Consider the following 142126-nt stretch of genomic DNA (forward strand, 5'->3'; position numbering starts at 1 on the left):
GGTCATGGTGGCAGCAGGCTAAACAAGTCATACCAGACTTCCCTTGTCCCACTCACATTTTCCAGCTCCTCATGGTGGACCCTGAGGCATTTCTCAACTGATGGGATATATAATCCCTCAAGCATGTTTTGGGTCTACCCAAAGTTCTCCTCCCAGCTGGACCTGCCTAGAAGACCTCCAAAGGGATGCCCTCTGCAAATTGGTCCCAGAGAAAGGCTAAGACAAAGTAAATTTAAAAAACGCAGCTTGAATCAGCAAACCGGGAACCAAGACACCCTTCTTGGAGTTGGGATATTTAGGCAGTCCCCTGTTGCCAGACCTGACCAGGGGCTTGCACCTGTGAGCCACCCTGTGGGCTCACCACCTGCAGGGATTGGTATGGAATCCAGATGCATTGTGTTCCAGGTTAAAGCAAAAGGTGGTGGTCTTGGCATGCTGATCCCGAGTGGTGTAGACTGACTCACCATGATGCATTTGTTAATTCCAGTGGTCTTTCTTTACTACATTTCATTAGCAAAGACCATGATAGTCAGAAATGGGTTTCAATTGTTAAAATATGAGCTAATGAAATGGTATAGAAATGAAGGGACGAAGGCAATGGTTGAGGGATGGAGGGAAGATGGGACGAAAGGATAAATTTATTAGGAATTGAGCAGATGGGTGAAGAGATGATGTTGCTCTTAGTGAGGACCCCCCCAGTGGTTTCTGTATTAAGACAAAGAGAAGTTAGAAATGAAGAGGTTTTGGATAGGAGTTGTGTAGATGAGTGAGGTGTGCTTATATACTAAACATGCTTAACATACTTTTGACACAAGTGAAAATCATATGACAGAAATGTATACATTTCTTAAGTAACTGAGAGCACTGAAATGAGCATTGCCTTATAGTAATGGCAGATGATACTGATGTGACAGATGAGTGGGATGTGGCACCGGTCCCCTTGTGGCATACCATTAGCCACCACAGTGGCATATACAGTATGCTGCTGAAAAATCACATGCCACTGAAGTTATAGCATATGTTGCTGAAATTGCACCATAACATGCCCCCCCCCCCCCCCCCCCCTTTAGTAGCATGCAAGATGCTACTTCTCAATCCTGCTGTCACTAAATCCTGCTGGCACATAAAAATATGTTTCACTGAAATAACTGCCCTTTCAAGAGAAACAAGTAAATTATCAAAGTAGGAGTCTTATTTTCTTTAGTGATTGATGGAGTCTGCCAGTCTGTATGGAGTGGGAGGTGAGTGTGAAGGACATCTGAGTGAACAATCCTCTGAAGTAAGCTCAGACTGGGGTTTTATCTATGTGAAATCAGTATGTTTCATGCACTTTTATCAGCTGTTTGTTTCCTGTAACCCCCCCTTAATTCAGTTAGATATCTCAGTGTTAGTCTTCACTACTTCTTTAATAATTTTAGCCCCCTGAAAAGCTTTAACACCTCCAGGCTATTGCCCTGCTGTGACTGCTGCTGTACCAAGACCCTGTCAGTCCATTCAGAACTTTAAATATCTTTTTAGACTTGTGTGCTATTCATTTTAAATTACAGGTCTGTCAGGTTTATGTAGGGTGACTCAACCCTTCAAACTACTGTGTTGTAGGTGGAAGAATGGTCTTGACATATTCAGTCCAAAAGCCAGGAAGCTTTTTTTTTTGTTTCACTTTTGTTCTATTGTGATTTTATGCAGAGAGACATATTGCAGAGCTTCCTTTTAAGGTAAGTAGCTAAAACATTTTGATCTGTTCATTATTAATGAAGATACTGCCATCATAAACCTTAAAACCTCTGGTATTGAAATAGGGCTGGCATTTCTCATTTTGAGTGAAATATTATAACTGCAAAATGCACTGTTATTTAACTAACGCTCACATTAATGTCTCCGTAGGATAATTTCAGGGGACTCTGACTTTGTAAGCAATGACAAAATAACATTAAAAATTGCTCACTCAGCTGTACTTATTTAGGTGCTAAATGGTAAATATTAGCATGCTAACACTGCCAATGATAGCATCCACAATTAGCATTTCTGCATTAGCATGTTTTCGTGTAACCTTGCAAAGCAGATGAATACGCCCATTTCCGTGTTTCTCACTGGCGAATCCATCTTGCAAAGCTCCCGTCTGAACTGTTTGGACCCGGTTAGAAAGTGACAGGACCAAGCAGCGATGAGGGGCAGTACTTTCAGGCGCAGCGGAGTCTTGACCATAGACTGTGGAAAGAATTGGACAAACCCTGTGTGACGTCAGCCGTCTGCTTACAATAGGTGGACTCAAACAGCTCTTTAAGCCGATCCGCGGAGGCTTCCATATTGAAATCACGGTCTCAGCGGAGCTTTGGATCAACCAACGGCCCGCCCACTAAGCACGACTTCCTGTCAGCCTGCTAGTTAGCCTTCTGGTTGACAGAAACGTAGGCTCTGCCTGTCGAGCTATCTGTCAATCAAACGATCGTGGTACAAAAAAATTCACCCCCTTACAGTGGGAGCACATGAAGACACTAGCTAATGAGACACATTTGGTATTTTGAACCAGGCTGTTAACCAGTTTATTCTAGTGTAAAAACCGGCTGTTTAACAGGTGTCCAGATGGGACTTCTGGTGTTCTTGCACCCAGCCTCAAGTGGACACTCGCGGTATAGCAGTTTTTTGCTCTTCTGCATTGGCTTCATTTTTCAGGACCAGAGGTTGCTGCTTGGTCATGACTAAAGCAAGCAGCAACAAGAGGCCGGTGCAATTATGGTGGAAAAGAGCTTAGCGTGGATGCTGCTAAAGCGCCAGTTTTATCAGAACTTGATGACATTTCCTCATTAGGAGAAGACCAAAGAACAGCAGTGAGTTGTTTTCTTTTCAAAAATGACAAAAGTTGTGTACTGACATGTCTGTAGTCGCCATGGTTCGCGTTATTCTTCGGTAGCTGCGCACATGCACCTCGGTCGCGGCTTCATCACGTGTTTTGTTGCTCTGGTTGGCCCGTAATGTGACAGACAGAACATTCATCCAATCACACTGTTTTCTTCAACAGCTCTGCCCTTAACCAAATGCTTAGTACTGAAGGTTTCCCACATCCATCTGGCATGTCAGGTTAGTTTTCATGAGCATTCAGTTACAGTTGTTAGTTACCAGCAAACCTTGCCTGAACAAAGTTTGTAGTTAACATATTTTCATGTTATACAGCCTGCCACAGGTTGGAAAAAACAGCAGCTGAAATAACCTTCAATTACGTGGCTACAGAAGCCCCAGTTGGACATGATATATAGGCTATACTGTATTTTAGTTTTGCATGATTAAGAGTGAATTACAGTGTTTTTAACCCTTTATAGAGCTGGGGATTTTAGAGTTGACAAGGTTATCTTTAGATTCAGACCTCTTTAAGAGGCAAGACATGTAGTAATGGTGGCACCATCAGTTTTATCAATTCCAGTAGGAGACCTGTAATAATTCAGGAATGCTATGTAACTAGGGGAATTTTAGGAGTGATGAGACACCTAAAATAAAAACAGATTTGTCATTTATACTGTTGTAAAACTCACTAAAATCACATATATTTCACTATTTATTTTTCCTTATAATTCCATCTGAAAACCTTAAAAAAACACGTATACTAAATATCTAAATAAATTAAGCAAAATAAGGTGTACAGTAAAAACAAAAACTGATATAAACCACATACGTGTGATGGAATTGTTACAATGTTATAAAATGACCAAAAATCACTCTTGTTTCAATATTTACTCCTTCTATAAATGAGCAAAATTCACCACTGGATCACTCTTTATTTTCTACAAACCTGGGGCAACACCTAACTACCATCTAGAGCACTATTATCCTACATTATAATGAGTAATTTGTCAAAAATAACATTTTATTCACCTAAAACAGGCGTATGTTCTAATATGGTTCCTCAGGTTTTCACGCTAAGGTTGCAGTAACTGGTAGAAATCCTAGGCAAAAACAAAACCTATCATGGCATTTAGCACTACTTTTCACTTGTTTAATGTGTGAGTCTCATCAACTTATCCTGGTTAGTTATGCTTTTTGGGACCAAAAGAGACATTAAACTGCATTTGTTGAGTTCTGGAGGGAACAGGAAGTCTGACTGGTCACTGCTGATTGGTCAGATTCTGTGCTGTCACCTTCTGTGACTGATCTCCACTGACTAGGTGAGAAAAAAATATTCTGGTTGACAGAGGTGACCACATGGTTCCTTGCCCCATAAAATCAGAAGGAGGTTATTGCTTATTTCATTGCATTAGGCTGTATGGGCATAAAACACTACTTTTCCAGTGATAACAGATTATTTCCTAGATATAGCCTACTGAAAAAACACAACTGGTATGAACTTGTCAGCACAGGGAGTTAAGCAAGTTTCCTGTAATGAGGAAGCAAGCTCTGAAGCAAACCATTTTACTTAATTATTTACTCACAGCAAGATGGTTAGCATTCTTTTTACTTTCTTTCTTAGCACTACATTCACTTTCCCTCCATGTTAGCTTTAGCATAAAGCTAAAATTCATAAGTCGCAGTTACATTTTGCATCGCCGTAAGAAAACGTATTATTTAATTTTATAGTCTAGCGCAGATTAAACAAACAACAGAAACATCTTGATGTTTTTAAGCGTAAAGAAACTGTAAATAGGCTTCCATAAAAGCTGTTTGGTTTTAGCCTTGTGTGTAGACTTTGTATTGTGTCCTCTAATGGATGTTTAGTGTTCATTTAACAGCAGCTGTGGGAATTAAAACAAACAATATAATGCTTTCAAAGCATAAATTAGAAATGATGCATCTTGTGTCTGAATGCCCTTATTTAGTTCAGGGGGTTAACCTTCTCCCTGCAGAGATAGACAGTTCTCCACTAAAGCGTAAAATATATTTCTGCTAAATATCCGATGAACCCTTAAATGTCAAATGACATTAGGCGCTATGCTCTTCACTGCTAGATATGAAATAATTCAACTGTGTCTTCCTTCTTGGCAGAAGGATTTCATCTGCTTTAATATGAATGTGGGGGTTTTCCTGTGCTGATGTGTGTCATGGATGTGTATGTGAAGCAGGAGCAGCAGGGTGGAGTAGGAGGCGGGATGCACCGATGGAAAAGACGCACCGCTCGTCTATTGGAGCAGACGCGGAGTGGGCGCGCGTAAGACGCGCCTACCGTAGCCTTAAGACTATTTTTTTATCCGGACTAGGAGACATGAGGTTCGGGGACACCTGTCAGGCGGGCTACACATCCAGGAGCTGTATTTGAGGAAACTAGAGACTGGAGGTTTGGTCATGGATACGCTGTTGTCGCTTTTATAGCCTCTGTTTAACCAAGGAGTGTAAAGTTATCCTGCTGCCTTCTTGTTTTTCTTTGTCTTGGTCTTTTGGGGGGTTTTCTTCTAAGCCGCATGAGTTCGCAGCTGTTTTTAGGTCAGCTGGTAGGGGTTCCGTTAGAAATAATGCACCCCACCATGGAGAAAGACACGACCTACACTAAGATCTTCGTCGGTGGACTGCCTTATCACACCAACGATGCTTCACTTCGGAAATATTTTGAGACTTTCGGGGACATCGACGAGGCGGTGGTGATCACGGACAAACAGACCGGCAAGTCCAGAGGATATGGCTTTGTGAGTCACTTTAAGTTTCTGCTTTCTCCTCCTAGAACAAAATAGGGAAATATGTGGCTTAATGATGATTTTGATCAGCTGCTTTGACTTTCATTTGGCAGCGCGAGCTCTCGTAAACAAACATCGTATCTACTGCAGCCTGTCATGAATTTGACTGACTTTATCTTTATGATTAATTGTGTTTTTGTCTGTCAGATATTACCTCCTGACGGTTTCGTTTCTATTCCTTAGTGGCTAAACACACACTCATAAACACACACACATAAACACACACTGCTACTGTGTCCCAGCAGCAGCAGAAATGTGCAGAGTGTCTGGTGGTGGCAGTCACATGCTTGAAGCATGAGAGGCAGATTATTTCGTATAAGTGTGTCATCAATTATCTCTGCTGCCCCAAAGTGCACGCGAGCATGCACGCACACACTACAAGTTCAGTAAGCACGAGCACAGAGAGAGAGACAGAGGGAGGGAGAGGGACACACTTGACTTGGTAATAAGCTGGTGTATATTTGGACAGATGTTTATCTTCCTGCTCTGTTAGGGAGAGAGAGAGAGAGAGAGTGAAGGGGGAGAAGAGAGAGGGGATGGCTGCTTGGTCACAGAGGTGTGACATGTCAGTTGGCTCTGCAAGATAAGGCTGCAGCACTTTCATTCTGACTTCCTCCCATATAGCCCTTCCCCCCTCCTCTCTCTGTCTCTCCCTCTCTGCCAGGTTTGCTTTGAGTGACTTTGTGGGTGTTTTGAACTGAAGGAGTTCAAATTGTCTCAATTCAATTCAGTAAGCTTTATTGGCAGTGGAAACACGTTTCCACTGCCAAAGCAGTGTACAGAGAAATGATATATTTTATACAGTAAAAGAAAAAAAAACAGCTCACAGTATTATAATTGCTATACACATCAGAAGTCCTGGTTTAAATTTAAAAATTACAGACAGAAACTGAAAGTTTTTATTAAAAGGTACAGTGTATAATTTTTCACTTGGTATCCTCTACTGCAGGGGTGTCCAAGCTTTTTTTTCCATTGAGGGCTGTTTAGGCCACTTTGATACATAGTGCATTCACCGAGTATTCAGACCCTCTTCACTTTTTTCAGCTTTATATTACAGCAAAAAATAAATAAATAAATAAATATATGTATGTATGTATATATATATATATATAATTTTTATTCTCATTAATCTACACTGAGTGCCCCATTGTGACAAAGTGAAAGAGGGTTTTCACTCTGACATAAGTATCAGATCCATTGCAAACACACAAGAAATTTAGCTCAGGTTCCTCCCATGTCTCTTGTGTTTTTTCTGGGATGTTTCTACACCTTGACTGGATTCCACCTGTGGTAAATTAAACTGATTGGACATGATTTGGAAAGGCACACACCTCTCTATAGAAGGCCTCACAGCTAACAATGCATATTAGAGAAAATACCAAGCCATGAGGTCAAAGGGTCCTGTCTCTGAACTCTGAGGGACAGATCTGGGGAAGTCTACAAAAAAATCTGCTGCACTGAAGGTTCCCAAGAGCACTGTGGTCCCCATAATTCTCAAATGGAATAAGTTTGGCACTACCAGGACTCCTCCAAGAGCCGTTAGCCCAGCTAAACTGAGCAACAGGGGAAGAAAGGAGCAGTAAGAGAGGTGGCACAGAACTGTATGGCCACTCTGACTGAGCTCCAGAGCTCCTGTGTGGAGATAGGAAAAGTTCCAGAAGGTCAACCATCACTGCAGCCCTCCACTGATGTGGGCTTTATGGCAGAGTGGCTAGAGAGAAGCCTCACCTCAGTGTAAAACACTCCACGTGATTCACATGGAGTGTTTTGCATTTAATGTACCACAAGTGGACTCCAATCAAGGTGTTGAAATGGTCTAGAGAAATGGGGAGAACCTGAGCTAAATTTTAAGCGTTTTTGCAAAGGGTCTGTAGACTTATGTGATATTTCTTTTTTTTGTTTGTTTTAAATAAATTTGCAAAAGTTCTAAAATTCTGAATTCACTTTGTCATGATGGGGTACAAACAAAACAAAAAGTAAAAGGGGTCTGAATACTTTCTGAATGAACTGTATCTGACCTTTAGTGTGTTGAAATTAGTAGAACCAGACTAGAGTCATCTGGAATGGCTGCAGTGTCTCCTGACAGAGTTGGGGATGTTAGAGTTGGTGAGGTTGTCTTTAGATTTGGACCATTTTTGGAGGCAAGACATTACTAGCTTTAATAAACCTTAAATAATCACAAATCTTTAATTACTAAGTGAATTTTAGCAGCAATGTGACTCACAGTAAAGATAAAACTGTTAACAGTTTCTTAGTTTAATGAACCTGTCATACTGTTGTAAAACTGACTAAGATCACATATTTCACTATTTATAGCATTTTTCCATTTAATTCTATCAGTGAACCTAAAACATTACAAATGAATGTCTTAATGAATTAAATCAGTAATAAGTCTTACAGTAACAACAAAGCTGATATAAACCCCAAAAGTATAATAAACTGGAATAATGTTTAAAAAAAGGCCAAAAATCCCACCTATTTTAGTAGCCATTAATTGAAGAAATAATCAAATAGTAAAATTTACTAGTGGATCACTCTTTTTTTAAATACCTGTGGCAACATCTAACCGCTCTATAGAGTGGTGGTTCTTAACTGGTGGGTCAGGACCCAAAAGTTGATTTCAGAGTCCTTTTTAGTGGGTCACGAATATATGGCTAGGGGAAAACTCCGATAAATTCAATGAAACTCTTAAAGCATGCTTGTCGTCGCGGTTCTTTAATTTTTCACGTTTTTTACTGCCTTCGGACCAGACTGTGTTATTATTCTGAATTAATCTAATTAGTCTAAAAATATCAGAATTTTTTGTTTGTCATCTCTGTTTGAGAAGTGGTCCTGAGGCTCAACCAGTTGAGAACCACTGCTATAGAGTACTATTATCCTGTATATAATGAGTTATTTTTCAAGAAAATACCCTTAGTATGGTTGTTGGATAAATATGTTTTACCATAGACACCCCTTAATGGGCATATGTCCAAATATGGTTCCTCCATTTTTTACACTAAATTGCACCAATTCCTCATGAAATTTAGTACAACTATTCACCTCTATAATGTGTGAGCTTCATCAGCTTATCATGGTTAGTTGCGATGTTAGGGCCATTTGTTTGGGACTAAATGTGACGTAAGAAGGGCATAGGAAGTTTTAGATGCTCTGGGACATTGCTGATTGGTCGGATGGTGGGATGTCCTTTTCTGTGATGTTGACTGACCTTCACTGATTGGCTGAGAAGTCATTCTGGTTCTACTGTATCATAAAGAGTTTAGGAGAAGTCCACTAAGAAGTTGACCATATATGGTTCCATGCCCTATTAGAGGTGAATGAAAGTTGCTGGATCTTGAATAGAAAAAAATATATGACTGATAAAAAAAAGACAGAACAAAACAATTTTATACCCCATTTCTCCATGGTATTATATGCATTTTGCCCATTTTTCAGAGACCTTGAGGAATTGCCTTGTTATCATGGGAAAATCAGCTTTGTTACTCCAGGAAAAGGAGATAAATGAGCTGAAATATTGAGGGAACACCAAAATCACTCATTATCAAAGTGAAAATTTAATGTTTAAATTAATGTCCACTCATGGCCTTTAGTATTTCATAAATTTTTTTGCCACTGTCTTTTTTTCAATGCACACATCCTCAACATACTTTTGGGTCCCCACCCACCATTTGAGAGCAACTGTCTATCACCATTTGATAGACAGTACTGCTTGTGGTTGTGGTGTTTGAGGCTCTGAATAAACTAAAAAGTGCAGCTCTGTTTCCACCTCCTGTTGGCTGCAGAGGGTGCACGGAATTATCAAATTATCTGTCTCTTTCTGTTTAGCCAATCAGCTGATGAGACCAGTATGAGTCTGTGTTAGGACAGTGTGATCATGTCATCTCTGACTTCCCCTCAGCGGTTTTAATTTCCCGCTGCAGCTTCTTGAACCCTGCTGATCTCTCAGACTGTGCGCTGCCTCTGTTTGCATAAGAGTCCAGAGTCTGATGCTGCAAAACGAAACCTGGCCTGGCAGTTTTGCTTTCACTGTCACTTTTATTTGTGATGGACTTTTCTTTACCTCTATTAATCAAGTGTGGCTGCTCTGCGTGTGTTTTAACCTTCAACAACCCTTTCCCACTGCGCTCTGCCCACTCCTCACCCAGCTCCCTCAAGGTAGACTCAAACATCTCATCCTTGGCAGCTCACTCTGAGAAAAAAAGGCCAGATCTGCCTCCTACATGAGCTCCAAACGGAAGTCTAACACTCATAAATGGCTGCAGTAATAAAGTGGGCTCACTGTCTCCTCCCATATTTAGCAGAAAGATTGAATCATTCGAGGAGAGACAAGGACAGCAGCAACCTCAGGGGCTGCCCTGCTCTGGGGTGTGTTGCCTCATCCAAGCACTCATGCTAGAATCACTCCTACGTCACTGAACACAGAGGCCTTCACATGCAGTTATGATTTTTTTCATAGTGAACTAATAAGTCATGTTGTGACAATGTCAACAGGTGACCATGGTGGACAGAGGGGCAGCAGAGCGGGCTTGCAAAGACGCCAACCCAATCATCGATGGCAGGAAGGCTAATGTGAACCTGGCGTACCTGGGAGCAAAGCCTCGTAACTCACAGACAAGTAAGTCTGATAGGTCAATGCTGAGCATTTACAACATATAGGGCATTTTCTACACTGTTGAATCATAATCAGACCCCATAAAAAGAATCAAGCTCCCACTGACATGTTTAACTTTGAAAACGGTCAGGGATATGTGATTTTAGTTTTTAAAAGACAGTCTGAAGGCTGTAATTCTTAAGAAATTATCTTAAATTAGGACTTTAAAAAATATAGTCTTGGGACTGTTCGTAGCTAGGGGTGATGAAATTGGTCCCAACACATCCGATACCTACTGGACAAAGATACAACACTGATTTTAATGCTTCATTTTGGTACCCCTCCATCCCAATCAAGCCCCTGCAACTCAAAATGGAAAGCTTGAAAACAGGTTATGGAATTTTGAGGCTATTTCTCTGAATTTTTACAATACTGACAGCTTTTATTCCCTTGCTGACTTTTAACACACCTTTTTTTCTCTTAAAAGTATTGATTTGACATCACTTAGGCACCAGCACCTTTAAAAATGTCTCGATTTAGCACCGGCATCAGAAAAAACCCAAACAATATCCAACTCTATGCCTAGCTGCTCAATAAGTGCACATGAGTCAGTGTAAGTATCATTTTTTATGATGCAGATTTGACTAAATCAGACCCTTCATTTTTGATTACTACATAGCAACAGGCTCGGTTCCAAGAATGGCCAGGGGGGGCCATGGCCTCCTTACAAATCCAATGTGCCACTCAAAAGTCCTTAACAGATATGAGCTATTTGCCTCACCAGAGATATTTTTGTCAAAATAAAGAAGTTGGGCTGTGTTGCAGAGGGCTGCCTGTGACTTTGCTTGAAATTCAGCGCAGCGGTTTCCTTTTCTTTGGGCTTTAAATTATGACTTTGGATTAACAATTTCTTTAATAATCAACCTCAGAACATTTACACATTTTCACTCTGTTAAAGTCAGAAATTGTATTAAATATAACTGTTAACTTCAGTTTGAAACTTTAAAAGAAGTTTTGCTACTTTTTCTCTACTAGAGATATAAATAAAGGCTAAAGCTAGCAGAGTACAGGGTAATGGCTAATGACTGAAAATCCATGGGGCACTAGTTTAACTAAGATCTGACACAGTGGTCACTGTTTAAAATCGGATCCTGGTCAGGGCCGCTCATAAGGGGGAAAAGGGGAACACTTTCTGGGGTCCTGCTGCCAGAGGGGGCCCATGAAGGCCAGCTATAGCCTTGTTAATCCAAAATAAAAGCAATGCAAATATACACATATTTTCAAAAAAAAAAAACCACTCACTTAATCTTGGGGTGCTTTCACACTAGGGGCCTGGCCCAAAATCAGAGTACAATCAAGCCCGAAGTCCAGTTAGTTTTGGTCAGTACGAAAACAAACAAACCACTCCCCCACCTGGGGAAGGTGGTCTCGGGCACAATTTGGGCAATTGCACCATGGCGCAGTTCAAAACAATCGTCTTTAATGTGAAAGCATTATTACAACAACTCTGTAAATTAAATACTCAGTAAATACTCTGTAAATTGTTATGTAAGTTAAATGTAGCCAATTTTGTAGTTAAATTCCCCTTGTTTGAAACTGTTAACAGTCTTATCTTTCTTATGTAAAGGGCATAATGTAAGAATTGCATTGTGGGCTTGCTACACCTTAACTACTAGACCAGTTTTGTGTTAAAACATTTCTGTAAAAAGAACTAGCATGGCCTGCCAATGCCTAAATATCCTGAAGTTTTAATTTGTAAAGATTTGCTAATGTAGGGAGAGTGTTTTCAAAGATTACACATGTGTTATAAAAGAAAATCACATTTAGGGATGGTCCATTTGCTGGATCTTTCACAGGCCCAATCATTGATGCAGGTGGGCCTGATCCTGTTGCTATTTGGTGCATGTCTTCTCCCCTGCAGTCCCCATATTTTCTTTCTCTCTTCAGCTATCTCATCCAATAAAGGCAAAAAATCCCAAATAATGTTCTTAAATTTAAAAAAGCATGGCTGTGGGTTGGCTGTCAAATCCTGTAGCTTCTGCAAGTCAGCATCTTAACCGGTGTTCGCTCAGCTGCTGTTATTTACCTGAATTCTTTTGCATCATTTAAAGGAGACACAGGACACGCTCTGTGTGCAGCCCAGATATGGAAAGTTTAAGTCCAAAGTAATTTAGAAGACAGAAAGGAAAAGAATGCTACAGCTGAAAAAAAAAAATGTATTCTTAAAAAAAAAAAAAAAAAAAAAAATCACACTGACGAACACTCACTGGCCACTTTATTAGGTACACCTGTTCAAGTGATTGTCAAAACAAATAGCTAATCAGCCAATCACATGGCAGCAGCTCATTATATTTAGGCATGTAGACGTGGTCAAGATGACTTGCTGAAGTTCAAACTGAGCATCAGAGTGGAGAAGAAAGGGGATTCAAGTGACTTTAAACGTATGCAGAATACCATCTCAGAGTACAGAACACGTCAAACCTTGAAGCAGATGGGTTACAGCAGCAGAAGACCTCACCAGTTGCCTCCCCTGTCAGCTAAGAACAGGAAACTGAGGCTACAATGTGCATGGGGTCACCAAAATAGACAATAGAAAATTGGAAAACCGTTGCCTGGTCTGATGAGTTTGGATTTCAGCTAAGACATCCCAGTGGTAGGGTCAGAATTTGACATAAACAATAATAAAGCACGGATCCATCCTGCCTTGTATCAACATTTCAGGCTGCTGCTGCTGGCAGTGTAATGATGCAGGGGATTTTTTTCTTTGCACACTTTGGGCCCCTTAGTACCAATTGAGAATCGTTTAAATGCCACAGCCTACCTGAGTGTTGTTGCTGACTATGTCTGCCCCTTTATGAACACAGTATACTCAGCTTCTGATGTCTACTTTAAGCAGGATAATGTACCATGGCACAAAGATCAAATCATCTTAAACTGGTTTCTTGAATGTGACAATGAGTTCACTGTACTCCAATGGCCCCCAAGGTCACCACATCTAATCCAATAGGTCACCTTTTGGATGTGGTGGAGAGGGAGATTTGCATCTTTGATACGCAGCCAAAAAATCTGCTGCAACTGTGTGATGCTATCATGTTAATATGGACCAAAATCTCTGAAGAATGTTTCCAACACCTTGTTGATACTACGCCACTAAGAATGAAGGCAGTTCTGAAGGCGAAAGGAGGTTCAACCGGGCACACAGAGCAAGGTGTACCTAATAAAGTGGCGGGTGAATGTAAGTATTCAGATCCTTTGCAAAACCACTTGAAATTTAGCTCATATTCATCCCATTTCTCTTGATCGTTGCTGAGATTTTTCTACACCTTGACAGGAGTCTTCCTGTGGTATATTAGAATGAGTGGATATGATTTGGAAAGGCACACACCTATAGAAGGCCTCACAGCTGAACATCTGACAAGATGTCAGATGTCATCTCAGAAAAGATCCAGAAAAGTGGGAGGAATCCAAGCTAAATTCAAGCAAAGGGTCTGAATGCTTATGTCAATGTGATATCTCAGTTTTTTATTTTTCATAAATTTGCAAATATTGTCAAAAATTCTGTTTTCACTTTGTTATGATGGGGTACTGAGTGTAGATTAATGAGAATAAAATGAACTTCTTTTGATTGTAGCATCAAGCAACAAAGTAAGAAAATGGAAAAAAGGAATACTTTATGAATGCACCATAGATCCTGTATGGGTAGCTTTCCAAAGCATAGATAAACTACTGGGAAATTTCAGCTTTAAAAAAAGGCAGCTTGGACACCATGTCACTGCAAATTTCTCCTAGGAATTAATAAAAAATTTAATTATCTGTCCTTGATCATGTGAATACAGTAAAGGCTTCCTGTATTAAAAAGGCTGGAGTACAGACCAGACCTTTGTCATCTGAAATAACACAGCAAAGTGCAAGAAACAAGAGGAAGTCATCAAATTATTGCTTGCATGCATCGGATATCTAATTGATGATAATCTGATTTGATGAAAAGCAGTTTGGTTGTTGTAGATGGATCTGAAGGCTGATGGTTTTCATGCTGTCTTGAAATGAAAAACAACCCAGTGCACCATGAAAATCAGTTTAAATACCAGGAAAATTAGGAACAAATATGAGGTTAGTCGGCTGTAAAAAAGACAAAAAAACCCCATTGGTTTCATCTCGTCAGCCAGCTGTCTCTACTCATTCCCAACATACATTCACTTTTTGTGTATTCAACGCACAGCTTTCAAGCCGCTGGGCTTTTTCAACGCTAAACACCAGCACACACATGCCTCATGCTTCTCTTTCAACATCTCTGTGCACACCAAACCCTGACAGCAGCTCTGCCCTCTCTGCTTCATCCAAAGCTGGCTGGCTGATATATTGTCGAGTGTAGGTGTGATTGACAAACAGCCACGCCAACAACAACTGACTGTGTGTCCTTATTCCGGGCCAGCAACCGCGACGCAACTCTCTAAGCATGCAGCCGATGGGAGATGGCAGTGCTTGGTATTTTGTTATTGTGCGCAAGAGAATAAGAAGAGCAAAGAGGGGATGGGACTGTTCGGAGCAAGAAATAACTGTCCTCTTTGTCCAGGCGAAGAAAGGAAATGTGCATTAAGATATATGATTGCACAAAAGAGGAATGCTGTTAAAGAGAGGAAGAATGAAAAGCTGCAGGAATGTAGAGATGAAGTCAGAGGCGGGGCAGAGAGGAGGAGGAGAAGTTTCTTCTTTCTTACTCAGCCTCAGCTGATTCCTGGTGAACTCTGGAGGCAGCGAGGTCACAGATGTTTGTGTGCAGTAGAGTGCATCATTATGTGTGTGTGGGGGGGATAACAGTTGGTGTGATACCCGGATATTACACACTGTAACATCTGACACAAACAGACAGAGAGGAAAAGCTAAGATCCCCTCTCTTCCTTCTCAGCCTTAACTCTCGCTCTCTTCATCTGCAGGTCTCTCTGTTGGAGTGCAGCAAGTCCATCCTACGTGGGCTCAGAGGCAATATGGGTAAGACGGAGAACAATCAATACCTCTATTTTCACCTCTCTCTTTTTCTCTCACCTGCCTCCTCCTCCTCAGCACAATACTTTTCACTCCTCCGTCCTTGACATTTGGGAGCCCTCGCTCTTGCTCTCAGCTTGGGTTGTGGTAGTCAGTGCCACTCTAAAGTGTGAAAGAAAAGGAAGAAGAGAACCATCACAGCCCCTCTGATGCTTGTTTAAACTGCACAGCACTCCAAACATGTTACATGTCTATCTCTACATTGTTTTTTGATTCATTTTCTGTTGTCTCTCTCTATGTTTGGTCCATTAAACACATGAGAAGCTCAGTTCTGGATTTCACTCATGCATGACTTGGGCTTCACTGAGGCAACAAGCCATTTAGTAAAACTTCCCTGCATCCCTTTTCTCTTTCCTCCACATACACACACGCAGAGATTCATTCATACACACACATCCTCTGCTGACATTGTCTCTCATTTCTCTTTTTGTCTTTTTTTATTTTAACCAGAGACATGTGGTTCATATCTTTTTAATATCTCTGCTTATATCAGGTGCACTTCAGCTGCAGTGAAGCCTACATCTGTTACCCATTAATGCACAACTATTAACTCAGCTCATGAGCTCTAGTTGGACTGCAATGACCGCTAACTTCTTAAAGGCAATGTTTATGTGGATTAAACCGTGTTATAATTACAGCTGCAAGGATTATGACTTTGTACCTAAAAAATTCAAACATTGGCTGGTTCTGTTTTCTCAAAGATTTGAGGATTTCATGCCTAATTTGAAATATATGATAGCCTGTTGATTTTCCCTGGGGTTAAGACAGCTGCAAATATTAAACCAGTTATCTAATATAGGTTTTGGATTATGGAAAATCATAAGGGCTGTCAAGATTGATCGCATTAATCACAAGTGAAAAATCCGAGAAAATTAAAAGATAATCAATGATGACAATAACTTGCAGTCCTAACTTTAACAATAAGTATAGAATTTCTGATTGCCATTTACCTGCAAAGCCAATGGATTGAGAGGGGTCTGGGCTGCAGACATACATACATTTCTGACATCTAATCTCACAGATCATTCATCTAAGATGCTATACATTTCAGAAAGGTGCAGTAATTTGCTGGTACAATGTATTTCCAGTTTTAGATTTAGAAAATTAAATAATGAAAAAAACTCAATGCAAACATCCCAGTTTAAGCAACATTTCTTAAATATAAAATAGAGAAAAGGTCAGAGGTCTAATATGGAACAGAATTATGTATAGAACCGTTTTAGAAGTAGTTACACTTTGGGTGGCTCACTTTAGCTTTGTAAGCTTTAGCTAAAGCTAATGCAGATGTGTTAGCCATGTTATTAGCATTACTACATAAGCCAGTGTAGCTAAGTTAGCTTTAGCAACATGAACTTTAGCAAAAGTAGCTGAAACTAACATAGCTTCATAAAAATTGTATCTACATAGCTAAAAAAAGATGCTTGATGAGCTTAGCTTTAGCTACATTAGCCACGTATCTCTCTTATCTATAGCTAAGTTCACTTAAGCAACCTACACTTTGGCAAAAGTAGCTAAAGCTAACATAGCTACATGGATAACGTATCTATGTAGCTAAAAAAAGATTCTTTGGCTAGTGGCTGGATAGTTCAGCAGTTTGTATTGTGGACTGCAGGACAGTAGGTTGGGGGTTCAAATCCGGGTCTGGGCTCAATCAGTATCCAGCGGACCCTGGGTAAGGTCCTAAACACCATGAACACCTGTCTATGTCTCAGATGTACATGCTTTGGATAAAAGCATCTGCTAAATAACATTGTAGCTTTGTGAGCTTAGCTTCAGCTAAGTATCTCTATTATCAAAAGCTAAGTTAGCTTTAGCAATGCAAGCTGTATCAAAAGCTCGGTAAGCTGCTTTGTGAGCTTAGCCTCAGTGACATATGTTAGGTGTCTCTGTATCTATAGCTAAATAAGCTTTAGCAACTTGAGCTTTTAGCAAAGGAAGCTGAAGCTGACATAGCTGCATAGATAACACATCTACATAGCTAAGAAGCTAAGATTTAGCTACATTTGCTATGAATCGCCGTTATCTATAGCTAAGTTAGCTTCGGCAACATGAGTTTTATTAAAAGAAGCTAAAGTCAACATAGCTGCATAGACAACATATCTTAGTTAGCTGCTTTGTAAGCTTAGCTTTAGCTATATTATCCTTGTATCTGTAGTTAAGTTAGCTTTTGCAATGTGAGCTTAAGCAAAAGTAGCTGAAGCTAACATAGCTATATAGAGTAGATTAAAAATCTACATAGCTTTAAAATTTGCTTTGTGAGTTTAGCTTTGGCTACATTAGCTACCTATCTCCATTATCTATTGATATGTAGCTAATGTTGCCGCTTTTTTATCTTAGTTTTAGCTATGTTATCTACATAGCTTATACAGATAACGGAGCTACTTAAGTTAGGCTTGCTGCATTTTCTTGGAAGACAACTTTTTTCTTTAAGCAGACTGTTAACTAGTCTTTATTAAGTGTTTTGTAATCCAGTTTTGCAGGTCAGGTTTTTAACTTTTAACTTCTGATATCCTAATTGTTGTCTTAATTGAATGTCTGTCATCAGGCAGATCCATCTTGTAAAAGTCCAATCTGAAACATTTGTGCCTGCTCTGGAAAATTATCAGACCAATCAGCACCATTTGAGGCCGTAGCTATGGTCATGGTTTAGTTGTATTGCAAGCCAGTTAACAATGGCTGCCACTAGTGAAGCCATTAGTTTAGATATGTACCATATCATCAACAGTCAATGTCATTGAAGTCTCTGTTTCTCAGTAACTAGTGCTGCTCAGGGAAATAAAAAAACTCCCTTTAATCCCCAGCAACGTCTGTTCGGCCTCCTCATGTCGCTCCCTGAGTTTCAGTTTGAGCCTTCAAAGAAACCTAAATGACTCAGATCCTGAGTGAAACATGGAGGATGATTCATTCCCAGAGCTGTTAGACAGTGGAGCGACAGTGCAGTTTCTTGTTGGGACTTAAGGACACAGACCTGACTCAGATAGTCAGGTTATAAAGTTTGTTCAGGTGATGACAGATGAGAGTACTGTCAAACTGTATCAGTGCTTTTTGTGAGTTTAAAATGTAAAGGGTGCTTAGCTTCAGAGTGTTAGAATTTTTGGTCTTTGGTTGACAAAAGGATTGGATCGTGTATATTTTATGTGTATTTTTTTAAGGTGTATGCATGATGAAGTGTTTTGGAACAGCTCTCCTCACACTGACTTTCTGCAGGATGACACATTGTGATCCCCCAGCTGCGGAAAAGTCCATTAAAAACCTCAACTGTTCAGAGAGCTATTAATATTGCAGTCCTCAATTTCTGAATGAGTGATGAGGGAAATGAGGGTGACCCAGATGAGTCCATGAATGAGTGATGGTGGGTTGATTGAAAGTCTCCTGCGGTGAAGGCGGAGCAACCGGCCTCTTTAAATCTGTGGGTTCAGGAGGAGTGGCGGCTTTGACACCTTGCGAAACTGAAATAAAAGTCAGAAAACATCGATGCATATGATGAATCAGAGAAGACGGGAAGTTCTTTTTGTCAGTCAGTTTATCTAAATGCATAGCAAAGTACAGATATGGTTATAGCTTAGTTAGGCAACCTAGACTAGTACAGACCTTACCCCAGTATACATGCACAACAGGAAACTGGAGTTATTGACAGGAGCATGTTTGGCTCCGCTATGGTACATGGCAACATGCCCCATTTTTTGACTGGGGTGGTCCTTCTGTGACAGTGATTCATGCCAAGGTGGCCTGGAATACGTCCGGTCAGATACAAGAATAAATAACATTATTTACCAGTTTGATTTTACTGGTGTGGATGAGTGAGTGGAGCTACATAAGCTTAATATATTTTGAAGTCAAGTACTTAATATTTCAGTTTTCACAAAAATTCTTTGCTTTTATTAGGGATTCACAATGATATCATCATTATATTGGTAACTGCAGGTATTAGATTAAAAATTGAACAATTGGTATTTGCAGAAATAAAAATTTCTGCCAATATTTACAACAAATATTTGGCTATAAAATCAACCTGTATCAGGTGTAAATATTGGTTATAAAAACAAGTCAGTGAAGTTTAAGCCATACCAACGGATCAATGTCAGCTCAAGTCTTTTTCTTTATTAATCATCATTAACCTTGCTAAACAGATGGATACACCTGTTTCCTTGTTTTTTCACTGGCGAATCCATCTTGCAAAGCTCCCATCTGAACCGTTTGGGCTCAGTTAGAAAGTGACGGGCAGTACTTTCAGGCGCAGCAGAGTCGTGATGTAAACAAGCAGCAGCAAGAGCTGGTGCAGTTATGGAGGAAGAGATTAGCGTGGATGCTGCTAAAGCGCCAGTTTTATCAGAACTTGACGACATTTCTTCGTTAAAAGAACAAAGAACAGCAGTGAGTTGTTTTCATTTCAAAAATGACAAAAGTAGAGTACTTACATGTCTACAGTTGCCATGTTTAGCATTATTCCTCAGTAGCTGCGCACGCGCAGCTTGATAGCGGCTACGTCACGTGCTTTTGTTGCTCTGATTGGCCCGTAGAGATGTGACAGACAGAACGTTCACCCAATCATACTCTGAGTTTTTTTCAAAGCGTCTGCCTTTTCCCAAACATTTCCTATTGAAGCTTTCCCAGATGGATGTGTTTCACACATCCATCTGGCATGCCAGGTAATATCATCATTCCTTGCACTTTAAGTTGTGAACTACATTTAAATATCAGTATCAGCTATTTTTTAACATTGGCATATTGCCCCCCTCACAAACACACCTGTTACATTGTGGCCCCACTAGACATTTGTAGGTCGAGTAGAGATCAGACAAAAAGCTTAACTCTGTCCATTCCTGCTGCTCACTTCTTATTTTGAACTGAGGAGTCTTTTCATTTACTCTGCCTTAAAGTTTTCTTTACCAAAATGTAAACCACTGTTTTTGTTTCATGGATGAATTTCACATAATGAGGGAGAAAAGCTGCTAAAAGTTGCTTTCTCAGTAAACACTACAATCTACTCAGAAAGCATTCTGGACAGCTTGCTGCATGAACCAGGAAGGCCACTTTTAACAGCTTTTCTTCTTCATTATGAGAGATTTATCAATGAATTAAAAAGGTCAGTTTACTGTTTAGTAAATGTAGTGTAGTTTTTTTCAGGAATAAGCAGCAGAGAATATAAAGCTGACTAGTTCGTTGTCACCTTTTGTGACCGCCTGACTGAGAGCCCTTAAGCGGCAAAGATCTGTGCTATTACTAAACAGAAGAGGAACCTGGGCCCCCAAAATTGAATGCACAGTCTTTTTATATCTTCAGCATTTGTAGTTTATGAAATCATTGGTTGCATAAAAAAGACTTTTTTGCAAAAATTTCATTCTTGGTTGTTTAGTTTTTATTTTGTATCTTACGAAAAAGAAGTCTTCTCCAGTACAGACAGCTTCTGCTCTTTCACATCTGTCTGCAGATTTTTGCACTTCAACATTGGCTTCATTTTTTTAAACATTAAAGATTGCTACTTGACGTAGACATAGTGTCAGTCACATGACCATTTAGTTTTGAGTGCAGCTTTAAAGTCCATTTTTGGTAACCATCATACTGGAAACAACGTCACAGACTAAGTTTCGGTCTGTCTTATAAGAGGTAATGATCTAACACTGAGGTAGGCTGGAAAACAGCTGCAACATGTCTGTTTGTTTTTCAGATCAGCCCAACCTCTAGTTATGCAAAAATATGACCGTTAGTATAAACAAATGTATGAGTTATAAAAAAAAATGTACCCCCCCATACCCAACACTACCCTTATCCCTTGTGCTGTGTGTACAAATAAAGACATTTTTCAGACCAAAATCATCTTTTGAACTCGGCTGTTATCAGGTTTATTTGGGCTTTTCTAAAGATGCCTTTAGACTCGGGGTGTTAATGGGACATCCAGGGCTTTTGCAGCCAGCTTCAAGTGAACTCTTAAGCAACTGCATTTTTTGGAACTTCTGCATTGATTTAATTTTTCTAAATTGGAGATTGACACATGGTTTTAGCTTAACGATAGTCAAACACACCCAAAATTAATAAACAATGTTGTAAAGAAATGAAAAGAAGCAAACTCCCCAAACAAATCCTCATGACTTTGTGTGTTTTATTTTAAACATCTGGATAATAGATTTTTCTATGACTTCAGCGTATTTACCTTTACATTTTTTACATCTTTTTGGAAATGAACAAAGCGATGAACAGCTGGGCTGCTCCATCTAATTAATAATTCAATTTTCTTTTCAGCACATGTGTACTCAAAACAGAACTCCAGTTGAGAAAGCTGTTTATGATGCACTCAGTGGACCTTGCCCAATTGCACTGTCTGATGGTGTTATTAGTGAAAATCTGTTCAAGAAAAAGAAGAAATGATACTTGTTTCTGCACATCTTTAATCTCAGGAGATCTAACAGCTGCGCAGTTGTGCTCTGACTCAGTAAGAGGTTCAGTTTTATTAATCAGGAAATTGTCTAGTGGTTAAAATCACTGTCCCTGTATGTATCTCTCCACCTCCACAATAACTGAACACCACACAAGTCAAACTCCTCTTTGTCTAAAGGAAGTCTAAAGAGATTTTTATTAGGTCTGGTTTTTAATCTAATCCCTATAGATTACAAACTAGACCTACTAACATGTTTTAATAAGGGGTAAATAAACCCCAGTCTGGAAAATTTTTATATTTTTCAGTTTCGGCTTGTTTGCAAAGGACACATCTGTTTGGTTCAAATCTCTGTGCTCTGAGGCGAGATGTGTCTTTGATGTGATCAGTATGACTGCAGTCACTTTAAGACATCTCTTGGCAAAGTGAAGGACTTTTATTTTAGGAACATCTTCAAGATATAGCCAAGGTTTTACACAGGCCTGTGCTGCGGATAAACATCAGGAGCCTTTTAGAACATTTCTAAGCATGAGGTGATCCATTTTTTACTCACATAATGCAGATTTATCCATACCAGTTTTTCCTCTTTATCGATTTCAACATTTTTATTAGCATTTTGAAGTGGTCAGGATCATTTTAGGTGAGGTAAAATGACAAATTATCACTGATATGCTTTACATTCATATGTCATATGTACTTTCACCTTTATGTAAGGGAGTAAAATGCATTTAGAGCCAAAACATTTCAGGTATTTTACAAGCAGATATCTACAAAGGCAAAAACAGCATGATATAGAAAAAAAATTGAATGAAACACTAAATATGGTGCCTAAGAAAAGTATACAATCATGTTTTACCTTTCTGAGATTAATTTTATATATCAATCATTGTCAATAAAAATTGGCTTTTTTTGACGAAAAATTCTTTAATGTCAAAGTCAAAACAGATTTCTACAGAATAGGAGTAGGGCAGCTGGGAAAAAAAATCTTTTTTTGTACTTGTGAGAAAAAGTCAATTCTGAGATTAAAGTCATAATTCTGACTTTAATTTCAGATTTCAGATTTTTTTTCTCAGAATTATTCTTTTTCTCAGTATTCTGAATTAAATCTCTAAATACTGAGAAAAAAGATTTCTGAGAAAAAGTCAGAATTCTGAGATTAAAATCAGAACTCTTCTTTTGCCCCAGAATTCTGAGATTAAAGTCAGAATACTAAGAAAAAAGAATTCTGAGAAAAAAGTCAGAAATCTGAGAGAAAAGTCAGAATTCTGACTTTTTTCAGGAGTCAGAATTCTTCTCAGACATCTGATTTTAATTTTAGAATTCTGACTTTAATCTCAGGATTCTGACTTTTTCCTCACAAGTAAAAAAAAATAGTGTCTCAAATCTTGTTTTTTCCAGTTGCCCCAATCCTCTTTCATAGATTTATATTAAGTATTTTTGATTAAACAAAATTATGTAAGGTAAAATAAGTGATGTCATAAATATTCAGCCCCTCTTAAAGTGACTGATCTAATTCAATAGAGATCTAGCAAACTGATGCTAATAGTCTCACGACTAGTGAAATTAAGATCACCTGAGCGCAGGCAATGTGTCTCAATTGATTGTAGTATAAAGACACCTGTGTCTAAAAGGTCCAGTCCCTGGTAAATCAGTAGTCCTTGCTACCGTTACACCATGAAGACAAAAGAACACTCCAAGCAACAAGAGAAAAGGTTAGCAGAAAGTTAAAGTCAGGGGATGGATACAAAAATATTTGTATTTGCGGTGATGAATCAAGCTTCTCTGCCAAACAGAGAAGCTTGATTCGTGACCCCACAGAGCATTGGACTTGGTGATTTGAAGCTTGCATGCGGCTGCTCGGCCATGGAAACCTATCGAGAAGCTCAAGTTTTTGTGCTTGCATTAATGCCAGTGGAAGTTCAGAACTCTTCAGTGATGGAATCAGCAGTGTTTGTAACTTTAATGCACCATGCGCCTTAGCAGTCGTTGACTGTCTGGCTGAGTTGCTGATGTTCCTAAATGCTTCCACTTTGTAATAGTATCATTTAAAGTTGACTGTGGACTACCCAGCAGGGGTAAATTGACAAATTGTCTTGTCGCAAAGGTGGCATCGATCACAGTACCACGCTTGAAGTCGGAGATCTCTTCAGAACAACCCATTCTGTATCAGAAATGTTTGCTAATGGTGACTTATTGGCTGCTTCCTTTTCACCTATAGCAACGGGTCTGATTGAAACACCTGAATTAATTAACTTCTGTGGCCAAAAACTTTTGTCTGTATAGTGTATATATGCAATAAAAGGTATATTACTATTAATATTTACAATGTAAACTCTACAGTAAAGATAAATGTGGAAAGAAGGTCTGGGTATGTATCCAGAGTTTGAAAGCTATCAAAGTGAATTGAAGAAATCACAATGGACTGTGGGATATGTAGTTCCATCAGCCTCATAGAAAATATGTAAACAGTCTTGTAAATTTGCCCAATTCTAATTTTTGGATGGCATTTTTGTGCCAAATCAACATTAAGTCATATGTATTCAGGTGTCTGCTTAGCTTGGTTCCTGAATTCAGAGGTGATGCAAGGATCTTGTGAAATGTCAATCGAGGATTTGAATGGCAACATTTCTTCCCATGTCCAAAGCTGTCAAAAAAGTGGAGGGGCACAGTGGCACTCTGTTGCTCCAGGTCTAACCAGGCCTGGGCAGTCACCTCAGAGTCAGTACACGCCACCATTTCTATAAATGAGCACTGAGAGGAACACTTGTACAGATTATACGTCATGTTCCTGTTGCTTGTGTTTGTGCATGAGCTATTGCTCTGTGTTGAAGCCCGACTCTTTCATCTGTGCACAGGCCAGGGAAGTGAACGTGCTTGAGTACTGACAGTTGTGAGACAAACTTTGTTTGCCTCTAAACCACCAATGTTTGGAGCAAAGAAGGGACAAAAACGATTCCTTGATCATTAAATGTTTGCAGCTCTCACTGTGGTCCCTCGTTGAGTTTTGATTTAACAAGCAGCATATTAATGAGTGATATTTAAAGGAGTCCCTGGTGGGTTAAGAGCTAGGGTAGCAGATTTTCATCCTAATTTTGGTTTGGAGAGCTATGCTAAGCTAACCCTTTTCTGGCTGTAGCGTCATATTTAACAGACTGGTAGTATTTTTGATTGATTTTTTCCCGATTGCAAAAAAGTGACATGAAATTGACAGTTTTTTAGCTTTTTTTGCAGAACTTAATATGTTTGCAGGGCTTTTATGTCACCAAAATTCCCCTTCTTTTAACCCGTGAAGTTTTTTAGGGGCTTCAGGGTCCAAACACAAACGCACACAAACAGCAAATAAGAAAAGACAAACTCAAACACGGAGGCGCTCTGTCTGCGTCTTTGGGTGTATTTGCTCTGTCTGCTGCTTGAGTGTATTTGCTATAAGTTTTAGGAGAACAGAGGACGGGCTGATGCCAAATGTGGCTTTGAGGTACAGCTGAGTCGGGGGGAGGAGGGGGAGGAGAGGGACGTTCACATTCGAGGGAAGGGGGGGGGACATCTGTCGCCCATGGCTGCCTGCTGTCTGCCTTTAGCACCCAACGCTGGAGCTTGGCAGAAGTGAAATTCATTTTGTTCTCATGTTTATTTTCTGAAAGAGAAAGAAAGGAGAGGAAGGAGAGGGGGGGCTGGGGGGTTTCCTGTTGAAGCAGTGGAACAGAGGCGGGGGAGGAAGGGGGGGGGGGTTGCTGAGACCAACAGCACACCTGTGGCTGGGTGTAGTTGTGGCTGGGTTCAGTGAAGCTTCAGGGCGGGCAGTGTGTGAGCTGGTTTGTGTGTTTAAAATGCAGCTAAGGTCGAGTAAAAAATGTTCCTGCAGGGAAACATCAGAGAATTATGAAACAGTCTCTGTGGGCAGCGACATGTTGAATTCTTAAATACCGTATCTGTTTGGCAGACTCTCTACATCCTTTTTTGTCTTCCTCTGGATCCTTTTGTGCTGCCTCCCTATAGCTCTTAACAGTCTTCCTCTTCTCTTCCTCAGCATGGAGTTAACTCTGGCTGTCAGGGGGTTTAGGAACACAGAAAGTCCTCAGGTGTTAATTTTCTTACCCTGGGACCCAATTAGGAGAAGCCATACTGTCGGTAGAAAAGCCTTATTTGAAAAGCATTTTAAAAACCTCATGTTGGAAGCTTTTCATAGCACAGAGGTTTACTCTTTCATTGATGATGATACATTTTTATCTGCATTTATTTATTTCTCTCAGTTCAGCTGTATTGTAACACATAACACACTTTGTTCCTCTTTTAAACTTTTTGTTGAAGTTTTGCATTTAGAAGAAAATATCACTGATGTGTAAACACTTTATGAATGACTGGTATTACAGGCAAGGCCGCTCCTAAAGGGGAGATAAAGGGGAGAGTTTTCTAGGGCCCAACCAAACTGGGGGCCCGAGGAGGTCTGGAAAATTATGGTCTATTATAAAGGTAAACTGTGATAATGATATTTAATTTTTAACCTGAATAATAACCACACTTATCGAAGCAACAAAAAATAAATAGATGTGCACAATGTCAGACTTCATGCTCGCTTTCTCTCTCTTTCTCTCTCTCTCTAATCCAGTCTTTCTCATTTTTTCTTTTTTATTCTTAAGTATGTGTAATGGTTGTACTGTAATTGTTGCACTGTAATCATAAGTGGTCTGCACAGTTGGCATGTGGATGCAAATAGTAAAATTAGGGATTTCTTTACTGATCGCTGATCCTCTTTATAGGGCATAAGTACCTTGTGTTTTATTTAGAGTTTTTTGGTAATGTTAACAATATATACGTGCATAATAGCTAGGTTTTCATTATAGTTTTTCACAAAATAAAAGAAATATTTCTTAAATTTCAACTAAGTACAATTACGCTTTGAATGTTTTCCCTTTGAAGAGTTTTGGGGTAAAATCTCATCTCACGAAACTCTGCTGCAAACCTGTTGCATGTTGGTACAGTTATGATTACATCTACAGGGGTTGCCTTGATAATTTTGAACAAACGACGAAGGCAACGGATGATAGCTCAGAGGCAAAGTCCATATATATGGAAAAAGCAATGTATAAGGGTTTAAGTATGATTTTAAGAATAGTCTCATCCTCTTTTCTGTCCACATGTACTGCACCATGTCGTCTCGTAGTGAACTGGTCATGTGACACCGTATGTTATGTCTTGTGACGTCTAAATGCGGAAAAAGTGTTTCCATTACACTTTTGCGAAATATTTCTATATCAAAACATCTGAAAAACTTCCTCATAGGAGCCAGAAACATAAAAAAATATTCTAATGCTGTTAATTTAGGGCAGCTGCGGCATAAACCTTACTTTGGGTGGTAGTCTAATAAATTTGTTAAGCACTGTAAATCTTAAAAAATATAAAAAGGAAAAAATGGGTTAAAATGGGTTAAAAAAAAGTGGCCAAACTGGGGAAAAGTAGCAAAATTTAGTTGAAGTGGAGAAAATGTGTGGCACATCTGGGTTGCAATTGGGAAATATTGTTACAAGTAGCAAAAAGCAGTGGTAAAAATGGGCTTAAAAGACTTAGAACTCATAAAAATGGGCAAAAAGGGGCAAAGATAGTTCACAAGTGACAAACAACGCAAAAAAAGAAAAAATTAAGGTTAAAGTGGCAACGAAAGGATTTGGTTATACAGTAAATGGCAAAAAGAAGTGTCCACAATGGGAAAAAGATGTGGTAAAAAGGGGCAAAAAGCAGTGGAATGAGTAGAAAGTGACTAAACCTCAGCAAATCAAGGCAAAAAGCAGCAAAAATGTGTTTTAAGTGGCAAAGAGAAATGGCAAAAAGAGGTTAAAATTGGGTTAAATTTGGAAAAAAGAAGTGGCAAAACAGGCAAAAAGCAGCAAAAATGTGGCAAAGCTTGTGAGTTAGTTCAGGCAGTGATTTCAAGCACAATAATTCACACCTGACATCCATCTAATCCAATCACATGATTGACATCCTCCTAATTCAGTGGTCTATTTAAGCTGCAAGATGCTCGCAATCGCCTGCTGCCCTAGATCAGCACTGTGCTCTTGCTTCAACCCACCTCCACCCCAGCATCCATCTGTTGGCTCTGACTGGGGTTTAAGATGTTATCTCATCACTCCTCAATTCTGCATGTAAGATAAATTGGTGAGTAGTGGTTAAGTCAGCGCCTGACGCCAAACTATGCCATGCTATGCTACCATAATACTTGCAGAAACTTACAATTGTGAAATGACTTACTGAAATGGGTTTTATGTGGCAAAAGAGACATTGACATTCACATACATTTATTTAGGCTATCATATCAATAAAAAACTTTGAAAAGTAAATAAATAATGCTGGCTTTTTACTGTGAAGCAGCTGCAAGCAGATGTTAAGCAAAACAAATGGATACAAATAAGTGAATCCGATTCTTTTGGTAGTTGTTTTCTTGCTCGTAAGAACAAAATATGTTTGTGAGAGCTTGTTGGAAGCAGCAAGAGAAAGTTGGAAAGATTATGCAGATCATGTAGAAGGGCAAGCATCATCTCTTTGAGTGCATGCTGTACTCTTGTAACTCATACAAACAGCAACAAATTGAAATGATAATCACTTACGCTGCCATGATAAACCCAGTAAACAAATCAGTGAATGCAAAGTCTGTCCGTATCACGCAGCTCCATCTGTATTCATATATTCATTTAAATGTCTTTCTTGTCTGCTGACATTAGAGCTGAGTGTCCAGTGCTGATGTTGGCCTTTCCATCTCTCACCCTCCCTCAAGCTGTGCGTGTCTGTGCGTGCGTGGTGAGGAGGACGCAGGGTCATGTATGTGGGTGCTCCACAAACGTGTGTGTTTGTCTCTTTGACTGACTCACCCTCCTCACATCCCTGATCTGAACTATTAAAAGCCTGTTTATCCGGAGGCGTGATGGATATGATGGCTGATCCTTCTCCTTCCAGCTCACTCCTCGCCCAAGGAGTCCTGACCTTGACCCTCAAAAGAAGAATAAATACACAGATGTTTTTTCTTCTTCTTTTTATTCAGCACATCATATCGCTTTAATCCCGATGCCTGTTTTTGAGGAAGGGCAGTGAGGGGGAGTGCAGAGGAAGCCGTCTGTAAGGGAGTAACCCCAGAGAGAGGAGGCAGTCAGTGGAGGTTATTCTGCTCTCATGGGTCTGTTAGTGAGCGTACACCCATGCAGCTGCACCAATTAGCCCCCACTCAGCACATACACACTCATAAACACACGTAAACGCGCACACTGACATCCTCTTTTAAGCTGCTTATCTGGCTACACACAACCTGTTAAGTATGCCTTTGTAATATCATTTCCTCCAGACTTGCATGCTCACTTTTCTAGTGTTGGAGTGAGTGTCTGCATGTCTGTTTACACCTCCCTGTGTGTGTGTCTAAGGGTGTGTTTGACAGTCAGAGATGATGCCAAGCGCAGGGAGGAGAGGCGAGCCGCAGCTCCCTCTCGTACGATGCCGCTGTCACATTGGATCAGTCAGGCGGCTGCACAGGCTGGCAGGCCGGCAGGCAGCGGCACACAGTCGTGGGAATGACACTGCACTTCTGCTTTGGGAGATACCAAGGGAGCGCGAGCGAGGAGAGACGAGATATACGGAGATTATTAGCTTCAGCTGTGCTTTGACGTTTTATGTTATTGAATATCATTAGGCACTGGGTTTTATCTTTGTCATGGTGCTGCATCCTCATCTTGGCGCAGTGAAATGACCCTTTAAATCTATTCTTTCTATTTCTCGTTAGCTCCAACATTAACAATATATACTGCTTAAGTTCAAACACTACTTATAATATTCCTGCATGGTGATCAGAAATGTACAACTTTTGAGTCAAAATGATGGCAGTTGTGGGGTCGTGTCTCAAACACACAGTATGTAAATTCCACTGCCAGGGGGCTCTCAATCAAACTATAACAAAAGATTAAGAGTAGAGACGTGCTCTCCAGCTCTTCCCACCCACGCTGCATGATTCTTATTTTTTAGATTATTTTTGGGCTTTTTGCCTTTTTCCTGATAGGAGAACTTAAGAGAAAGAGGAAATATGGGGAGAGAGTGGGGAAAAACATGCAACAAACAGCGCCAAGACCATGAATCGATCCCGCGACCAGCACGTTGAGGACTACAGCCTCCGTATATAGGTGCCAGATCAACAAAGCCAAACTGGCGCTGCTTAACTCTTGTGTTTAACTGAGGAATCTACAATAAAAACTGCACCCCTGAAGGTGTAAACAGTAAGGTACTGTTTTTGTTTCATGGTTGAATTTAAAGTTTTAATTTAAAGTTTGAATTTGAAGTTTAGCTGAAAAACAACATAAATCTAAAATCAGGAATAGTTTCGTACAGATCAAATCTATTATGCAGTGAAGCATAAGTTTCAGCATGTATTGTGTGTACAGGGACCAATTCAAGATTTTGCTTTACAAGCATTTCAATTGTATCCTATTTGACATTTAACTGACAGTGATCAAGACAAACAGGTTCACACATGAATAGCATGCAAAGAAAATACTTAATTTTCAGCAACGTTTGGATGTCAGGGAGATGCTGACTCCTAACTCCAAGTAGTGTTTAAGTTGCACAGTTTCTGTTGAGTGTACCATTATAAGTAATAGTGATAAAAAAGAATAAATTTCTGATCAAATCCTCTTGTTGTGAAGTCAAAATGGCATTATTAGTCAAAGGTGTTGTTTGATTTATTGCCATGTGATGTAGTTTTTCTAGGGATTTGAAATTGTAAAATACTTCCAGCTCTCATTTCTGATAGCTTTCATTTTGATTAAGTCATCCAGCCCTCTCATAACACTGTCATTTGATTTAATAGCTGCCAAAATCCAAATGTGAGAAAACAGGCGTTAAGCAAAATGTTGATACCTTCATCTTGGTTCCCTTATAAACATCACTGTTATAGGCTTCAGAGGCAACAGAGGTTTTTGTACTCTTCCTCTCCTTTTTTTCCTTTAAATTTGACCTCTCAGGGTGCATTTATGCGAGGGCCAGTTGCCCCGTTTGGTGCTAAAGCACTCTGGTCCCACCTCCCGTTCCTCTATGGCCTGCATTCATGAGCAGGGATATGCCATAATATCATAAAACAACAGATGGAGTTTACACATAGCACAAGAGAGAAATACACTGACAACATGGCAGTTTCTTTACTCACTTTGTGGCTTCTCTGGTGATGTTTTTGCTCAGATACGACTAAAGAACACTCTGCTGTTGTTTAAAATGATTTTCAAGAGGAACGGCAGTATTGATTAAATGCCACCTCCACGTTGTGCTTCTGCGTGCGTGTGTGAGTGATCGCACTGTGCCGAAGCACACCTCTTCCAACTGTGCCTGGGCCAAGAAAGTGTACTGTGCTTGAGTTTCTACAGATCACTCACACTAGTCAAACGAACTGGTCTTAGGGTGTCAAGTGTGCTTTGGCATGATATGGATTGCCTTTTGTAAGCATGCCCTTTGTTCACATGACAGCTTTATCCTCCTAGTAACATTAATGCCTCCCAAGGCACTGATAAAGATTTGATGTTTGGGAAGCAAGTGGTAGAGAGTTCAACACCTTTTATAGTGGGAGACTGGTTCTTTACATCAGACAAAATAAATGATAGAAAAACGGCATGCAAATTAAATCTTTTGTTCTGTTCTGTTGGTTCTATGAAATTAAAATTTTAAAATAATGTTTATTGTTCATGAACTCTAGTGGCTCATCTATGTTAGCTAGGTTAGCTTTAGCAGCTTTGTAAGCCAAGTAAATATGTTATCTATGTAGCTATATTAGCTTTGGCTAAATTTGCCAAAGCTCACATTGCTAAATCTCACATTGCTAAAGCTAAAGTAGCTACATAAACTTTTTTAGTAACTTTATTACATGGTTAGTGTAGCTATGCCAGCTTTAGCTAGAGCTAACAAAGCTAAATCTTGTTTTTCACTCTAAAGCTAGAAATATATTGTACTGTCAAATTATGCCACTTATGATATTTTGGCCATGTATTTTTGGAGCTTTTTAGGTTGTCGGTTGAGATAAAAAACTGTTAAACTTTAACATTCATTAAAACACAGTCTGAAAGAAAAGCATGTAAAAAAAATGATACAAAATGTTCAAAGATGACAGCTAGTTTCCAGTCATTCTTAAACAAAGATAGCAACATTCACTTTTTTCAAACACTATTTTGTTTCAAATGCTCTTATAGCCTACTACTACAGTATATTTGTTATCAAATGATTGTCTACATGTGTTTTGTGGATGTGGAGAAGGCTTGAGTCCCTAGGGGGTTATGTGGGGGGTACTGCGGTAAAATGAGGTTCTGGGGCCGCTATGGCAAGCCATCAGGTCCTTGTATGAGTTATCGTACAGTTTGCAGCATGGAGTTTGTGTTTGCATTCTCAGCACAAAGTCAGGGACAATCCCGGTGTGTGTTGGCCCACCAGGGCTGCCCTTTTTAAGATTCTGTTTGTGACTTTTATGGACAGGATCTCAAGGCACAGTCATGGGGAGGAGAGTTTCTGGGTTGGGGGACATCAGAATTTCATTACTGCTGTTTGCAAATGATGTGGTTCTGTTGGCTTCCTCAGCTGGGGACCTCCAGCAGGCACTGAGGCGGTTTGCAGCTGGCTGCGAAGTGGCTGGTATGACAATAGGCACCTCTGAGTCTGAGGCCAGGATTTTCTGGTGAAATTCAGTGGATTGAGTCTTTGCCCCAGGTGAAGGAGTTCTTGTTCAGGGGTTAGGGTACAATGAACAGTGAGGTTGACAGGTAGATCAGTGCAGCCTCATCAGTGTTGCAGGCTTTGTGATGCAGAGGGAGCTGAGCCAGAAGGCAAAGCTTTCAATTTACCGGTCGATCTATGTTCCATCCCTCACCTATGGTGATGAGCTTTGGGTAAAGACTGAAAGAATGAGGTCATGGATACAAGCAGTCAAAATCAGATTCCTAAGAAGGGTGGCTGGGCTTAGCCTTAGAGATAGAGTGAGGAGCTGGGACATCCGGAGGGATCTGATTTTGAGCTGCTGCTTCTTCATATCAAAAAGAGCCAGTTGAGCTGGTCGGGGCATCTTTTTAGGATGTCTCCTGGTAATGCCCAACTGGACGGAGACCTGGGGCAGACCCAGAACTTGCTGGAGGGATTATATATCCCATCTGGCAAGGGAACGCCTGGGAATCCCTCAGAAGGAAATGGGAGAATGTTGCAGAGGGATGTCTGGGTTGACTTACTTTGCCTGCTGCCGCCACGACCTAACATTAAAACTCTGAGTGAATTTTAAGAAGTTCTCTACATACTGGTGTGTCTCTATGTGTTGTGTATACATCAGAGTGGGTGTACACCGGCCTGGTCTTTGTGTTTGTTGTGTAAGCTCACCTGATCCCTGCTCTCGCTCTGTTTAGAGGTAAGCAGCAGCAGGACTATGATCGCCTGTTCAGCGACAAGGTTACTGTCAGGTTAATGGTTTGACTGCAGGCCTGATCACTACAGTGTACGTGTTAAATACCGTCATGTGTTGTTTTATCACAAGTGCAGCAGAGTAACCTAGTTCCTCTGATATGATCGTTGTTGCTGTTTCCAGATGTGGCAGAGGCAGTTCAGGTTAAGTGGGCGGCCTCAGGCAAGGGCATGACTGAATCCATGAGGACAGAGGAGAACTTTTTCCTCTCATTAGGACTCTGGCTCCGAGTATCAACAGTCCCGAACACTGCATCTGTTGTGGCAGGTTGTGCATTTGTGTGCATGTTTAGTTGGGAGGGCATGCAGATTGCCTGTTTTTGAGCAAAAGGGTATAGAAATTGTATTTTAGTAGTTTTAAAATTAGTCATTCAGAAACAGTGTTTTCTTCCAATGCTCAGATAGGGTGATAATTAAACTTTAACACAAGGGAGCAGTCTATTTTTAAGGAACTGATCTGATAATTGCTCTTAAAGTAGGCGGCAGATGACGCCTTAAGGACTCTGAGATTTCTAAAAAAGAAAGGGGCCTTACTGAAGAAACTGCAGTCCATTTGTTTGTGTCCAAACATACAGCTCTGTATCTCTGTATCCGTCTCTGGTTGTTGTTGTTGAAATGACATTAAATAATCAGCTCAGATCTCATCATAGCAGAGGGAACAAGAAACACTATGTAATTCTATACGCAACTGTTAAATTACTGCTAATTATTTTGTCCTAACCCCCAGTGCTTCTTTCTGCACAGGTTTGCCCAGCAGTACGTCTACCCCCAGGCGTTCCTCCAGCCCAGCCTGGTCCTCCAGTCCCAGCTCAGCCCTACAGCAGCGGCACTGGCCTCCCCCTACCTGGACTACAGCTCTGCATACAGCCACTATGCCCCCACAGGACTAGAGCAGTACCCCTACACCCATTCACCCTCGCCCTCGGCTGGCTACCTCAGCTACAGCTTCACCCCTGGGAATTCAGCGCCCGCTCTTACCACATCTCCAACCCCATCAGCTGCCATCCACCCTCCTCTGGCTGCACTCACCACCCTGTCTGCCGCCCCCCAGGCCATCCTCCACTACCCTCTCCACCAGCCCGACCGCATGCAGTGAGCAGCCCCACGTGGAGCTGGAGCTGCCAAGCTGATGGTTTAAAACAGTGTGACTGTTAAACTGTGACATCATCAGGATGAGACTGGACTACCAGGAAGAGAGTGTGTTGTAATCAAAGGGCTTTTAGAGAGCACTCTCATTCCTGTTTTTATATATACATTATTGTTTTAATAGTTAATGAAAATGTTACATTCATCAGCGTATGATCTGAATGTTTTTCAAAAATGTCAGAAGTCAGGGAACAGAATGAGACAATAATCTACTGGACATTTTAGTGCTGAGGTCGGAGGCATGCTGTCTGCTGGAGGGTGGCCGGGTAAAGACAATAAGAAATATGCCTGTTTGACATGATGCTGCGGCTGCAGTTTCTCCAAAGGTACTGGGCTGAATGCTGGATATCAGCCAAGCTGAGAGCTACTTCCTTTTTCAGAAACACTGGTCCAATAACCTTCTTCTTCAAGGTTACCTTTCTGTCTATGGCCTTAGAGATCTCTCACTCTCTCTGTACCTTCTTTACTTTGGGTTCTTCATTTTTATCCTTTGGTCTTAAAATGGTAAAATATTCTTTACAGCTCCCCTAGTTTTGTGTCATCGCCTGCTGGCAAGTCATTGCACAGTGATAATCACACTTTAAATTAATATGCTATTATAATGAGAAAAGGTGACCAAGAATAAGGTAGAAAACACTGGCCTTCATTGTTTTTGTAATACTATTGCACCATAGCTATGACACAAGAGTCCCACAGCTGCTTATTAGGCTTTTCTGACTGGTTAATTTTGGATTCGGTCTTTGTGACTGTTTGGTTTTGTCAAAATTTAATTACAAATTTATCAGTACATATCAGCTAAATGTGTTTGTAGGTGCGAAGATGTGAAAATGTGAGTGTATTTGTCGTCTGTTTCTGTGTGTGTGGTTGAATGAGTAAGAGAAATAGAGCGATGCAGTATACCCCAGTGTCAGGACCAAGCTCCTTCCCAGTCCATTGTACTGGTCAGAGTTGTTTCTTTGTTCTTCTTTTCCCAGCAGCAACATTCAGATGGATGCTTTTGTAATGATGATAAGAGGCTCACACTGCTTTGGCAAAACTTTCGTAGTCACCATGACAACTAACAAATATGCAAAATAAAAGTAATATTTCTAAATAAGACGCTACGTTTTTTTTCTGAGTGTGACTGATAGACAAATTCATCGTGGTTTATATCTGTGTGAAACCACTGCTAACAGGCTGTAGCCTACCAGATGAATGGAGTGTGTTACGATAGGCAGACCTGCAAACACACCCAATTTCATCCCTTTGTCTTGCTGTATTCCTGGCTGGTAAGTTCTCACAATTGTTTCTGTAGTTTAATACCAGTCAAACTGATGTTTTTCAGTTCTATGTGTGATACGAGTCATGACACCTGGAAACCTGAGTGGAGACAGCAGTAAGCATTCACAACCCAACTTATCTTGTTTCTTGTTGCAAAATGGATATAGAGTTTTACTTGGTGGAGAAGGCTCTGCTCAAAGGATGCTCCCTTGGTTAGTCAAGCAGCATGCTTTGACTTTTCAGGGAGGGCATAGCTAAAAAAAACCATATGGATAGATACATTTATGACAATGTGTACTGAATACAATAAAATTAGTTCAAAAGCAATTAATACCTAGTAGCACAAATCTCAATATGAGGGTGCAACAAGCTTTATGCTATAAAGGAGAAGGCTAGGATGGAGGAGGTTAAGCTTTGCCAGCAGCAGCAGCAGTGTGGTGCATCAGCATTAATGCAAGCAGGGATTAGTGACAAGTACATCATATTTAAATGGACTGCCAAGGAACTAACACATGAATATGCTTCAATCTAAACCCTTCCGTTGTAGCTCCGGCTGTATGTTTAGGGGCCTTGTCCTGCTGGAAGGTGAACCTCCACCCCAGTCTCAAGTCTTCTGCCGATTCTAACAGGTTTTCCTCCAAGTTTGCTATGTATTTGGCTCCATCCATCTTGCCATCAACTCTGACCAGCTTCCTGGCTGAAGAAAAGCCTCCCCACAGCATGATGCTGCCACTCCCATGTTTCACAGTAGGGATGGTGTGTTCAGGGTGATGTGCAGTGTTAGTTTTCTGCCTCACATAGGCGCCTTGCGTTTAGGCCAAAATGTTCAATTTTGGTCTCATCTGACCAAAGCACCTTCTTCCACATGTTTGGTGTGTCCCCCACATGGCTTTTGGTAAACTGCAAAAGAGACTCCTTATGGTTTTTTTTTTTTCTTTCAAAAGTGGTGATGTTCTTGCTACTCTTCCATAAAGGCCAGATTTGTGGAGTGCACAACAACTAATAGTTGTCCTGTGGACAGGTTCTACCACCTGAAGTGTGGATCTCTGCAGCAGCTCCAGAGTTACCATGAACCTCTTTGTTGCTTCTCTGATAAATGCTCTCCTTGAGTAAGTTTAGGTGGACCGCCATTTCTCGGTAGGTTTGTAGTTGTGCAATGCTCGTTCCCTTTTTTGGATGTTTCTCCATAGCTTTATCCCTGACCTGTCTGATGTGTTTCTTGATCTTAATTTGTTCACTGATGTTCTCTAACATAGGTTTGAGTTTACAGATCAGCTGTATTTATACTGAGATTAGATTACACACAGGTGGACTCTATTTACTAATTAGGGGACTTCTGAAGGTAATTGGTTGCACTGGATTTTATTTATGGGTATCAGACTTCAAGGGGCTGAATACTTTTGCACACCACAGTTTTCAGATTTTCATTTGTAAAAAAAATTGAGAGCCATGTATAATTTCCCTTCCACGTCACAATTATGTGCCACTTTGCGTTCGTCTATTACATGAAATCCCAATAAAATATATTTACGGTTGTATCTGTAACGTGAAGAAATGTGGAAAGTTATACATTATTTTGACAGCCATAAAATGAAGGAAAAGTTTTAAAATGTAGGCGAGGTGCCAGAATGCACATGTAAGTTAAGAAATAGCCTACCATGCTTGCCTTATAGATATTGCAATTATCACTGTGCGCGTTTCAATTATACATACGGGTACTTTACTTAAGCGCGCACGCGATCTTAAACGTTCATTTTTGGTGCGTTAGCTTAGCAAATGCATGAGCGAGCTTTACTGTTGAGCGTTCCGCACAGGCGGATTTGAACCCGGGCATCATATTTACTCAACAGTTTCTGCACATTAACTAGGAGAGACTCATAATAACTTTCTGACTCTCATCTTGCAACAGTTAGTTAACCGCCACTCTTAGCTTAATACCCACTGCTAAAGTACAGACATTAGCCAGTCTAAAATAAATGCTAACTTTAGCTAGCTAGGCCAACTTTTTTTTACCTTTCCAGTGTGGAGTACACCGACCCAGGTCGAATCCCTTCTCCGGTCTGGACCGGGACTTGAGTCCTTGACAGTCTTTGGAAAAGGAAATTAAGGTATAGTTTGAGTTTTTCTTGTCTTCATTGTATGATGTCCTAACTCATTTAACAATGTCCGCATATACTGCGACGTAACACCTTGACAGCTGTCTTTCCATTTTATATCCCAAAACTCACCTTCAGCTCGCTTTCTAAGATTTTATGTCTGAACTTTATCTGTTTACAGGCAGCCCTGTGTCAGACTAATGCTTTAATGTATATCATTTTCATTTGTACACAAAAATGAAGCTCTGTGACAATGGTGAATAGGGTACATCGTGCTATAAAGACTGTTTTTTTTTTTTTTTAGCAGCAATAGGCTATGACTATGATAACTGTTGTTTTGGGATTGAGCATGGCTATTTGGCTATCAGTACGCTAAATGTGGGATGTGTTGTGTCATGCCTTGGCTTTACAGGGGGGGGTTATACTCTCAGCTGTAATAAAGGGAGCAGAAGACGGAGAAAGATAAGGAAAAAAAGATCAGTTTTAACTACATATCTTATCAAACAAGAGCAATCTTCCGCCTATGGGTGAACCCTGTCCTACCCAAACAACCCCTCCCTTCACTAGGTCTCCTTCTCCCTAACACACTTCATAACAGGGCTAATATTACTTTCCCTCTGTGAAAACCGATGTAACCTCTAAAAAACCTTTTTGATAATCACTCAGCACACCATTCAAAGGAAGGCTCTCACATGAGCTCTTATCACCCTCTTCTGGACAGATTTGTTTATTGCAGCAGACATTTTTGTCCTTCTCAAAATGCAGATGTAAAAAGGAACAAGAATGACCGAAACGTTTACCAAGTTTTTATGTTTATTTTCATTGAAATGTTTATTGAAACACTTTGTGCTCCCAGTAAGGATTAAATAATAAAAGGAGACTCAATGTAAAGCTTGCACAGCTGGTCTGCAGTGAACAGAAGTACTATCAAAATCTGGGATACAACATTTCCTTTTGGTTGCGCTGGTTCGGAACAAAGAAGCAGATGGTTTATGTAAAAATGAATATCATAGCAAATAGCACAGTGAGGGGAGGAGAAATGATCATGTCTTTAAAACTGATGACAAAATGAACACAGTCAACGGTACGAAACAGGAGAGCGGTAATGAAAATAAACTGAAATAAAAAGTACTGTATCTGCAATCTTGATCACGCACATACACACATATACACACTCACTAGCAAACAAGCTCATACGCACAAGCAGGCACACACACATGCACACACTCACTCTCACACATATGTACTGCAGAAGTGTTCATGCACACGCACACACAAACATAAACCCACAGATAAAATGTAGTGGTTGTAAATAGTGAAACCCTGGTAAAATCTAATGGTATCATACATCCACGTCCTGTGTCTGAAGTGCAGAAAAAAACAAAATGAACTGAAAAAACTAAAATTGAGATAAATCAGATGAATAATGTAAAGCATGCCCATCTTCACTGGTCTAACCCAACTTGAAACGACCACAAACCCAGAATGTTGCCCTCTTTAGCCTAACCAAACCCCCAACCTCCACCCCTCTACTCCACCATCACCTACCCCATGCCCTCTTACCCTTCTTATACAGTATCATACCCACATCCCTGCATATAATCCTATCTCTGACCTCACCTTTACAGCACCTGCCTCCCAAAACCTCCCTGCTCTAGTTCAGGATCCTGATCAAGGCCTGGCTGAGAGGAGGAAGCAGGTGGGCGTTTTCAGACTAGACGGCTGCTTGTTCAGGTTCTGGTCATTTATTACATACTAAAAAAAAAATCCAGTTCAGTGGGGGTAGAGGAACCCTGTTGTATGATCAAGTTGAAGTTTGTGTCATATATATCTTATGTGTTAGTTTACATGTGAGTATTTGGGTTAGTCTTGTGCGATGTTGTGTGAAGGCATGAGGGGGCGGGGGGCAGTGGAGGTGGGACTGGCGTAGCTCAGGGCCCTGTCCCTCATCCCTTGGCCCCAGTCGGAGAAGGGGAGCAAGGGCGGGTTTATAGGGCTTGCGTCTTGAGCTCGATGGGCTCCCCGCGGGTGTCCTGCTGGGTCTCGCTCTCTGGGGGCCGGCTGCCCTTGAGTGTGGCGAGGCGCTCAGAGAGACCTCTCATGCGTGGGAACAGTATGAAATCGTACAGGAGGGCGCCCATGGCACCTCCTATCATAGGCCCAACCCAGTACACCTGCAGGCAAGGAAGGAAAGTTTAAACATTCAGCTGGTCATGCATTATTTTACCTTATTTCTCTGTTTGTGATTGCAGGTTTTACCCAGTGGTTGATGAAGTTCCTGAAGAGCACAGCAGGGGCAAAGGACCTTGCAGGGTTCATCCCAGCACCAGTGTAGTACATCTGAAACACATTATGGTATGGTAATTTTAAAAAATGTGTGTATATATGTGGTATCACACTCAAAAGCTCTCTCCTAGATCCATCTTGAGTAAAGCATCTAATATTCCTAAAACTTCCTTGATAATTCCCAACACATTATCTCTGTTTCCATGTGTCTCACCCCCATGAGATGTCCAATGGTGACAGAGAAGCCAATGGATAGGGCAGCAGATCCCAGTCGTCCATTTCTCCTCTCGTCAGTCACAGCAAAGATGCAAATCACAAGCTGCATGGTGAGGAAAACCTCCACAGTGGTGCCCATTCCCAGACTGATACCAGGCTGCAGCTGGAGACACACAGATACACCCAGAGAAAGTAAGTCAAAAAGTTTAGAACAAAGTATTGTAGGCTTTTCAGTTCCAGACACATTGTGAGCCACTGTATATAAATAAAATGTATGCATGTGGTCTTCTCAGTATTTAAAACCATAGTTGACCTGGCTGGGTTTGGTCTGCGCTGCTACCACAATTAGATTCTTATAGATGCAACCAGCCTACTCAAAAGCTTTATCTCAGTTCTTCCACCATTGCTATTCTTGTTTCTGAAATATTGGTCCTGCGTTCTTACCGTGTTCATGGCCATGTTGCCCCTCATGTTGCTGGGTGTAACCCCATACAGCACAGCAGCCCCAGCCACAGCACCCAGGCACTGTGCCGCTATGTAGAAAATGGCACGGAAGAGAGACAGCTGTGAGCCAACAAGGTAGGCGAAGGTGACAGCAGGGTTAATGTGGCCCCCGCTGATGTGGCCGATGGACTGGATGAGGGTGGCAGCTGCTAGCCCAAAGCACAGGGCCACATGGAGGACATGATGAGGCCCGGTGGTCCAGCGCAGGGCGGCACCCATGCCGAAAAATACAAAGAACATGGTCCCGAAGAACTCTGCGAAGACCGCCCTCCAAAAATTCATGGATTTGACCTCCCACATGATGACTGTTTACTCGATGCTCTCCGCCAGAGGAAAAGAATCTCTAAGAATAGATAAGGATGAGTCTGTGAAAGGTAAATTGAAACCTTTCAAGGTCCTCCTTAAGTGCCAAAATAACAAAATGAAAGATGTCCCTCTTGAAGTCAGCTGATATGGCTGACCAAAAAAAATAAAATCAGAGTCTGTTCAAAGACAAAACAGGATTTCAGAGTGTCAACAGACAAATCCACAAATAAAGTCAACTTAGCTGCGTTGGCTTGCCACCTCTGTCCACCTGTCGCAAAGACATAGGTGTGATGTAATGTGGGAGTGTGGGTGGAGGTCTCAAGTGCTGTCAAGAGGAGGTGTGCATCAATGCTAAAGGGGTGTTTCTAAAGTAGAGACGGGGAAATACAGCGTGTCTGGTGGACCTTTTAGCCTCTCTGACGGAGGGGAGAGGGCCAGACTGGGGCTTTATAATACCCCCCCAGAGGCCCCAGGTGACGACATAATCCCCCTGCAGGCCCAAGGGTGGGGGGGCGGCAGTTCTGGACACCCTTAACCAAACAAACTTAACCCCTCTGTTGCCCCCCCCCCCGCCCTCCATGATAGGCTGAGGCCCAGTGAGAGGTGTTGTATCTGAGAAGAGAATCAGATAAAGCGAGACTGAGTCTAAATCAATGATTGATTGGGGAAAGATTTTCTATACATAGATGACAGCATGTATTGTGCCTTCAGGTGGGATACAAGATGGAGAAGGCTGCTGGAGAGGAGCAGGGCATCTTTGGTGACATCTGTTGACATATAACAATCAGAAGAGAGAGATGTAAATGCTGATGGACACACATGCATACACAAAAACACGCACGCATACACATATACGCTCACATGCAGATAATACAGTTGGGGGGCCCCGGACGGAAGTATCCAAAGCTTACAGCGCTGAACTGACCCATACATTGAAATGCCTGACCCTGTGAAACTATTGTCTGTCGCAAGCATGTGGGCTACCTATGGAGCAGAGGCGATTAAAAAATACATATAAAAATACACATAAAGGTAGCAGCTAGCACAGCAGCATTAAAAGCTAAATGTGCAGTCACATGTTATGCTTCCGTTCATGTTATCTAAATGGAGTAGTTGTTGCATAGGTGATTATCTAGACATGAACCTGACTTTCAGAGTCTTTGTGCCACCTTAAGTGGTAGCTTATCCAAGCAGCACTACAAGAAGAATCCAAACAATAAAGGGTTAAAGCGTGGGTAAACATAAACTTTAGAATAACAGTAATTCATATAACCAAAGAGAGTGTTTATTCTGTTGAAATGAGGGCTTCTAGGAGGTGCTATGCACATGCTTGCACTTTGTGAAGCTGTTTTTGTCTCATTGTGTGATTTGCAGAAGGACGTACGACTAGCGCCCTGAAAGTTCTGCGTGTGTATAGCCAGGGAAAAGGAGAGGTCCAGTAGGGATGACTAGTCTAGAGTTATCACCGATGCCTGTTGGGCAGTGCACGGAGGAGGGGGAGTTAGAGGGGCGAGGCAGGGGATGATGAAAGCAGAACGCTGAGCTTGCCGTTTTAACGCCCTTTTATACATGTTAGAAAGAACACACACAATGCAAAATGCTGGCTGCACTGTGGCAGTTATAGCTATTGTGTACCGTGTGTGTGTGTGTGTGTGAATAGTTTATGTATGAGTATGCATGCACTGTGTGTATTCAGATCACACTGCTGCAGAGAGTAGACAGCTGTCATGGTTTTATTTAAGACTCATTTTAAAATCAAAATAGTACAGTGAACATAAACTCAATTTTAACAATAATACATAATGAATGTAACCTTCATTACAATAATATAGAATATGATGATAATTTAAAGGGTCAGTTCTTCATCATTGAATTTTAAAAACCATCACTTAACTATTATTGAAGCACTGGGAAGGAGACAAATAAAATCATAAAGTCTAAATACATAATACGAATGATAAACATTTGTGTTATGGATAAACTGACAATACAAAACAGTTTTACTAAAAACTCAGACAAAGTTTCTTAAAAAATATGATGTAATTTTTCTTACAGATGCTTATATGCTCATTGTTTCCATTTGAAAGTACAAAGCTTGTTTCCCCTGAAGGTTTTCTTTCTGCAAAGCCTTTACAGTGGTATGAGGGTCCATTTGATTGTCAATAGAAGGCCTCTGACGGGCGGACCGACAGACAGACATACACAGGCATATATATGAGAAAGATGTTAGGCAAATTAGGAGCATCATTGAAGCCAGGGAGCAGGACCTCTTTAGCATTTCAAAGCCTTTACAGAACTCAGAATGAAACTGACAAACACAAGGGTGTTTTTGAACACGTTTTCAATGTATTTCCATTAGAAATTCTAATGAGGTGCAAATGTTAGATAACAGTACTGTATACCACGATACTGGCAACACCTGTGCGTTCACATTGCTCATAGCCCATTTAAATAGAGCTCCACAACGTATGAAACCACAAGCTATGGGGCCAAAATTTTACCTTTTTAATTAAACTTAGTATTACTTAGGGCATTAGAGCCATTACGTTTTAAAATCACAATTAATATCAGAGTTTTTTTTAGTTGATCAAGATTATTTTCCCCTTTCGAAATTCCACCATTTAAAACTGTATGCGTTTCATTTTAGGCAAAAATACCTAAGTTGTTTCAAACCTAGGGTAAATTATTTCCTGTTTGGATGCAGACCTACTTTTGTTTTGAAAGAAAATAAGGAACTTCAAGTGGGTAAAATATTATGACATGAACTAGACTACAAAAAAGGAACTTGCTGAGGGTTTAATGGGAAATATGAGAACAGTAAAAAGTTGAATATTAATAAAACATGGTGCAGATGCCTTTTGACTTGCCCACTGAGCTGTTAGTGTTTTAAAGTGACACTCAGAGGCACAGTGGTGTACTTATATTACATCACTGTGGCTGTAGGATGATGTTGCAGTGGGGTGAAAGGGCAATAAAGCATACTATCAAAAAATTACTCTTATTGACGGAGGATTAAGGTTTTGTTTGTATATAAGGCAACCAAAATAATGGAAAACTGTAAAAGAAAGCCTTTGCTTTTTTTAAGTACAATCGTCTGGTACGTTTTTTCCACCCTTGCACTTTACTTAGATTTTACATTGAAGTCATAAAAAGACCATAAAAAGAGTTTTTAACTTTCAGTAAATTAAGGCATTTAAAAAAAATCATTTGGCTCAAACTAAAATGTGTTTCTTAAAAAAAAAAAAAAAGAAAGAAAGAAATAGACAACATATTAATTACATTTGAATTATGGAGATCTCGGTGTCCTGCTTATGAACACCAAGCAGAGGTGATAATCAAACAATCAAGAGGTCACAATTAGAAAATACATTTGATAAGATTTAATTGCTATATCTGTGCTACAACCACTGTCAGATTTTCTCTGTAGGTGTTGAGATTTCTCTTTATTACCATTACATGTATATTTTGCCCTTGAAACAAATCCTGACATTAGTATTGGTTTTTAAACAATGATGGGCTCAAAATCCACAAAAGGATAGCTTTACTGTTGCAAATAGCAGAAAAGGATAGAATCCAATGCACAGAGCCTGTCAAAGGAGAAATGACTCTTATTGCACAACAAATATTAATCCAAGGAAACACCACCCATTTGCATGCATGTGAATGAGGGAATATTTAAAAGTTTGGTGCAAAATTGTTCCCTTCCTATCCAAGTAATCCTCAGTAGAAATAGCAACTAATTCACAAAAGTCAGCGCTAATTACCACAGTAAAAGTGTTACAATTCTATGCCAGCTGAACCCATGTATTAAATCATTTCTTTCCTCCCTCTCTTTTTCTCTCCACACTCAGTTGTCACTGTGCATCTAAAGATAAATGTTTTGTATACAACCATGGGCTGAGGAGTCAGTATGACTGAGACATGAGCCACTTTTGGATTAAACATTTTTTTCCAATGAAAAAAAATCTTTTTTGTGTCTCACTTTCACAGCAGTGTCTGTGATCACAAAGTGCCTTTAGCTGCAAACCTTTTGGGCATGTCAGTACTGCCATGATTAAAGCTAATTCTTGAGTGGATGTGGGGTGAAAATTAGCAGGTGCTAAATGTGAGCTAATCCTGGTGCCATTAGTGCGGTGCATCTCATTGTTTGTGGATCTGCCCCTTTGTCTTTCTGTTTGTTCCATTGTGTAATTTTAGTATCTAACAGGCTCATATTCGACAGGTGTGAATTGCGCATTTGCTTCCTTGCCTTTGGCCCTCACCATTAATGGACAGAACAAATAAACTGCACTCTATCCATCTTCATAAACAATCACTGCCATTCTGCTGAATGTTTCTATCCTCAGTTGTTTTCTTGCTTGTTGGTTTGCTTTGCTCTCATGGCATTCTGTGTGACAGTGGACAGGGATGATCCAGTCATGCTGGCCGTCTCCACGATCTCAATGTCCTTGCAGGTCAGACAGGCCACCAGCTTCTGACGAGACGCGCTGCGTGAAAAGAAGAACTCGTGGGAAACTCCAGCTAGAATAGCACCAAGCACTGGTCCAATCCAATAAACCTGAAGGTGAGAAGAAAGTGTTGATTCTTATTGTTTACTGCTCTACCAGGCAGTCATCAGGCAAAATACTGAACTGAATTTTTCATAGCCTTTTGCTTTGAGAATGTACGAATTTAATGTTGATGCATGATTTAAAGCAATTTAAAAGGTGGCTGACTAAAATATTTCATTTTACTGTTCAAAAGTGAATAAGTATTTGCAGCCAAGGCCCAAGTGTATAAATAGTAGAGGAAACCAGTTAAATTTCTGTCATACAGTTTGGTTATTCAGTTCTGTGGTTCTGAAACAAGAGGTTGTTGGTCACATGATGATTGAGTGAGAGGGGAAAAGGAATAAATAAGTCACAATTCAAAATATTCCAGCCCTTTTAAAGTATTGCATGATTATTTAAAACCTCACAAAGGTTTATAAAATAACAGCAAACTGAAATAAATTTAAAGACATCTTCCCTTAGTGAGCTATAACACATAAACTTCATTTCTTCTGTATTTATTAAAATAAAAGTATAGGCACATGAATGCATTTTCCACTTAAGTGAAAGAGTTGAACAGAACAGAACTGTAATACTCCAGTAGAGTAGTAATTTTTGTAATTACAGTGTTGGAGTAAACTACATTGTGATTGAGTTGAGTCGAGTAATATTTCTGAAAAGACAGTCGTATTATGATCAAATAAAAGGACAATAATTGTAACCTGGCTTAGGAAAAATCAGTCGTTATGCTGGAGACAGGTTATGTCGCTCTCACCCAGTGGTTTTCCCAGAAGCCAGTGATGATTGCTGGACCCAGAGAACGTGCAGGGTTCATACTCCCACCAGAAAAACGTCCCTGAGAATAAAACAACACTCAGAAATTAAGTCAAAACACAGAGGCTGCTTTTATTTTTATCCATCCATAATTCCATCCATTTTCTTCTGCTTATTTGGGTATGCAGCAAGCTGAGCAAGTCAGTCAAGACATCTTCCACCCAGCAACATTTTCTGGCTCCTTCTGAAGCATTCCAAGGTCTCTGGCCTGGGTATATGATCCTTCCAGTGAGTTCTGGGTCTGCCCTGAGCCCCCACTTGGACATGCCCTAAAGACCTCCAAAACAAGGTGACTGGGACTCCAAGCTGCCCAGCCACTCTCCAGAGAAAAATCAATATTTATTTTTATTATTTTTTTCTAAATCTCCATGCAGGATGAAGGAAAATTCAACAGATAGGTGTGGAAGTCTACACAGACATGTTGGAGATCTGTTTGTCCATTTAATATGTACTTAAATACAGTGAATCAATATATTTTTTCATATAAACGGTACTCAAGCCCAGTGGTTCCCTAAGTGGGGTTTGGGAACCCACGCAGGGTTGTGACAGGGGGTCACAAACCCCACTTTTCAAATTAAATGGTTTAAATTATAAATATGTTTTACCCTCTTTTTTTTTGTTGTTTTTTTTTTTAACATACCAAATACTGCCTTGAAGGGGGTGAATATTTATGCAGTAACTTATATTACACTACATACTTTAATTGGATTGAAATTCATTTGTAGAAATCTGGTTTCACTTTGACATTAAAGAGTTTTTGTTTTTTGTTTTTTTTTTTTGGTGTTTTTTGACCAAAAGAAAAAAAATATATAAATTGACTGTGATTGATTTATAAAATCAATGAAAGGCTAAAAGATCCACTAGGCATTTCCAGTTGTGCTGCTCAGCTCTGCCCACCTAAGTAGTTGCGTCTTATATTGAATTTTGGACTCTGTTAAAAAAATATGCACTCCTTAAGAGTTTTTGATTTGTGGATAAATTTCAGATAAAGAGGGAGAAAAGCTACTAAAATGGCCTTTTTTGTTTATGCTGCAAGCTGCTTGCAAAGCATTCTTATGGTGTGCAGTTTTTTATTGAATAGAGTCCTGATTTTAAAATAAGTAAAAGGCAGAGGTGGGTGAGGCTGAGCACCTTGTCTCTACTCGTCATCTTTTGTTATTGTTTTGATTGAGAGCCCCCTGGCAGCCAAATTTACATACTGTGTATTTAACTCACTTTCTTAGCCCAGGTAGCTCACCTGGCTGAGCGAGTACTAAAAAGTCTAATGCCTTATCACTGTGATCCAGTAAGGGTTGATCCAATACAGATCTTCTGTTGCACCTCAATCCGTCTCTCTTTTTGTGTTTCCTCAATAAATGCTAATTCAGAGACTCCCTCAGTAGAAAATGAAGACTTACATCAGTTGTACTATTGTAGACTGCAAATAATCATTTCTACTCTTTATTCTTAAAGGTTTATTGTCTTAAGAATAAATTAAAAAAAAAAAAAAAAGAACGAAAGTAAGAAAATCAGATTTGGCTTCAAACCAACTCCCTTTTTTTATGGAAAAAACTGCTTGAGTGTCCCTCTCACCCCTATTAGCACTCCAGCAGTGTGTGCAAACCCAATGGCGAGGTTTCCTGGTTCTGGACTTTCCCGCCGTCGCTGAGCCTCCACAGAAAACACTGTGAACACCAGCTGGAAGGTGCACAAAACCTCCATGCCCAGAGCCTGTGCTGCATTCAGCTCTAATGGAACCTGAGGGAGGTTAAAGAGAGAAAGATGTACAAAAGATATATATATATATATATATATAATGTATATATATATATATAATGTGTGTATATATATATATATATATATACACACACACACACACACACACATACATACGGTGCTTAACAAATTTATTAGACCACCACCCAAAGTAAGGTTTATGCCATACCTGCCCTAAATTAACAGCATTGGTAATTACCAAAATCTTTTTTATGTTTCTGCAATGGTTAATACACCAATATGTAGAAACTCTTTAACCCAAATGATATTTTTAATGCTAAAATAGAATTATTATTGTTATCCATGAATTTTCAAATGTACTGATTTACAAAAAACTGAAAAAATAGTAAAGCACATTAATATTTCTTGATTAATATGTCAAATTATAGTTATGTACTTGCATTCCTGAACAGAAATGTTTAGTTGTAAATGAGATGAATTAGTTTTAGTGGTTGAATGTTATGCTTGATTCATTTCTGACTTCTCAGAGAAGCCCAGTGAGCCGGCTCAAATTTGGGTATAAAAAGGTGAATTCAGTTTGAAATTCCTCATTCCTGTTCAAAATGGTAAAACGTGGAGAGCTCACTGAAAATCAAAGAGTCCGCATTAAAGCACTTAATGATGCTGGATGGTCTCTGAGACAAATAGGTAACGACATAAAGTGTTCTTACAGTGTGGTCAAACATGCTTTGGAGTCAATTGCCGAGAGTGGTACTTACAAAATGCCCCAAGGAAGAGGCAGGAAAGGAAAGTTAACTGAAGCAGATGTCAGACACTTCAAGACTTTAAGTACCAGAGACAGAAGAAAGACCACTGCTGATCTTCAGGCAGAGATGACTGCTTCTAGATCAGAGTCTGAGAAAGTCTCCAGAATGACCAGAAGCAGATGACTGATGGAACAAGGCTCAAAGGGAAGAATAGCTGCTAAGAAGCCATTATTGAGATCTGCAAACCTCCAGAAACCCGTCAGATTTGCCAGGTAGCACAAACACTGGACTGTTGATGACTGGAAGAAGGTACTCTGGATGGATGAGTCCAAGTTTGAACTCTTCGGTCAGCATCGTTGTGTTTATGTCCGCAGAAAAGCTTGAGAACGTTTTGATGCCAGATGCACCCACAGTGAAACATGGTGGAGATTTCATTACAGTATGGGGTTCCATTTGTGGATACAGCATGGGCAAATGAGTGAAAATGGACGGTATCAACAAGAACATCTACCACAACATCTTAGTGCATCATGGAATCCCTTCTGGACTGAATCTGATTGGTCATGGGTTCATATACCAACAAGACAATGACCCCAAGCATACTTCAAAGCGGTGCAGAGACTATTTGACCAAGAAAAAGGAATCTGGAGTACTGGAACTGATGGACTGGCCAAGTCAAAGTCCGGATTCAATCCTATTGAACAAATTTGGGATTTAGTAGATTCAAAGATTGATGGCACCGAAGTTTCATCTAAAGCAAGTCTGTGGGAACAGCTAGAAACTATTTGGAACTCAATAACAAAAGAGACTGTGGAAAAGTACATAAAAACAATACCAGCAAGAATGCAAGCTGTTATCAAGCCCAAAGGAGGCCATACAAAATATGTAGTTTTTTTGGTTATTATGTGTGAAAAAGGACTATTTAGTTGTTTCAGTATGTTATTTGCCAAATAAATAACAATAACATTTTTTAGTTTTAAACAAGTTTTTGAAAGATTTCTAAAATATTTATGTTTTCTCATTTTTATGACAGGTGTTCTAATAAATTTGTTAAGCACTGTGTGTGTGTGTGTATATATATATATATATAGATATAGATATAGATATATCTATATCTATATCTATAAATAAAATGTCTAAACGAAGCAGACTACTAATCTGAGCGCTGACCCTGCTGACGAAGTGGTCGGCTTTGGTTTTCAATGGCAGGGCCAGGTAGAGGGCCCCAGATCCTAAAGAAGCCCCCAAACACTGTGCAGCTATGTAAACGAGGGCCCGAAGAACATCCAGCCTCCGAGTGGCTAAGAGAGACAGAGTCAGGGCAGGGTTCACCTGATGACAGAAAAAATACCCAAAATCATAAAATATCTTAAAATAAAGACAAACTTAAATAATAACAAAAAATTCAGCTGCAGTGTGGAAAGTTCTTTAGTTTAATTTACTTTTCTTTACCTTAATATTTCTAATTTTGCCACTTTTTACTTTCACTACAACTGTTCAGAGACAAATATGTTACTTTAATTGCCTTAAATAAATAATGATAGTCTGTCAACAATCTTTTGATTTTCTCTTGCACTAAGCCATAGTTTGGCCAGCCTTGACACATATTTCAGCGGTCTATTGCCTAATTAGGATTCCACCTCATTGGCTCTGTCCCTGGCTTTGAAGAGCCCTTGACCAGGTAGTGGCCCTTCAGAAAAAATGAGGGCATGGGGATTAAAGTCTTTGCCTGAAAACAGGACACCACATGTTATCTCATGTTTTCAAGCTGCGTACTGGACATGCAACATGAAAGTAATTTCACTGTAATTCGCAGATTGTCACATTAGGTTTTGTAAGGTAGGTTTTGTAAGCACCATAATTTTATAACTGATAGATTGACCCACATAGGAATATATTCAGACAGACAAGTTATTGGCTTCTCTTAATCACATTCAGCCTCAGTTTTCATTTGCATGGAGCGGGCATTTGGAGATGAAATGAGCCAACCAGAAGTTTGCACTTTAATCAGAGGTTCAATTTTTTTCCCCTTTTGGAATAATTTGCCCACGAAGGTCTAAAATAGTTTGAAATAAAATAAGGCTACAATTTAAAAAAAGGTGAAGAAATCAGCAGTTTTTGTTTAGTAGAACCAAATACACAATGGTGCATTTTGTTTCTAATCATGATTAAAAAAACAAACAGTATTTATTTAAATTTAATTTTTACAACGTCAGATCAGACAGGGTCTCGTGCCCTTCGTGGGATCTTTTGCGCCCAAATTTGGGTGCCCAGACCCCAGGGAGGAAACCACTGCCCTAGGCTATACATAAGGTAATTTAAAGTCAACAACTCTCATGTGAATACATGTCACCTATTCACAGTATCCATCAAGTATTAACAATCTCATAATGTGATATGATATAATCACTCACAAAATGAGTGCAGCTATTTTTCAGAAATTTAAAACCATGGGGAAAAACTTTTTTTTTTGTCTTTTTATTTCCCCAAGTAGAATTTTAAAAGTACATGAAACTGAGCATTTTTGCCACTGTTTTTTTTTTTTTTTTTTTTTTTTTTTAAATCAAAGCATTTCTTTAACCTCTGTGCTACCAAAGGTAGAATTATGGTAATCAAAGCCATTGTACGTACACAAATTACTGACCTGAGCTCCGCTTATTTCCCCAAAACAGTGTGCTATTGCAACAATCACCACTCCCACTGCCACAGCTGGATACAGGGGTCCCACAGAGGCCTCTCCCTTTCCTGGCACTGAGGCACCCAGCACGGCGCTCACCAGCACCAGCGTGCCGAGCAGCTCTGCCATCATGGCACGCCAGAACTGACGACTGCGTAGCTACTCAGGTGGAGCACATAAGCATACACAAATACAACCTTTGAGCATATAATTCACCATATTTCTTGATTTTTAGCTGTTACAGCTATCCAGGCTCAACTCTAATGATGTGTATCAGTGTACAGTACATCAAATTTAATCAGCTGCTTTTGAATCAGTAAGAACATATAAAGAGACATAGATATCACTCTCTGCATCTACATGTAAAACAACCCATCTCATATTAATTGATTCACTATAAGACACTGATTTTCTTGAGAAAATTGGTTAAAAATGCATCAGTTATCCCAAAATATGGCATTTTATAACAGTCTGGCATGTAACAAAGTAAAAACTGTGATGGATTAATTCAAAGTAACATCAAATACACACATCAGAGGCATTTCTTTGTAAAGAGCATGTACAAATGATGAAGTACTTTAATATTTACGTATAAAAATAAAGCTCTCACCTCATGCCATGCCATTTCCTGCTAGATGGGTCTATTATCTTTAGGTTAATCTTTTTATTTGTTGGTCCTTCTGTTGTCCGTCTGTAGAGCTGCCAGGGTCTGGGCACTTCAGGGTCTCTGCTACATCCGTCCTCTAGCTCCTTTGAAGAGAGCAGCCTCCCACCTCCCCTCAGTCTCTTTTTCTCTCTCTCTCTCCCTTCTTACCATCTCCTTATCCCACACCTTGAGCTCTATCAACTCTTCTTCCACACAAACATTACAGACTGCCAGCCCTTTAAATGTGTCTTTCCAAGATTGTATGTGCTGTATAGCACTGACCCCATTTCCTTCAAACACATCCTGCTGACCTTGAGCAATTTAATACATCTTCAACAAAGTAGCAGGAGCTTTTCACTTATCTCCAAACTCAAGTGATTGTGACCACTTCAGGTGGTTGCACAAGGGTTGAAACAGCAGAGAGGACACAATATTGCATAACCACTTACAGGACAGACATAACTCAAACTGAATTATAAAGCACTGCATCTGCAACTGATGTCGGGCATTTTAAGTTTGAGCTTCTACATTTGCAGAAGCGTTTGAAAGCTTGAGTGTTGTCAGTCAGTCAGAGACATGGAAAAATGCAGCAGTTGAAAAGTGTCTCCAAGCAGATGTTTTCTGTTGCAGTACATTACATTTGAAAAACGTAGTTACTTCTTAACTGAAATAATACAATTTCAGGCATTTATGAGCCTTAACATTTTCCATTTCTTTTTGCACATTATGAAATGTTATTTTTGCTACTAGCAGTTTATCAGATGTATAGCTGTAGGCTCAGGGAGGGGCCAAAAAAATACACGTAACAAAGATGCTGCAGTTATCAGCCGTTTAAGTAGCCATTATTGGCTGCATTCTGTAACAGATACACAGTGCTTTATAAAGTATTTGCCCCCTTTGTGATTTCCTATTTTTTTGTATATTTTTCACACTTACACTTACATTACAGGGAAAAAGCCATCTAAACCTACCTGGCCCTATGTGAAAATATAATTGCCCTCTAAATCTAATAAATGGTTGTTCCACCCTTGGCATTAACAACTGCAAGCAAGCTTTGGCAAAAACTGGCAATGACTCTTTCACATCACGTTATAGAGGAAATTTGGCTCACTCTTCTTTGCAGAATAGTTTTAATTCAGCCACACTGGAGGGTTTTTGAGCATTTATGACCTGTTTAAAGCCATGCCACAGCATCTCAATGAGATCTAAGTCCGGAGATAACAAGACCAATCCACCCCCCCACCCCCCGACCCTTCCCCCACCCTTTTTAAGCAATTCAGAGGTGGACTTGCTTGTTTGAGCTTGAGGTCCCAAACTGATGGCCGTACATTTCCCCTCAGGATTTATGGTGCCTTCAATTATGACAAGTTGTCCAGGTCCTGAAGCAGCAAAGCAGCCCCAGACTACCACCACCATGTTTGACTACTGATAAGCTCTTTGTATTAAATGTTGTGTTAGTTTCACACCAGATGTAACAAGACATATATCTTCCAGAAAGTTCAACTTTTGTCTTGTAATTCTACAGAATATTTTCCCATCACTGACTGTTTTCCTTGTCTGTTCTTGAATTTCTTTAAATTGTTGGCATGCTGTGTTACTTCTAGGGATCTTATAGTCTACTTCACTTTGTCAAATTTTATTTTAAAGCATTGTGGTGTAAAGCTTTCTGAGGCCCAGGGTCATGAATGGGCCCATTCAAAGACATTATCTTAAATTTGAGCAATTATTACTTTTAATCATTTATTTATTTATTCATTTATCTATTTATTCATTCATTCATTCATTAAATTATTTATTTATTTATTTAATTCAATAACCATTCGTGTCCAACGTAAAATCTTCCAATCTGAATGAAAAGAGGCGGAAAGGAGAATAATCATATTACATGAGCCTCATTTTCATAAAAAATGCCACAAATGCATAATAAAAAAACTGAAATGGAAAAACAAGCTGCAGGCCAATAACAGCTGCTCAAATCCTGGTACTAGCTCATAAGTTAGAATTCCAATAACAAAATCAAAATCATGTTACCATGATACAAAACAAAATTTATCTTATTTCATCATACTTTCTCATCAATCAATACCATACCATATACAATACAATACAATACTAATACAATACCATACCATATCACCAATAATGGTGCAGTGTGTAATATTTAGCCTAGTAGCATTTAGCAAAACAAGCTTGGTTAAAATGAAACATAACATTTATAAGTAGATTGATCTAAATTAGTGTTGAAATCTGATAACACATTTTTTAAATTTATGTTTTAAATTAACTCAGAATAAGCCTTTTATTCATACATAGGGAGGGTCCCCTCCAAGCACGCTGCCATCTTGGATTTTTGCATTTTGCCTGTTTCTATGGCACCATAGAAGAAACCAAATAACAGTTAAGCATGTATTGATTTTCAGACTTCACTGGTTCCCACAGTTATCACCAGAGAAATGATCATCACACTCCAGAATTGACTGTTAGATGTTTATAGTCCCAATTTTACACACTGCACCTTTAAATATTTATTTTAAACATAATGTTTGACTTAGACTCTCTGTCAAGATTGTTCCATAAACTGATTCCTTTCACAGAAACACAACATGTCACCATTTTATCAATGAAACAAAAGTTATGTTGACTAATTTTTTTGTCTTCCAGGGGGATCATTAGATACAAGTGGGAGGGGGGGCTCCAAGGAAAAAACTGCTGGGCCAGGGGCCTTGTGCTAACACTACAGAGCCAATTTACATGGATGTGTACACCAATTTCTGTGGGCAGGCCTGAAAACCAATCTGAGCCCAGCTGAGTTGAGCCAGTATTACATTATGGAAATGCACTCTCTGAGTCCCTTTAAATAACACACCACAATACAAGTTTTGCTAGCTAGCAGGTGCCTGGTCCAGCTGTCTTTTAACAAATGGATTAGCCACCTACAGAAACTCAGTACTCTGAGATTACCACCAGTCTACTAGTACAACTGCTCGAGCTGCTTGGGTCTATCTTTATGTCCTCCAACACACACTTGAACAGATGCAAACATGCCAACATGTTTATATAAGATTTTTTATTCCATTGATAATTCTCTTTTAAAATGACTGTGGGGAGAATGGACCCTAGGGAATAATCAGTCTGTTCAGGGGTAGGGGAGTCTGTGTATATCAGCATCAATCTTTTACATTTCTAGAATGAAACATTTACACACAAGACCACTTGTGTTTTTTCCCTTTAGTTCTCCTGTTGGTATGCTTTTGTGTCCTGAGCACCTGGTACCCATTACTTCTACCACGGCTGATTTTCATATCAATTATCAGAACAAAAGACGAGATCATCTTGAACAGACATCACGTCCTTTCTAGAAATTATCCATTGAGTTATACACTGCATTTCAACATCATATATACAAGACTAATCTGACTTTTCTTGTCTATGATGTGCATATTAGAAGCAGTCTTCTTTTAACAGCAGAAGAAAGAAAGTCTCTAATATTGGCACTTAACCCGCAGAACTCTAATATGATAGCCCCCCACCCTCCTTTTTGTCCATCCAGTCTACTTATGAGGTCCTGCTCTGATCACCATGGGGACAAACTCTTTCATGATGCTGTTGCCATAGCGCCTATTGTGACGCTGAACCTGTGCATGCTTTTATTTTCAGTCTTTGATGTAGAAACAAACACGCACCTTGTGAGGACATTTTAGCAAAACAGACAGAATTCCTCTGTTTAAATAGATAAAAAATAATTCAGATTGTTAATGCAGTAACAAGACAACATGTGAATATTGATGTGTAGCTGCATTTTGTCAGCAATATCAAGGTTGTATGGTGTAGATATTCCAGATTTAAACAGATCCTACAGGTGTCACAGGTCCTAAATATGGCCCACTGTATCCAGAATGAGCTCGCTGCTGGGTTTGAGGGGGGTAGTGGGGTTCTGATGAGCCCCCATTATGCCGTGGATTACCCCCTCCTCCCTATGGTAACTGTTTAACTGTTATCCCCCCTTTTGTGGGGCTAAGCTCGACTGTGTGGAGTGGGCCGGGCAGGGGGCACACTGGAACCCGCTGGCGTGGGGAGTTTTTAGCCCCCTCCGCCCGGAGTGCTGACACTGACACAATTTCACACATACACACACATGAAAAGTGCCGGCTCAGGGATTTGAGCGAGCCATGGAGGGCAACAGGAGAGGGAGAAATGTGCTATGAGAAAAAAATCATATTATTTTATTTTGTCTAATGTGTCATATTTGTGAGTTATAGCTTGGTTTTAGGTTTAAGTGTGTTTGAGCATGCTGCTCTTGAGGAGCAGCTGGGAGTGATGGCAGGACGTTTCCCTGCAGCATGTGCCTCAGACAGGACCCTCCAGGGAGCTGCAGGGCCCCGCCCACATACTTCAGCATATTTCCATCATGTTTGAGTGCTCTTTGTGACCCTTCAGTGTGACAGTACAGTAGGCTTGTCTTGTGATTTACAGTAACTTATAGGGGAAGTGTGAAGTAAGCAGGCAATATTTTTAATTTATAATAATTCTCTACAACTCTTTTTAGGGCACCCATTGAAACAATTGGAAATAATGATATATTATTAGTAGATATACCAAGCCATTTTACTTGTTTTCTTGATGTATTTTTTTTTTTATCATAACAGTGAAAATCAAGACCATGTTTAAGTAATGGTGGTACCACTGGTTTTATCTTATAATTCCAATTGGAAAACAAAATAAATCACAAATATTGAATTACTGACTAATTTTTAGCAGTTATGGGAATCTGATTTATGCCAGTTAAGTATAATAAACTGTTATTGTGTTTTAGAACTTACTAAAAATCACGTATTTCACCATTTATTCATTTTATTTTTTAGGTGCAGTGTGTAGAAGTTGACAGCATTTTGCCAAACAGAAATGGTGTAAATGGGATATAATGTTTATATATTTATGTGAAGTATGTTAAAATAAGTGTGCAATCATCCCCTTAAAACTTTTGTTTTCTTTTTACAAAATTAGAAAAAAGCTTTTTAAATTTACATTACAGCAGGTCGTGCTCACGGAGGCTGACATAACAAACCGCCATGTTGTCTAAGGCAACGTTATGGGGACAGAAAGAGCGAAACGCGATTTTTAAATACGAACCTGCCCGCCGGTCCTGAAATATACCTGGAAGGCAGGCGGAGAAGAAGACTTAACTATAATTTATAAAAATAATGGTTACAAAAATGAATGAATAAACCCTCACCTCATCACTGCTGTAAATGATTTCCAGCTCACGATCCTTTTTGGTCTTCACAGGCTCTCGTTGCTTAGTGATGTGACGTTTTGGTAACAGATGGGCTCCTTCTAAAATCTGAATGCTAGATGTCGCTAAAATTCCAATTTCTACACACTGCACCTTTAAAATCCCATCAGAAGATCTAAAAGAAATCACAGTTATTGGATGTCTAAATGACTTTTAGCAGAAACAAGAAAAATGAATGTGATTATGACAACTGTCAAATTATGCTAAATGAATAATTATAAAAACCACACTAATACATCTAAGCTTTTGTGTCACTGAATGATTTTCCCAGTTTGAACTTTTATAGCTGGATGTTTCAAGTCGTACAATGAATAAACAGATTTTACATCAATACATCTGGTACTTAGTTGTGTAAGTATCATATAAATCTGTATACTAACTACAGGTTTAGCCTCAGTAAATTAACAAGTCATCTATAAAGCATGAATATTTTACGTCAATAAAAACACAATTACAAATGCTTTATTGGTGCATTAGTTGAGTATTAGTCAAGAGTTACTAAGGCATTAGTAAAATGTTAGACATGTACAAAACATTTTAATTTATATGCCATTAATAATCACATAAATGCTCTATTGATGCATCTGTAATCCCAAAACCTGTTTACTGTTTTAAATCTGTTTAGTAATACTTAAAAAAAAAAAAAAAAACATCTATAGCTGAGTTAGTGACAAAAGTGACATAAGCCGTTAAATAATAATAATAATAATAATAATAATATCTTGAATTTATATAGCGCCTTTCAATAAACCCAAGGACGCTTTACAGGAACACATAGATAATTAATAAATAAATAATGCTTTGTTAATGATTAGTTAAGTTTTCACCAATGCTTTACATATGCTTAGGGCTGCCCACAGTTTTGGTTGGGCCCCTGAAAACCCCAGTGAATGGGTCCTCTCCATTCGTGATTTATTGATGTGAATGCATGTGTGTTCTATCAGTAGCATTAGTGCTAGCATCCTGTCTAACACTTACCTCATTTTGGACCTGAAAAATGTGTCAAACTCACTGGGCTTTATTTTTGCTACTTTTTAACCCTGTTTTCAACATGTTTGGTAGTCCTTTTGCCACTTTTGGCCTATTTTTGCAGTTTGTCACCCTTTTTTCTAAATTTTTGCCACTTACAACTTTTTTTTTTTGCCACAGTGTGCCCATTTGTGCCTCTGTTTTGCATCATTACCACCATTTTTGCTAAGTTTATGCTACTCTGTGCCAATTTTTGCTACTGTTTTGCAACATTCTGATCATTTTTGCTACCTTTTTGCTACTTTGTGCCTATTTTTGCCTCTGTTTTACAACATTACAACCACTTTTAGCTACTTTGTGCCCATTTGTGCCTCTGTTTTGCGACATTACGGCCACTTTTGCTATCTTTTTGCTACTTTGTGCCCATTTTTGCCACTGTTTTGCAACATTACCACCACTTTTGCCACATTGTGCCCATTTGTGCCTCTGTTTTTGCAACATTAAGGCCACTTTTGCTACCTTTTTGCTACTTTGTGCCCATTTTTGCCACTGTTTTGCAACATTACGACATGTTATATCATTTTCTTTCTTTTGTAACTGTTAGACTTGGGGATTGAGATACACATCTGGTATCATGTTTGTCTCTGTTGCCTTTGCTACACTTCAGAGTGAATGGGAGGATGGGTGACTGAGTGAATGAATGAGGGGATGGTGGGTGAGGGGGGTTTGGGGTAGGGTTGAACAATTTGGGAAAATAATCTAATTGCGATTATTTTTTCATATATTGCGATAGCAATTTATGTGCGATTATTTTTTAAATTCCACATCTTATGTATTTTCCACAAAAACAAGCAGTAAATATTTCTGTATTTTAACCACTGCAACATTAAATAGATTAAACTAGGGCAGAATGATTTTGAAAAAATCTTTAATTGCAATTATTTTGAATCATATTGCAAATTCAGAATTAATTGTTGTATTGAGAGGATTGATCATTTTCATGTCATTCTCATTTTGATTTTAAAAAAATCTTAGAAAAATAAGGAAAGTGGGATTTTTACAAACTATTCTAAAAAAAATTGAGAGATGTTTGCATAATGGGTGGAACATATCTGCAGCAAAAAAATTTTTTATCAAACTGGTATTTTAACACATTTCTCATTTCAAAGAAATATTGCACCTTATGTGATATGAAAATTGCAGTAGGACATATTGCGATTTAATCTAAATTCGATTAATTGCCCAGCCCTAGTTTGGGGTAGAGAGTAATATATGCACATTGTGGTTATTATAAAAGGAGAATAAGTGGGGGTAGGACTCAAAAAGCTTCTGCTTCTTCCTACTCCCTTTCAGACTCATGAAATGCTTTATTTATAGGTTGTATGGCATTATGGGATTATATATCCCTGGAATTGAATTATTTTATTGTTGTTTTATTTTTTATTTTGTTTGTCCAAAATAAATAAATAAATATGGTCTCTTTTTCCAGATGAAGACCTATGAGTTTTTAGTGAGTATGTATTTAGGTGTTTAGCAGAACTGTTGGTTATAATTAGAGTCCAAACTTGACATTTTAGCACCAAGTCTTTAAATTTAACATTTTGGGTTAAAATATGCATAGCGGCTGTCTATGCATATCTATCCCAACAACAGGTTGACAATGTCTACTGCAGCTGAGTTTTTGTGAAATTTCTTTTTGCTAATCTGTGTAAATGATGGATATGGTGCCATCTGTAATCACCACAGAGCTTAAGTTACCAATTCTATAAGTAGCACGTGACAGCTGAAAAAGTAAACCATGCTTTTATCTTATCCTGGTCCGATTATTATAATTCCCTGTATTTTGGTATCAGCCAGTCATTCCTGTATCACCTGCAGTTGCTTCAAAATGAAACTGCCAGACTGCTAACAGTTTCCTGTAAGTGGGATCATATAAGCTCAGTTCTAGCTTCTCTCTACTGGCTCCCAGTCCACTATAGGATCAATTTTAAGATACCACTATTTGTTTTTAAACTCCTAGATGGAGTAGCCTACATTATCAGACCTCCAAAGGCCATACCTAGCCAGCAGACCCCTGACTGAGATTTGGGCCTTATGGAAGTACCTCGTTCTAATCATAAACTTGGAGGTGAATGTGCATTCTCAGTTGTGGCCTCTTAACTGTTCAGAACTGAACCAGATGTGTGTGCATGCATTTGTGTATACGTATCTACACATGTATATCTCTTCCTTATCTTTGTGTATACATTTTTCTCTATTATTTCTATTGGTGCCCACCTTTGCGTATGCTTTAAGGCCTTGGGGCATGAGCCCCCAGGCCATTCCCTATCTTTGCCTAATGGTAAAATCCATCTATGGCATTGAGCTAGTTGGCAGGTTGCCAATATATACAAGTCTAACAGCAAGGCAAAACATCCACACTCTTCATCCCTGAGGGAACCATTGAAATATAAGACCAAAGAGAAAAAATACTTTCTACTAGATGTGGTTTTATTCAACTCACAGTACATTCTACAGATGCACACGTGTTACATCACCTTAATACGACAGAGTCTTGTAATACCTCCTCTTAAAAATGATGAATTGGTCCTAAAAATATAAAGGAACAAATTTAAAGTCACCAAAACTGTACATTATTAAAAAGTCACGTAACACCACGTTTGGTTTTCATGTCTTCTTTTTTTTTCTTTTTTGAAAAAACGTCTGTCCCTTTAAATGTCATAAGGGACATGAGGGTTCATTTTATATCAACGGATCTGAGTTCAGTGTTAAGAAACGTGTTTAAATAAAACCCAGACTGTGGCGTCGTCCTGTCGCCTTCAGAGCACACCAACCATGCCGAGCAACACCGTACATTGGCCCTCAAAAAGCACAAAAAAATAACACGAAAAGGAATGTAAGATGGGAAACCAGGCAGGGAATGAGCCCAGTATGTCATCATAAGAGAAACTTTGCTAGTCTTTAAAATGGGAGGATATTACTACTTTTAAGTGTTTTTTTCCTGCTTAGAAAAGCCAGGAACATTTAGAAGTCTGAGTGTCATTTTCATTAAAAGCTGCAAACATCATTTTGTCTCACATAAAAGAAACATTTTAATGTGAACTGCTCCTTTCATCTGTATACAGTCTGGCATGGATCAAGATTAACTCTGATTATTCAATAAGAGGGGCAGTGAAGCATGAGCCTAGAACTCCAGAGCCAAGCTAAAATCCTCCAGTTTCAGAAACCAGTGTCTTCAACCAGCAGAAGGTGGTTATGTGTGTGAAATCATGTGTGTGACGGTGAAAAGTGTGTGTGCACGACTTTAAGTGGAGGTTATACAACGTCTACTCGTGACAGTCCAAAAACAGATTCCTTTAACTGGCCTTTTTCATAAATGGTCTAGACATCTCTATAAGGTAATCTGTACACATTCACTACAAGCTATTGCTATTAAATAATCCCAGCTATTGTAATCTGTATATATATTTATATATAGAATATATAATAAAAATATATTGAGCAAAAAAGTTACTTCTAGGCATAAGACCACGTTACATTACATTTCCACTGAACAGGTAAGAAATGGCCCCAGCTCTGTGGAGACTTTTGATCCGTTTAGTTGTCTTGTGGTGCCAAGCAGGTCCAGTGTGCAGCACAGAGGCTGCCATAGTGTGATCAGTCCCTGACCTTCAGTGGGAGACTGAGAGCCAAAACACAAGGGGCCGTATCATCACCCTACGGAGGGGCCCATCCAAAGGCCTCGCTACGACATGGGGTATGTGAAAGGACGTGACAGGAGAACATGAACAGAAGATGTTGAAGTGAAGATGAGACGACATGAAAAGAGGAGAGACATGCTGTCGCTCTCTGTGATGGGGAATGAGTACAAGAAGTTCAAGCCAGTTCAGCTGTGGGCCTTGAAAATATGAGGCCCTTAGAGGGGACAATAACAGACAAATAGCCAAAAACTATACATATATACCTATACATGAGAGAATACACATAGCTGGAAGAAGCTCCAGAGAGTCTTTGCAGTAATGGAGAGAGTGTGCGACTGGGACGGTGACAGCACCAACAGCATACAGACCCACCATGAGGGGAAACAAGTTGTAGGCTCCTATTTCTCCTTACTGGAGTAGAACTCAGCCCAGCGGCTCTCAAAAAAGCGCCTCATTGCATGTCCAGCCATCCCCACCTCCGACGTGTCCTCATTGAACAGCTCGCAGTTGTTGAAGACGAGCTGGGCGTCTGCTGCAAACTCCTCACAGCTGCAGTATCTGAGACAAAGAAACACAAAACATGCTAGAGGAGGATAAAGAAGGAGGATGCCTGCAGAGAGGAATAGTGAGAGAAGCTGCTTTACATTAAAGACTTTTTTTAAGTAAGGCCAAAAATGGTCATCAGCACTATGAGTAGACCGTTTTTTTTTTTTTTGCCTTGTTGTAAAAGTAAACCCTAAAATTTCATCACGGACCAAAACGAGGCCTCAAATTAAAGAGTCTAATGTTTCCTGATATTAAATTCAGAATTTACATTTTAATACAAATAAAAAAGCCCTAGAAAACAATACAGAGAGCATGGCTTCATCTTAGTGCGACTTACTGAAGCTTTAATCAACCATCATCTTAAAAAAAACTAAACTGAATAGATAAAGTTGTACTGGTATGAGAAGGATAATTAACGCTTACCCGCCCTGCAGCAGTCGCTCTCTCATGGTAAGAAAGTCCATGGGGTTTTTGATGATACGGCGGTAGCCTGGTACCAGTCTTGGGTTAACGGGTTCAAGGAAAGGCCAAGCATCTTCGTGAGACTCCATCTCCATCAGAATGATCCTGCATAGAAATATAATGTAAATAAACTCCATAAATCTGGGATGAAAAACTTCACTCTGTATTTGAACAACTTAACAGCATCTCAGGGGTGACTCACTCGCAGAAGGTGAGGTCGGGCTGGTTGCGCGTCGTCATGCGGCGGCGTTTAGCACTGCTTCCTTCTCCGGAGAAATGAGAAGTTGAAGATGGTGCCGGTGTTTCCTTGTACCGCGTTGACATGCCGCCACTGCGACGTGACGGCGTTATTGTTGTTGTCACCTCATCATCAGAGCTGTCGTCTTCATATCTCCTCTTTTTCACCCTGGTCCTCTTTTTGGACAAGCGCGGTGCGTTACTTTCATCCTGTGAGAAAGAAGATAAGCAGCATATCTGAAAGTTAGAAGAATTAGGTCATCAGAATATTCCTAGTCATTTTCTGAGTTTGGTTGATATAAAGTTATTTCCTTCAATCACCAGACTAGTTCTGACCTTGGCAACGCAGGTAGGGCAAAACCAGTCTCCCTCTGGCACCTGGGTGATTTTGGGCCTCAGGCAGTACATGTGGCAGCCCCGATCACAGCCGTCACAAAGCAACAGGCAATCATCATTGTCTCCCTTCCTGCAAACCTGACAGGTCTGAGAAAAAGGCAGTCACAAAGAGTAAGCCTCGATTTAAAATCACAACAGTATTTTGGTGTTTATTTTTCTGGAGCCTTGTGCACTGTGTTCCAAAGGTAGTGCAGGCGAGAGTTTCCTACCACTTTAGTCACAGATCTCTCCCAAGCAATGGCCTTCTCCAGCTGAAGTAAACACAGACAGATCTGTGGGGCACTACGGCAGCGATCCAGAGCCTGCCGCCACGTTCTGAGCCGAGACGTGATCTCACTTTCAAGGCTGAAAGAGAAAGGGTTTTTAAAGAAATCACAGTTAAAAAGTCTTTTAATCATTTACAATAGAAAAGAACAGAAAACATTTTACCTACTTTTGCAAGCAAAGGTAGACACTTTTCTTTAATTTGCATGTGAAAATAAATGCTATTCAATACACAAGGTAACACTTTTAAACATTTAACACCTACAGATCATAATATAAACCTAAACCCAAAACATGGTAAAGCAAAAAGTAAATACAGACATAACAACGCTCCGTCAAAACAAGGCATCAAGTTCAAAATATTTTTTCCAAAAGGAAAAGTCAGAAAACGTAAACGCACTCCCCCTTAACTCCAAGGAAAGTTCATCCATCTCACCTGATGACATCCATGGTTATTTCCTCTCCCGGGGTGGGGGTAAGAGGAGCGAGTCGCATCACCTCAGCTGGGTTCCACAGTGGCTCCTTCAGATAGCGTCTCTCAATGTTTCGCTCCAGATTAGCCAACCGCAGCACGGCCAAATCCAACGGGTGTGTGGCAATGCGTGGCAGGCCTGACCACTCCTTCTTCGTCCGCACAATCCAGTCGTCATTTGGATCGGCATCGTGCTCGTAGTACTGGAGATCGTCTCGTGTGGAGTCTGGATCTGGTATTGTGTAAGGCTAGAAGAGGAGATGTCAAATCAGTTAAACTTAAACATAATTTGTCTTAAACTGAAGAAGCATTTTACCAAAGTCTTTTAAATGTTACCTGGAATTCTGCCAGCTGTGTCTCCCCGTTAGATTCAGCTTCATTTACTGCAGCCTGGGGAAGGGCCTTGAAAATGTCAAAAAAAAAAAAAAGAAGAGGATGATCTTTTTCAAAACAACTGTTTGGGCATACTTTCATAGTGCTATTGAGCAGACAGGCATCAAAACTCAAGACCACCAAATTATATCTGTTTCAAATTTTATTTGTCCTGTTTGGGGGCTGACCAGGGCTTAGGTCTCTAGCTATTTGACCGTTTAAGACAACCAAGAATAAAAAGAAAGAAAAGTGAAAAAGGGTTCCCTGTCTGGCATACGCTGAAGATGTTTATGACAATTTTTTTGGTCATTACTTCAAACTTTTATGCTTAATTTGCACACACACAGTACATTTACAGTAATCTGCATAAGTCTCAGGTATGCATGGTGCTTAGGATTCATCACAGGGCTGATGTGCCACAACCCGGGGCTGGGGAAGCCAAAGTCAAGCTTGACGGCCTTTTCTCAATTGGTAATACCCCTGGAGACCCCCAGTGGTTTTTGGGCCCTTGGGACATTTACAGCGCAGCCAGGGGCTTGTGCCAACCCTACTACCTGCCTAGACTGTGCTTACTCTCCACAATCACAACTTACATGGCCCTAAAGTTTTGGACTTTGTTATTATTTTAACAGATTATTTTCCCATGCTCATGGTAATATGCAAGGACATCCAGAGCACAGCTTAGTTTGTGTCAATTCTCCATCCCAACTGATGGTGCTCTTAGGCAGGCTTACACACAATTACGCGCCTTCTTTCAGCCACAATTTTTGGGCCAAACATGCCTAAAATGTTGCACAGTACCGTATATAACACAAGAAAGAAAGAAAAAAGTTTCCATATGCAAAAGAGGTACAAAAACCATAAGGGCTTGTATGACAGTCTTCCCCAGGAGAAGAGTGAAAAACTGAGGATGAATTATTTCCTTCACAGGCAAAGGAAACAAAAAAGACTGACAAAGACAATATCAATGAGTAAGAAAGAAAAGAGAAATCAAAAGTAAACTAAGAGATCTCACTCAGGTGAAGAGGTAGCATGCAGGATTTTAAATCAACTAGACTTATATTAGTCTAAACAGGGAAAATGTATCATCAACATATCATCTCATTATGGGGAAATGATTTTCAGTAAAGTTAGAACAGATGTGCTCCTCCTAACAGTCTCATCTGGTCTATTTGAAATGAAAAGCTGTTTTCTCATTATGCAGATAAACTCAATCTAACAAGCACAACTGATCTCTGCTGGGTGATGTTGACTGACCACCCCCTGCAGGTTGATGGTGACATTACAGCCTGTACAGAGGAGACAACTAAACACAGCAACGAAGTCTATTTTGAAATACATACTTGAATGTACTTTTTTCTCCCATTCTGCTTGATTTCATCATCTCTAATGTTTATTCTACGGTTTATCCTTTTGCCTCTTATTAAAAGTGCTGGACCCTCTTGGTGGGGTTTTAAGTCTTCTACTGTGTCATGTTGTTGTGAAACATTTGATAAAACAATTAAACTTTTGACTTAAAAAAAAAAAAAAAAGTAAATTGAGAGAAAATATAACAAAACCAAAAATGGGAAAATTAGCAACTTAAGCAATGATTTTACAACAAATGGCCATGCATTAGTTCAGACTGGTGGGCTTTTTTTTTTGAGACTTGGTTTGTACATTTTGTTCATGAATATACAATTGTAGAGTTATGTAGTTCTTTCTAATGCAATGGACTGCAGTAACATGCCAGAGTAATTAAAAACACAGGTGGTATGTAAATCAAACAAGTTTGTAGAAGAGGAACTGTGAATTTGTTGTAATTGCTTGCAAAGTTTACTACCTGCTATTCCCGTCATTATTTTGATAGGTCTAGCGTTAAGGTTAATCACTATTGAGCATAATTCTGTTGGTGGGGCGTTTTCTCACCTTGAGGTCCTTGAGGTGTAGGTCAGAAGCGATGACCCTCTGCTCCAGGTCTTCCACCCACTGCAGAGCACAGATATCAGTCTCCATTGCCTTCTCCTGCACTTGCCATGGCTGCTGTAGAGCCTCCATCAGTGCATCCTTCTCCTCTACCTTCAAATCAAACATGGGGTCTACCAGACAACACAAAAACAAGTGTCAGAACAATGCAGATTAACAGAGAGAGAGCATGCATGAAGAATTCAGAGTGAAGCCAAGTAAAACATTTTTAGTGGAGACTTAAGTATAAGGTGGCACAAACAGGAAACAGGTGAATTAGCAACACTCACCGTTGATAGGTTTGGTGCACATCTCAGCCAAACTCTCCATGTGTTTGGCCAAATGCTTGTGGAGCACCCTCTCCCTGATGCCCCTCGGGTGGAGAGCCTGTAAGGTGTTGTACAGTTCTTCTGGATCCTTGATCCACCACCAGCCCCGCACCATAGCTGGAGGACAGACATGAGTTAAACATCACTTTAAATATCAATCAAACCATGAACTCAACTACTTGAAATGCTGGCTTCACAAAAAGTTTAAGCCTTAAAAAAACAGATTTACCTGTTGACTGATATGTAACCTGGCTAATCAACCAGCTTTGCAAGGTTATATGCAACCGAGTTTAAATTCAAGCTTTATAGAAGAGACTTCGTCATAAAACTGCTATTTGTGATGCTTTAATTGTGCCTTTTGTGAGAGTCCAGGATTACTTGATTTTCTTTTATTGGATTAAAAAAATAGGCTTTCATTCTGAAACAGTACTTCAGCTAGATCAGAAAGTTACTGCAGTAATTGAAAGAGCTTTCAAAAACTGTCAACAGAAATTCTTTTTTCTTTTGTTTTTTTTAAATGTACAACGTTCCATCACCCTCTAAAGCAAGGGTTCTCAACCTTTTCAGCCCATGACCCCTGAAATAAAGGTGCCAGAGACTGGGGACCCCCACTGCACCAAAAGGTGGTTGAACACAGCCATGCACATTCAAGAATAGTCATGTGCAGACAAGGCCGTCCATAAAGGGGGATAAAGGGGAGAGCTTTCTTGGGCCCAGCCAAACTGGGGGCCCATAGAGGTCAACAAAATCATGGTCTATTGTAAAGATAAGCTGTGATATCCATATTTTATATTTAACTAGAAAAAATAACCACTCTTATCAATGAAACAAATCTCTTTTTAAATAATTTGTGTAGTATATAGCCTTCTTAAAAATGTAATTTGTTTTGTGAAAAAAATCCATTAAAATGGGTTAAAAAAAATAAAAAAGTAGGTTAATAATGGCAAAAATGGTGGTGAAACTGGATCTTAAATATAGCAGAAATGGGTTAGAAGTGGCAAAAGTTGAATAAGAATGGCAAAAAAATAGCTGAAAAGGCAAAAATGGGCATATGTAGTGGTAAAAGGGAATTAAAAGTGGCTGAAAAGGCTTTAAATGGGCAAAAATGGGTGGAAATCTGGTGAAATGGGAAGAAAAATCTAAATAAACTGGCAAAATAACGCTAACTGAGAAAGAAAAAATAGGCAGATATTGGCAGAAATTGGTCGAACTGGCAAAAATCAGTGAAATCTGGCAATTATGGGTCAACAGAGGCAACATTTGGCTTGTGTGGCAAGAATTGGTTTAGAAGTGGTAAAACAGGCAAAAAAAAGTGGTGGAAAGGGTTTAAAATGGCAAAAATAAGAGTTAAATGGCAAAAATGTGTTAAAATTTGTGGGGAAAAATGATGAATACTGGTTAAAGATTGGAAAAATTGGTGTAAAGTGGCAACAGTGGAATTAAAAAAAAATATTAGTTTTTTTTTAGGGAATTTCGAGACCCCATCTTAGTGTCTTGTGACCCCCAAGGGGGTCCTGCCCCCAAGGCTGAGAAAGACACAACAGCTCTTAAGCAGTCTTAACATCTGCCATATTGCTCTTCTCTTCTCTATTCAGTGCACGTGTGGTGACACTGCTCGTGACATGTATGCTGGGAAGCAAGAGAGAGTCCACTAGTTTGTCAGTAGCTGACAGTAATTTAGAATGGATTAAAAAGGCTTTTAAGTTAGGAAAAAACACTCAGTAGGCTGCCCTGGTACAGTCTATGTGCAGGAAACACTCAGTGCAATCTTTTCCTGCAAAATCTCCACCTGTTGCCACCCTGTTTACAAACCATGATTAAGCTATAAAAGGGGATTTTGATTCAGAAGTCAATTTACAGATTTTAACTGTCCCTAATGTGATCCGATTTTCAACTGTCTTGTAAGGTAGCATCAAATTTTGATATTTACACTAGAAAGAGATGAAATATTGACATTCTTAAACTTTTCTTACAGATAATACTTACATGCTGGTATGGGTTTGACCACCAGCTGTGTGAAGTACTGCTGCTCGAGCTCCTGGAACACAGCGTTTGGAGGTCGACCGCGGCGTTTAGCTGCTGTTCCTCTCGGCCCTCTGCGGGCGGGACTGCTGCCTCTGCTGCCTCTTCTCCGCCTACGACCTGGCCTGCCAGGAGTATTTGGAGCAGGCTTACTGGAAGGAAGGGATGCTGGAAGAAGCTGAGGAGGAAGTGGTGGCTGGGCAGAAACAGGAACAGCAGGAGTGGGTGTAGTAGGGGGGACGTCCTGTGGTGTTGCTGCTGTCACAGGGTCAGCAGGGGTCGAGCCTGGCACGAGCGGCTGAGGAGTAGGAAGAGACTGTTTCACTATATCATAAGAAACATTTATTCTATAAATAAATGTATTCAGAGATGTGAATATGATTTCAAACCTGCACATGTGGAGTAGTGGGTGCAGGCAGTACACTTGGGAGCTGAGGGAGGAGCTGAGGGGGTGATCTGGGTGGGCTTGTTGCATTTGGTATCTGTGGCTCAGTCAGAGAGTTATCATCACACGGTTGTTTGGGGAGCAGATTGAACCACTGTCCCTGTTTCTCTGCCATCTCCTTCACACTCTCCTCCGGTCGGTTCCCCTCTGGAGCATCACCTGCTGAGCATGTGCCGTTGGTCACCACTTCCTGTGATTGGCTGAGCCAGTTCTGGAAAGCAGTTTGCGTGAGGTCGTGTGTTCCGCAGTTCGGTGATCCGGGTCCTTCTTCCCCTCCAGATCGGATGCTACTCCGACGCCGGCGGCGAATCTTTGCCGTGCGGAGGTGAAGCTCCACTTCTGGTTTGATTTTTCTGGGGCGCCCTCGTCCTCGTGGTCTGCTCATGAGGGAGGCAGTGCCAGGGAGGGGGTCGTCATCTGGAGAGAAGGGCTCAGTCTGGGCGAGGGGAGCTTGGGAAGGAGAGGAAGGTAGAGCTGGAGGGGGAGAGGGAAGGGGAGGGGGAGTGGTAGGCATGGTGGTCTCTTCGACTTTGGGCTCCTTTTTAAAGAAGGTGACGGGAACTTCAGCTACAAGAACATCTCCAGAAGCTGCATAAGAAAATTTGAAAGGTTAGACAAAAGCAGCCAAGCTAAGTGTTTGTTAAGTTTTAAAACAAGAGTAAATACATGTTTTATTAGTCCTGAGACTCACTCAGCAGCTCTTCTGGCCCCTCAACCAGAACTCCTCCAAGGTGAGGTAGAGCCAAATATCTGCGTCTGTACCGGTCCTGGCCCAGCATCAAGGCTCGCATGGACTGAGACGACTGAAGCAGCTTTTTGCGGAAAAATGCTTGCCGCTGTGCAGAACCAAAACAAGAGGAATACTTAATATAAAAGAACACAATACATAAAAACAGAGTGTTGAGTGTAGCAGCGTACTCACCTTAGTTAGCTTATCTATCTGCCTTTCAAGCTCTGGAATGCTGGCATTTGTAGGGCTCTCACTCTGAAACAGGAGAGACAAAAAAGAAACATAGATGATCAGTTTCTATATCTCTGACATAAAAAAAAACACATGGACGGATACATACATCACTGAGTTTGGGTTCTTCTTTGCGTGCTCGACGGCTGCCCCTGTCAAGGATGAGGCCGCTCTCCTCCAGATTGAGGTTCTCCTCCTCGGCCACTCTGGCACTGCGCCTCCTCTCCTCAAAGCACAGCTCCTCCTCCGAGCGTCCCGTGCGGCGTGCTAGAATCACCTTCAGTCTAACAGTAGGAAAATAATCACAGTCGACATTTCAAATGAGAATGTGTTTTTATTTTCACATAAATATTCTTTTAGGCCAAATGCAAGGACCACCTCAAATAGAGTTTAAGAAAGGGCAATGTCACAGCACAACTGGCAAAGGTCGGCAGCATACAATAAAAACGAGAACTGGATTGAAATCCTTGACGAGTACGGTTTTGATTTTAATAAATCTTTACATGAACATACCATAAAATCTCAGATATATATCACTGTGGTATATAAGGCACAGACTGCTTTTGGGGTCTCCCAAAGGAAAAATGGTTTAAACCATCCTCCTATGTTACTACACCTGTTTTTTCAACTAAGTCCAAAATGTGCAGTTTTTGTGTAGCTGTATTTTCTGTTTTTGCAGTATGGAGTTTGTGCATCTATTAGTAATAAAATGGTGGTTGTGACTGTTGTGAGACAGAATCACAGCTTGCTGCCCTTCGCCAACCTGTCACTGATTCAGGATCAATAAAGTATCTATTTGTCATATATATATATTATAGATAGGACAAAGCCGTTGTTCAGATGAAAATAAAAAAAAGATTACATGCACATTTTACACCAGATTTTACAGTAATTAAGAAAGCTACAATTTCAAGCATGCATGCATGCATGCATGCATATATTTCAAGTACTGGATGCATAACAATCTGATATAATTTGCAAAATATTATTAGCATAGCTATGCTGGAGTAGCTGAATTACTTACAGAGTCATTTTGTATCATAAATTGTACAATAAAGAGAGTTTGTAACATCTGCAAATGTAATAAACCACAATACAAATACAAATCTGCAGTGTAATGATCCCACTGTCATAACAGCAGTTGCCTACTGCAAACGTAATTAGTACTACATCTGCAGGGATTTACCATGTTCGTGGGAAGATAAAAATCACTGTCCCTCACAACTGTATCAACTTCCCACTATTGTGATGTGAACATGAAAAATGAAAGTTGTGGTCATTCTTTGTTGTAGCCTATTTTTTATCAGTAGGTTAAAATCAGTTTAAGCTCAAGTCACATTAAAAATGTAGTGATGGCAATCGCCATGAAACAGGAAGTTTTTTTTCCAAGAGTCCTAAAACACTCATAAAGCCATGAATCTTAGCACAACTTTTTTAAATGAGCAAAGAGGACTGATGTCAATTTTAGAAAACAATATCCAAGGGGATCTTCTTGAATAAAGCCCTCAGAGGGGGTTCATCTGATCCCAATTCAAGCAATATTAAAATTCATAAAGAGCTGAAAAACATAACTGTCTGCGGCTAAAAAAAAAAAACCCTCAGAAGCGAAGGCTGTGCTGGCTCTCCTGCATATGTGATAGTTATTACATTTGAGGAAATTTTGTCATTACATTTGCAGTGCTTCTATTACATTTGTGGGGAATTTATTATGTTTGTTGGATTATTAAGTTATAAAATTGATGATTTTTTATTACATTTCTTGGCAGTTATTAGGTTTGTAGGTGTTACTGGGTTTCTTTTATATTGTATTTTACAGAAAGAAAACCTCTCTAAACACAGACATAAATGTTAAACACATTTTTCAGATGATAACAATGACACAAGCAAAAGGGATACTTGAATACTTACAGGTAGGATAATACACAATAAATATCCATCTACATGGTGGATTAAATAATGCAGATCTTCAAGAAATTTCTGTCAAGTGCTTGTAGTTCCACTCCAACTTTAAAGTCTATTAAAGGTTTCCTGTGTGTCATGGTGTGCTCGTTATATAAAAATATAGATGTATGTTATTTTCTGTAATGTCAGAATGGAACAATTATCTTACTTGCGCAGTTTCCCCTCAATGATCCATTTGTTCTTCCTGTAGGTTGTCATGTTTTCCAAAGTGTTGTCAATATCACTGAAATATAAAATAATCCCATTAATATGGTCAAAGACATTTGGCAAAACCAAACATTTAAATACAAGAATAGCTGACAGCAGAAATAATATGTTTTTCTTACTTTGTCACAATGTTGCTACTGTTAAGCTCTTCAACCAGGAAACCCAAGATGGCAGCCTTGGTGTCAGGAGGCAGGGCGTGAAATGTTTTGGTCCTCAGTGTGTTGCAAACTTCTGTATCATAACCGTACGCTTCTAGAAAGATCCGTAGTACTTCCGAGACAGTGCTGCGTGTCAGCTCCAGCTCAACCAGCTTGTCACCAAGGATCTTCACCGACTGAAGAAAAGGGAAATAGCAGATTAGGTTTTCTTTTCTTTTTAAGTATTGCACTAGCAGAGACTTAACACTACCACTCACCTGATAATAAGATGGCAGGCCTGGATCATGCAGTGCAACTTCCATCAGCTTTATCAGCAGGTCCTGCACTTCTCCTTGGCTGTCACCCAGACCTAAGAGGCCTTCCTGCAGCGTAGCAAGGCTAGGGATGTCATTTGGTACATTGAGGCCGATCAATTTCCCATAGCCATGAAGAAACTCGACCACAGCCAGGCAGTGTGCAAAAGATGTGCCACACAGAACCACACCAGGAATACGAGACAGCTCTGGAAGGGGCTGATTGAGACAATTTTACACAATTAATACCTCAAAACCAACTCCTGCAACCTGATAGAATAAGATTAATTTAAGTCATACTTTGTGGTCAGTGAGACACATGTCTTCTGTGGGTTTCTTCAGCTCCTCTGCGATCAGCTGCTGCCTCCTCCTCTCTTCTACACGTCTCTGGGCCTGCGCTCTCCTCTCTGCTGCCCTCTTAGCTGCCTGAGCAGCCTGAGCTGCGGCCTCTGCCTCAGCCTGGGCTTTAGCCAGAGCCTTGGCTTTACTGCGAGCGCCCAGCACCCTCTTACCCTGGGCTATCCTCTCCTCATCAGTCGGTTGTACTGGAGCAGGAGCCTCAACTTTGACCGTCCTCCTGCGACCGGGCTTCTTGGGCTCTGCAGCAGACCCTGGTGCTGGCTGTGGGACCAATGGGGCAGATGGGTCGCTTGGTTCAGTCTTCAGCTCGAGGTCCCTGGCATTTTGCTCAAGCTAAAACCCCCCCAAAAAAAGAAAACGCTAAGGTGATAAGACAGGGATGCTATATGGGGCAATTTTGAGAAATCATTTAGTGATGAGCGTTTTCTCTACCTTGGCCTTCTTTTTTTCCAGTTTTATCTTCTTAATCTTTGCGTCCTCCCTTCTCTTCATTCTTGCCTAGATAATTAATGCAAGCAAATTCAGGATATGATGTCATGGCATTTTAACTTGAGCATATACGTGTACCTATACATACCTTTCTCTTCATTTTCTTTTTGATTTTTGCAAGCTTCTCCTTTTCCTCCTCTGTTAGAGCTTCTGTAAAAGGGGAACAAAACAATCAGACTACATGCTACAGACCCATCCTCTAACACTCTACCTCATGCAGTCTGTATCCACTCACCCTTGGCCTCAAGCCGCTTCAAAAGCTTGGCATCAACTTTGCTCAGGAGGTCAACCATCTTGGCTTTGGGAGGTCTTCCTGGGCGGCGGCCCTGCCCTCCCTTCAATCCACGAACCCTGCGAGGTTTCTCTTTGTCAGGGTTTGGAGGTCGACCTCGCCGACCAGTGATGGCCATGATCATAGAGGGGACTTCCTCATTGGCCAAGAGGGTCCACTTCATACCCTGCAACATATACCAGACATTGCTAAGTCTGTACATGTTTCTTAAGCCACCAGTTTAATGGCGCTGTAGTCTTATTGTTCTTCTTTTTCTCTTAGATTAAAAAGACAGAGAGAACTGTACAGACCTCAGGAGTTTCTCTTTCTTCATAAAAATCTCCAACAGGCATGCGTGGGCTGAAGCTGAAGTGTTCTCTGGTGACCACGCTGTCAGTGTGCCTCTTCAAGTACTGCATGAAGACATCAGAAAAAGACTGTTTTAAAACCCTCATCTGGTTTACTTCCTTTCACAAGTCGAAAGATTTGAAATATTTGGGTTTATAGTTGTGAAAACATACTTTGATTATCTCCGGGAACTGCTTCATCCTCCTTCCACAAGGTGTGTAATACCAGGTTTCACCCTTCATGCGGTTCTCAAATTTCTTCACACGGATCTCCCTCTTCCAGCTATGGTTAGAACAATTAACAATTAGAACAATTAACATTTACATGTGTATAGCAAAAACATTTGTAATTGCAACAATTTCTGGGAGAAATGGTGTACTTTCTGGGAAAAATCCAGGGGTGCCAATATTTTCATCCATGACTGTATAAACACTGACATCCTGAATTCTCTAAAAAAATATGTTAGATTGCATACAATATGAAGAGATTCTAAATGTTTAGATTCTGGATTTTAATCAGCAAATCCTGGATTTCAAATGTTAAGATTTTAGATTCAAGTCAATAAAATCCTGGATTCTTCACACAAACATCTGGATTGTAAAAACTAAATTCTTGATTCTACATTGAAAGAAAATCAGGATTGCAAATGAAAATATTTTTGTTTTTAAACATTATTAGTCTGGATTTAAAAACTAACACTCATGCGGGTGCATGCCAGTGATTACTCCGCCTTCATACCAACATCGCGCAGCTGTGCAGTTTCACGGTACATATGAATACAAAAATGCTTTGCTAGATCAGTCTTGTTATAATGAAAATGTCCACTGAGAAAAATATTTTTTTCCTCGGACAGACATAGTGCAGACAGCCTTTAATTTCTCCTGCCTATCTTATAAAGCGCAGTGCATCCTATCCGTGCACAGCTGGAAAGAGAGCCTTTTCAGATGATATAATCTATTAACCTTTTATTCTTTTTTATATTACTGCCTGTTGTGATCACATAGATCCTTTTTGTTGTTATTACACAGAAACTTCATTCTGTCAGCTGCACATAATCCTGATGTGCTGGAGGAGGCAGGAGTTTAAAGGCAGAAGTTTAACAGCATGTCAGCGCAGTTTAACGGCAAATATAAACACAAAAATCCTTTTTTGGCTCACTCATGTCATAATGAACATATCTGCTGAGAAAAATAATTTTTTCACGGACAGATTTAGCTCATTCAGCCTGTTAAAATCTCATGGATTAGCTCATAAAGCGCCATGTGTCCACTCGTCACAGCTGGAAAGAGATCCTTTTCAAACGATAAAATCTATTAACCTTTTATTTATTTATTTATTGCATTTTTGCCTCTTGGAAATGATCACATTGATCCTCTTTTTTTGTTTGTTTTTACTCAGAACCTTCAGCCCATCAGCTGCACATTAAAGCCTGATGCGCCGCTAGAGGAGACAGGAGTTTAGGCAGAGGTTTCCAACACTGTAGCGCAGTTTAACGGCACATAAAAACACAAAAATGCTTTTCTAACTCACTCATGTCATAATGAAAATATCTGCTGAAAGCTATTATTTTTTCGTGAACCAGTCAAGCTTCTACAGCCTTGGATTTCTCATGGTTTATCACATGAAGCGCAGCACTTCCTGTGTACAAACGCAGCTGGAGAATGGGAAAATTTTCAAATAGGTTGTTTTTCCCTTTATCATATATCTGCTCCTTGGAAATGACTACATTTTTTTTTTTTTTAGTTTTCACCCTTAAATCTCAGTCTGAAAACTCTGCCATCTCCACCATCAGCTGTTAAGTCGGATGACAGCTGATGGAGGAGGCCGGAGTTTGGTAGGCAGAAGTTTTTGTGTTAAATCATTAAAAAGATCAATGTTTGCCTAATATTTCCAAGAAGCAGATAGATGCGAAAAACTGAAATAGAAAAATTGTTTAGAAAAGGTCCTCCTTAGCTTTATTTTGCTGCGCTTATAAGTAGGAAGCACTGCGCTTTACTGGATAATCCATGAGAAATTCAAGGCTGTAGGAGCTGAAAATGTCAGTAGAACGTTAATTATTCTCAGCGGATATCTTTGTTATAACAAGGCTGATCTAAAAAAGCATTTTAGAGTTTATATGAGCCGTGAAATTTTGTTGCAGTGCTGCGTGGTGATAAGTGATTATCAGGAAGATTGATGAGAAAAGATGTTTTTAAAATCAATTACACGAATATCTGACGGAATTGGCGTATATAGCCTTTCAAAACGAGATTTATATTTCCCTTTTCTCATTTCTCTGCTTGCTGCGTTCTTAAACCCGTTCTCTACGACTTAACAGGCCGAATCGCTGGCAACTCCATCAGATGGCTTCATTCAAGCTGCAACGCTCAGTTCAGGCTGCTGCGACTCATTCTAGAACCGTCTCGTTGCACGGCGGATCTTTGGTCTGAACTGGCCTTTAGAGATATTAGAGACTGAAAGTCTGGGTTTTAAAACACACATTTCAGGTCTTTACATCATCAATCTGGATTAAATTACTAACTTCAGATTTGAAACAAAATTCTGAATTCTTAACTCTGATATACTAGATTATGAACACTAAATTTCTAGACACCAATATATGAAAATTCTGGATTCAAACGCTGATATTCTTCATTTCAAAAAACAAAAAAATGTGGATTTTCTTAATTCTGGATTATCAAAATTCAAGACTGTAAAACTAAACATTTTAGATTGTTGACCTGCAGGAAGTATTTGGCGACAGTTCTACACTCATTGCAATTCTTTAAATCCAGATTGAAGGCCTGAAGGCTTTAATGTAAACAAATCATAGAACTACAAATTCAACAAAACCACAAAAGAACATACCCATGTTGCAGTGGAAACTGAACCTGCTCCTCAGTTGCGACCCTCCGTCCTTTAGATTCCCCTGTTTGACAAAATGCACACAACACTGCTTAGCACTACACTGTTTTTCTGTAATACTGTGTCACACAGTCTCATAACATGATGTAGAATCCCATCACAAATCTCTCTATTACCTGCAGTGGAGCTGTCCTCATCATTTTCATCAGCATCATCTGCAGTCTTTTCTTCATCTTGTTTTGCTGTTTTTTCAAGGTTTCCTTCCTGTTCTTGTTTCCTGATCCTTTTCTTCCTGGGTTTCTCCAATGATGTGTCAATGGCTGAGGTGTTAGCCAGAACAGCTTCAATTGTGGCTGTTATGCTGTCAACCTCTTCTGCGGGAAGCCCAGCCCCTCCAGATACATCTGCTGTTTCTGTACCATCTACTATGAGAGGCTTCTTCCTCTTTCTGCCCCTCTTTTTCTCTACCTTAGTCACTCCCTCCTCTTCGACCTTCACTTTAGGTTTTCGGCCACGCTTCCGCGGGGGCTGGTCTGGAGCTTGGAATTTAAAACAAAGAGGAAATTTAAAGATGCTATACACGTAAATAGGAAAAATAGAAAATTGTCAATAAGCTTTTACACCTTTTTTGATACTAGTTTAATAAATACCTGGGATCTTTGTCCATAATGCCTTAGGAGTTCGAGGTTTGCGTGGTTTCCCTGGGGTTTTCAGCTGGCCTTCAGCAGCTGACTCAGTCTGATCAGTCACTGGTTGGAGTGGGTGGACAGCGGGGCCCTCTGCTGGAGTACTGAAGGCTATGAAGTTCTCCTCTCTCATCTTAAAACTCAGGGGAGTCGATGTTTCATTTAGTGTGGTCTTTTTGGTAATACGTCCAACCGAATCTGGTGTATCATGTCCACTGGGTTCCCACTCTGCTTCTGGGCCTGAGATAAAACAACAACAAAAATTTAGAATAATGTAAGAACATAAACCTGAAACACAGAAGAAAGAAATACAAAATAGGAAAACTACCCAACTCTCACTGTCTAAAGATTGTTTAATAATCTAGTTTTATCCCCTTTTTTCTTAAATAAACTTGAACAAAATACCTTGGTGACCTGGCTGAGCTGACACAAATGTGCCTGAGTTGGAGACGTCACTGCAGTCCACAGAGGGCTCCCCCACTTGAGAGCTGTCGTCCAGAGAAGACTCCAGCATGGAGTCCCCTGGGAGCTGACAGCTATCCTTGGTCTCTTCTGCCTCAGACGTTTCTCTTTCCCTGGTGGAGTCCAACATGTCATCTCTGGAATTGTCTGCAGAGGAGCAGCTGTCTTGAGTGGTGTCTAATGCAGTGGATGGTTCCTCAGTGCTTTCAAACTGAGAAGTGTCGTTTTTGGAGAAGACGCTGTTGTCAAAGTGTGAAGAGTCATCCATGCACAAGCTCTCGTCTTCATGAGACGTCTTCTCCAAAACGGAGCTGACATGAACTTCAGAGGAGGTGTCGAACTGGGAAGAGGTAAAACTTTCCTCGTCCGTCTCTTCTCTCGTCACATGAAGGTGTGGGGACTTATGTGGCGTTTGTTCCACTTTCGCCTCACAATCATCCACACTTTTCATGTGGTGCTTTTCAGTTTCTTTCATGGGCTTCTGATCAGGTTCAAAGACTATGGTCTGCATGGGTTTTTCAGGAAGATCTGGGAGGGATTTGGGTGTAAGGATCTCACATTTTTTATTTTCAGCAGCTTCAACTTTCTGTAACATCCTTGCAGAATCAAGCTGAGGGAGGTGTTCTTCTGGTTTCCCATTTCCCTTAAATGCTTTAATTTCCTCGCTGTGACCATGATGCTCTGACACTGGAGACTTAAGAAGGTGAGGAGCAGTGGCATCAGGAGGATGCTGCATGGTGCCAGTACTTCGGGCCACCCCTGACAGCACAGACACCAAGGCAGGAGGGCCGGACATGGGTGCAGTCCTGGAGGCTTGAGTGGTTAGAAGAGGTAGGGTGGACAGAGGTCGGGCTGTGGGACTTTCCTGGGCTGAGGGGAGGTTCATGGTTGAAGGTGGTAATGAAGCTGCAGAGGCAGTGGGAAGACCAGAGTCAGCAGCTGGTGGAGTATCTGTCTGACGCTTAGGGGGAGCTGCTGGATCACAGGGTCTGAGAGGAGCTTTTGATGCAGTATTTGGAGAAGCAGATGTAGACAGACTAGGTGGTGTCACGTCATATACTGAGGAAGTTGACAATAATTTGGGAGGTCCAGGCTTTTCATGTTGACTTCCATATTTGTCTGGAAAACAAGATGTCAGCAGAGGTGGTTTGGACCCTTGTACCATCCTTTGAAGAGATGAGATTGGGGCAGACACTGAGTAAGAAGACGTGGGCACTAGGGCAGGAGGGGAGGCAGTATTAGGAGGTCTTGAAGCTGCAGGAGGCAATGAGGACTTGTTCTGTTGAGCAATGGACTGGAAAACTGTAGGTTTAGACACAGCATCAGCAGAAGCAGGAAGTAATTCAGGTAGGGATGAGGAAAAGGACCCTGCTGATCGATGCTTGGATGCACTCGTAGATGAATCAGTCGCAGCAGAAGTGGGAGGCCAAGGGCTCTGCATCATTAGAGGAGGTGTTGAGATTTTTGCTGGAGCAGACTCAACATTAGGGGATGACACTGAAGGAGGCCGAAGTGCAGACGCAGAAGATTCGGAGACCGCGGGCGTGGCAGATACACGAGGTGGTGTCAAGACCCTGGTTGTAGACGTCGACACTGCTGCAGAAGCAGAGAGCTGAGAGGAAAAGGACTGAGGTGCTGTTTTCATGGCTAACTCTCTGACAGGAGGAGACATTTCTGGCTGCTGTGGAGCTGTTGGCTGTTCAGAAGGCTGACGATGATCACCTGTAGGTCCAGCAATGTTGGCTGGGTGACTGTCACTTTTGGCCAGCCTTTGAGAAACAGATGCCCTTTCTGTGCCATTGAAACTGGTGTCTACCTCCTTGATGGGCTCTCTTGTGTGGCCTGAAAGAGAAAAGAATACAGAAAATGATCAATAAGAAAAAAGATAAAAATGTTTTTGGAATTTAAAGTGGGGTGCCTTATAGGTGATGAATGTGGAAGCAACGCTGGTGACTTGATGTTGAAAAAAAATAATAAAAGTACAGAGAAAAACCCATCTAATGGATTAAGATGTCCAGCACTCACACGCTATTCTTGACAAAACACTTCACGGACTTGGATAGTTTTGCTGCTAAACACTGCCACCTGCTGCTTGGAGCTCTTCACTGCATACAAAGATCATGAGCTGCAAGACTGACCTCATCTCCATTTACTCACACAATAAATGAGCAGTTATCAAACATACATCTAATTATTTGTATATTTAATTTCTTCCACAGTTAAGCACCAAACATCGTTGTGAAGTGGCCAACTTTCTGAGCAAAAACCACATCATTTAAATGTAAACTCATCCAAGTAAAAGTGAAACTAGAACATTAAGTTTCAGACTTTATGGTTGGCCTATTTGTCGGGAGAAGTACATGTGAAATGTAGCAAAATAATGCAGGAATTTAAAATATTCCAGTGACACAAGTTTCCACATTTGAAACATGCCACCTGAAAACTAATGCTGCATTTTGGCTCAACAATTTGCTTGAGTAAGGCTAAATGAATCTTTCATTCTCATAATACTTATAAAAAGCTATTAAACAAGGAGCTCTATTTTTTAAAATTAGTAGCAGCTGTGATAGATATGGTCAAGAGGAAGAAAACCAAATGACTATTTGAGCAGAGCTCAACTGGTGGAGGTTATGTAAAATAGATGGCAGTTCAAATTATAAGGAAATAAAACCTCAAATAGACAATAGATTAACTGGAGTGTCAAATGAAATAACTAGGCAGGAAGACATTTAACAGCACTTAATCATGCTGAAACTAAAAAAAAACATAAAAGGACCATAAAGATAAAATGACACAAAAAGTTATCTAGAGTAAAATGGTCACCTTGAACGACAGAAGATACTCCCACAGTGCTAGCATGAGGGCTCCGCTCCCTGCTGTGACCCTTGGGTGATCCACTCTCTTGCACTGTTGATGATGAGATCACTGGTGCTGAGGATATCCCAACAGGGAGGGGGCTTCCTGTACCCCCTCTGCCTAAGCTGTGGTGCTGTGGGCTGCCACGTGGTGGGGTAAAATTCTGAGCAGCAGGGGGAATCATCTGAGCCTGGCTTTGGGGCTGAGACTGTGGTGGTGGCTGCTGCTGCTGAGGAGATGGCAGGGACGGGTGCTGGGGTTGATGCTGGTAGTACGGCATCCCATTAGGTAACATGCCATAATGCTGTGGTTGCTGGTGCTGCTGGTGGTGTTGGTGAGGGTGGCGATGGGAGTGGAGGTGCTGCTGTGACGGTGGATGTGAGGGAGGTTGTAAGGACTGCTGCTGGTGATGCTGTGATGGTGTGATTCCAGGATGCGCCTGACTCTGGTAGCTCCCATACATACTGTGGGAGTTATAACCCATTTGCTGTGAGCCAGGGTTACTCCTGTTCCAGTACTGACTCCCAGTAAGAGGCATGTTCGGTGGGCCTGCCACAGGGGGCTGATGGGAGCCTTCAATAGCCCCGTTCAGTTGGTATTGTCCGTGTCCCTGGAAGTGATGCTGTGATTGAGGCTGAACCATCCCGGGAGCAGGCTGCTTCTGGTGCATCCCGTGCCCAGAGGAGGAGCCCATGGCTGGACCGTACTGAGGGTGCCCTCCCCACAGGTAGTCATAGCCCATGCTGCCCTGGTGGTGGTTGCTCATGTGTGGATAAGGAGCAGTTGGCGGGTGGGAAGCAGGCACACCAGAGCCCAGTACAGTAGTGACGCCATTCACATTCATTTCGCCATTCATATCTGTCAACCACATTGGTCTTGTTAATAAAGGTTAATTTCAAATAAATAACACTGTATTTGTTAACTTTAAAACAGAGTGTTAAATGAGAAAGTGTCCAAACTACCCAAAAAATCTGTTTACTAAGCAATACTTACTCTTCCCCTGCTGAGGAAAACTCATGGAGGACCCGTTAGTATAAAGAGAATCCCCTGAGAGTTTCAGTCCTGAGTTAGCTGAGGAGTGGGTGCCATAGTTGAAATGATTATTTGACTCCATCTAAAAAAGAAGGGAAAATTAATCAACAAATAAATTTAAACAAACACTTCACGTCCAGCAGAGTATACTCAAATAAATGGAGCCAAGATGCCTGTGCGCCTTGTGCATTACTGAACAAATTGCAGATATATTTAATTATATATCACTACCTCCACGCAGTTTCAGGATGCTACGCAATAAGACAATTTCATCCACGAAATTTCTCTCCTAAATAATTTTGGCTACAGCATCTTGTGACAGCACCATTTCCTTCCAACAACAACCGTCAAAATGTCGCAGCCAGCAGCAGCAGATGCCAGGCCTTTGCGAGCAGTACTGGACAATCGGGATATTACTACAGAAGCTCATCATTACCGCTGATGAGGCGCTGCTAACATGAACACATCCTCCTCAATCTACCATGATAAATGCTCGGCCCAGGCAGGCATAGCCACACGCACTGTAATCAAGACCCGGCGGCCTCGGCCAACTAACAATGGAGGGATTAACGAGAATATTTTACAGTCACTTCGAGGCCTGAAGGAGTGTTGCTAAACATGTCGTTCATACCCAATTTCATATCCCTGTTATACATATACGTGATTTCCTAATTCATAAGGCCATTGCAAAAGCAGGCGCCGTGCTAGCCGAATCATGCTAGCGGCGTTTAGAAATGAACATTTCAGTTTAAAGCGATGCTAATCGGCTGAGCTAACAACCGACACTCTAAACGTTAGAAATAAGTTCAACTCAACAAGAGGTTTGTAGCACGCTTTAGCTTTTCTCGAAACGTCCAATAAAATACTTAATGCCCCAATTCCAAGGTTATTTAGCTAAATCATCACAATGGAACCTCGCTATGGCACGCTAGGTAGATGGCTAACTGATAGCATCCTTAACGTTACCCGGAGTAGGTACGGTACACTCAAAGCTGATGTTAGCTAATAGCCAGGTAGCAGGTACCGCAACCACGCTGGTGAGCCTTCATGGTGCCCATCATCAGTAGAGAGCGCCGAGAATGAAAATAAATATCCACCGGTCTGTTGATAGTTACTCAAGTAAACTCAGTCAGACTCACTTGTTAACAGATGGAGGCGTGCTCCCCTTTTGTTCACGGGCTAACGTTAGCTAGCAGCCAAATGAAGTTACATTGTTTACGCCGCACGCACACAGACCATTTTCGCAGAGCATCATCTGCCCACACCGCCACCATCAAAAGTTTCGCTGATATTCCAGATAAAGCTGTCCAACCTTTCAGTCCTTGGATTTCGAAGGCGCAGAGACTTCTAAACCTTCGTCTAAGCAGATATGTGGGTGAGGATGGCACACGGGTAAATAATAAACAACTATTCCCTAACCTTTGGGTTTTAAATTAGCAAACATGGCTGGTGTGGTCCAGTGCAGCCATGATCACAGAGAAGAGCGAACGGTGGCAGAGTAAACGTCCCAACGACAACAACGTACACATCCGGTCACATTCCTACAGGGAACTTTATAAGATAATACATAATATTAATAATTATTATTATAATAATAATAATTATAATAATAACAATAATAATGATAATAATAATGCCACGTGTTGGTGGTAACTTTGAGTAGTACGACTGTTTCGAACAATATGTTCTAAGAATATGAATATTAAAATCCTACTATCAGTGAGAAAACAAAGTAACTTTTAAGGTTTTTGTGGTCATATATTTTAAATAACTTCTTCCAGTCATCGGTGTAAAGCCGCAATACTTCACCATTTACTATTCAATGAAATGACAACCAATTTGATGATCGATTTATTCATTATATACTGACCCTGCGCTTCTTAAATGTCAGTGTATATTTTTAAGTTCCTTTACTTTTTGAAAGTAAGAAAATTGATTTCATGTTGCGGAAAAACTCAAAACATTGAGTGCCCCCCCCCCCCCCCCCCTTAATTGCAACTGTTATTTGTCAAAAATGAATTTAACCAAATAATTGAAAGAAAAAATGCCTACGGTACCATTATGAAGGCTAATGTGGCATTATTTTGTATTTAAATTCTCAAAATGTGTTTTATAGTTATACAGTTTTTTTCAACTACAGGATAGGGAGCCTTACGACTGTCAAAACTCCATAAAAATGTAGAAATACTCATCACACCTTACTTCAAACTTCACCTCAGAGCGGTTTCTTCTCGTAACTTTGTTCAAGTTACGTTTTATTACTATCATAAACAAAGTGCCCCAACTTCACGACTGTCCCTTTTCAAAGTTAGGGTGTTTAGGGTACCTTGATATGGTTAAGAGATCGGTAAGAAAGCAGGCAAATGAAATTCAAATCAACACCTGTATTTTATTTTTACAACTTTTCTGGTTACAACAGGAAACAATTGTTGTATATATCAGTGATCTTTACGGAAACGAAATGGAGGAAATAAGGCCTAAAGAGGAAGTATGCTAATTTTTTGGGCCGAGGATTCAGGAGGTTTCCTGGGTCCTAGCGCCGAAACATTCAGCTGTTTTAAAGAATTTAAAATGTATTTCCGAGTTTTAAAAGCACAAAGGTGAATGATGCATCTTAAAAACAATGTTGTTGTTCCATTTTGAATGTATATATTACAAAAATAGGTTCATGTTTATTTCAATAACAATACACAGCTTTTATCTTCTCAACAGCCAGTTTTTTTGAACATATATCTTAGTGAATATATATTGTGTTCATATATAATCACTTAATTAAAATAGTTTAATCTTTGAAGTTATTACATTTGTTAATTATATTCCAGATGTAAGGGTATATCTGATTTAATGAAAAACAAAGGCAGAACATACGTAAAAGATAGGTAAAAACAAAAATGAAGATAAAGGCATTTAAAATGATTCTTGAACAGTTTATTAGAAAGATGTAGACAATAAAAAAAGAATTTTCACTGTTAATCATCACCATTTGTCTCCCCTTACATTTATTGACAGTGCAAATATAATTTGGTCATCACACGTCGCCTAATGTCCCAACACTCCCTTACCAGGGAGGATCATTCTAGGTGAATGAACAAAAAGGAAAGAACCTGGAGAATAGCAACAAACCACATGGTGCTGAGGTCCACCCAAGCTTCAAGCCTCATTATCAGATGCGGGACGTTTCACCTTACTTCTGCAGCCTAACATGAATGTGTGCATGTTAGGTGGGTACAGAGAGGAACTTTTGAAATATGTAATGTGCTGAATTTACACAGATTACAAATAAGGCTCGTGACCCAGAAAATGCAACACTCTCTATAGTAATTTCAGAATATTCCAATTGATAAATGTTGAACAAAAAAGTGGAGGGAGACACGTAAGCTGGAAGGTTAAGCCACAAGAAACAAAGACCAGCTTCCTGGATATCTAATTCACGGCACATGGAAGGCTTTAGAGGAATCCAATCAGTAAATGCATCTAATTCTTCTGATGTACATATATAGTGTCTTCATCAATCATAAAATAAAACTACACTGGTCACCTTACTCAATACAGTTTCAGGAACAGGGTGGGCCTAATTATTCTGAACCACAATTCATCAGAAAACAAATTTTCTCTTAACACGTATTGCTCATTTGAGGACTACTATACAGCGTTTTCCAACAAATAATGTGTGCTTTCTTGTAATATTTAACAGTAAAACAAGATACCCAAAAAGGTGCAGTACAGCAAATGGAAGTGGAGATAGCTGCTCTGTACAATACCATGCATATCAACCTTCAGTGGACTGATCAGTTTGGAGCTGAGGCTATGGATTTAAATATGGCTACTGACTCATATGTACAGTTGGTTTGTCACTGCCTTCGATTTTCAAGATATACATTTGTTATGATTCCTTTTGCCTTAAGTTCCTCCATTTCCTCCCCAGAGTCTTAAATTCTTCTACTCCAAATCTGGCATTTCTGAAAGATAAAGTGGAGCAGGAGGTCAATAAAAAGAAAATTCATTTATGTAATTGGTAGCCATAATCTCAAAGGAATGGCTCATCAATACATACTCTCGTCATCGCTATCTGCAGAATCATCCTGAAAAAAAGAGACATTTTGAGCTGTTAAATAAAACAAAATCATAGAAAAGAAAGAGTACAGTCTAAATACATACTGATAATGATTAACACTGCTCCATGATCAGTTTTTATAAAGCTAATAAACAGAAACTGAATGAAGAAAAATATTCTTACATCATCTGCACCGTCTAGATCAGGGAGGTCATCGTCACCTCCCATGTTGTTCATCATCTGTAAATACATAAAAAAAAGTTTAGCAAATTGATTCTTTATATTAAAGTCTTTTTCCAAACGTACTGCTTCAATAAGACAACACTAAACACTCAAAGATGGACAAAGGTTTCAGCTATGAGTAGGAAAAAAATCTCTCAGTCCTAACATAAGGCCAAGTAAAATCATCTGAAAGCCGCTGTATCTACAGAGTCTCAGCCCTCTGCTTTTTTTTTTTTTTTTTTTTTTGATTTGCTGAGTAAAGGATGTTTCTGGGCGTCAACCTTTTGGAACTGCTGCATCAGTCTCAGCCAACAGAATGACTAAAGAGAGACATTAAACAAATTAATTTTCTCACATTCACCTCCTAATTCAAAGTCTCCTTTTTATTCTCCCTCTAGAAAACTTTGCTATATTTTTTCTTTCTCTGTCTGTAGAACCAGGGAGGAGGGGCATCAGTTTGACTGGTGTTTGCAAAGAGCAACAGACAAATCCCATTCATTACAACTTCAATTTTGGTCCATAGGTCAATCAGATTTGTCATGCTGGCACATAGAATGATGCAATTATAGGTGAAGTGAGACAAGTTGAGAGGAAGAAGAATAGATGAATGGTCAGCACTAATTTGTAGTAACTTGACTCGATTCGTGTTCTGGTACCTCAACTTAGTGAATTTACAAATATTTCCTCTCCCACTCTCATAGTAATGTTTGATCATTTAATGTTTATAGATGGCAACAAAGGTTGTCTAAAATCTCCACACCTTAGTACTTGTTTAATATCACTATTTTTCATGAACAACAGTATCAAAATGTCAAAGCCTTAATAACTACATCTGATGAGATAGATGCATAGAAGAATGAATGCATCAGAATTTGCAGATGAACTCCAGTACATTGTCTTATCGCTACCAAACTTTTGCCACAATTGGTTACTGAACATTGCCAAAATTTTTGTGCAATCAAGAGGACTTTTAAAATTTGTTAATAAAAACAAATTACCCAATATTGGATGTCTAGTATTACTATTTGTGCTACTGTGGTATCAAAACGGGTATCTATATTTCTTGCGGTTTGTTATTATCAAATTAAAGTTTAAAATTCTGCTATTGTCCAATAGTGCACATCAGATGGAAAAGAAGTAGAACATGACTGAACATTTTTTCTTACTTAGACATTAATCACACTGAGGGGCTTGCCTTTCATAAATAAAAACTTACTCCTATTGGTAAGCCAGTTTTTAAACAAAAAGGTGTTTAATATTCTGCTTTTATATAAAATTAACCATTTAAAAAATGTTAAATATACATTTAATTTGGATCTCTCTTTAAGAGAAGAAAAGGTGTTTTAAAATGTTCTGCACTCTCTTTTTAGACAGACATTATTTTCCATTTGTATTTCAACACTGGAGTTACATTGTGTGTTGAATCATGAGGGCCTGTCTGTGCATTTGACAAAGGTTTCAAATCAGATTCAAGATTTGGCACATCTCTCTTAACCATATCAACTGTAGGCATCTTAAACATTAATTAATTTAGATCTACTTGTCAGTGTATGGACTTACATCTGAGAATTGATCGAAGTTGCCCATCTCATCTTCTGAGTCATCCTCCCAGTCTTTCCAGTTGTTGAAGTCAACACTGAGCCAACTCAGCTGCAAGTACACAATGGGTTCCTCATTAAAGGTTTTAAAAATGTTATGACATTTTAATGGTCTTCTAAATGTTATGGTGTAAACTTTCCTTTCTATTAAAAGACTGTTTGTTTGCGTTTTACCAACCTTAGCCTTCTCTTTCGTTAGCCTTGGCCATGCTTTCCCTGGTTGTGCTTTTCGTAAATAGCACAACACTGAGCGATCTGTGCGTTTATGTTTGGATTCCTGAGTACAGATAAAAATACATGAATATGACAATTTAAAGACTACTTCAACTATTTGTCAAAGGGCAGTTTCAGACAGGAGTCACTTACATTTTCATCAATGGCTTCAAAAAGGTCTATTTCATTCTCATGTTTGACATTATCAGTTCCGCCAAGACAACTGTAAAAAATAAAACCCATATAAGATATGATTCATAGCTGGCAAGAGCATAAAACAAAAGAACAAGTTACCAAAGATGACAACCGGAACAAAGGAAACATACCTGAAACCACACTTGGTCTTATCAAAACTGACTTTAACATCTTTGCTGTCGGCTACACAAAACTCTATAAAAACGAAGTCCCTCCTGTCGTACCATTTGGCAGTTGCTGGATGCCTGTGAGGAAACAGACATATGAATATCAAGTATCAAGTACATGTAAACAATAAGGTACAGAGCTTAGGATGCAACTTGCTGCCAAATGTTAAATGATAAAACAATAAAACCATATCCACTTAAAGTTAGTGTATGAGTACAACTCATCACATATACTTCTTACATTAAAAATACATTAACACAGTTCACAAGTGTGTGTGACAGATGGTTTAGTATTCAGGCAAAACAGCTTGCCACCAAACTGCCTTTGGGTCAGGTTGCCACACCGCATCCAGTTACACAGAAAGCTCTTGTATCAAGACGCTTAAATAGTGAAACATATGTGAATAATAAAAGTCTTGAATGTATGAAGGGTCAAAAGTTTGGCAATTGTGATACTTACCCATAGCACTAGTTTTAAAACAATGCAACTGATCTTATGATTAACAGTATCAATAAATACCTAAGCTAAGCCTTCAAAAAACTACAGATCTCACCATATTTTCAGCCCAAAGAGAGAGAGTGCGCTGTCTAAACCGAAGAAATGTGATGTAAATGTGTGCAGGGATGCGCATGAAATTTTTGTAATTGAACATTTTTTTTACTACCCTCTAAGTTATTTGGTGCCTTGGACTAATATTTTCTATGGCACTGACACACTCGAAAGCCATGTTTTAAAGAAGTCCCAGTTGCCCTGCCTTCTGAAGTTTACCATCAAATGTTCTCCCACAGTGGATTACAGCCGTCCATGGCAGATGTAGCTGTGACATCAAATCAATGACACCTCACTCTGATTATTGGTATTTTATGTAAGGTTAAAAACATGGTTGGCATGTGCGTTTACCGTTTTCCTATTCCATTTAACGGATGGCCTTGTTATCCAAATCCTCTTAAGAATTATCACAGACCAACTGAAGGAGTCATAGGAACCGTTACATATAAATAATGACTTTACGCTGTTTACAACTGTGTAACAATCCTTCACCAACTGCTGTTTGTTCCATAATTTTACACTCGAGTCACAGAATATTTTTAAAAATGCTTCATTTAAGACTGCTGCCTCTCAAGTAATGCTAATCTCACAACAGCCACCCCAATGAAGTCGTTCATTGAACACACTGCTAGCTAGTCAAGCTAACAACCCTGACGTTAGCCACTACGTTAATGGAGCCATGCGGTGCGCCTGATTCATCCCGTGGGCTAAAGTGAACAGTGTTTACACATAAAGCCATGGTATCAGATCTACTATAATTACCACACTGATAAGTTTCGCCTTTTTATCAAGCTAAATGCTTCAATATAGATGGTAAGGTACCGTTAGCTTACAGTTTACTGAGGCGAGGCCAACCTCCCGCCTCTGAAAAAGCATGTTCACTCACGGCTAACGCTGACTAGCTAAGCAGGTTGTACTGTCTCTCATTCCCACCGCTATGGCCTTAAATAAACTTTCCTTAACTTACATGTCTCCACGTGAAGTGAGCTCCTTTTTAGTAAAGTAAAAATGTCTTGAGAAAAATAATGGTAATGCCTGAAAACAGGGGTAACGCTGCACACAAACAAGCAATGCAATGCAATGCAAACGCCTCTAGCCTGTGGACTCCAGATTACTTCGCTTCTCCTTGCGTATCAAACGATGTGAATGTCATCGTGACGTAGTTGGAGCGTAGTCGACGTTTCTAGAGCTTTCATCCACAGCTGCGGGTGATGTGAAGGAGGCACTGTCTAATCTGCTGCCGACCACAGTTAATGTGATTTACTGTACTACGAAGTTTGGGTACCTCAGATAACCTCATCACTGACTGAACATTCATTGTTTGTATGCTGAGAAGAGAACACACTTATAACCAGGGCTCATGGCGATGTCCAGACAAACACTGTTGTTTTTACATTTTTGAGTCATGCATGTGCACATGGCTTAACAGTCTTAAGCTATTAAAAAAAACAACACTAACAAGAAGTGACTGATTAAGATAAAAATAACATATGTCCTTATAACAATCCCAGAACTTTGTCCATCACATCTAGCCACCGCCAGAAAGTGTATACCAATGTACTGTTTCGTCTGACCTACAGCTAAAAATGCAAAGGAATAGAAACCCTCAGTTGTAGGTATTAAAAACCTCTCTTTACTCCATGAATATATGAGGGTCCATACTTGAAAAAAAAAAATCGTGTATTCTTTTGCTCCTAACTATTTAAATTCAAAATATCTATTATCATCAAACGTAAGATGAAACCCTTTAAAGAAAGCCTTCTATGTTGGCAATTAATCTCAAGGTGTATATCTCATTCATTTTGAATGTATGGTGTGAAAATAGCATTTAAATGACTTTCTTGGCCATTCTTCACTGAGTATTTGAGTGTTGAACTACGGTGGCCTGGAAACACAAAACAAAATTACAAGGTCTGAGACACTTTAACAAAACTCATAACAAATTAAAATTGATGGAAAACATTTTTATACTTCATTGAACAAACTAACATTAGCCAAAAGAATTTTACAAAATTACAATATCTGAAACACTTTTACAAAACTTGAAGAAAATGTACAAACGCAGGAACAAAATGATGAAGTCTGAAAAACTTACATTTAAAGAAATAAACTTAAAAAATAAACTACACTTAATTTCTTTTACAAAATAAATGAACTGAGACAAATCAAAAAGTTGTAGAACCGTTTACTACTTTAATTTAAATTTAAAAACAATGGTATTCTACAGAAAGGGAATGCACCAAATGCAAGAGACCAGTGACTCAAGCATTGGAAAAATGTTTAAGACTTTGCAATTTTGTAGCATATGTAGTAAATTGGTTTCAAGTATTCTAAAAATGTTTCCAATTTTGTTATTTTGAAATAGACTTTCTAAAATTGCTTCGAGTTTTATGAGGATCTCAGGCTTTGTAATTATTTACAGTTTAATAATTACTTTGTAAATCTTTACCTGAATGTATTTTTCAAAATGTAAAAATGTTTTGGTAAATGTACATTTGTTTCAAGCTTTGTAAAAGTATTTCAGACGTTGTAATTTTCTATCACACCTCCAGGCCACTGTACCAAACATCACATTCATGTCAAATAAAACAAAAAAGCAGAAATATTTAAAGCTCATGCTGTCCTGATCATTTTCGGTCATTTAAGTTTTATTTTCTGTATTCAGTCTGGTTCTGATCATTTGCCATCTTCATTATTAAGCACAGATGACTAGTGTTTCACTGAAGTTTGAATTTCAACAGAATAATACACCTTTTTACACTGCTATAAAACGTTCATCAAAATCTCCTCAACCCATGTCAGACTAGGTTTAAAAGAGTGGAAAAAATATTTTTCTTATGTTAGTATTTGGAAAATGTTTCAATTTTTCTTTTAATCAAATGTTAATTCAGGGTAAATGATAAAAACTAGCATGTAATGAGTTAAAATTTCAACTTTACAATGACCTAATTCCATTAGTAGTATTTTTTATCAAAACTGTAAAAAAAAAAAAAAAAAAACCCTGGAGGAACAGAAATTAACTGACTTGACTGTCACTTTTTTTTTTTTTTGCCTTTTCATGTTATGAATTGAAATTACCAAACCAGTACAACAGAGTGCACTAAAAATTAATTCAGCTTTGCACACCTGGACCATCTCCAAAATGGACAGGTTTTTCAGGGTGTGGCATTAGTTTATCTGCTTGTTAAGCTGAATGAAATTACTCAACTCAATATACTGGGAGTCATAAGATTAGTAGTGCTTATTACCACACCCAAACTAATGTTGCTAAAGTTCTTGAACACAGATTACCAGCCTAGTCTAAATTAATCAAGAGTAACTATAGGATGGGGCTAACAATGAAGAATATGTGGTTTTGCAGTTCCAGATGGGCTTGCTCATATTTCCAAAACAGAAGATGAGAAACTTTGGGACCATAAAGCATCAAAGCTGAAAAATGAGAAGCCTGGGTACTGAAGTGATGTCTCATTCTGTGTTTCTGAAATGGCAGGTGTGATTATAATGCATTGTAGGGCAGGTAGGAGTTAGTCAAGCCCATCCCATTTCATTTCACTGAGGAATTAAATAAAAAATAAGGGTTTACCAAGCAGATAACATCATTGAACTCAAAAAAATGAAATGATAGCCCAACAAATGATACATTTCTGTAGCAGTTTTACACTTTAATCACCACAAAAGCCTTCAGATTCATTCCTACATTTGTTTTAAATGTTCAAATTCCACAAACTCTTAATTTAACTGATTAATATTTAACTGGTTATTTGCTGGTGTATCCTATAGTCTTTGGGTTTGGATGCACATTTGATTCCACTGCTGCTTCCTAAGTTGAACCAAAAACAAAACTCAAGAAAATTTTCCCCTTGATCCTTCAAGTCTTTATAGGGTACAACTCTAGCAAAACACAGGCTTTTAAAATAATTTCTCTGACTTACTTCAGCGTAGTTTAAACTCAACAGACAAAAAAGGCAACCGCATCGAAATTTCATTTCATCAAGCCACAACTTTATTTCCATCTTGGGTATAAATTGTATAAACGAGCTTAAATCAGCAACCTTTCTTCAACCCCTTTGCCAGGGTCCCATTACATTGTCAACTCCTGCAGAGACAACAGAAGAAAGTGTATTAGATGCATGTATGAAGGACTTCTCCCTTTGATTTTAATTGAAATCTCTTCTCAGGACAGAAAGGCTGGCTTCAGTAAACTCAGAAGAACGAAAGTCACTGTATTAATCATCACTGAAGAGGTTTCTATGATAATACATGTTTCTACGGAGATTTGCACAAACCTCCCCAATAAAGAAAAAGATATCTGGTGTCTTACCATAATAGCATTGACAATGTCGTTGTTGTTGTTTTTCAGGGCGCGTACAGCCTTCGCCCGCGACACGTTGGCTTGCGACATAACGAGTTCAATATCTTTGACCTCAACTCCGGTCTCATCAACCTATAAAAACACACCAAGGATATACGTTATAGCTTACATGATTAAAACGTTCCCATATCACGTTTATCCATATTCATGTCTTACCTCTTCTTCTTCGCTCTCCTCCTGTACTGTTGGCGTCTGTGTGTTTTCCTGGATATTTGATACGGCTTCTCCCTGTACCTTGAACTTTTCGGCAGCTGCCAGCTGGGCTTGCTGGGAAAGATCTTCGATCTATAGCACAAAAGAAAAAAAATCAACATTTGGGCATTGTATACCAACTCTGAACACCTCCACTTATCTTTACTTCAATCTTAAGATAATTATTCTGCCTTCCAGGGGGGAAAAAAAATTCTGGGACAAACTGTTATTACTAGACCTACCTTAGCTTCGCCGAAGACGATGTATGTGTCTGATGCTGGGCTCTTGTAGACGTCTGGTTTGGTAATGACGAACAGGATGTTCTTTGACTTGCGAATGGTGACTCTGGTGACCCCTGTTACCTGCCTGAGACCAAGCTTTGACATTGCCTGCAAAAACAGGTCATTTTACAAATGCAGTCTTTTCTGTAAACATAATAAGTGACATAAATAGCACACTGAAATAATTACCTTTCGTGCCTTCTTTTCACTGCGGCTCTGTTTGGCTTTGCTGACAGGTTCCTCGTCTATTTCTGCTGCTGCTGCAAGCTATGAGAAGACATTTTTACATTATAAGATAAATGAACTGGAAGAATCTGAATGTAAACAGACACAAAAATGTAGTGTTAAGCACTGGAACACTTCCTTCTCAGGATGTAAAGGCTGGCTTCATTAAATTCAGAAGAACGAAAGTCACTTAGTTTATCATCACAGAAGACTGGAGAAACAAATAGCTGCACATAAAATTTTATTTAGGCAGCAGATGTTTCAAAATGTTCTTTTACCTCAGGCGGACAGTGGGTACAATATTTTGAACTGGGCTCTCACCTGAGCTTGCTGTGTCTGTGTCTGTGCAGAGTCCTGTTCCTCCAGCTCAGGGACTGAGTCATCGCTGTCTGACTCAGTGCCGGATCCTACAGATATCAGCAGCAGAAAACAGAATTTAGTTATGCATCAGTACAGTAGCTAGTTATTGTGAAATTAAGCTGCATCAATCCTGGAGAATGAAAAAGGTCAGTTAATAGTGATTCAAAATATAGTAACCTGTGAGGAAATACATACTCGTAATGTTGAAAATGTCAGATGAACTTTGATGGCTATCATGGTTTAACATGGTTATCTTCTAAATACTCAAGTACACAATAGCACCAATGTTTTACCATATGAAACCATATCCCATTACTCATCTTAATGTTAATGTACAAAATGACCCACAGTTTGCAAAATAGTTGACTTATTCATCCCTAAAGTCAATTAAACACCTTATAACATGAGGGACATTTTGTAATCAACAGCAAAACTAATTTTTACTTTGCAACCTTCAACTCTTTCTAGAGTCAGATCTTAATATCTGAGCAGTTCCCTTGGAGAAGAAGAAGCTGGAAAAACAGAAGGCACACAGAGGAGAGGGAAAGAAAGAAATACCCTTGTCGTTCTTGATCACAGGCTCCACCTTGGCTGGGGTTTTAGCAGGAGTGGGGGCAGGTTTGGGTGCTGAGACAGGCTCAGGAGTTTTACTAACTACCTCTGCTGCAGGTTTTACTGGAGCAGGTGCCGCAACTGCCTCAGCAAATGTGAGTTTACGAGGAGCTGGGGCCGGAACAGTGGGCTCAACTGGAGCAGGCTTTGATGGGGCAGGTGAAGGCTCAGAGGCGGGTTTGGTTGGCTTGGCAGCCTCAGCAGGTTCAGCCTTGGTAACAGGCTCTGCAACCTTCACAGTGGCTACTGGTTTGGGAGCCTCAACAGGAACAGGTTTGGCCTCCACAACTGGCTTGGGAGCCTCAACTGGAGCAGGTTTGGCCTCCACAACTGGCTTGGGAGCCTCAACTGGAGCAGGTTTGGCCTCCATAACTGGCTTGGGAGCCGCAACTGGAGCAGGTTTGGCCTCTACAACTGGCTTGGGAGCCTCAACTGGAACAGGTTTGGCCTCCACAACTGGCTTGGGAGCCTCAACAGGAGCAGGTTTGGCCTCCACAACTGGCTTGGCAACCTCAACTGGAGCAGGTTTAGCCTCCACAACTGGCTTGGGAACCTCAACTCGAGCAGGTTTAGCCTCTACAACTGGCTTGGGAACCTCAATTGGAGCAGGTTTGGCCTCTACAACTGGCTTGGGAACCTCAACTGGAGCAGGTTTGGCCTCTACAACTGGCTTGGGAACCTCAACTGGAGCAGGTTTAGCCTCTACAACTGGCTTGGGAACTTCAACTGGAGCAGGTTTAGCCTCTACAACTGGCTTGGGAACCTCAACAGGCATAGGTTTAGCTTTTTCCACTGGCTTCAAAGCTTCAACAGGGACAGGCTTTGCTTCAATAACTGGGTTAGGAGCCTCTGCCAAGACTTCACCAATTACTTTAGCACCTTGAGCAGGTGGGGTTTTCACCACAGCCTCAGCTTTGATGCTATCAAGAGGGGGTACAATTACCGGCATCTTAACTGGCTTCTCAGGTGGGATAAGTGGGGGGAGCTCATCATCAAGAGCCGCAATAATAGGGGTAGCTTTTGGTGAAGCTACCTTAACTTCAACAGGTTTGGGAGGGCTAGAATCAAGAGCATCAGAAAATGAAACTGGAGCAGCCACTGCAGGCTTTGAGGTGACTTTAAAAGCAGCTGGGGCCAGAACAGGCTTAGCAGCAGCAGGTGATGGTGGGCTTGGCTCTGGGGCAGGTTTAGCCTCAACTACAGTTTGCTTTGACTCCACTGGTTTTTGCACTGCTGGCGCTACTTTGCTCTCCAAAGGTGCAGAAACAGGAGCAGGAACAAATGCCTCTCCTGTCTTTGGTTTTCCTTGTTTGCCAGCCTTGACAACCTTTGGTGTGAAGCGGTTAGCAGGACTGCTGGCAGGTGAGGATCCAAGGGGAGATACTATAGGGGACTGGGGGGTGGCTGAGGTAGCTGATTTTGGTGAGGTGGGAGAAGATGAAGAGGCAGACATAGAAGAGCGCTTCCTTCTGCCAGGGACAGCCTTCGGGGCAGAGGAACCCTGGGCACTTTTGGCATCTTTGCCTTTGGGTTTTGCAGAGCCTGAAGCTGCCTCTGCAGTCTGGGATGAAGCTGGGGCAGGAGGTGTAGCTGAATAGAAAGATATTCCTTTAAAGTTTGTAGGAAAGGAAGCTCTAATTCATGCGGGTTAAATGATCACACACCAAGGTGCAATCTTCTTGAAAAGGTTAGGAAAAAGGACACATATGCCAAACTTCAGAGTTTGATGCAACTACCACAAAAACCCACAAGAAATACTAATTACTTCTACACAGAAAGCACAACCTATGTTAAAACAAGATGCACTTAGAAGAAAAGCTTGCAATGCATACGTACACTACTACATCACAATGGAATTACCCCACATGCTTCATACACCTACTTAGGATACAAGAGGGAACTGACCAGAGTTAAATCAAAAACACCTTTTGTTTGTCTCAGGTTGATCATTTGGATTTTTTACATGAAGTTAAATTTAAAAAGATCATAAAAGAAAATGACGACCCTTTTAAGAAAAGTGTAGGAAGTTCAGAATTAAAAAAAAAAATGGTGATCCTCCCCTCACATAAAACTCCCAAAAGACTGATACAGAAAGGCCTTAAGCCATTTAGGTAACATTTTAATATCTCCCTGGGACTACACCTTTTTATTTGTACTTGTACCACTTGCGTAACCACTTGTGAAAAATATATCCCTCCAATCAAAGAGGACAGTTTCAAAGTGATGAGTGTCAGTTGTTCACATAGGATAAACCAACCTGACAGGTGGTGAGTGGAAAGAGTTGGGCCATCGGATTTGGAGGTCCCCTTTGAATGAATGGCTTTAGACAGAAGTGTAACTGGTTCCTCTTTGGCAGGTATTTTATTTTGAGTTGCTGCGTTGATGGTGATCTCAGCATTCAACACCTCCTGAGTAGTTTCCAAATTCCCCTTTTCCACGTCGGACTTTGGGGACTCAGCGGCTACAACCTCTTCAGTGATCAAACTGACCACTTCAGCAGAAGGCATCAGATCATCTGGGATTTTTTCAGGTATAGCTTCCGGCTCACCTTCAGTAGCCTTTGCTTCGGCAGAGACCTCGTTAACGACTTGGCCGGCCAGTTCTTCCGCAGCAGACGGTATTGTACCATCAGGGACCTCTTCTGGTACAGCTTCTTGCTTATTTTCAGCAGCCTCTGCTTGGACAGAGACCTCGCCAACGGCTTGGCTGGCCAATTCTTCAGCAGCAGATGGTATCGTATCAGGGATTTGTTCTGGTACAGCTTCCGGCTCATTTTCAGCAGCCTCTGCTTGGACAGGGACCTCGCTAACGGCTTGGCTGACCAATTCTTCAGCAGCAACAACAACAGACTCTGTGCTTTGCTCTTCTTGTGCTGGAGCTGCTACTTCTTCAGCTTGTGGCTCTTCTGAGGATGTCACAGGAACTTCAGCAGAGGGCACAGACTCTTGAGGAACTGGTAAGTCAGCTGGAACCACTGCTGGCTCAGGAGTTGCCTCTTGCTGTGAAACAAGAGTTATCTCTTCTATCTGCTTGGTTATTTCTTGGACTGCAGCTTCACCATTCGATTGATCAACAGCAGTCTGAACACTAGCTCCTTCTGGGGAGCTAATTTCTTGAGCAGGAACAGAAGTTTCTGGAGTGTTCTCTGTAGCGGCCGTCTTGCTCAGTGTGGGATCAGTTGTATCAGGAGGAGAGGGAGAATTCAATACTGCAGCTGCCAAAGGAAAGGTGTCAGGGGTAACAAGCAAGACGAAGGGCAATTAAAGGAGTTGTTTTGGGAGAAATTTCACTTCAGTGTGTAACTAAAATGAAACTGTGCGTCACACGTGAAGGGTAACGAGTTTGTGAACTGAGGAACCTTGTTTTCCCATGTTAAAAATCTAACAGTGCTGAGTGCACTTAATGAAAAAAATAGATTCCCGTGTCCCACCTCCATGCAGTGGTTAAGTGTGAAGTTAGTGTCAAAAGACATCACTATTCTAAGAGAGCAGACAATGCATGAATGTAAGCCATTAACTCATTTACTTGCTAAAATTCCTTAATTAGTAAGTCATTTCATCTGGCGTCACTGAAAGGTCTGTGGGATCCTGACTTTATTTCCAAACTGTTATAAATAATATAATAATAATAGTAATAGCTGAAACAAATAAATTATACTTCAATACATTTTAATGACTTATAAGAATGTGGTAATGCACAAAATCTTGGAACAATAATATATTAGTAATATTGAGATAACATATGTGACAAGGTTACACTCGCCCGCGTTATCAAAATGTACGAGAAAATTTAACGTCTTCCCACAAGCCTAACGAGAACAAAGCCCTCTTCATTTGTGTATTTGCCCAGTGCATCCCTTCACCATACCACAGTTGTACCTGAAAACCACTGGTAGTAAAGCTGAAGTTTGACTTTGAATGCTATTCATAAATTAAGTATTTCAGATTAAAAGTTTCAAAAAGGTGTGCATGGCTTAATCTTAAATTAATGACAACATTGGGTTACTTTATTTCATAATACATTTCAGCATTATAAACAATTTAAAAAGCTCAAACTGCCTACATTCAATATCAAAACTACCACTACATGAGAACCTATGTGGATTCAAGCTTAACCTACTAGTGACAGATTCACAAGCGTTATAAATATGGTTTCAATGATACCGTTTCGTCTTTGACCTCAAAGGGAGGATGAATACCGACTAATGAGCAAGCTTGTTAGCTTTTTCTTTGATGCCGTCTGGTGCAACTCCCTAAGAACTTCTTATCCCATTCTTGAACAAGAACCTTCATCCAGTTAAAGGCAGGAGGACAATACTGGAAGTTCGTATCAGTAAAAAGAAATGCAGAAAATCAATCAAATGTATAAAATGATTTATAAAGTATGGAAAAAATCTTTTAGAAATGATCTTGACTAACATAATTGTGATTTACCGATGTAAGAACTCCATGCTTTACCATTATGACTCAGACACATCCATTCTGACAGTTTTTTAAAAATGAACACCAAACAAATCTATAGAGCTCAACGGCAACAGTCCACTTCCCCAACAGCTCTGGTTCTGAAAGTTAACGTCCCCATTCAATACCTCTATTGACATTTCCCAAAATCCTTAGACCAGCATTTTTACACCAGAATCTATTCCAAGAAGCCATCTTAATACTCATGACTATAAAAGATTAGATGCATAAAATACTCAAAAAAAGAAAAAATGTAGAAAAAGGCAATGTCTAAGATTGAGTGCATATTTTTCCAAAGAGCAAAGTTACAATTCATTACACATCTTCAAATCAATAGCAAATTATTTTTCAAAACTTTCACAAAATACACATTAGTTTATTCTACATTTATCTTTATTGTAGAGTTTATATTGTTAATAATAACGTGATACATTGACTTGTGAATATATGGGTCAGTATTATTGTCAAAAGCTGATGTTCGTGGGTGCAGTTAACAGGCTTGACCAATCAGACGTCACTGTGACACCACACTGTTCAGCTCAATGCAGCCTTTCATTACCCAGTTATTACTTTTTATTGTCAAAAGATCCCCATGTACAACAAACTACCTCTTTACTATGCAGAAATTTTTTTTGATTAGAAATTACGCATTTTAAGCACATGAACTGCCTATTTATTAAGTAGAGTATTACATAAAACACTTTGGAGTAAAGAATCATTACACTTAAGGTTAATCTTTGAAATAAAACACATATGTATAGGAGCCATGGCTGTGATCCCAAATCTCAGTCTCTGCATAGTGAGTTTATATTGTGCACAGGGAAAATCACACTCAACACCATGCATTGTGTGCTAAATCCCGTTGTCAGTGCCACTTCACCAAACACCATTGTGAGTTTGTGCAAATAAAAGAGGGGTCCTGGATCACTCATTTTGAGACTAGCAGGGAAATATCAGCACTGCAAACCTCCCCAAAAGAGCAAAACTACTGTTAAAAATGTCCCAACCCATGGATAGTGGCAGCCAAAATATCTGTCACCTGTTGGATCGAGTCAGTATGCGACCAGCTGAGTCAACTCTCCAAACCCCAAAATTCAGCTGATCATGCAGTACTGCTCTCCTAAATCAACAGATAACCTCACTTAGAAGGCTATTTGCTGAAAACGAACACTTTCTACGAGTGCCAGGACCCTTTGTTTAATATGTAGTCACACATGCACGTTTAAAAGTAGCTGAAATATACGAACCAGTCTCCACTTGAGGCTGCTGCATCTCCTGCTCGGTGACAGGGACCGTTTCTGTGGCTTCACCGGGCATGGTTGCTGTTGAGGAAAATAAACACAGTAAACAACCTCAGCATGGCATCCAGTGGTTTTAAAACTAGAGAAGGTGAGATTATGTATGCGGCACACCACGTTAGCTAGGTGTTGTTAGCTCTATCAGACGGTGACTTGCAGTTGTCATAGCTGTCTGAACAGGTGACGGAGCCCATGCTTTAACTTAGCATGTATTGAAGCAACATTAGCTAGTGCTAGCTTCTGACAGCTAACTAGCCTTATCAGTCTCAACAATGGGAGTTCATGGAAAAACAACGAAAGCAGACTACCACTTTAAATCACCGTTTTACGTACTTAGTCAAAGAGCTTATTGACAAAGAAGAAAACACACTATAACTTGTCAAACTGTTAAGCGCGGCCCTAACAGGCTGCGAGTAAACTGGTAATCATCATGTTCCCCCATTTTGAGCAGGTAACGACGCTACAACGGCCCATTTATCACTGAATAGAAGCACCAAATACTAATAATAGCGACACAGAACAGTAGACCAGTTTTTATTCTATCAAATGGTACAGTTGGTACAAACAGAAATATTTGATAAACGGCTGGATGATATTAGATTATCGACGGAGACACTCACCGACTTGGGACGTTATATCCAAGATGGCTGTAAGAGAGTTTCTGACCCCCGGCTTCGCAGTGATATCCGGTTTGGAGCAGATTGTTCTGCTTCCGGGTTGTTTGACGACTCAAAACAGTTGGCGTTTGTGTGATATTTGGTCATTAAACATGTTTAAGGAGTCAAACCTCTGTAAATGTACAGCTACATCTCAAACAGTTCGAATATCATAATAAAGTTTTATTTTTTTTTCCGGGATTTACTTTAAAACGTTAAACTGCCATAAATTCAAGATACATCTCATGCAAAGTGGAATATTTCAAGACCTTTTTGTTGATCAGCTTACAGCTCATGAAAATCAAAATTCACCACCTCAAATTATTAAAATAGAGTGGAAAAGTCTAATTTGCAATAGTTTCCTTCAATCATTCTCTCAATCTGGTTCAGTGCACACAACCAAGGCCCCCCATAAGTGGGATAAAGGGGAGAGTATTTTGGGTCCAAGCCAAATAGGAGGCCTATGGAAATCAGGAAATTCATGGTCCATTGTAAAGTCAAGCTGTGATAGCTATATTTTATTTTTAACCTGAATAATAATCACTCTTATCAAAGCAACAAAAAAAATGAATTCTATTTTCCCTGTAGTACAATTTAGCCAAATTAAAAATGTAAACCCCTTTTCTTGAACCTAAAATCCCCTTTTTCACTAATGTTAACAATGAGTATGGGCAAACGGACTAAAATATTAAGAAAGTAATGTCAGACTTCATATCTAATCCATGATGTACACACATTTCTGGACATCAGAGAAAAAAGTACAAAGAACTGAAAGAACTATAAGGGAAAAATTATGAAATACTTGAGGGAAAAGGCAAAAATCAGCAAAAATGTGGCTTCAATGGGATCAAAGTGGAAAAAAATGGTAAAACAAGGCAAAGGGGGGAAATATTGGGTAGGAAAATGTGGAAAGTGGTTAAAAAGTGGCATAAATGGGTTAAAGGACAAAGAACTGGTCAAGTGAAACAAAAAAATGTACATAAATGTAAGGGAAAAGGGTGAAAAGCAGATAAAGAGTGGCAAAATGGATTAAAAGAGGCATAAACTGGTCAATAGAGGCAATAAGAGCCAAAATTAATGGAAAAATTGTGAAAAGTGGCTACAATGGGATAATGGTGTAAAAATGTGGAAAGGCTTGGGCAAATGGGCAGAGACAGTGATGAAAAGGGGTTAAAGAGTGACGAGAATACATAACCTAATCAGAACTAGATAACAGCTTAACACACTTCCAAACAAGTGGAAGACTGCTGACTTGACTCTCGTCCAGAAGACAACCATTGTCACTCTTCACAACGAAGGTAAGCCACTTTTCCAGCAAGACTTGGTGCCTGCCCACAGTGAAGCCAAAACTACCAGAAACTGGTTTGCTGACCATGGTATTACTGGGTTTGCTTGGCCAGCCAACTGGTCTCATCTGAACCCCATAGAGACTCTCTGGGGAAATGTCAAGAGGGAGATGAGAGACACCAGACTCAACAATACAGACAAGCTGAAGGCTGCTATCAGAGGAACCTGTGCTTCACGACATCCCAGCAGTGCCACAGACTGCTTGGCTCCATACCACATCACATAGATGCAGTGATTTGTGCAAAAGGAACTCTGTCCTATTACTGAGCACATAAATGAGCGTAATCTTCCAGAAGGTCAACCTTTCTTTATTATAAAATCTTTTTGGACTTATGTTTTGTGATTTTCTAATATTTTGAGATAGTGGATTTTTGTGAGCTTTAAGCTGTAGTCATCATTAAAACAAAAGTCTTTAGATATCTCCAGTTGTAATGGTATATCTAGAATATATGGAAGTTTTAATTCTTGAATTCAAAGACAAATAATGAAGTTTTCATGATATTCTAATATTTTAAGATACAGCTGTACATTCTATGCAATGTAAAAATGGCATTTCTGTTACCTTGCGTTAAGTTGCAAGTTCAAAAATATCAAATTTGCTGTTCTTGTTATTTAGATAAATTATTTCACTCTACTCAGTACAACTCTGAATTGTTGCTATTTGAGTTACGGTGGTCCCTAGCACCAACAGAGGTGCAATGACTTGATTGCAAGAAATGTTCTAATATCAAAAATGAAGTTTATTTGTATGGCACTTATTCACACCAAAAAAGTACTTCTAAAACCTCAATCCAACAATAAAAATACAATGAAGATCAAAAGGGGAAATTAAAACTAAAGGAAAACATGCCAATTAAGATGAAAAAATTAGGATTCGGCTGTGCGATATAGTAACAAAGGAACTCAGCAACTGATTTTAAAAATACTGCCCTTTTTCTTGAATTTCCTTCGAGTTCAATAAAGTATCTATCTAGCTTTTTTGCAACTTTAAGTATGCATAGTCAACAAATGTATACAGGGTGCATCATATCAACTTTTGGTTCAGAGAGAAAACCATGAAGTTATTAGAAGCTTTATTAAAAGCTTTCAATGAAGGCTGTGGCAATGACTGAGGGTTTGAGGGTAAATTTGATTATTATAATACATTTCCATTTCCATTATACTGGTGCGAATGATGTTCTTACATTGACATTGGTCACAGTAAACTTTTTCCATGCATGCAGTTTTCTGTTATTCTTTAAAATAATTAAGTAGAAAACTTTGAAAGTGTTGAAATAACAAATTTATTTTCACAAAGACTGTACAAAAGCACAATGAAGAAAACAACAAAATATCAGCATTTTACTAAGAAAGTCATATTGTAAGAAGAGGATTAGAAACGTATCATAAGGTGGGGAAAAACAGATTTGCTCATAAGGGAGATATTAACATGGCCTCTTCTGACTGTTGATCCTGTTCAAAATTCCTTTTGAAGATCTAAAACATAAAAGAAGAGATGGAAGAAAGATTGATTACACGAAAGTACAAGGAAAAATATTAAGACTAACAATAATGAAAACTTGTGATTGGCCTGACTTCACTGAGAAAGAAACAGACTCACCGCTTTTTTTGAGAAGTTCTCCTTTCCATGAGCGAGCCATTCCATCCAGGAACTGGTCCAAGTATTTAACATACTTAGCCAGACTTGTCCTCTTGTAATCTGGAAACATAAGTAATCCATTTAAATCTTACTGTTTTTAAAATGATTATCTTTCTGCTATTACTTAGAATAAGAGGGAAACAAGACACGATTATCTCTTAGAGGAATAGTAAGTAGAAAACATATTCAAGTCATTAGCAGCTTAACACATCTCATCAGGATAGAGGTGAATGTGAAACTTGGAGTGCAGTTAGACAGAAGTAAACCTAGAGAGACTAAAAAAAACAACATTTTTTCTGTGTTCCTATGCTCAGATATAAAGTGAGTATGCCATCAAAGGTCTGTTTTAAGAGGATGGGGGGTAAATTACACTTGAATTTGGATTGAAAAGTATTATCTGGATAATTATTTGATAGCTGCTTTGTTGACAGCAGGTAAGAAGGCTCTTACTAAAAGATGGATGACACCTGTTGAACCTACAATTAACAACTGGATAGATGTGACAACGGAGATTTACAAGATGGAAAAGATTACTTTTTTGGTCAATTTAAAACTGGAAAACTCTAAATTGCATTGGGCAAAGTGGGTGCAACATAATAGGCCTCTGAGACCTGATTCTGTGACCATTGCACAGTGAGGGAGCGCAGGTTTTAGCAATTTTTCAGTGATTATGTCTTTTTCTCCTCTTCTCAATAGATGATTGTTCTTATTTGCAAATTGGAAGATGAAAACTGCCACTTTTGTTTGATTGGACTATTATTATTATTTATTCCTTTTTCTTTTCATTATCATTACTTATTTTCTTTTTTCTTCTGTATCACTTTCTCTCTGTATGTAAATAGTTCCCTTTTCTTGGCTCCTATGAGTAGCCAAAAAAAAAAAAAAAGTCCAGAAAATGCATGTCAAAAAAGACCTGGAATTTGGAGTTATGTACACAAAGATCTGTTGGAATGATTGATTATGCATAATCTTGTGAAAATGTACCATTCCTCTTTCTTACATGTAAATGTAAGGACTGCGTTACTAGACAATAAAAAAAAGAAAAGTATTATCTCTTTTTAATTTCGTAATACTGCGATATAATACCATTACTGTCCAAGGCAAAAATAAATAAATAAATAAAAATAATAATAATAATAATAATAATACCGTGATATGAGTTTTAGGCCATACCGCCCAGGCCTTTCACATCGTCAAGCTCTTTTGTAGTTTATATAGGGTTAATTACTGTTTTTGGACAAACTGAAGTAATTTTCTGTTATTAATCTGTCAGGAGTTATTGAATTAGGCTCCATAGACAACACTGGATCAAACAATGCATTTAAAAAGCTTTTCACTTCCTGATCACAGGAATTAAAACATAATTTCTGCAACATCATTTTGGTTGGTTTGGATATTACGCCGTACTATTAAGGATGAACCTTACATCTTTTTTGGGCTACTAAAAAATAATAACCTAAATGACAAACCAAAAATTTTCAATGTAGGGTTTAGTGTGGATGTTACATGAAACAGAACAAGTTAAAGGCCGCCTGTGTGTGAGTAAAAGAGTCATAATTCACCTCTGATCTTTCGTTTCTCTGCTGCGTCCTTCTCATTTTCCTTGTCCTCTGATTTCTCCTCTTCTTCACCTGGCTTGGCTCGATCCAGCTCCTCACAGATCAAACTGCAAAAATGTAAAAAAGTGCTCTTACAAAAGTCCAAGCCTGCTTACAACAGCACAAGAAACATTGAATTGAATCCTACCTGATCGTGGGCACAGCAAAGGGATCAAAAGTGTCTAATTCTTTGAGGTCCATGGGGACAGATATGCGCCCTGGAAGAACAAAAACAAAATTATTTTCATAAAGTGTGTTTACAACATCCTTAACTGATTAAAGGAGACTCATACTGACCAGTTTTAGGATGAACACTGAAGGGGCTCTTTAGCAAGTGATTCACTCCTTTACTGACGTTCACATCCAGCCGAGGGTAACAGTACTGCAGCATGATTTCCTTCTCAAAGTGTTGGCCTTTTTTTGAAGTTGACTAAAAAATACAGAAGATTGTTCATTTTTTATTGCCTTCAGCTATCATATTTTAAAGTCAATTAAGGTGTCACAAATGTCATAGCGTGATGAAAGAAGAATTATAAAAACCTGTTTCCTGCTCGCTTGGTCCTTGATCAATTTCCAACGGCTCTCTGGTTTCTTCTCATTCTGGAAGTGCTGCTGTAATTCTTTTCTTACATGTAAGCACTGAGTTAAGGTCAAGTCACAGAAGTTTCAGGACTTTTAGACAAACTAAAGGACATGTAAAGGTCTTATACTGCATCATATCGGCTCCAATTCCTGTGTTCAGGAGATAATTATGCAATACTGTATGAAAAGGATATCTTCAGGGACAAGTCCAAGCACTTTGTCTACAGATTCCCTGCGGCCCAGAATATCCTGCTCCTGCAGCGCATAACGAGAAAAGTAGTGCTCCACCACAGTCAGAGATTCTCTGTTGGGACAGACAGCCTTAGTAATAGTAAATAACGCGTAAATATGACAACAAAAAGATTTTTATTAGGACTTAACTAAGAATAGAGTCTGATTCTTACCTAATGAAAGGATGAATCGGATCTGTCAGCACAACTTTCTTCACAGTTTCTTCACCTCCCTATAAAAATATAATTAAAGTCAATAGATGATCTCAAATAAATCCAAATGATTTAGGTTATAGGCAAATAAATAAATCCACCATCTAATTATCAGGTTTAAATAGTGCTACCTTAACCAGGCTGAGATATTCTGCAACAGCAGAGCGAGCTGCAACAGAGAGCTTCCTGGCACTTTCGTCACACACCCAGCAATGCACTCCTCTTCTTCCAGAATAAACCCAGAGCAGGTGCTGGAAGCCAAAGTCCTCTAAAAATATCACAACAATAAAGGAAAAGCAGTGCTACACATTGTTTTGTCTCTAAATCTTACAGATTTGACACAAACTGATGACAGACAAACCTCTGAGAGCTCTGTCCAGAATGCGAATGGCAATGGTCATCAGGGTCCAGCACTTGGAGCAAATATCTGCAGCACTGAAACAAAGAGGTGTCAAGTTAGCAGGATTTAAACCTTAATAATTATTATTAAAATAATTATTTATATTTACTTGTGTTAATACCTTGGCAACAAAAACACAATGTTGCCTTCAGTTGTACAGGGCTTTACCATATTCATGAGAAAAGATCATATAAACTCCCCCCTGATGGTATTCACATGATCACAAGTCTAATTTTTCCAAAACGTCAAGTTCCCACAGAACAGACTGCAGGCAGTCAATCTCTGGTCTCATAGGGCTGCAAGGAGGCCTGCCATGACTGCCTATCAATGTCAGGCGCTGGTGTCAGCAACACGTGCACTGGAACCTGAACATATGGAGGAATGTTATGTTCAGCGGTGAGTCTAGATTCTGCCAACGGCAGTTGGATTGTAGGGTCAAAGTGTGGAGAAGACTCGGAGAACACTATGCTGATTGCTGCACCGATAGAGTAACATTTTTTGGTGGAGGAAGTGTGATGGTGTGGGGCGGTATCTCCCTTACTGGGAAAAACGAGGCTTGTCATCATTTGAGGCAATCTCAATGCAGAGAGAAACTAAGACGAGATCCTGCAACCAGTGGAAATCCCATATCTCCCCAGTCTGGGACCAAACTCTATCCTCCAAGCTGAGTGACCAACACAACCATCTTGGCTGACTTGCGACGAATGCTGGTTGAGGAATGGTATGCCATCCCACAGCAGTGTGTGACCAGGCTGGTAACCAGCATGAGGAGGAGGTGCCAGGCTGTTGTGACTGTGTATGGTTCTTCCACACGCTACTAATGCTTCTAACAAATTGTTAAATTGCCAATATGTCTTGTTTCTTCAAACTTCAATCATCAAATCCACCAAACACCAAACAAGAGTCAATGGCAGAATCAGCTGTTTGGCATTGGCAGAGAAGATCTGGCAAATCTTTAATGGGCGCAACCCACATACTCAGCTCTGCTGCTCATCCCACAAATGTATGTTCCTTACAAATGTGGCAGCATTTAAAATGATAATAAACAGGATTTCCAACGGTATAAGCATTATTGCCAAGAGGCATTGTTACAACAAAAAAATAATCTACCAAACACAAATTTCCTTACTTTTTGTGCTAAGTTTATTTACCTGCAGCAGCTCCGGACATCATCATAATCCGTCATATCAATATCAAATACCAGCTCCTTCTCCAGGGCCTGGAAGGTTCCTGACTTCACTGTATTGTGTTGATTTGGCTGTGCGGGTTACAAACAGGTAAGAATTTAGCCAGCTCTATCTGCAGGGACATTAGTAAGAAAACACTAGATGCATGTAGGCTCACCCTGTGACTGTATATTGCTCCGATGTCGATCTTGTAAGGATTCATCTTCTGCATTTCCTTCTCCAGCTCTGCCTGAGTGCTGAATGACTGGTAGCGGACGTAGATGTCATCTTTGAGTGTGAAGGAGAACTCTCTGTTCTGAAAGTAGTTCTTCTGCACTAAAGTTACAGAGGATTTATGTGAACATTAATCATTCTGACCCAGTCATAGAGCTCTTATCACTCAAATGACTACAAAGCCGTTGATACAGCAGTCCGCTAACATAACTGTTGCCTAGTTTGGATAGCTATGTCTAATCTGTGTACTCACCTCCACCGTAGTTTAGCCAGCGGTAATACTGGGAGAAAGGGAACAGCCGACGGTAATACAGGGGTAATAAATCCGGCAGACTGGCCGGGTCATAGTCCGAAGACGGCATTGCCTGCAACTATATGGTAACAAACCCGTTAAAGGCGTAAAATTGTGAGAAACTGCTAGCTTACGCCAGCCACACGCTGTCAGTTCAGTATGTTGTTTAACGACGAGAGTAGCGCGGGAAAACACTCAAGCACAGAAGAAGACCAATGAGATGAAGCCCTGGCAAATGACATCGACTGAACGCGGAAGTATTTTGCTTCAGTGTCTTTCCAAGTTAATGTTTTCGTAACGTTAACAGGTACCTACACCGGTAAATACAACTTAAGTATAACACATGCACAAAGCGTCTACAGGGCTTTCTTGTATGGTGAGCCAAAAGTGCTAAACTTCGCCATTTTGTGAACGTTTTCTGCCCCTGAAACGCCGGGAAAAGAATCGCTCTTAAGGTGAAGCGCCGGAAAATTACGCCGTCCTCGCGTACCAAGCGCCCTAGGTTTCCGGCGTTTCAAAATAAAACGCCGCCACTCGCCGCATTTTATTTTGAAACGCCGGAAATTATGGCATTTGACCCGGTTTTAAAAACGCGGTGTTTAACACCGTGTAGTTTTATGTTAGCCAACTTCAAGTTCATTTGGAGAAACAAATGGCAGTACATCAGAAAGATGACATGCTGAAAACTTATGAGGATGGTGGCGGAAATGTGATTGAGTTTGATACTCTGGAGTTTTTAAATTGAAATGGTTGAAATTCTATAGACACTCTATATCGTTCCCAATTTGATATTCCAGTAGATGGGAGGAATAGACTTTCTATTATGTTGTGATTTTGATTGCAGCAGACTTCCTGTTAAGCTTTCTGCCTTCAGTTAGCAGGTCCTGCTCTACTGGAAGTTGATTTATAAACAGAATTTCACTCCACATTACACCCCTATATGGAATAATAGATATGTGCTCCTAAAGAACAAATCTGTATATTTAGAAGAATGATATTCCAAAGGAGTTTGGCCTGTTGCTCATTGTATGGTTGATGAGGGGAACTTATTAAGTTTTGAGCAATTTGTGAAAAATGTCAACTAACATGTACATTATGTTTTTTTTTAACAAGCTGATAAAAGCCATCCTAACCTCCTTGAGATCAGTGGTTAAGGAAGACATTATCCACTCTAAGGTTTCACCTAGACTGAGACAGCTCTGCATTCAAGGTACATATGCTCAGCCTGAGATCTGTATTGGTATAACTTGATGTTGGATTATGCCTGTTTTGTTTGTATTTACATAAAGTTCAATTAAAAGAAAAAGTGTTATGCTATCAGAAAATTTCCTGATTTGCATAGCCAGTACATTCAACGTGTTCACAACCAGAGACCTCTAAGTAAAACCAGACCAAACCAATGCATCCAAAAAAGAAAGAAGACAGTGCATACCTGTGGATGATGGTTTCATGTTATGTATTGTATGATAAATGGTGTGCTGGTTCATTCTGTATAAAAACAATATCTGAGATAGTACAGATTAAGCATAATGTTTAATTTTGCAAATGAGCATATGCATCAGTGTTGAATATTACTGAACTGCTCAGTCATGGTGTCAGAGTGTGAATCCTGATGGATACATATAGGGCTTAAAATCTATATTTTGCATCGGGGGTCGCGGGTTTGCGACCTGGCTTGGCACTGCTGCTTCTCCAGGACTGTGCCACATGAACTTCATTTTGGAATTGTCAACCTGGCCAGATGATTTGCTCATGATTTCAACTTTCATATTACATCATGTAGAAAAAGCATACATTTAATGAGGCGACCAATGCATTCATTCATCCACAATATAAATACACATATACATATATATATATATAGAGAGAGAGAGAGAGAAAGAGAGATGGGTAGGAAAACATTCATATTTCACAAAAACTTAAGCATGATCATCGTACTGTGAAGAAATTTGTGGCTGATTCAGAGCACAGATGAGTTTGTGCAGATAAAGGCATAATGAGGAAGGTTTCTGCCAGACAAATTCATCAGATTAAGAGAGCAGCCGCTAAAATGCAATTACAAAGCAGCAAACAGGTATTTGAAGCTGATAGGGTGTCTGGAGTCCCACAAACCTCAAGCTGTAGGATCCTCCAGAGGCTTGCAGTTGTGTATAAACCTGCATTTAAATGGTGGTGTTGGTATCTTCTAAATATTTTGTAGAAACAGGAGACTTTTTATATATTACCCTTTAGAAGACTTAAAAGCACTATATAATTCAATAACATCACATCAAATCTAAAAGTAGTTAATAAATTAGTGTAAAATAAATAAAACGCTACAACCAGAGCAGTTTCCCATGATATATGATTAAATGTAATGATGAAAAGTAGGGAGCAAAAAGTAAAAGTAAAATGTATTTTCTATGTATAAAGCCATACTCCGCAGAGTTCCTGACTCAGGACATCTGCCAAATGCTGCAAACATCAAGATATGTACTTGAGAAAAATGTTTTTTTTTTCTTTCTGATTCTAGTACCACAAAAGATTTACAGTGATGTCATTACTTTGTGTAGCTGTAATTCATTTTAACACCATTAGAGGGCAGAGCAGCATGAAAATTTTTACAAGGTTTCCACTGAGCATCATTTTAAGAAAGGAGATGGAATCATTTTCATTTCAGAAAATAAACGATACTGAATGATTTTTATTTAGTCTACAAGGAGACCCTGGAAAGAGAGGGAATGAAACTTAAAACAGAAGGATGTTTCCTCATTTTCAATGGAATGAGGTAAACATTACTCAGAAACAGGGTTCTGATTTACATTTCTCCTTTCTTTTTGTCTACATTGGTCTTCATCCTCCCTTCAGTTGGATTCAGATGTACTGTAGGCACATGCAGTGTAAAAGCATCACCACTGTTTAACATTTGGAAATGTTAAACCTTTCTATAGAGTCACGGTCTGTGGTGGTGCCACTTTTTCCTCTTAGAGGCTAGTTGGGGGGGTCATGCTTGCAATAATTGCTTATTAATTAAGCTTTTTAAAATACTATACTTCCAGCCTTAGTCTCAGATCAATCTTACTAACGTTCCCCTGCTCATACCAAAGACTGAGAGCACTACAGTCATGAAAGCTCAGCTATTGTACTTGGGGTATAAAATACAGAGCTCCTATGCATGTTAAATATGACTTGCTCTATAATTTTATTCCATCTATTTTATCTCCTGACTTTTCCATTGTTGTCATTCTCTATCACTTCTTTCTATGCCTGTCATTCTGTCTTTATTCCACACAAAAAAATTGAAATTTTAGAGTGTAAATGCCCAGGCCTTTTTTGCATGCAAACCACTCTCTTTTTTTCACATCCATTATCTCATGATACGTCTTTAATCAAAAACCACCTTTCCCCTGTAATGGTGAATTAATACAACCATATCATTTAACTAAGACACTTCTATTCTTATGCACTCAATTCAGCCTTCTCTTTTTGTCCTCTCTGTCAAAGAGGAGCGTATTAAAAGTGAGGTCTGCGCTCCATCATGAAATCACATTAGCATAATACTGTATATGAAATACCTGTGCACTAATAGCAATGAACTAGTTTATCCTTTGCAGCATCACTGAACTTGTTATAAGCTGAGGAGCAATTAATAGACAAGCCTTACTGAAACAGTTCTGCTTGATGACTGCACTTGTATTTATGGTAATATCTTTAATCATACCCTGATTTACATAATGCAAAGCGCTCAACCACATCGTACTTGAATTATGTTAATTCTGTCCCTGTGAGCCATAGTGGATTTTTTTTTCTTTCTGGTTTGTCTTGGAAATTACTTGGACTTGTAATTTACACTCATTGTCTTTTGTGTCAACTGTAGATTTTCCCAGTGTTTGTTAATAATTCTGATGGGAATTACACATGGCAGATGACATAAACTAACCCTATACTTTAATAACTCTGCTTTCCAGAGTCTTCACATCCATGTAATCATCATTAGATGTAAGAAATGCCTCCACGGATACACACAAGTGCACATGCTTATGCTCAAACAACATTTTTATGGAGAAAGTAAGGTAAGATGCTGAAAATGTAACTCTCAGCAGTGTGTATGATGAATGTAGGTCAGACAATCTTCAAGTGCCTGCTGCGCATTTTCAACCAGCACCTGGGTCTCCATGGAGTCATATTTTGAGGTTTTATAAGAGTCAAAATAATTTCAGGTGACCAAGTGTGCCTCATAATGCCTTTCACCAAGAAAACATGCAGTGGCACACACAGTCTGGGTCAGTAGAATTATTTTTAACCAGCGTCTGCCATGATTCTGATAAAATGACCGAATGTTATTGTCTCAACCCCTTACATTATTTTGGTCTTTATAAAGAGTCACAGCTGGACATGTGGGGGTTATAGAGTTGTAAACTCTCTGACCAGTGTGTGACAGACATCACGTTCAGGTTTCTGTTCTTTATAAGGGGTACCAAGCAGCAACCTCAGGCAGGGGCGTAGCTAGGGATTTTGGGCCCCAAGAAAGAATATTGCACAGGGCCCCCCTTAACAGGCTAGCCAAGCAACAAATGTTGCACCATTTTTACAGATATCTATGCATTTCAATGTATTTTTGAACCATAATTTCCAAATTTATGAGCTGTATTTTAATTATGGTTAAATTAAATGTACTTGCATAATTTTATTTACTACACCATTTGGACATTTTTATGGAGGAGCAGGGGCCTTCCCAGTTTTTTTTATGTTATTCTATTTGATACAAGTTTCAGTCTGTTGACTGATTCATTTGGTCACTTTTGATTCAATAATGACACTAATTACTAAGAAAAAATAAAAATAAAAACACCTTTTTGATTGCAGTCTTTCCAAGGGCCCCTCTCTACCGTGGGCCCAGGTAATCAGTACCCTTTTCCCCCCTGTGCTTCACCCATGACCTCAGGTGCTAAAAAAATTAATTCCATGATTATTCCATGTCTGTCATCAGGCAGATCCATCTTACAAAGCTCTCATCTCAAATAACTGTGCCAGGTTCAAGAACAGACCTGACCGATCAGCGTCATATGAGAAGAACACAGTGGAGTTTGGTTATTCTGTAAGCCAAAGGCTGCCACCTATGTAGCAATGAGCTTGGGTGTAGCCATACAGTAGCGTCAGTTTTATCAGAATTGTACCACATTTCTTTACTAAATAAAGAACAAAGAGCAGCACTGAAAGCTTGTTATGATGGAAAAGATGTTTTTGCTCTTCTCCCGGCCTGCTTTAGCATTAGTTTGTCAGATATGGGTAGGGTTTAATTGTACCATAAGGCAATAGCAATGGCTGTCGTCTGTGTAGCTTGGATGTAGCTATAGTGTAGCAGCAGTTCTATCTGAAATCGCCACTTTTCTTTATTCAAACAAGAGCAAAGAGCCACACCTTCAACCTCTCCTAGCAGTTATGTTTTTGCACGCCTCCCAACTTGTTAAATGCACAGGTATCGTAATTTAAACTGCACAAAGATTCCTCTGCAAGAAAGCTGTCATAAATATCACATGCAGTAGCAAAATGTAAAACACAGACTGTTATACTGTACTTGTAACTTAACTTTATAGAGTCTTGCATATAGGTATAGTTAGGGGAGTAAAAATAGGGCATCAGGGAGAGAAGAATCAACTGCGAGTAGGCGTGTGTGATCATTTCCATGTTGTAGATGTATACTGTGGGTATGTTTGAAAATGAAATGGAGAATTTAGAAAGATAAGTCAGACATGGACACTGTCTCTATCTGTAGCAGGCAGCAGGTGCAGTCGATGGCCCCATTTAGAGTTTAACATTAACAGCATCAAAGTGACGTTTGTGACAGTCCAGCAGTTGTTTCCATTTATGTTCTGCACAACTCGCCATGCTCCACTTCCTCTCCAAATGGCTCACTCTCCAGATCTCTCTAATAACTCAGATTGATGAAGCCATCTGTCATCTGTTTAGGGTTGGGAGGCGTGCTTGACCCTTTGCTGAATGCTGCATATTATCAAATATAGGCACATAGACCGCCAGTCATATGCTTTATGTAAGTAATGATCAAGTAATACAAGTAATACATCACACTGTGGGTTTGCATATAACATGACTGCACAAGACACTTATAGGCATTAAGGACAATATTGAGATCAAATTCTGCATGGCTGGATTTCTGTTATTGTGTAGAATTTCTTCATTCAGCTAAGATGGCATGTGGCTGAAGATCTGGCTGCTGACACAAGATATATCACACATGAAACATTTTCAGACTCCTTGATCAGGTTTTCCTGTTAGGTAGTTCAAAAATAACTACTGTGTTTATTTTACAAGGGTTGCTCAGTGGTGCGGTGGTTCTGGTGCCTCACAACAAGAAGGTTCCTGTTTTAATCCCCCCTGGACCACGCCTTTCTGCGTGGGGTTTGCATGATCTTCCCATGCATGCATGTGTTTTTCAAGTTTTTCCAAGCTGGCAAATGAAAGCTAAGCAGGCTTTAAGGGTTCTGCACTGAGGAGAGGCTTCTGCCTTGCCATTCTGCTATAAGCCCAGTTCAGTGGAGGACTGCAGTGATGGTTGTCCTTCTGGGATTTTGACCCGTCTCTACACAGGATCCCTGGAGCTCAGTCAGTGTGACCATCAAGTTATTGCTCATCTTTCTTACCGATATAACATAGGTGAAAAAGTTATGTAATAAATCAATTTCTTGCACTTTCTTATAAGAATAACAAATGGTATGAAAACTTGATAAAATAAATGAACATGAGCCTTCACTTTTTCCACTGAGGGCCACATACAGAAATAAATTTAGGACGTTGGCGCCACTTTAATATACATAAGATGAGGTATATGACATTGATTAAGTCAGAAGCAGAATAAAGGAGGAGCTGGGGTGGAGGAAGGTTGTAAGAGCAGCTTGCAGAGAGAGCAGCAGAGTGTGGCCAGGCAAGAGAAGTTTAAATAAGGCAGCATGAGAGCGACTGCCAATAGTGTGCTTAGAGCAAATCAGCTTGCCGTCAGCTGATGAGGGCTTGGTTAGATCAGCTGACTTGGGCAGAGCTTGACTCCATGGCCTGCCTGAACAATAATTTCCAGGCAGAGTTCAGGGGGCCCTGTTTGCCCCAGTTACCACTGGCTCAGCCCCTGGAAAGTTTTTGGAGCTGCTATTTGCTGCCGAAACTCATCAGGGAGTTAGAAAACATGACATTTGATTGCCAAATTCAAATGTGGTCCATGTTTCATTTCATGTCTAGAATTTGCAAGCCAATCAAAATTGGACTGCGGCTGCATTTGCCCTCCCAGGCCATAGCTTGGACACCCCTGGCCTAAGATAAAAAGTAAAATTACTCCACCAGCGAGTACTGAAACTCATTTTAATATCTCATCATATGTTAATTAAAGGGGAACATTTGTTAGCCGTAGCAAACTGCCAAAAAAATTGAAACGGATTAAAACTAAGAATATTTCCCTGAAATTACAGCAGAAGTGGCGGTGGTGCCTAGAAATAAAACAACTTTTAAAAATTACCAGTAGTTTTGAGTAACCGTTCTTAGCTGTATTTCCTCACTGGACATCAACATGCCCTGCAGATTACCATCGACCATTCCCAACTGATCTCAAGATGCGGCTCGTGCACCGCCCTCCTCCTCATCTGTCTCCGGCTCGCGCACTGCGCAGCGCTCATTGGTTGGCGCGACAATATAAAGTTCCGCAGTGCTCCTCTCATGGATCGCTGCTCTGCTTCACTCATCACTCACACCGAGCAGACACACAGCCGGGAAACCGAGAGGATATACGAAACTTCATCGACACAATTCCTGCTCCTTGTCTGTGTTTGGCATTTGGTTTGGGTGATTTATTCATCATGAAGGAAAGGAGACTCACGCAGCCGTTTGTCGCGAGGTGTAAACTCGTGCTGGTTGGAGACGTTCAATGCGGTAAAACAGCGATGTTACAAGTCCTGGCCAAGGACTGCTATCCAGAGGTAGGCTATGAGGAGTAATTTAGCTAATGTCTCACAGGTTATTAGCTAGGCTGTGTCTTCTCCTGAAAAATAGCGATAGTTTTTAATATATGCGTGTGCGTGAGTGAGAATTTCCCAAGAAAGAAGTTGAAGAAAGGGGCTATTAAAACTCAGCAGTTTCCCTGCCTTCGTTATCAGATACTATGCCAAAGGACTTTTGTAAACTCTATAATAACCGTGTTTTTCTTGAAGACCTGGAAGCTTTTTCCCATCCTCTCATAATGCCTTAATAACTAATAGTATAGTGCTTCTATTAAAGTAAATTCAGCTACAGGCTGTGTGTTTCTCATGGCTGAAGTTTAATAATTCATAGGCCTACATTCTGCCACACTAATACTGAAAAACTGTATTATTTTGGAGCACTGCTATGAATTGATTGGTTTGTGTAAACTATTGATTATGTTAGTCGTTTAAAAAATCTCTAGTCATGTAGTAAATTAGTGTATGGATTATTTTTTGCTATTGACTTAGTAAGTTTTCACTGTAAACTTATGAGCCTGGATTTGCACTTGTTTTTAGCATAATACACACTGAATTAGGGTTAAAATTTGATGTTTGATTCAGACCAAACTGTCTCTAAACTTGTGCTTTTATCACCCATTTCTAGACTTATGTCCCTACTGTGTTTGAGAACTACACAGCCTGTCTGGAGCTTGAAGATCAGCGTGTTGAGCTCAGCCTTTGGGACACATCAGGTGAGAATTATGTTTTTTTACTCACCCACAATTGAATTAACTGGCAAAACTAAAGACTGAGCTCCTTTCGTCCCTTTGTCTCTGACTCACAACCACTTTAAGACAACGTTTGTGTTGAAGGGGTGAGTTGATTGTTTAGAATCAGGACTGTATTCATGGTTTGATCTGTCCAACTTGTTTACCCTCCCAACAACACAGCCAGCCTGGAGTCGAGAAACATCTGCAAATGAAGCTCCCCCTCACTCACTGATTTACAAAAACAGCCGTGTTGCTGTTGACAGAACGTCACTATCTGCCAGTCCTGTTTTGATGCGGTTAAGCAGCTTTTCACTTGTGTGAAATCTGTCGGGAGATCTTTGGTGGATTGTTGCAAGCAAATTACAACTAGCTCGTCTGGATTAGCCAGGAGACAACTGGGGCCCCGGATCAAGATTTTAACATAAATTATGCAAAACAAGGCTAAATAACAACAATGCACAGTGTCTGCCGACAAAGCATGGCACATTTTGTGAGAAGATTTCTAGATAAATATAAAGCTTATAATAAATCTACATCAGACATGACAACTGCTAAAACAAAGACAAAGAAATGATGAGTCATATCTTATCCCTGGCTTCGCCTGTACAATGGTGGGTGATGAAAAGAGCCACACTCCTTCCTTTTGCCACATCCTACCTCTGTTGGATAGCTTTTTCTGCCTCATTAAAGAAAAAAAAAAACAGCCAAAGCTGGACAGAATGGACTAAGAGTCTCAAGGCTGAACCCCAGACTTAAGAAGATCTGTAGCACAAAACCAGCTCAAACTAGTCTGACATTATTTCAGGACTGGAAGTGTTTACAGTCTTGAAAGAAAAGTCAGTTTTTTTGATAGGGACTTATTTATCCTCATTTTTTTTTTGTTGCAGACAATGTTTGAGATAAATCCTGAAATACAGGGATTTGTTAGCAAAAGGCGTAACAGACTTGTTGTCTGAAGTGTATAATGATATCCTGTATGCTTATATGTATAATGAAAGATGAGGTCAGGTCAGGTATGGGAGCATATGCTTGTTTGGCACTTCGCCGTGTCAAGCTTGGCCCTGTACTAGTCCAGTCATAATCCAGGCCTGTGCCAGGCCCATACCCCATCTCTCCAGGTATCCTCCCAGAGTGAGGAGGCTTGAAAATATCTGACAAAGTGGGGTCTAGAAAAAAAGTTTGAGAACCTCCATGATAGAGCGATTTGAAAGTGTGAAAAACACAGATTTCAAATACAGAAATCTTTATGTGGCACCTTCATATTCCTCGTTACTTCTCTCACATTTAATGGACCAGTTGTCTGAAGTCAATGATGCTCCAGTTACAAATACATCAAGCTGAAAAAACTCAAGAAAGCAATAGTAGGTTTACAGTTAATTTATGAAGTCCAAAGGCACAGTATGAAAGTTCTGTCACCAGCAGGCTCTCAGTCAGGACAGTTACAAAAGATGGGGAGCAGAGACTTGTTTCCCAGCTTATTTTTTGAACTCAGGACTCCATAAGGTGTTTTTACTAAATAGTAAACCACTGTTTACATTAAGATGAATGATGAGGGAGAAAAGCTGTTAAAAGTGGCCTTCCTGGTTAACACATCGTTACTCACAGAGCATTCTGGCCTAGCTTGCAGCATTGGAAGGCCACTTTTTAAAGACATATTTTTGTGGGTTTGTATCTTTATTTAGAGAGAGGGGACAGTGAATACAGTATGAGAAAGGGATGAGAGATTGTGTGAGAGAAAGGTTACAGGTGGCCGGACTTGAGCCTAGGCCACCTGCGTACATGAGGTGCCACTTAACCACTAAGCCATCTATGCCCCTGGAAGGCTACCTTTAATAACAATTAACTGGGGGTTCTTAGGCAACAGAATGCACAGCCAATTGCAAAGAAAAATCACACAAAGCAGGACAAAACATAAACGAGGTACAGCAACAGAACGGCAGCTTCCAGAGGAGGTTTGCAAAGTAACACTCTGGCAACTTTCCATGGCAACAATAAACATTTCAATCTGCAAGACTTGGGCTGCTACAAATATAAAAATGAAGAGGTTTTCTGGCTTTGAAAATTGTTGGAAATATTTGGGATATGTAAGCACTTAACTTAAAATATGTTTAATGTAGGAGAAGCCATTTTTTAAAGTATTGTAGAAAGTTTCAGTGCAAAAATTCACCCTTAAAAAGTCAAACTTGATTATAGTTGAGTAACCAAATTATAAAGTATTGGGTGCACTTTTGATAACTTAACTCGTTGATACAACACTTTATGTTAAGTTTTTCAACAGTGTAAGCTATACTGTACAACAAGTGAGCATAGATTTTTTAAAATTAAGCCAACATTTTCAGGGGTGGAAAAGTTGACTCAACTGCTTTAGTTAAGCAATCTGCAATGTATATTTATATTGGAAATTTTTCAGCCATCTTGAGATTTTTAACTATGAGTTATGTCAACTAAACAGCAATATGAAGTATTAAACTGGGCCTCTCAACTTGAACAAGCTGTGAAACTTGTTACTAAACTTTTTTACATTGGGCCCTTGTGCAATTTTACAGTGCATTGTACCTTTAAATCTGTCTGGATTCAACCTGATGCAGACATGATGTTTGTATAAGACCTATGACATTTGACCTTTGGAAAAAAATCTACATAAAAACATCTGAAATTAGCCAAATAATCATTTCAACATATCTTCAAGCAGTTTGTAGACAATACAAGTCATTAACTGATAATTAAAATACTCTGCAGGTCCGCAGAACGATAATGGCATGAATGATGGCCTTCCTCTTGGGTGGCCTTGGATCTTAATGTTTAACCACTGAAGTCACTGTTTTGAAAGTGTTTGTGGGTTGTGTTCATGGGTTAAATACCTCGGCCCGCTGACATAATAACCCCAAATCTATACAAATGTTACCTAAATAGGATCAATGATGTGCTCTGGTATAGATTGATTTCATAACAGTTCTGGTTGAGGCTTTGTGCTCAGAGGAAGTCGAGCAGTGCCAGTTGGCCAGCGGACGGGTTGTTTGAGGGGGGAGAGGGGTAAGCCTCGTCCATGCAGGGGGTGGAAGTCTCCGAGAGTGTGGGCAAGCGTGTGCGCTACAGTGTTTGCGGTGTGCGTGTGTCTTTGTGTGTGCGTTTGGCTGTACAGTCGGAGAGAACAGAAGGCACAAGTGAGGGGTACTGTGAGAAAAGATATGCATGACCTCCTCACTGCCTTATGGTGTGTGTGTGTGTGTGTGTGTGCCGCCTAAAAAGAGGAGTTATGTAACTGAAACCAGCAGAGAACTAATGTAGGTTTGTGTGTTTGTCTCCCACTGAGTTAAAACTTTCTGGACAGTCAACCTTTCCAGAGGAAACATTGCATAAGACCTATTTACATTTGCAATACACACAAACAAGTACTTCACATCACTCTTTGTTTTTCTTTTTGTATTATCTTCTTTAAAATATTAGCACTCTAGCCGAGGGTTGTGTTTTTGGATTTGGATGAACATTTTTCTGAAGAACTGTTTATAAACAGATAAAGGATTATGTAATTTTTTTCCAACAGTCCAATGATTTAAAACCCAGATATTTCCAGCTTATTATCACATTGAACTCCAGGAGAACCCAAGGTGCTAAAACTAGAGAAAATGTAGCATTTTATGCCCAGATCACTTCAAATTACTACTAGATTTTGAAGAACGCTTTACAAAAAACATGAGATGTGAGTAGTCACTGCTTCAGTAGTGACTGGCTGATGTATGTCAGAATCTCTACACCACTTGTAAATATCTTGTGGGTCACACCGTTACAGTAGCCAGTAGAAGTAGTAGTTGTTTTCAATATTTCAGTCAAAAAATGCTACATTTGTGTCTTCAAAATATACATATTTTTGCTCTCTAAGTGTGCTCTGGCTCTTCTTTATGGCCCAAACAAGTGCATAAAACCATCAGCATAAAGACGACTATTTCTATAAACAGCTGCGTCCAAAAAATTAGAATATCATTGCAAAGTTTTGTTTTTTTTTTACTGTGATTTAATTCAAGAAGTGAAACTTGCATATAATCTCGATTCAACTCAAACAAAGGGCAATATTTATCGACTTTCTAGCATTGATTTAGATGATTACAGCTCACACATATCAAAATCACAAAATTTAAACAAATTCACAAGATTTAAAACAAAAAGTCAAGAAATATTTCACTTTGTTTTAGATGGATCTTAGATTTACAGGAGTTAAACTTTGTGAACTGAATCACAGGGGGAAAAAAAGACTGTTTACATAATTTTCTAATGTTTTTAGATGCACCTGTAGATTTTTCTATTGTCTGCAGGAAAGAATGTTGACCAAACTTGCAAAGCAGAAGGATTGGCTGGGATCAGTGAGAGTGAAGAATCATGAGATGACAGCGACTGTAGAGCTTGCGTTAACGTAGTTCACTCCTCTCCAACTATGTCATGTTTTGTTGCTATGATTGGCCCATAATAAAAATGACAACATAATGTTCGTCCAGTCACCCTCTGGGTTATTTTTCTTAAGGTTCTGCCCCTCCTAAACGCCGTCAAACAAATTTGAAATATATGAAATGAATATGTGAGACAGTTGGTCAGAGGTGAGTCGAGGCAAGGGGAAATTTTTTTTAACATTTCATGTGAACTAGGTAGCAAAGCAAATAGGTAGCAGGTGTCACTTTGCCCTCAGGGGCACCAAACTCCTCACAGGAGGTTTAAAAACAACAAAATAGTTCTTTCCTGGTACATTTATCCTGACTTTGACTTATCTGAGATTTCTCACAAGATTTCTTTAATTGTTGTGCTGGAAGATATTTGTTGAAAATTTGTCCAGATCAGATTGTGAGACTTTAAACCAATCAGAAAATCTGTTGTCGCAATTTTCCCTGAAAAATAAACAAACACAGTTGTTACTCATTTCTTAACTTCCTGGTCATCTAATTTAATAAAGAGCAAGCTGTTTAGCTGTGGTGACATTGCTCCAGGTGTCTTAATCTGTCCTAAACAAAACAGATGTGAGAGGAGACTTTAATGTTTTTCCCCAGATGTACTGCAGAAAAGGGGCCGTGTAAGTCCATACATGCATTATATTAACTCTTTTATAACTGATTTTTTCTTGTCAGGATAACAAAGCTGAATTTCCCATTAGAACAGATTAGTTTGTGTTGTTTTGAGACAACAAGCCTGTTGACTCATTATAATTGGATAATTTTCTGCAATCTAAAAACAAAACAATAGATTGGTTGCTGTAATGGGCCAGGCACTAATGTGCCATGGGTTCTTTGTTTACAGGAATGTTAGTTAAGCCTTTTTCTGTTTGTTTTGTGCTTTTGCAACTCTGGAGATGTGAGATATAAAAGTCAAGATCTCAAAAAAAAAAAAAAAAAACAGAAATCCCTTATTATCATGAGAAAACGATGTATGGACAATGTTTGTCTGCTCAGGGCTTCCATAGAATCTGACATAACAGAGAATCTATACATTCATCCAGTCATCCGGTGTATGTTCCATCTTTTCACTCTATTCTTGTCTTTTAGAGGGAGAGAGTCCAACTTCTTCCATTTGCCTCCTTTCTTTGAGATCAGCGAGGGCAGATTTAAGGCACAAACTAATATTTGCTCGACTGAAAAGGATTTTGTGTGGATATATTTGTGTTTGTGTGTCCAGGCAGGGGGCTGTAAATGTGTGGGAGGCGGTGGGTGCCAGAAGTTGTGTCCTCTTTGGATCTCTCTGCCTCCTCTTTCTCAGGCCTTACATCACTCTGGATAGTTATGTGACGGCCGCTTTGATTCCCACCAAAATAAAATGTTATTGATAGATGGAGTTGTGTAAGTAGCCCAGTCCTATTTTTATAGAAGCAAGTCAGAGATTGAGACACGCTGAGAAAACTTGAAGATTCTTACATTTCAGTGGAGGAAAATCCTTTAGTAAGGTCTCAGGAGATTGTCAATTTAATCAACACTACATGATCGTTAGTTCCACTTGAAGCTTATTAGAAGTATCTTTTCCTGATATAATTATAGCCTCATATATTTGCAAGGAAATCCTCTGATGCGGATTTGGCCCCCGAGGACAGGAGTAGGAAATTAAATCTTCGTGTTGCTGTGTGGGGAGTGATTATGAGGTAGAGGGAAGACAATGGAGAGCGGACATCCTGTCAGTCTGTTTTTAGCTCGGGAGCCTTCCTGAGAGTTAAAAAAGACTCAGTATGAAGCTGAGCTGTTTATGGAAATGTGAGGAAAATATGTTTTCTTCACACTGAATTTGTCAGTCCCCTATAGAGGATGTCGAAATGATGAGACAATAACCAGGAAGGACTGTTGATGAGGTGATGAATATTGGCTGTTATCACTTTTAAAATGGTGAAATGGTAAAGCTACCAACCAATAACTGGCTTTTGTAGCAGAAATGTAAATATGCCTTTGTTCAAAGACAAAATATACACAGAAAACCATCTTGAACTAATCCAAAATATGAAGTATGACTTTCAGAGAGACTTTTCAGTGTCAGGAGATATAAAATAAATCATGACATGTTTTCCTTTTTTCCCCAACATCCTGTGCTCTTCTCAACAAAATATCTGCCCAGTTTTAAAGGAGACATATCATACCATGTAGCCATCTTTTCATCAAGCGGCTGCGGCTTCAATTTCAAAACCTGTCTGTGTTTTGGTCATAGAATGTGATTAAATCAAGCACCAGAGGAGGTGTTAACATATTTTTAGCGTGCCTCTAGATTATCTTTCTCTTATCTTCCACCCTAAAAAGCTCCAATCCTCAATGTTTGTTCAGGACCAAAAACTGTCCTGATCAATCCACATCATTTGAGGAGAACAAGGTGGTAGCAACAGGCGGGGTAAAGTGAGCTGTTAGCAGTGGCAGCCTCCAGAGTAGCGGTTAGCTCAGATGTTCCCTGCCACTGAGATGTGTTTGAGTGATTGAACTTGCAACCTATTGCAGCCACAATGACAAGATGTCCTGTTATACAAAATTAGAATTTCTCTGCCTTGACTTTAGGAAATGTTTTAAAAAGATATTTAAAGGGGATATATTATGCAAAACATACTTTTTCAGGCTTTTCTAACAAAAATATGTCCCCCGGTCGGTCCACAATCCCCCCAAGAATGTAAAAAAAAAAAAATCCATTTACCCCCCCCCCCCCAATCCCCTCTCTTTCTCCACCTTTCAGAAAATATGTGCAGAAACAAGCCGTTCTCAGATTTCCCCCTCATGATGTCATGAGAGGAGTTAGCACCACCCCCAAGTTTGGTTGGCCCTCCCCACTTGGAAGAAAGTTTCACCTTTCACCTTTTAAAAAATCTTAGTTATTTCTAAAGCAGTGCTGCAAGAACTTCAGTTTTTAATTTTTCATTGCTATTTAATATGTGTAAGTTTTGAGTTGAAAAATGCACACTTTAAAACTCGATTATTAGGCAAGTAGACTTATGATTTATGCATCACATTGTGATGGCTTATTACCCCCAACTAAATTTTGTTGCTGGGTAAGGTGACTGTTAAGTACCTTTTGTAGTGTTATCTTTTAAAAGTACAAATATTCATTCCTTGTACAAAGAATACATTTTTTATTTTATTTATTTATTTTATTATAAAAAGATTGACCAGTTCTGAGTCACAGATCAGGAAGCCGTCAACCTAAACATCTACAATCTAATGCATCTTCCTCTGATGCCTCTTTCAATCTACTTCTGAAGAGATTTAAAGTGAACAGCCTCCCAAGACACAAATCCCCCTTTAACCTACTGCAAGCTGCAAGAGCAGCATACGAGAAACTCCCTTTCCCTATTTCAAGGTGCATTTTGAGGACAGACAGTGATAGTAAAGGCTGTGACTGAGTTATAGAGCAAAAACTGCTGCCACCAACATTTTTCAAATAGATTAAATCACACAAGTATGAAGGAAGCAGGTTAAATGTAGCCTTATAGATAAAGATATATTCATGCCAGTAAAGGCCAGCAGAGCCAATGATGAGTTCAGGCCTTGAGATTTGACACTGCCCTCGCTGCTCCGTGGTGAAATACTGTACCGAAAGATGAAGGTATTGGAGAGATGTGTGCAGATATGAGTGGCAGTGACTGTTCATCTTTTACAGCAAAGGAAAAAAAAAGATGTATAAAACAGCCTAATTTTACCTCATCTGTTACATAACATCCAAGCCAAACTAACTAAAAAATCTTCACAGGGAGATAAACCAACGCTTACATTTTAGTTGGCAGGAATTTTTCTATGTGTTCAAAGTTTGGTGAATAAAGTTTTTCTGTTGAGTAACATAGTAAATATGTGATTGTTCCCTGTAATTTAGTGAGTTACTTCACTAAACTGGAAAGATTTCTTTCAGTGGGAAGGTGTAAGGCTCAGTGTAATCGTTTGCTCTTTTAGCAGTTTGGCAGGAGTGGATGTGACTGTGTTTGTACGGTGTGAAAGTGAGGAGGACGGTTGTGTAAAGACATTTAAAAGTGTCAGCAGGATCTGGACTAAAGAAAGGGATGGCTGATGAGGTGAAACTTCACTAAAGGTTTCCAAAACTGTTTTCCGCTAAGTGAACCATTTTTCTTTCACTTCTGTTGACGTAACTGTTGATATCAAGCCTGAGCTTCACAGCTTTTACTTTGTCTCTTCAGGTTCTCCGTACTACGACAATGTGAGGCCCCTCTGCTACAGTGACTCGGATGCTGTGCTCTTATGCTTCGACATCAGCCGACCAGACATAGTAGAGGAAGCACTGAAGAAGGTATTTTACAGAAACAGCTGCACTACAGCCTCAAAACACTGTAGTCTTAAAACCATACTTCACTCTGTTTGCTTCTTGATCAGTTTATAACGTGGACACTCTTCAACAAGTGGCTACCTCCAGTTATAAAACCGTGAAGCCAGTGTGTCAGTGCAGTAGACTACAGCACGTCAAGGCTGTCTCCAAAAGTTTACAGCAAAATAAACATGTTTACAGACAGGTGTAAAAAAAGCAGTTTTCATCTCTTAGTTCAGCTTTATAATGGTTAAACAATATGGGGAGTGGATTTTATTCTGTAACCTTATGGGCTCCATTACCCTAAAGCTAAGACTAAAACTAGACATGATAAAGAGTGTGGCCAATTTAACCGACAGCTGGACCCATTGTAGCTGCGTGCAAGTAGGCTGGGCCTCACTTTAGCTCAGTTCATATTGTTTCATGTAGCGTCGTACAATTTTGGAACTGTCCTCTGGTGAGCAAGAGCTGTTTCCTCCTGCCATACACTGTAGAGAAGTTGACGGTCTTCGTTAGCACTTGTGCTTTTTAGCCGGTTTTGCCAGTTTTATTTTTTAATGAAAGAAAGTTTTTCTTCAACTTCATGCACTTACTAGAAGACAGGCCTGGGTTATACTTTAACAGAACATCACAAGAAGGAAAACCCAGAGAGGGGCACAGAGCAGATAAATGCTTTTAGACACAAATGTCTCTGACAGTTGTACCAAACAAGCTTTGTCCAATCCTGGCACCAAATATTGAGTTAACTTGATCCAAAAATGACGTTTGACTAGCGTTACAGTGCAAGAACACTGAGTAACAGGTGACAGTGATCCTGATACAATCATCAGCTATGTTAGCTAATCACCACTCAGCTTTTAGTGTGGCTCTCTGCTCTTGTTTTAATAGGAAATGTAGTCCAGTTCTGATTAAACTGTCACTTTCCTACAGCTACATCCAAGCTAATAGCTACCACGACAGCAGTCATTAAATACACCAGCAGACCCAACCCGTAACAATTGCAAACTCATGCTGAAGCAGACCTGTCCAGTTGTGCTGTGGTTAAGTCCGAGCTAATCAGTGCACTAGCAGCCATTTTATACAGCCACTCAAGCGGCAGCTAACCCTTTCCCCCTGTAACTTACACAAACTCACTTCGAAACAGGTCAACAGAAGAGCGAAATCATCTTTTACATCATGAAAACTTTGTAGTGTTGTTGTTATTCTTTATTTCATATAGAAATGTGTTCCAATTCTAGTAAAACTGACTCTATACCACAGCTCCATCCGAGGTAAACACTGGAGGCAGCCACTGCAAACAGCTTTGAGTACAAAGCCCATAGCTACCCTATTTCCCCCCCAAATGCTGCTGATTGGTCCGAACAGTGTTCGGTTCTGCACAAACGTTGTGGATCGAAGCATTTCAAAATGGATTTGCCTTATGACAGAGATGAAATCTCGCAAACCCTTCTGATTTGAAAGGTTATATCAGTGCCGCTTTAAAAACACAAAACAAATCCTGTTAAATGTGACAGTGTATGTCGGTATGTAGTTGTTTTATTCACAGAGGAACATGCTGTGAGACAAGAGAGCGCCAGATATTGTATGGACAACACAACAATGTATTTAGTTAATGCAAGGAATAATTCCACCAATGACGTATTTCCTGTGCAAGCTACTTTAAAAGGCTAGCACCAAGCTAGCTAGACCACTCATTCCCAAAGTCTGGGTTGGGACCCATGGTTGGATTATAAAACAAATTTTTGTTTGGTAAACAGTGAGCTAGACTATCAAGCCTGGTACAGAATTCAGGGACAATGAAAAAATATGTTATTGATGTCATACTTGGTATGAATTTTATCAAAGTAAGCCTTTTTGTACATAGCGTTGGCATTTCCAATATAGTGGCCACCATATTTTGGCTTCATAATGCCGTCACTGAGGCTTTGTCCACGATTGATACAGTCTGTGATTCTAGGTCTGTTTTCTCCTGTTGTTGCAGTGGAAAGCAGAGATCCAGGACTTCTGTCCCAGCACACGGATCCTACTAATAGGCTGCAAGACAGACCTGCGCACAGATGTTTGCACACGCATGGAGCTGTCCAATCAGAAACAGGCACCCATCTCCCATGAGCAGGTTTGTCTCATGATCACTCCCTCTTCCTTCTGTGTCTGTTTAAATGTATTATTACTTATTATTTATTATTACTTATTGATTTTTCCTCCACATACATCTCACCCTTTTATGTGACATTATAGGGTTCGTCCCTGGCCAAGCAGCTTGGCGCAGAGACATACCTGGAGTGCTCTGCCTTCACATCAGAGAAGAGCATCCACAGCGTTTTCCGCACCGCAGCTCAGGCCTGCATGAACAAACTCCAGCCTGCCAGCAAGCCCAGCCCGGTCCGCCGCCTTTCCAAGAGACTCCTACACCTGCCAAGCAAGACGGAGCTCCTCTCCTCCACCTTCAGCAAGGACAAGTCCAAGAGCTGCTCCATTATGTGAACACTGCTGCGATTGAGCTCAAAGTAAAACAAAAAAGGAAGTAAAGACAAGCAGACTGATGATGGTTGAGCCACTTGTGCAAAGGCAAGAATCCGATTCTCCTTTGCATACTCCCCAAAACTCCCCATGAACCACCAAGAAAGACATTTTCTAAATAACTAACCCTGACTCTGAACTTTCCATCCTTATCACCAGCTCACATGGTGCAGGGACTGAATGGACACAGCTTTACGCTGAAATATTCCCTATCAGTTAAACACACCTCTATAAACAGCAGAACTGGCACTTTATGGTATGGATTTCTCTCGTAAAGGTCCCTGTGTGTGAAGCGAGGCCAGTATCTAATCTATAGTGCACGGGAAAGTGGTTGTAAAGGCTGCATTTGACTGCATTACCCATGAGACCCATTTGAAATTCTTATAGCAGTGCCCTCTCCCTTCCATCTCTTTAAGTGAATGTCTCCTTAAGGTCACGATACACGCCGAGATGAAATGTAAAATCTGACAATGCAGCTTGGTGAAATTCAAAACAGAGTCCCTTGAAGATATTACCCCTCCCTGACCCCTCGCAGTGTCTCGTTCGGAAATTAAAGCTGGCAGAGGAGAGAAGGGAGGAGAGGGGAAGGAGGGATTTGGCAAGTGGGAGCATTCATTTGCAAAGACAGTGGGAGGACGAAACCGAGGGCGCATCTGAAGGAGCGCAATGTGACTCAGCACTCACATGAGTGAGTCTGGGGTGGACATGTTGTGACAAAAACAAACACAAAAGCCTGGGCCATGCAAAGACTTTCTTAGCATGTTTATGACAGATTCAGCACCCATCACTACAGCAGTTTCAACTTTTTCATGTTATAAACCCTGAACAAGACGGCTTGATTAATCAAAGATGCATAAACTCACTGTTTAAACAGCTTTAAAAAGTAAAATGAAGATTTCTTTCCAAACCAATTCAACTGGGATGATTTTTTTATGAACCAGAAAGAGCTAAAAATATTTGTTTTAAGATCCTTTGCGTCATGATTATGTAAAGGAAAATAATCCTCATATTTTTACTGTTAATGAGGCATCACTTTTTTCCAGCTTTTCTATTTGTTAATAATGACTGCTGCCATTTCCAGCCTGAATTGCTGCATTAACTCCACTAAGATGAAGGTTTAAGGGATAAATTGAATCACAAAAACAGGCTGGTCCTGTCTAGAGAGTGTTTTCTTCTTCTTTTATGCTTTAAAAATGTCTTTATTTCATTTTTTTGCATTTTTTGGATGTTTCTACTTGTGGATGTTGGTGTTTATTTGACTAGCTGTTGTTCTTGTAATCACTCGAGTCTTCTGGCATTAGCAGCTGTTGACAGCTCGGCTAATGGAAGACTTGATGATTAGTGGGTCTGCACCGAGGAGCCCTGAGTCTTCTGGATGTACAGAACACTGGAATTTAATGTGTTGCCTAGCAACAGTGTGAGAAAGAAGGGGGGCTGAGGTTCATGCCTAAAAGAGAGAGGGTAGACACGCCTCACCTTTTTTGTAGCGACACTGCAAAGGTGACGGACCGGACGTGCCAGTGAGCAGAGGACTGCTCCTGATCTCTGTGTGATTTTTAAAGCCCCCCCTGGTAGCAGCCACCAGTGGGTTTCTGAAAACAGCATGCAAACTAAAACATGCCTCTGTAGCTCTGCTTCAATTGTTATTTTTTACTCTTCATTCCTGTCTGGTGCATTGTGCTTTTCTAAACAAGCTTATTCTGGTTCAATAAGCAGCTGTCACTTCAGTTTCTTATGCTCTGTTTTTGACAGTTTCTTCTTTTTGTACATATCTTTTCATAAAACTGTTCAGCTGAAAGAAAGAAAAGAGAATGTTACTGAAGCAAAAACACAAATCCTGTGTAGGGTTCCTTTATGGCTTAAAATATGTGAATTCTGTATTTGTTATTGTCATACACTACTTTCTTTTAACCTTTTATTTAAATAAATATGTCTGAAATGTATGAACAAGTCAGTGTTTAATTCCACTTTAAATTAAGCAAAAAGTGACTTTTGATGGATGAGCTGATTTGCAGAACGTTTAAGAGGTTCTACTCAGCAAACTGCAAATCTTACAGTAAAAAGTGAATGCACAGTGCTGTGAAAAATATTTTCCCCCTTCCTGATTTCTTATTTTTTGCATATTTGTCACACTTAAATGTTTCGGATCATAAACAAATTTTAATAGTAGACAAACATACGAAATGCATTTTTTAAATGCTGACTTCAAAAAGCCATCCAAACCTACCAGGTCCTATGTGAAGGATTAAATGCCCCCTAAACCTAATAAGAGGTTGTGCCACCCTTGCTGTCAACAACTGCAAGCAAGCGATAACGGACAATGAGTCTTTCACATCACTTTGGAGCAATTTTGTCACACTCTTCTTTGAAGAATTATTTTAATTCAACCACAGTGGAAGGTTTGTCAAGCATGAATGGTGTGTTTAAGGCCATGCCACAGCCTCTCAATCAGCTTACATCGGGTCTTTGACCTGGCCACTCCAAAACCTTCACATTGTTGATTTTTAAGCCATTCAGAGGTGGTATGCTGGTGTGTTTCGGATCATTGCTCAAGTGCACTTGAGCTTGAGGTCATGAACTGATGGCCTGACATACCCCTTCAGGATTTTCTGGTAGAGAGCAGAATTAATGGTTTCATCAATTACTACAAGTGGTCCAGATCCTGAACAACAAAGCAGCCCCAGACCACCACACTATCACCATGTTTGATTGTTGGTAAAGTGTTTTTTATACAGCAGATGTTAACAGGCCGCACACCTTCCAAAAAGTTCAACGTTTGACTTGTCAGTCCACAGAATATTATCCCAAATTCTTGTGGATCATCAAGATTTGTCTTTATCAAATGTGAGATGAGCTTTTGTGTTCTTTTTGATCAGCAGTGGTTTTGACCTTGGAACTCTCCCATGGATGTGATTTTTGCCCGGTCTCTCACTTATTGTTGAATCATGAACACTGACCGTAACCGAGTCAAGTGAGGCCTGCCTAGATGTTGTTCTAGGCTCTTGTGGCCCTCCTGGATGTGTTGTCAGTATGCTCTTGGATTAATTGTGGTAGGCTGGACACTCCTAGGAAGGTTCACTGCTGTTTTGTTTTCTCCATTTGTGGGTAATAGCTCTCACCTTGGTTCGCTGGAATTCCAAAGCCTTAGAAGTGGCTTTGTAACCCTTGAATTTTTTTAGATTATGGCATGATGTGTTGAGATCTTTTAGCCTACTTTGCTTTGTCAGACAGGTTTTTTTTAAGTGATTTCTTGATTTGACAGGTGTAGCAGTAATTAGGCCTGGTGTGGCTAGTGAAATTTAACTCAGGTTTCAAAAAGTGTGGTTAATCACAATGAATTCATGATTTAATAAGGGGGCAATTGCTTTTTCACATAGGGCTAGATGGGTTTGAATGTTTTTTTCCCTTACTTAATGATATGAATACTCCAAAACTACATTTTGTATTTACTTACACTATCTTTGTCAAATATTAACATTTCTTTAATCTGAAACATTTAAGTGTGACAAATATGCAAGAAAAGTAAATCGGGAATGGAACACTTTTTTCCTGCACTGTATATATTTGCATTATGTTTAAGATTTTTGCACAATTGTTGCACTAAATTAGGAAGGACAGCAGGGTCAGCATGGATGTGAATCAGTTTTTTTATGTCTGTATAGCTTTATTCACATTTAACAAATGGCACTTTCAAAGCAGAGCTGAGCCAGAAGCTATATCAAATTAGGGCAAAAGATTATTTGGGTAATTTAATCAAGTTCAATGCTCATCGAGAGAAAGAGAGACAGATAACTTGGCAGCACATCATCTGTTTGTCCTAAAAAAGTGATAACATTAAGTTCCCAGCTCAAGGGCACAATGGTTTGCACTTCTACTTTAATGTTGCATAAAACACAAACTGTTTTTACAGTGAATTCCTGATCCAATATCTATAAAATACTAGAACTTCAATTAAGCTTTGCATAATATGAACCACAGTAAAATGTTGTATTAATGAAAAATGTATGACCAGCCCTTATAAAGGCCTGTGTGCTCTACAATTAGACAATGATGGCTGCTCCACTGTATGGTGTCAAAACAAGGCGGTGGATGTTATACCACTGAAGCATGAAAACAGCCTTAAGGGGGTAACCCCCCACTCTAAACACATACACAAACATACACATGTCCATAGCCACATGCATACTTCATGTTACATACATGATCAGTTTTGAAAACATGCCACTTTGTGTGGATTTTCTTTTTCAGTGGAACAAGAAGATCTGTTGAACATTTTGTCCTATTTAAGATAACAAACTAATAACTTTGGCCGCACCAATCTAAAATGTAATGATCTTTTTTCAGCCTTATAGAAAATCACGTTTACCTCCAGTTCCACACTCAATTTTTGGACAGTTTTGATGGCACCAGTAATACAGTATTTCAAAATGTAAACCGTTTTCCTTAAAACAGAAAAATATTTCTATTGGTTATAATTGTAACGTCGATTGGCACACTGAACTAAAATATTTGAAAAGTAATTTAGACTTCATAGCTATACCATGATGTACACAGAAAATAAAGTAGAAGACACAAAGACAGCTTTAAGGGAAGAATAATTAAATCATTGTGAAAAGAGGCAAAAAGGTGAAAATTGACAAAAAGGGGTTAAAAGTGGCAAAAACTTGTGAAAGAAAGTGGTGAGAAGTGGTTACAGGGAGGCAAAAATTGGTTCAAATAAGCGATAATTTTGATGAAGGGGCTTAAATGGGTTGAGAAAGGAAAAAGCAGGGTCAAAAACGGGCCGAAAAATGATAAAAGGCAGTTAAAAAGTGGCAGTAATGGGGTTAACCCTTTACGGGGCAAGGAACCATGTATAGTCACTTCAGACAACTTACTTCTGACCTCAGTCAGTCAACGTCAAGGAAAGGGACGTCTCACAATCCAACCAATCAGCAGTGGCCCAGACAAACATCTTATTATAATGTAGGATAACAGTACTCTGTAGTGAGGTTAGATGTTGCCACCGGTTTGTGAAAAAATTATAGAATGATCCAGTGGTAAATTTGGCTATTCACAGAAATTTTCAAGATAAAAATCGTAAAGAATTTGTGATTTTTGGTCAGTTTCATAACCTTGACAAAGTTTTATTATACATATGTAGTTTATATCAGTTATGTTCCTCTGTGAGCCCTATTTCTGCTTAAACATTAGACATTCAATGTTTGTGAAATGTTAATGTTTTTGTGGTGGAATTATTAAGAAAAATAAGTGGAATAGTGAAATATATGTGCTTTTACAACAGTATAACAGTGATATTAGACTTAAATGGCATAAATCAGGCTTATCTTTTTATTATGAGTCTCATCGCTGCTAAAATTCACTTAGCACAATATTTGTGATTATTATGGGTGTCCTGTTGGAATTATATGATAAAACATTAAACATTCTGAAGCTAGTCATGTCTTTCCTCTAAAAGAGGTCAGAATGTAAAGACAAACGCACTTTGTCTTGTAAAATAAATAGTAGTTGTATTTAAAGAACTTTTTAATGTGCAAGAAAAAACTCATCATGTTAATTTTCCATTATTAACATCCTAATATGCATAACCTTTATGGATTCTAACAGTTAGGATACCAAAAGTTAAAAGTTAAAACCTGACCTGCAAAACCTACTTATAAAACTTTGAATAAAGTAGAGGAAACAGTCTGCTTACAGGAAAAAAAAGCTTGTCGTCCATGAAAACATTCCAGAGCAGCCAGCATAGCTTATGTAGCTCTGTTAGCTGCGTAAGCGATGTATCTATGATACATCTATGATATCTGCATAGCTAAGTTAGCTTTAGCAGTGTTTGCTAAAGCTTATGTTGCTTGTTCCTTTCTATAGATAACAGAGCTACAGATAAAGCTCACAAAGCAGCTACATAAGCTACAGATATGTCATCTATGTTAGCTTTGGTGACTTATTTAAAGCTTATGTTGCTAAAGCTAACTTAGCTACATTTGCTTATGTAGTAATGTTAATTATATAGCAAGCATAGCAATGTTAGCTTTAGCTTAAGCTAACGAAGTTAAAGTGAGCCACCGTTTGTGTAACTACTAAAACGGATCCACGCATAAATCCTGACCATTTTCTCTGTTATAATTACAAAATAATAGCTTGCAATTTGTAGCTTAAGTCGTACCCTAGAGCACAGGTGTCAAACTCAAGGCCCGGGGGCCAAATCCGGCCCGTGGAACAGTTAAATCCGGCCTGCAAGATGATCTCATATTTCTGTTATAACTGGTCCATCAGTATGAGGTCTGCAGATTTCCTCAAGTATAACAATGTAAACTTATCCTTGATGATTAAAAATATCCTTGTTAAGTCACAAAATCAAAAAAAGTAAGGAGTTAAAATAGTTAGATAAGTACCTAGGAATTTGGGACAAGAAATTAATTTGTGTTTTAATTTCACATTTTCAATTTAGCATCTTTAGGACTCAAACTTAGGATTCTGACTTTTAATTTAATCATTTGAGCCTTTCAACTCCTAATTTTGATATCCATATCCATATCCATACATTGTGATATTTTGACCTTTTTAACCAATTATTTTGTATTTTATCTCATATTTTTAACTTCAAACTTTGACTTCATAATCCCATAGTTTGACCTTTTAGAATCACAATTTAAAATTTTGAACAATATTTTGACTTTTATTTCATGATTACAAATTTTATTTCATATTTTGACCTTTTAAACTCATGATTTTGACTTATTTCTAATATATATTTGCCATTAAAAACATTATTTTTCTATTTCAATTCCATATTTTGACCTTTTTAAACTAATACATTTTCTTTTCTCAGATTGTGAGCCTTTAAACTTAGCAGCAAGCTAACATTAGCCCTGTTTGTTAGCTTAATTTAGATAATTGGCTTATTTACTAGTAACTATTTTAAGTTAAGGGACCAAAACCACTTAAAATATCTAAGTAGTTATGGGTTGAGTGTAACCTGTGATTCACTAAAATTTAATCTCAGTTTAGTAAAACAATTAGACGGTCATCAGAACAGCCTACAATGATTTAACTGTTGAGATTTCATGCTGTTAGTTTTCACTGTACTGCACTGCAAAGAGGAAAAGTAACAGTAAAATGTTGTAATATATTTGTCCATTAAACTACTGTCTTTGTGCATCTCTTCTCTTTTCTTTTACTCTTATGTAACTGACCATCCTCCCTGACCTCCATCACTATGTTTGCTTTGTCTTTCACTAGGCTGATATCGGCTCTTATCAGGGTCTCCCTGACTACGTCCTGCTGTCACACTGAGGCCACTGATGAGATTATATGAATGAAGTCTGAATGTTTGCCATTCCTGAACTATCATACACAGGATGCAGCAGAGACTCATGACCTCCTTATCCATTACCTTTAACACAGAATAAGTGACAAGAAAAAAATGTTGGATATACTCAGCGTCACAAGTCTCTGATAAAGTTAATCTCCTGTCTGCACCACCATTGATTTTCCACAGCTGGAAATGGAAGTAGTTTGATCATTTTTGGATAAACCAGCCTGACTGTCTACAACACTACTTTTTCTTATCTTTTTTTGCCGTTTCCCTGTCTTCCTTCCCACAGATACATACACTCATTTATCAGAAAATTGGCTCATGTACACAACATGTCTCAGTAAATCAGATAAATCTCTGACAAAGGCGTGTTGAGCCTGTCATCCATGGCAGTTTGCTCCAAGGCATGATAATCCAGCATGCTTAAAGTGGATATGAAACTCCAGCGATGAGACAGCGCACAAAGAGTGCAGGTTTGGATGAGGCTTTCTGTCTTTTAGACCTGCTGACTTTGTTAAAAAGGACAAATGCATTTATGAGCTTTCTTGGAGTACCTTTGAAGAGGAGATTGATATTATGACTCATATTTGTATGTCTGATAGGTCAAAGCTGGTTAGTTAGCATAAAGCAAGCATCTTAGCTAAAACAGGGATAACTAGCTTCACTATTTCTGTTTCTTTGTTAAAGATTGTATAGATCAGGGGTGTCCAAACTTTTCCACTTAAGGCAATTTCAGTCCAACTTCTCTCCTTGACAGTTTGATTGTGGTATCTTACAATGCATGGGTATAAACACTCCTGTTGTTCCACAGATGAACACAGTCCTCCATTTAGCTTTATGCTAAACGTTTAATGTCATCACCACAGCTATGTTGGGCTACCTTCCACTTTCTTATTGGCTATCTTTCTCCTTCACAAGGCAATCCACAAAGTTTGTGCTCAGCTACCCTCAGTGTTCCCCTAACTTTAACAGGATTTCAGATCTTCAATATTGAAGATGCTTAATATTTCAAAATGGAGCAACTCTGATGATCTTTCGAGCAGATCTTGGAGGGAAAGCTCACTGTAATCACACCTCACACCACAGGAAAATCTGGCAAGGTAATTTTTTGGACCATCAGATAATTGGGCCTTTGCTGACTTCAGTCTGAAGAAGGAAATCAGGCCTAAAATGGCACGTTTATCCTGTTCTGGGCTTCTTGTAAACACAACTTTGGCCATTTTTGCAGACTTTGAGTAGTATTTCACCATCTCTGTATTTCCTAGACATTCATAAATTTTATTCATCTTTATTCCGAAAATGCTTCTTCCCAACATTTTTGCTGCTGTTGCCACATTTGCTGTTTTTTTTTTTTCATTACTTATGCACATATTTCACAGGAAACCCCCTACATTCAATAGAATACAGTGCTGTGATAAAGTATATGCCTCTTTACTGTTTTTTTGCATATTTTTCACTCAAAAATTTTTCAAATCTTCAAACAAATTTTACCTTTAGACAAAGAAATGATAATTGAATGTATTAAGGGGAGAAAGTTATCCACACCTACCTGGCCGGTCTGGAAATGGCTTTGTAACACCTTCCAGCTTGATAGATGTCAAAGTCATCTACATCGTTCAGTCTGGAAAGGGTTACAAAACCATTTCTAAGGTTTTGGAACTCCAGCAAACCACAGTGAGAGCCCTTGCCCACAAATAGAGAAAACTTGGAACAGCGGTGAACCTTTCCAGGTGTGGCTGGCCCACCAAAATTACTCCAAGTTCACACTGACGACTCATCCGGGAGGTCAGGAAAGAACCCAGACCAACATCTAAAGACCTGCAAGCCTCACTTGACTCAGTTAAGATCAGTGTTCATGAATCACTAATAAGAAAGAGACCGGGCAAACATGACATCCATGGGAGAGTTCCGCTGCTGACAAATAAAGAACACAGAGTTTTGACTCACATTCACCAAAAACATCTTGATGATCCCCATGACTTTTAGGACAGTATTCTGTGGACAGATGGGACAAAAGTTCAAACGTTTTGAAAGATTTGCATCCTGTTACACCCGATGTAAAGGTAGGACAACATTTCGTAAGAGGAGCGTTCTGACCAACTGTCAAACATGGTGGTGGTAGTGTGATGGTCTGGGACTGCTTTGCTGCTTTAGGACCTGGACCACTTGCCTTAATTGATGGAACCATGAATTCTGCTCTCTACTCGAAAATCCTGAAGGAGAATGTCCGGCCATTAGTTAATTAGTTCACAGCACTGTACATGCACTGAATAAAACTGATAATTGGGAAAAAGCTACTTCATCTTTCCAGTTTATCTGATAATAGCCTTTATCCAATGAAGCATATGGTATTATGCTGTTTACGTGACAATTTGAATAATCATATACCTCCAAAAGTCTAATGATGTTCATTTTTTTTAGTGTGCATCCAGACATAATCATTTTTATAATGAATATATCATTGTTCCTTCCCATTGTAGTACAGCATAAAGAAGTAATAGCACAAAAGGAAATGAAGGGCCCAAGCTGCTGATGCAATTGCTACCTGTCCAGGACAGTTTGAGAGAATCAGTCCATGCTTGAAAATAGATTTGTACATTCAGTGACACATGTATGGCACTGGCATATTGATGTAAACTAATGAACAGGTCAGCAGCAAGTGATCTGCACAGTCTAGACATTTTTTCCTTCCTCACTGGATGGATTGGTGCCTGCAGCAGAGATGTTGGTGAGACTGCCGTGGATCAGGCTACAGAGGGAGGATGATTTAAGGAAGAGCGCTGCCATCTGAATCCCTCTCGGGAAGTCTGAGAAAACGGTTGCAGTACAACGTGGCTCATTACCACATAAACACATCATCTATCAGACATGGCAGCACAGAAGCACATAAAAACACACACATGATGCAGTCTCACACATTCACACAATCAACCTATCAGACCTCTCCAGCACCGTAGCAGCAGAGAGGGAGGCAAAGGGGGGGGGGGGGGTGCAGAGCTATGCTGCCTGGTTACTGATGAGCTATCTGCAGACTGACATATAGGTTACATTCCCTTATATGCCTGTGCACGCCAAACACACACACACAGCTCTGCCTCAGCTGCTCTAAAAGAGTCATAACTCCTGTCTCTGGAAGGAAAATTGGGTTGTATGTCAAAGGCTCAGCTGGGTGAGCAGCGACATTCTCCAGTGTCCCACATGACCATCTGCCTCTCTGGTTCAGTCCAGCAGAGATGGCCACTGTGATGTCTTTCACCTCATGCATTTGTACATTTTCCATCTTTCTCTTTAAACCTCATGGTCTTGTGTGACATATTTTGAAAATTTGCTTTCTAGCCAAGAGATAATTAAGGCCCGAGCAGTTTGGTGTATGGACCTAATTGTATCTGCAAGAATTATAATGCATAATAACGCATTTGCCATCACTGCATGGACTTTTGAGGCTCTAAACATATTCCAATATGAAGGAAACTTTGCAGGTGCTTCTGATCTTGTAAAAAAAAAAAAAAAAAGACGATTTGTGTGTCTCTAATGCAGCCATTCAGGATTGCCTCAGTATCATCCCCTAACAGTTTTTAAAGTTAAAGACCCCCCTTTGACTTTGACTTATTTATGAAATTTTCTGGGCAGATGTGGCTTGGGGAGATCTACAAAAACACCTCTTGAGCCAACACTCTATCTCCAACAGGACATCTGTCATTTTGAAAAAATTAGAAAAAATGGGTGTTTTTGGTCATTTCCAGGGGTCATATTTAGCTCAACTCTTCCTGGGGAATTTATCCAATAAACTTGTATATAGCATATGGCTAGGTGAGACGTGGATTATGTGGTATACAACAGCAATTTAGTCTCTGTCAAAGGGAGTGTGTGTGGCAAGCCCTCAAATTTGCATACTTTTTTGAAAAACAGTCCGACTCATACTGCTCCCAGGAAATGGATGTGGCACTCCTGATGTTACAGACACTTTTATCCAAAGCTAAGGCCCTGACTGGGAGTCGAACCATCAATATCCCAGACCAAAGTTAGCAGGGTAGCACACTGAGCTATCCAGCATCTCAGCTGGCAGCTGAGATGAGGATGAAGAGATGAGCGTGGAGACCTGGGGGTGGCGCTAACCCCCCTTGTGAGGTCATGAAGGTAAAATCTGAGTACTGCAGTACTGAGTGCTGCTTGTTTCAGCAAACATTTTCTGAAAGGTGGATAGAGGGGGATGGAGGGAATGGATTTTTCTGGTATTTGAGGGGATTGTGAACAGGCCAGGGGCACATATGTTTGTTAGAGAAGCCTGAAAAAGTGATTTTTGCATAATATGTCCCCTTTAAAATTCAACCTGAATACATTCATGTCTGTTTCCTCCTTTTGTTGCAGCGCCCTGACGTGGAAACATGAACTCCTATTCTTAATTTTTCCACTATGTTACCAGTAGCTACTGCAGCACTTCACACCAAGTGTGAAAAGGACTAGGTCTCCTTCCTCATTAGAGAAAACCACAGGGATCCTTATACAGGTACAGGTAATTAAAGCACCTGTCACTTTCTTCTCAATGGTCATTCTGTTGACATTGCAGCTGCCTTCCACTGTGTTGCTTCAAGCTCCCAGTTTCACCTAGAGGTTTGGCACAGTCAGCTACTGGTAGTGTTGTAGTACTCAAGAACGGTCTTGGTCTTGAGACCGATCACAAGCCCACACTTTGAATGTCTTCGTCCTGTCTTGGACTCGAGAGCATTTTCACCCGGTCTTGTCTCAGTCTCGGACTGATATACCAGCTGCAAAGCTAATGCTTTGTAAGCAGACGGTATTTTTTGCTTTCCCTCATCAAACTGGTCAAATACACAATCCAACAACTCCAAAACGCTCTCGTGGACAAGTTGTGACCTGCACATTCACCACGCTATGAAATAATAATGTATAATTATGTAACATTGTGACACATAAAGCAAATACTCTAAACTATTTCTTGAGTAAACCATTGGGTGGAGTGACACAGTGCAGCAGCCGTGTCTGGAGTGTAGTTCCGGCTTTGCATTTAACTTTAAAACATCTCCGTCTCATAATGTTCCATGATTATTTCATAGTGTGGTGAATGTGCAGGCCATGCCTTGTCCACGAGAGCGTTTTGGAGTTGTTGGATTGTGTATTTGACCAGTTTGATGAGGGAAAGCAAAAAATACCGTCTGCTTACATAGCGTTAGCTGTGCAGCTGGAATATTGGT

General features: G+C 39.7%; 8 protein-coding genes, 1 long non-coding RNA gene and 2 other non-coding genes across 18 annotated transcripts; 3 read left to right on the forward strand and 8 right to left on the reverse strand.

The window, feature by feature from the left end:
- The first annotated feature begins 5182 nt into the window (after positions 1-5182).
- On the forward strand, positions 5183-35328 carry rbm38 (RNA binding motif protein 38). 2 transcript variants are annotated; one of them, XM_041798407.1, is made up of 5 exons: positions 5183-5260; positions 5381-5606; positions 10146-10269; positions 15180-15234; positions 33860-35328. In XM_041798407.1, the coding sequence occupies exons 2-5, from the start codon at positions 5385-5387 to the stop codon at positions 34209-34211; spliced, it is 753 nt and encodes a 250-aa protein (XP_041654341.1). In that variant the 5' UTR covers positions 5183-5260; positions 5381-5384; the 3' UTR covers positions 34212-35328. The 2 variants fall into 2 exon arrangements, with proteins under 2 accessions (XP_041654341.1, XP_041654340.1); XM_041798406.1 differs by having other exon boundaries at positions 5186-5606.
- Positions 35329-37295: 1967 nt separating this feature from the next.
- On the forward strand, positions 37296-51533 carry LOC121518021. Of its 2 annotated transcripts, none has more exons than XR_005992609.1 (5): positions 37296-37629; positions 39870-39972; positions 40127-40311; positions 45384-45493; positions 51427-51533. It is a non-coding gene; the product is annotated as an uncharacterized LOC121518021 (long non-coding RNA). The 2 variants fall into 2 exon arrangements; XR_005992610.1 differs by lacking the exon at positions 51427-51533 and adding an exon at positions 46421-46548.
- On the reverse strand, positions 39606-40923 carry mipb (major intrinsic protein of lens fiber b). Its single transcript, XM_041800177.1, has 4 exons — positions 40564-40923; positions 40118-40282; positions 39877-39957; positions 39606-39791 (listed from the first exon to the last, which is right to left on the reverse strand). Exons 1-4 carry the CDS (start codon positions 40921-40923, stop codon positions 39606-39608), a joined length of 792 nt encoding a protein of 263 aa, XP_041656111.1.
- LOC121518019 (aquaporin-4) lies at positions 42704-52168 on the reverse strand. Its single transcript, XM_041800176.1, has 6 exons — positions 52042-52168; positions 51399-51590; positions 49925-50086; positions 47865-48029; positions 46234-46314; positions 42704-45487 (listed from the first exon to the last, which is right to left on the reverse strand). The coding sequence occupies exons 1-6, from the start codon at positions 52054-52056 to the stop codon at positions 45272-45274; spliced, it is 831 nt and encodes a 276-aa protein (XP_041656110.1). The 5' UTR covers positions 52057-52168; the 3' UTR covers positions 42704-45271.
- An 8640-nt stretch (positions 52169-60808) lies between these two features.
- Positions 60809-83962, reverse strand: baz2a (bromodomain adjacent to zinc finger domain, 2A). Of its 4 annotated transcripts, none has more exons than XM_041798619.1 (30): positions 83878-83962; positions 82420-82540; positions 81394-82284; positions 78514-80412; positions 78073-78348; positions 77599-77961; positions 77426-77486; positions 74752-74860; positions 74542-74643; positions 74195-74417; positions 74048-74109; positions 73903-73968; positions 73411-73803; positions 73075-73329; positions 72779-72993; positions 72601-72675; positions 70600-70774; positions 70452-70514; positions 70221-70365; positions 69474-70117; positions 69049-69400; positions 67024-67179; positions 66698-66867; positions 64754-64819; positions 64382-64665; positions 63891-64026; positions 63622-63768; positions 63251-63495; positions 63010-63153; positions 60809-62598 (listed from the first exon to the last, which is right to left on the reverse strand). In XM_041798619.1, exons 2-30 carry the CDS (start codon positions 82538-82540, stop codon positions 62439-62441), a joined length of 7998 nt encoding a protein of 2665 aa, XP_041654553.1. In that variant the 5' UTR covers positions 83878-83962; the 3' UTR covers positions 60809-62438. The 4 variants fall into 4 exon arrangements, with proteins under 4 accessions (XP_041654553.1, XP_041654554.1, XP_041654551.1 ...); XM_041798620.1 differs by having other exon boundaries at positions 69049-69382; positions 83771-83936; XM_041798617.1 differs by having other exon boundaries at positions 83771-83936.
- Positions 83963-85371: 1409 nt separating this feature from the next.
- ptges3b (prostaglandin E synthase 3b (cytosolic)) lies at positions 85372-90595 on the reverse strand. Its single transcript, XM_041800333.1, has 8 exons — positions 90425-90595; positions 88872-88985; positions 88699-88768; positions 88511-88609; positions 88295-88384; positions 86696-86752; positions 86513-86540; positions 85372-86417 (listed from the first exon to the last, which is right to left on the reverse strand). Coding segments are annotated over exons 1-8 (480 nt in total). The 5' UTR covers positions 90427-90595; the 3' UTR covers positions 85372-86397.
- Positions 90596-93437: 2842 nt separating this feature from the next.
- naca (nascent polypeptide associated complex subunit alpha) lies at positions 93438-101958 on the reverse strand. 3 transcript variants are annotated; one of them, XM_041798480.1, is made up of 9 exons: positions 101878-101958; positions 101207-101281; positions 97757-98713; positions 94849-94934; positions 94492-94569; positions 94264-94410; positions 93986-94114; positions 93779-93901; positions 93438-93553 (listed from the first exon to the last, which is right to left on the reverse strand). In XM_041798480.1, exons 2-9 carry the CDS (start codon positions 101274-101276, stop codon positions 93539-93541), a joined length of 1605 nt encoding a protein of 534 aa, XP_041654414.1. In that variant the 5' UTR covers positions 101277-101281; positions 101878-101958; the 3' UTR covers positions 93438-93538. The 3 variants fall into 3 exon arrangements, with proteins under 3 accessions (XP_041654414.1, XP_041654416.1, XP_041654413.1); XM_041798482.1 differs by lacking the exon at positions 97757-98713; XM_041798479.1 differs by lacking the exons at positions 93438-93553; positions 93779-93901; positions 93986-94114; ... (2 more) ...; positions 94849-94934; positions 97757-98713 and adding an exon at positions 94942-97089.
- LOC121518238 lies at positions 93627-93700 on the reverse strand. Its single transcript, XR_005992641.1, has one exon. It is a non-coding gene; the product is annotated as a small nucleolar RNA SNORD59 (small nucleolar RNA).
- LOC121518230 lies at positions 94665-94738 on the reverse strand. Its single transcript, XR_005992633.1, has one exon. It is a non-coding gene; the product is annotated as a small nucleolar RNA SNORD59 (small nucleolar RNA).
- A 2571-nt stretch (positions 101959-104529) lies between the features above and the next one.
- prim1 (DNA primase subunit 1) lies at positions 104530-110068 on the reverse strand. The gene is made up of 13 exons (XM_041799624.1): positions 109576-110068; positions 109267-109424; positions 109074-109180; positions 107884-107957; positions 107654-107790; positions 107484-107542; positions 107274-107383; positions 107038-107129; positions 106795-106927; positions 106646-106715; positions 106462-106565; positions 104861-104959; positions 104530-104736 (listed from the first exon to the last, which is right to left on the reverse strand). Exons 1-13 carry the CDS (start codon positions 109682-109684, stop codon positions 104717-104719), a joined length of 1272 nt encoding a protein of 423 aa, XP_041655558.1. The 5' UTR covers positions 109685-110068; the 3' UTR covers positions 104530-104716.
- Positions 110069-117290: 7222 nt separating this feature from the next.
- LOC121516948 (rho-related GTP-binding protein Rho6-like) lies at positions 117291-131541 on the forward strand. The gene is made up of 5 exons (XM_041798389.1): positions 117291-117575; positions 118222-118309; positions 126954-127063; positions 129060-129194; positions 129317-131541. The coding sequence occupies exons 1-5, from the start codon at positions 117456-117458 to the stop codon at positions 129560-129562; spliced, it is 699 nt and encodes a 232-aa protein (XP_041654323.1). The 5' UTR covers positions 117291-117455; the 3' UTR covers positions 129563-131541.
- The last annotated feature ends 10585 nt before the right edge of the window (positions 131542-142126 follow it).

This window comes from Cheilinus undulatus, linkage group 11 (genome assembly GCF_018320785.1).
Source record: "Cheilinus undulatus linkage group 11, ASM1832078v1, whole genome shotgun sequence".
Lineage (NCBI taxonomy): Eukaryota > Metazoa > Chordata > Actinopteri > Labriformes > Labridae > Cheilinus > Cheilinus undulatus.

What these genes read in the sequence shown, in the direction of transcription:
- ptges3b (XM_041800333.1), bottom strand. An exon ending in TAACGAAAGAGAAGGCTAAG is followed by an intron (nt 88,385 to 88,510) that starts GTTGGTAAAACG and finishes GTGTACTTGCAG; the next exon opens with CTGAGTTGGCTCAGTGTTGA. An exon ending in TGCAGATAGCGATGACGAGA is followed by an intron (nt 86,418 to 86,512) that starts GTATGTATTGAT and finishes TTTATCTTTCAG; the next exon opens with AAATGCCAGATTTGGAGTAG.
- LOC121516948 (XM_041798389.1), top strand. Translation starts at nt 117,456, where the DNA reads ATGAAGGAAAGGAGACTCACGCAGCCGTTTGTCGCGAGGTGTAAACTC. An exon ending in CCAAGGACTGCTATCCAGAG is followed by an intron (nt 117,576 to 118,221) that starts GTAGGCTATGAG and finishes ACCCATTTCTAG; the next exon opens with ACTTATGTCCCTACTGTGTT. An exon ending in CACCCATCTCCCATGAGCAG is followed by an intron (nt 129,195 to 129,316) that starts GTTTGTCTCATG and finishes GTGACATTATAG; the next exon opens with GGTTCGTCCCTGGCCAAGCA.
- naca (XM_041798479.1), bottom strand. Translation starts at nt 101,276, where the DNA reads ATGCCCGGTGAAGCCACAGAAACGGTCCCTGTCACCGAGCAGGAGATG. An exon ending in GCAGCCTCAAGTGGAGACTG is followed by an intron (nt 97,090 to 101,206) that starts GTTCGTATATTT and finishes CTTTCTATTCAG; the next exon opens with CTACACCTCCTGCCCCAGCT.
- LOC121518019 (XM_041800176.1), bottom strand. An exon ending in CCGACCACTTCGTCAGCAGG is followed by an intron (nt 48,030 to 49,924) that starts GTCAGCGCTCAG and finishes AACCTCCCTCAG; the next exon opens with GTTCCATTAGAGCTGAATGC. An exon ending in CTGCTGGAGTGCTAATAGGG is followed by an intron (nt 46,315 to 47,864) that starts GTGAGAGGGACA and finishes TTTTATTCTCAG; the next exon opens with GGACGTTTTTCTGGTGGGAG.
- rbm38 (XM_041798407.1), top strand. Translation starts at nt 5,385, where the DNA reads ATGAGTTCGCAGCTGTTTTTAGGTCAGCTGGTAGGGGTTCCGTTAGAA. An exon ending in AGTCCAGAGGATATGGCTTT is followed by an intron (nt 5,607 to 10,145) that starts GTGAGTCACTTT and finishes CAATGTCAACAG; the next exon opens with GTGACCATGGTGGACAGAGG. An exon ending in GCCTCGTAACTCACAGACAA is followed by an intron (nt 10,270 to 15,179) that starts GTAAGTCTGATA and finishes CTTCATCTGCAG; the next exon opens with GTCTCTCTGTTGGAGTGCAG.
- prim1 (XM_041799624.1), bottom strand. Translation starts at nt 109,684, where the DNA reads ATGCCGTCTTCGGACTATGACCCGGCCAGTCTGCCGGATTTATTACCC. An exon ending in GAGCAATATACAGTCACAGG is followed by an intron (nt 109,181 to 109,266) that starts GTGAGCCTACAT and finishes TAACCCGCACAG; the next exon opens with CCAAATCAACACAATACAGT. An exon ending in CAGTGTTCATCCTAAAACTG is followed by an intron (nt 106,716 to 106,794) that starts GTCAGTATGAGT and finishes TTGTTCTTCCAG; the next exon opens with GGCGCATATCTGTCCCCATG.
- mipb (XM_041800177.1), bottom strand. Translation starts at nt 40,923, where the DNA reads ATGTGGGAGGTCAAATCCATGAATTTTTGGAGGGCGGTCTTCGCAGAG. An exon ending in GCAACATGGCCATGAACACG is followed by an intron (nt 40,283 to 40,563) that starts GTAAGAACGCAG and finishes GTGTGTCTCCAG; the next exon opens with CTGCAGCCTGGTATCAGTCT. An exon ending in GGAACTTCATCAACCACTGG is followed by an intron (nt 39,792 to 39,876) that starts GTAAAACCTGCA and finishes CCTTGCCTGCAG; the next exon opens with GTGTACTGGGTTGGGCCTAT.
- baz2a (XM_041798619.1), bottom strand. Translation starts at nt 82,540, where the DNA reads ATGGAGTCAAATAATCATTTCAACTATGGCACCCACTCCTCAGCTAAC. An exon ending in AGTATCTTCTGTCGTTCAAG is followed by an intron (nt 80,413 to 81,393) that starts GTGACCATTTTA and finishes TTTCTCTTTCAG; the next exon opens with GCCACACAAGAGAGCCCATC. An exon ending in AAGAACCCAAACTCAGTGAT is followed by an intron (nt 70,515 to 70,599) that starts GTATGTATCCGT and finishes CTCCTGTTTCAG; the next exon opens with AGTGAGAGCCCTACAAATGC.